The 121,896-nt window shown below is 38.3% G+C and overlaps 4 protein-coding genes across 15 annotated transcripts in view; all 4 read left to right on the forward strand.

Moving 5' to 3' along the window:
* The window catches only part of EPCIP (exosomal polycystin 1 interacting protein), a 9,798-nt gene extending 8,050 nt beyond the window's left edge, over positions 1–1,748 (forward strand). Inside the window, exon 2 of the mRNA XM_010199467.2 lies at positions 813–1,748. Coding sequence (XP_010197769.1) covers positions 884–1,558 — 675 coding nt within the window. The 5' untranslated portion in view covers positions 813–883 and the 3' untranslated portion in view covers positions 1,559–1,748. The remainder of the gene's footprint in view (positions 1–812) is intronic.
* Positions 1,749–7,408: 5,660 nt separating this feature from the next.
* Positions 7,409–35,857, forward strand: PAXBP1 (PAX3 and PAX7 binding protein 1). Of its 3 annotated transcripts, none has more exons than XM_062001857.1 (18): positions 7,409–7,961; positions 9,612–9,758; positions 11,401–11,577; positions 12,884–13,105; positions 13,708–13,811; positions 14,645–14,865; positions 15,815–16,004; positions 20,791–20,914; positions 23,198–23,297; positions 23,721–23,836; positions 25,337–25,536; positions 27,388–27,532; positions 27,692–27,813; positions 28,490–28,566; positions 28,833–28,899; positions 30,491–30,637; positions 31,007–31,161; positions 34,368–35,857. In XM_062001857.1, exons 1-18 carry the CDS (start codon positions 7,511–7,513, stop codon positions 34,483–34,485), a joined length of 2,883 nt encoding a protein of 960 aa, XP_061857841.1. In that variant the 5' UTR covers positions 7,409–7,510; the 3' UTR covers positions 34,486–35,857. The 3 variants fall into 3 exon arrangements, with proteins under 3 accessions (XP_061857841.1, XP_061857848.1, XP_061857854.1); XM_062001864.1 differs by having other exon boundaries at positions 9,612–9,740; XM_062001870.1 differs by lacking the exons at positions 27,692–27,813; positions 30,491–30,637; positions 31,007–31,161; positions 34,368–35,857.
* A 6,310-nt stretch (positions 35,858–42,167) lies between these two features.
* On the forward strand, positions 42,168–110,168 carry SYNJ1 (synaptojanin 1). Of its 10 annotated transcripts, none has more exons than XM_062001778.1 (31): positions 42,168–42,592; positions 44,060–44,205; positions 55,294–55,380; positions 55,786–56,053; positions 59,148–59,373; positions 60,630–60,713; positions 61,471–61,532; positions 62,115–62,211; positions 63,487–63,656; positions 66,046–66,127; positions 68,391–68,543; positions 71,599–71,764; positions 77,779–77,970; positions 78,135–78,219; positions 79,490–79,630; positions 80,013–80,205; positions 81,457–81,615; positions 83,616–83,772; positions 84,067–84,184; positions 84,301–84,516; positions 85,807–85,885; positions 86,926–87,088; positions 89,084–89,290; positions 90,245–90,373; positions 90,989–91,027; positions 96,143–96,190; positions 97,783–97,821; positions 97,916–97,986; positions 101,494–101,602; positions 102,311–102,531; positions 106,982–110,168. In XM_062001778.1, exons 2-31 carry the CDS (start codon positions 44,082–44,084, stop codon positions 107,834–107,836), a joined length of 4,740 nt encoding a protein of 1,579 aa, XP_061857762.1. In that variant the 5' UTR covers positions 42,168–42,592; positions 44,060–44,081; the 3' UTR covers positions 107,837–110,168. The 10 variants fall into 10 exon arrangements, with proteins under 10 accessions (XP_061857762.1, XP_061857755.1, XP_061857773.1 ...); XM_062001771.1 differs by lacking the exon at positions 42,168–42,592 and adding an exon at positions 42,734–42,818; XM_062001789.1 differs by lacking the exons at positions 42,168–42,592; positions 97,783–97,821 and adding an exon at positions 42,734–42,818.
* Positions 110,169–110,368: 200 nt separating this feature from the next.
* On the forward strand, positions 110,369–121,507 carry CFAP298 (cilia and flagella associated protein 298). The gene is made up of 7 exons (XM_062001880.1): positions 110,369–110,665; positions 112,399–112,566; positions 114,376–114,443; positions 116,597–116,755; positions 117,252–117,383; positions 119,518–119,613; positions 119,694–121,507. The coding sequence occupies exons 1-7, from the start codon at positions 110,527–110,529 to the stop codon at positions 119,802–119,804; spliced, it is 873 nt and encodes a 290-aa protein (XP_061857864.1). The 5' UTR covers positions 110,369–110,526; the 3' UTR covers positions 119,805–121,507.
* Positions 121,508–121,896: the final 389 nt, after the last annotated feature.

A 121,896-nucleotide genomic window follows, 5' to 3' on the forward strand; every position in this document is an offset into this window, starting at 1 on the left:
AACATTAGCTAACAGTTGGACTGGTATTTCTGGTATGTTCCACAACATGGATTAAATATTTAAGCATGAAAATACCTACATCCTTCACTTAAGAAAACAAAGTACTAAATTCCGGGTGTACATACAGAAATAAATCACATGTAAGCCAGTTTATGTATTACACTATATAGGTCTTGTATAAGAATGACCATAATCTGCCAGACCAGTGATCCATCTAATCAAGTAGTCATCTCCATGTGCAACTGTAGTTCAGGATAGGTGCTGCATCCAGCAGTGCTTCTGCCCTTAACCACTCTTTCTCTCTTTCTTTCTCTCTCTTTCTTTCTTTCTCTTTCTTTCTTTTTCCCTTTGGCCAGTATATCCTACACTCAGCTTAAAGGGAAGGTTATCATAACCCTTTCTTAGCAATTCAGGTGTAAAAAACCCCACTTCTTTTAGCCCTTCTCAAACTGCCTCGCTTGGTGGAGAACATGGTCATTTGCCACCCCTGTTTGTTGGGAAGTGGACAAAGAGAAAGCAGAAATGAGCAGAAGCCAGGCAGTCCTGCCCTTACCTTCACACTGAGCAAGCTGAGGAGCTGCCCTGTAAGCAGATGAAACCATTTAAAGCAAAAGAGGAGTGAAAGAAGAATCCCAAATGTCAGTCACAATTCATTTTTTCTGAGTCAGTGCAGCTGTGCTTTCCTTCTAATGCAGGGCAACCTGCAGAATTGTTATGTAGTTCTGCATAGATTAGACAAATGAGTGGGAAAAGCAATGCAATATTAAATGTGGAGTGGTCTTCAGTATAATAAAGAAACTGTTTTTCCTCAGTAGGTAAAGCCAAGTGATAAAATTCACTGAGTAAAAGAAGGGAGACGCTTGGCAGCTTGGCACCAATACTAATGAAGCCAATAGCCTTCTCTGCTTTCTCCTTTTGGCTGGCTCTCCTTTTGGCTGGCTTCCTTGGCATACACATCACTAGCAGTTTTGTGAGAAGTCAGAAGAACCATACGCTAATTTTCACCAAGGAAAACACAATTCGCAACTGCAGCTGCTCAGCGGATATCCGTGACTGCGATTACTGCCTGGCAAACCTGATGTGCAGTTGCAAAACGGTGTTGCCTTCTACCATGGAAAAAACGACCTACAATAGCCACTTGACCATTTGGTTCACAGATATCTCTATGCTGGAGATGCTCCTTAACTTCACAATGGTGTGGGACTTGAAGCTGTCCTTCTGTGGCACCACTCCTCTCCCAACAGAATACTTGGCCATTTGGGGACTTCGAAAGCTCCGGGTAAAAAAGGTAAAAGAACGATTTCCAGAGCAGAGTGTAACCATCTACAGCAGCAGCAACAAGGCAAAAGAAGACTTACTTCCACTGCACAATGAAGACAGGCAAATGCTTGTATATATTTCTTTTCTGGATACCTCGCTTTTCAATGGATATTCTTTGCTGAAGTCATACAGTGTGGAAAACGTCTCTAGTATCACAGAGCATTTTCCCAGCCTGCTGTACTCTGATGTCTTCTCAACCTCAGATAACAAGAGCTATTTTGTAACATTCATTTACTGAGTCATTTAACATATTCAGTAATCAGAGGCACAGCAAACTGCTACAAGAGAGATGGGACTTCTTTAAGTCTGTTTGGTTTGGCCAGGAGGTGCTGTTATGGCACGGACAGTTCTGACTGGGACCACACTCTAAAAGGAGGCATTTAAAGTAAAGACAGACTCATCAGACTAATTCAATAAATGCTTTCTTAAAGAACAAATCAAATGTGAAAAGACTGGTTTAGAAAGCATTAGCACAAATTCTTTTTATATATTGTAAAATGGGAATCTAAATCTGCAGATAAATTTTGGTTTAAGATCGGGCCTCAAACAGAAAAAGAGACAACTGTGTACCTCCAATTCTGTAAGAACCTGGGTTTGTGTGGCCAGGTTTTGGCAGCACGGGGGGCTACAGGGGTGGCTTCTGTGAAAAACTGCTAGAAGCCTCCTCTGTATCTGACAAGGCCAGTACCAGTCAGCTCTGAGATGGACCTGCCACTGACCAAGGCTGAGCCAATTAGCAATGGAGGTAACGCCTCTGTGATTAACTTATTTGAGAAGAAGAAGTTACAGTGCAGGTGCTAAACAGCTGCAGCATAAGGGAGTGAGAATGTGTGAACAACATCTCCACAGATACCAAAGTCAGCAGAGAAGGAGAGGGAGGAGATGTCCAGGCACTGGTGTAGACGTTCCTCTGCAACCTGTGGTGAAGGCCACGGTGAGGCAGGCCCTGCCTTTGCAGCCCATGGAAGCCCCCAGTGGAGCACTGTGCAGCCAGGGAAGGAGCCCACTCCAGAATGAATGGATACCCAAGGCAGGCTGTGACCCCATAGGAAGTCCACACTTACAGCCAGAGTTCCAGCCAGGAACTGCAAACGCATGGAGGAGCCCATGCCAGACTGGGTTTGCTGTCAGGACTTGTGACCCCAGGGAGGACCCACACTGGAGCAGTTCGTTCCTGAAGGACTGTTTCCCCCGTGGATGAGACCCATGCTGGAACAGTTCATGAAGAACTGTAGCCCATGGGAAGGACTCACATGACAGCAGTCTGTTAAAGACTGTCTCCTGTGGGAGGGACCCCACACTGTAGCACTGGAAAGTGTGAGATAGCCTCCCCCTGAGAGAAAGCAGTAGTGATGACCATCTGTGGTGAACTGACCATAACTCACATATCCCTTCCCTCCACGCTGCTGCGGGGAGGAAGTAGAAAATTAAGAAGAAGGGAGGGGTGGAGGGAAGTGTTTTAAGACTCAGATTTTCTTTCTCATTTTCCCTACTCTGTTTTGATTGTTAACAAATAAACCAATTCTCCCCAAGCTGAGTCTGTTTTGCCCGTGATGCTAATTGCTGAGCAATCTCCCTGTCCTTATGTCACAAAACTCTCATTAAATTTCTCTCTCCCCTGTTCATTTTAGGAAAGGGAGTAATAGAACAGCTTTGGTGGGCACCTGGCACTCAGCCAGGGTTAAACCACCACACTAGCCCTCCTGGATAATCACTCAGGTTAGATGGCACCTCAGGACATTCCCCCATGCCACAGGCAGGGCCACTTCTGGGATCAGACCAAGCAGATCAAAGTGTGGTACTCAGCCAGAGCTGGGAACCCTCTGCTCAGGCTGGGTAACACATCCTCTAACAAAGGTATGGGCTACACAGGCAGCCTCCAATCTCAGCACACAACTGACAGTGTGTTTGGGGAATGACCAAGAAGCTGTTCTCTGCCAAGCCATTGATGTGAAAGCACTGAGCAAAAGGCCGCCTGACAGGTGAGACACAAGGCTCACAAATGGGTTTTTTTCCCAGGGAAAGGCTTGTCTCTCATATGCTGGATGTGTCAACTCCTGCAATTTCCCCAAATGCAGGGAAATTGACTTCCATCTTTTGTGATAACAGAAAGCTTTTCTCACATTCTCCCCTACGAGAAAGGAGAAAGACCCCATCCAACAACTCTAGCACATGACGAGGCTTCTGCCAGACATAGCAAAAAATTATCAGATGCATTGTGGGAGAAAAATTTCCCCTGAAAAACATGTCAGGACTCCTTATACAGCCCAAAGCCTGCTCCTTGCCCATGTCTGCAAGATTTGCATTCTATGAGATATGATTAAGGATGGGATCCATCCATATAGCACAATAAAGGCTTTGGAATAGCAAGTGCTAATAGTTTTGCATTGCCGTGCAAAGGATTGCATGAAACTGGGATCAAATACATGTACTGACGGGAAGAGCCATCAAGACTCTGAGGAACCAACAAATTTGTTTCAATAACTTTAAAGAAAGACTTTTTCTGTAACTGTTATCAATGACACAGCAGTTTCACTAAGAAGCAAAACTTAACTTTTTGGAATCCTTAAATACATGCACAACTTCCATGGCCATAAGCTTTGCCACTGAAATCACAATGCAGTAGCTAGTGAATTAATGGAGTCTATCTGCATTTGCAAATTAACAAATTTAAGCACATGGGTGTTTGAAGGCTGGGGACTGAACTTGATTTAACTCAACTAGAGAACTATCAAATCAGCTGTTGTAAAGACGTTTCCTTTGTCAGCTCCTTGGCAACAAACCATAAGCCATCTCCCCAAATCACAACTGCTTCTAGTGATATCTCTCACAATCGTGTCACAGGTTACAAAATGGTTAGGAGCTGGAGTTAGGCTGACAGAGATTGGCAGCGGAAGGGTGTTCTGAGAGCATTACATGCCTGGAATGTATTACAGACACAGGCAAATCATTCAAATTGTCTGCCCAGGAATCTCATGCTCCACTATCTATGCAAGAGTACTAACCTGGTCCTCACAAACTGCCTGGTCACTAATCCTGCACGGCATAGTGTTGTGAAAGAAAAAAAAAATAGAGTTAGTTACAAATTAACATATGAGTTACAAATATAACAATTTCTAAATGTTATTAATGCTGCCTTTAAAATCCAGGAAAATCAAACCAAACGATGCCCAGCAAACTCACCGAGGCTCTGCTGCCCTCTAGTAAAAAATATGCTGAATAACACAGCACTTCCACATTACCCTGACAGCAGTGCTTGTCTGCTGTTACCGTTCAGAATTCACACTTGTAGCAGTAACCGAGAATGTATGTATCCTAGCCTTGTCAGGAAGAAATCATAAGATTAATACATCTATAGGCTTTCTAACATTGCAAATTACAGTTTCAGTTACTTTTGCCACAGTAAAGACTCCAGAGATTTTCCTAGAATGAAGAAAAAATCCTCCACTCAATTACATGTGCAGCAGATGTCCACAGCATCATTATTGCAACTATCTTTTCAACTCCCTTGTTCTTCTCCAGCATATACCAAGAACCTAATTCTCCCAATTTCAATTTCATATGGCTTTGCCATATGCAAGTTCTGCATTAGAAGCTTGCAGAATTTCTTCAGAGCAATGCACACAAAACCTATACCACATACACTGTTTTATTCTGTTGGTGGAGGATTCTTTTGTCTACATGTAAACTACACACAGCAATATATTAAGTATTACTCAGCAGAATAATTAGTGATTTTGGGACTCTGTTTTAAATCCCAGTGTAAGATATTGACATTTAACCACAATGAACACCCTATGGCATTTAATCATGTATTTAGAGCAATTAATATTTCTATACACAATAGTTTCATTCTCTATGTATCAGGTTCAATCTGTACGTATTTGCCAGTCTTTAGCCTTAATGCATGATTATTGGATATGCCAACCAATGGAAACTACAGAGATTTTGTTTCAGGAAAAAAAATAAAAGAATAAATGGGAGCTGTACGTTTAGTCTTTCTTCCTAATAACAATTCTGGTGTGACTTAGGGAAGTCAATACTGATTGAGAAGCGCACGAAGGTAATGCAGTGCTTTCTAGAGGAGATCTTGCTGTGCAGCTGCAGTGGGGCTGTAGAATGCCAGCCAAGCTCCCTGCATCTCCACTTGGTCAGACTCCCAAGGTGGGTGGCCAAGACAGGCTGCAGAGGAGTCTGTCCCTCCTGATATGGCAGAAAGGCTGAAAAGACGTCCCTCCAGTTCCCAACACTTGTACTTGGAGAGGTAATCTTTAAAAAGGCCAGAGATCTTATGGCCTTTTGATCACATTACAGTTTTTCAGTCAACACAGTGGCCCCTGAGGCCAGCTCAACAGACTTCTGAGGATGTCTCCAGCCTGGATGAAAACACTGAAAAGGCCCCACACATGAAATACACTACTATTTAGCACTAGTGAAGAGGATTGCCACATTACTTCCCCCTTCAAGCCCGTAGCCAAGCATCCCTCAGGGGGGGATGGCACTTTCTGGCAGAGGCTGTGCAAAGCCAGGTAGTGATACCTGGCTGATGCCTTGAACAAAGGCTGAAAGATAGAAAAATCTGCTTGGTCTACTGTAGTGGTCTTGTTGTGCTTGCTTCAACCGTTCTGAGGCTGTTTGTATGCACAGGTGGATAAGACACAAGACATGTAGATGGACTCACAGCTATCACAACGGGTCTCAGACAAAACTGTAACTGGGACATCTCAAGAGGTTGCAGGTAAATCAGCAAGACCAAGATAAGAATCATAGAACCATAAAACCATTTTGGCTGGAAAAGACCTTTAAGATCATCAAATCCATACACTTACCTAATACCACCAAGTCCACCACTACACCATGTCCCACAACACACAGCTTTTAAATATGTCCAGGGATGCTGACTCCACCACCTCCCTGGGCAGCCTGTGCCAGTGTCTAACAACCCTCTTGGTGACAAAGTTCTTCCTGATATCTGATCTAAACCTCCTCTGGCACAACTTGAGCTCAATTCTTCTTGTCCCATACTTCATTACTGGGGAGAAGACACCGACCCCCACCTCACTTCAACCTTCCTTCAGGTAGTTGAAGAGAGCGATCAGGTCTCCCCTCAGCCTCATCTTCTCCAGACTAAATCCCAGCACTCTCAGCTGCTCTTTTTAAGACTTGTTCTCCAGACCCTTCACCAGCTTTGTTGCCTGTCTCTGGGCATGCTAAGAAATCTGAGAACTCTATAGTGATGAACTGAGACATATATGGAAGTAGGAAATGAGAGTTCAGGGAAAGGTCCACTTTCTGGTCCACTGGTACAGACCTCTTCAACAAACTACTGGGGAACCACTAAAAACCCCATGGAGGACCTGTGTGGAGACCTAGGCCACATGTGCAATGCCTATGCAAATATGATAATCAGTTCCAGGAGAAGGAACGAGTACCTACAGTTAATCTGGGAATTATAATGCATGTATCTGTAATGGGATGGTAAAAGCTGTGACCGGTGCATCACAGGGCAGGCACGCTAGGAAGAACTATTCTCCATGCATCCAGCAGCACAATAAAGAATGTCTCCCTTCTAAAACTTACAACAAAAGTATGAGAGGCTTCATTAAAGTACCGACTTGTATGGTAACAGGCTGAGGCCAGCACGCTGCAGATGAGGAAATGGTGGGCGCTGCGTGGCTATCTGCACCCTCTCCGCACGCCGGCTGCTGTTGTTGGAAAAGAAGCTCGTAATGCAAAACGAGCCGGCGGGGGCGGGGACGAGAGGCCCGGCGTCCCGCCTCGGCGCGGGGGGCACACGGTGTCACGCTATGCGGCCGTTGCCGCGGCCGCCCTCCGGCTCGCGGCCACGTGAGGCGCGGCACCGTCTCCCGCGTCCTCTTCTCTCGACACAAGATGGCCGCAACGGCGGCCGTTGGGGAAGGAGAGGGGAGCCGGGGAGGAGCGGCAGGCGGCGAGGCGGGGCCTCTGTAGTCTCGGCTCTCTGGGCTCCCCGCCGCCTCTCTATGGTCGGGCGGCCGCTCGCCGTTGGCGGTGCGGGCGGGCGCGGGCGGCGAGCGGCAGGGGGCGCTGTGGCCGCCGGCGCGGCGGCGATCATGCTCGGGGAGCCAGGCCCGGGCCGCGGCGCGGGGTGGTGGGAGCGGGCGGAGCCGAGGCCGGGGCTGCGAGGCGCGGGGAGTTGGTGCCCGGCGGGATGTTCCGCAAGGCGCGGAGAGTGAACGTGCGGAAGCGGAACGACTCGGAAGAGGAGGACGAGGAGCGCGACGAGGAGCCCGCTCAGGAGCCGACGGCGGCGGCCGGAGCGGGAGGGGAAGGGCCCGGCGAGGCCTCCATGGCGCTGACGGCGGGCCCTGGGCTCCTGCCGCTGCCTGCCGGCTGCGTGCCCCTCGCCCTGCCCGGCAGCCCCGCGGCCTTCGCCTGTGCCGCCAGTTACGGCGCGGCCCTCGGTTTGGGGCTGGGCTTGGTGGGAAGCGACAGGGCAGGCCTGGGGACTCTGCCGCCGCCTGCCCTCCTGCCCCCGCCGCCACCGCCGCAACAGGGCAACGGGTTGCCGGGGGCCGGGCGCCCCAAGGAGAAGAAGCGGCAGCGGGAGAACAAAGAGGTGCCACGGGCCAGCCTGCTCAGCTTCCAGGATGAAGAGGAGGGTGAGGCGGGGGGCTGCCTTTGGCTCGCTGCCTGGAAGGGTGGAAGGGACTCGGAACTGGGCAGCCTTCGGCGGGCCTCCGCTCGTATTCTGCACACCCCGCGTCCCGAGAGAGCTGGCACCCTCGTTTGGTTGTTGGGGTTTTTATTCAAGGCAGTCGGGCCTCCCCGTGTGACATGGGGGTTATGTAGGAGGGGGAGAGCCCTGAGGGCGCGGTACGGGGGGCCAGGGATGCGTGGTTAGGGAGTAAGAAGTCCATTGGCAGCCGCCTTCAGCCCCGCTCCCTTCCCGGGCGCGACCCGCCACCGGGTTGGTGTGCTCACAGCACCGGCGTAATGTCCCGCGGGTTTAATAGTTCCAGTTTAGCGGGGTGGATTGCCTCCGCTTCTGCATTGCCGATGCCTGACTCTTGGACTCATGTTGTGCTCACAGCACCTGGGTGGCTTGCTGGTCACGATATAGGGCTGACCGGGGTGTGTGCAGTAGGTTCTGTGCCGTTACAGCCCTCACAGCCTCCCCTAGAACCGACAGTGTTGGTTGAGGTAACTGCCGCTGGTGTTCACAGGTCAGGCTGCCTGTTTTCCTAGCAAATTCAATGTAAAGCCACTGGTGTTTTGTCACAGTGTTGGTTTATCTAGTCCTCCACAAATTTTATTAGATTAACTTTCACAAATAGTAGGAAAAGTAGTTTATCAGTTTCTGGACCTTAGCTTTTGGAAAAGTAGTATAGTTGTGTTTGGACAGTGCTTCAGCTAATAATTCTGCAGGTACTGCATACATGAATTGTTCCATTCACACTCAGATAATCTGATGGTAGGTAATAGTTATTATGTATTAAAATCATCAAGAAATACTCCTCAAACTCCAGTTCATTGCATCCCATTTCAAGGTGGAAAAAATGAGGAACTTGCTTTTGTTAAACATTTTGTCATCAAGAAAGTCAGTATGCATTTTGATTTTTCTTAGAAGGAGTTATGTTGCAGTCACTGGAACTTGGATTTTAAGACTAGTGTTTTGAAATCTTGACAGAAATACTGGAAACATGGAATTACTCTATAGACTTAACCTCCAAATACTTGTGGATTTCCTACATCAAGCTTTTAGTACTCTTTTTTTTTTCTGTACTATTTAGTTCTTTAACTTATCATATGTCTTTTCATATATTGTAGTGCTACAGGCATTTGAACTAAATAGTACAACCAAAACCAGCCATTCCCTTATTTCTTAGTTGTGTGTGTGTGTAGCTATGTGGAGATGCACAAAATGTTAGGGCTTCATGTTGCTTTCTTCCAAATTTGTGGTCATAGTGAAGAATTGGGTGAGTTTTGGCTGGTTAGTTGCTTCCTTTTTTACAAAATGTTTACTACAGTAAGAAGCAGGCCATGTGTGTACATTTTTGTGTAACTTCTGCCTTGCTTTTCTGTAGCTGTGCTCTAAGTGGGATGAATACACTCGAAAATGACCAAGGTAGACATGAGTCCACATGAAAGCATATGGGACTGGTTTTATGGCAAGAGTGCAAACATAAAGTTACATTAAGTTAGGTTGTTAGTGGCATTTCTTAAGTTCTAGGTACAAAATTAAGAGATTTAACAGGGAAATGTATTTCTTGGCAGGTCTAACATAATGTTTTCCAACTTCTCTTTTAAAGAAACTGAAGAAGTTTTTAAAGTGAAGAAGTCAAGTTACAGCAAAAAGATTGTAAAACAGTTGAAGAAAGAATACAAAGAAGATCTTGAAAAATCAAAAGTTAGAACAGAGGTCAATTCTCCGACAGATGGTAACTGCAAAGCTAAAAGTAATTTTTGTAATGGAAAAGATTTAATTATTGTAAATACATATTACCTGCTTTCAAGATGAATTGTTGGTCTTTTTAGAGGATTTAGCACAACTAGGGTAAAGTATGCATTAAATGTATCTGTTTTAACCTTACAAATGGTGGACCTTCATTTAAAAGCTGGACGTATTCATTTAACCTTACAGATAACACTACCAGATCCAGAAGGTAATCTGATTCTCACACGGAAATGAATGTAGAGGAATGAAACACTTGTCAGTAAACCTCTGTAGTTTCTATATGTGAGCACTGTTTGTGTCAGATTAATTTCTTCCTATTGAATTGGGAAGGAATTAAATTAGTTTAGGGTCATGTCTGGTGCTTGTCTGACAGGACGTGTCCCTGTAATGTGTGTTCTTGAAAAGGGAGATTGTTGGGGTTAGCAGGCTGGCGTTCTTTGTAATTAAGTAAATTATTCAACAGCTGCCTGTTTCAGAGCTTGGACCTTAGAGTAGACTTAAGATGACAGGATGAAAGTGTTGGAGCAGAAGGATCTTTGAACATCGTGCAGTCTTTCAGAGCTTGCAGCAGAGCCTGGGCATTCAGCCGTTAGGTTTTGAGTAAAGATTTTTTTGATAAAGGTTCCTTTTTGCATTAGTTTTTTATGTAGAGTAATAACATACAACACTATGAGCTCAAGTGAAGGCTTATGAGTGAAAGATTGCAGTGCTATAGCTGAAGTGTATGAGAGAACATGGTCCCATGCAGAAAATTGCCCTCTTTTAAGTTATTTAATTAGTCTTAAAAAAAATTCTTAAAATAGTTTTAAAAGACTTTGTCTGCATTATTAAAAAACCCCAAATTCTTTCTAATTATAGTCTTTTAAGTTGCCTGTGCAGTGGTATAGGGCAGGAGCAATACCAGAAATTACAGTTCCTTTGGCTAATGTTTGGGTGATCTGTGGAAACAGTGATCTTAATTCTTTTTTCTATCACAAAGATCTTTTAAAATAGTGCATTTTGCACATAGCTAGTGTGTGCTTGTTTTTTGTGTGTCTGTTTTGCCGTCTATGTAGTTGGTTTGATTATACTGCAAAGACCTAATTGCTGCTACTGAGTTGATAATCTGGATTCTCTAAGCAAATGCTGAAGTCTTAAAAACTCAGATATATGTAGCTTGGGTTGGATACCTGGATTTAGCATGCTTTTTTTTTTTTAACACAAAAATTGTACCTGCTGCCTATATCTGTATGGTACCCATCTAATGTAGGGTAATGTTGCACCCCACCCAAGAGGAAAATTAAATGGCTCTTTTGAAATGAGTATTCTTGTGGAAAGCTTTGGTGTAACACACGCAGTGCTTTCTAATTACATACAGAAGAGGCTGTGTGAAGGTTGCACATATGATCTTAATTATTGAGGTCCCTCACTTTTTAAATACTTGCCAGAGTGTGGAATGTTCAGTAGTTGTTCAGGTATTCACTTTCTCAGATTTTATTGTGAGAGGATGTTAGTGAAGAAGGCATGTTTTAATAGATTTCAGACAGTACAGTTATTGTTTAAGAATTTTGTTCAGTTTTTACTTTTGATTGTTAGATCTTAATAAAAATACTTCAAAATGATCTTCACGAAAGAGTAAAACATGGGCTTTGTTGTCTTAACAGTTGAACCACCGCTAGAAAAGACAGGACACATTAAGGATATAGGTCAAGAAGATGGGACTGCAAACAGTGAGCATGGTGAAGAAGAAATGGAAGTTGAAAGTGAGAAGGAAGAAGAAAAACCAAAAGCTGGTGGGGCTTTTTCAAGTGCACTATCATCACTGAATGTTCTCCGCCCAGGTTGGTAATTGTAATGTCTGATATGTTAACAAATGCTTTAGCCAAAGTTTACAACAGGCTAATTTATTTGAGAGATTACCAATCACTTTCCAGTACTGTATCTAGCATCTGAAAATTCAGGAAACTGCTGTTGTCCAAAGCTGTTCAGTTTTACAAGCCTTGTGACAGCAAATGTTTTACTTCACCTTAATGTCAAAACCAGAAAGTTTTTGTCTCAAAGTGATGAAAAGCTGTAAGAAAATCTAGATTTGGACTAGGTGACAGCATGAATTTTAACTGCTTTCAATTAAAATCCTGTCTTGAGCTTGAATGCCTCACCCTGCAGACCTTTAACTATCTCAAATGTTTTCCTGTCTCATTCTATGTAATGAGTCAGACCCTTAGGCCAAAGAAATCAGTCTGAGAAAGTATTTTTGAAACAACTAGCTTTCTCATTGATAGCTAACTTGTAGTAGCCTGCTCCCCAAATAGAAGATGAATGTCCTGAGTCCACAGACTTGGCCACGTTTTTAAGAGAAAAAGAATTTCCTAGTTGACTCCCAAATAATTTTTCCATCTAGGGATAATTGCAAAGTGATGCAATGTGTATGTTGTTGCATCTCTAAAGATACCACTGGCCTGAGTGTAGTATGTTGTGCCAAGTAAAAAGAGAACCTGAAATTTAACCTTTTGTGCATGCCTAATCAAAGTAGTGGTAAAAGCTATTCATGTTTTGAAAAATTCATTTGGGGGACCATTCTTTTTATTACTTCTGTAAGTTGCATTAATTTTGTGCGAGAGACTTCAGGTTTTTTAATGAGGTCTGCTTTTCATGTTCCCCCTCAGTTGTACAGTCTTCTCCGTATTAGCTTTGGCTTGATGTCTTCTTAATCTCTGAGCTCTTGTCTTCTGTTTAAATGTCTGATGGTTTTTGTTCTCCTAAAATAAAAGAGTTGGGTGCAATATCAGGGCAAGAAGTGACACGGTCAAGAACCTTGTGTCCTTTCTCTCTTTGCAATGGTCAGCTCCTGTAAAAGACTACTTCTTTAGAAAGGTTTCCCTTAGGAGCATCAGAGTCCTGCTCTTACAACACATGAGCTGCTGAAAGCAGACGGACTTTTTGGGAAAGATCCTAGCTTTGAGGGGTTTTTGTCAGAAAGTTTGCCTGTGCAGCTTAGAAACTGCTTGCAAATGTTACTGTGAGTTTGGAATTTTTTTTCTCTCACTTTTTTTTTCTGTTTGCAAAGATGATTTGGTAGGGTAGTAAGAAGTTGCAATGCTTGTTTTGTTGCAGTGGTTGTTTAACAGTGCAAACGTTTATCTGTAGGAGAAATTCCAGATGCTGCTTTTATTCATGCCGCTAGAAAAAAGCGTCAAATGGCTCGTGAACTCGGAGACTTTACCCCTGTTGACAGTGAACCAGGTAAAAGCCGCCTTGTTCGAGAAGATGAAAATGATGCCAGTGATGACGAAGATGATGACGAGAAGAGGAGGATAGTTTTTACAGTGAAGGAAAAATCCCAAAGGCAAAAGATTGCTGAGGAAATAGGTAAAAACTTTTTAGAACAACAGCTGATAAATGTTCATGTTGGTTTCACTGCAGGTTCTCTCATGCAATATTTTTAAACATGTTTTTGAAACAGGTACGATTCTGGAGCTGTATTCCATTTCTGAGGAGAATTACTGCATAGTGGAATATGTGTATAACATTTTGTGTGCTTAGAAGCACACAACTCTACTGAATCTGCTAGAAACTTACACTAAGGCTTAATTATTACTGTTCTTGAACTTTGTTTTTTAGGAAGTATATAGTTGTGAAAAGAAAAATGTTAGTTCTTTGGCATAGCATTCTTGCTGACAAGCAGGTAAAATCACCTTTTGGAAAAGGAGAATTAGTGAGACAAGATTTTACCATTAAAAGGTTTTACCATTAGTCAGTTGCAAATTTACCCATTAGTCAATTGCAATTGGATTTTTTAAGTGGAGCCTCTGTGGTTATAATTCACAGGCTAATGGTCTTAATTCCTGGTGAAGAAGCAATGAGAACGCACTGAAATGTTCCCACTGAAGCGTGGACTCAGGTTTTTGAGCTCATGGCCCTTACTTGGAATACATTATCTTCTTTTTGTTACCTGTTTTACTCGTATTAAGGTATTGAGGGGAGTGATGATGAAGCACTGGTGGCAGGGGAGCAAGATGAAGAACTCAGTAGATGGGAGCAAGAACAGATACGGAAAGGAATCAACATACCTCAGGCATGTATTTACTTGTTACCTCCTTTTGATTTGTTTCTGTGTATATTGACTAAATCTGTTACAAACTTGAGTATGACTGTTTCATCTGAGAAATTTGATGTGTAGTTTAACGATATTCTTTTAAAATGCACCTCTTGTATATCTCTGGTATTCAGTGGTATCTGTTCCATTGGCCTCTCTGGGTTGGGTAGATACTGATTGATTGTGACTGTTAACCAGCATTTATTTGCAGCCTTAAACCAGAGCTAGAATAGTGCCACTTTGAAGAGACCTTGTTCATCATTGGGTTTATAGAGTCTATGTAAACAGTGTGTTGTTTCTGTGTCTTGTGTTGCAGTGTAGAGTTGGAAATTATAGCAGTTTGTACTATGTGTTGCCTGTGCATTCATAGTGATAACTTCACTTGCTTGAAGATGACAGTGGTGTGTTTTTAAGAAAAAAAAAAAAGCAAACCCAGCATTTCAGCACAATCACAACAAAACACACTTACTTTAAAAACCTACGTCATTCAATAGTCTTAGCAAAATTTAGCCTAGTCTGAAATGCTTGGTTGTTATAAAAGTTAGACTGGTTAAATTTGACATTTAGTAACTTGTTAGCATAAATATTAAAATGATAATGATGCCATGAGTTTGTCCATTTAATAAAGTGCTTCTGAGGTAACTTGATTCTTCATCCTCGAGTGTTCAAGATTCTACACTTAAATCCACTTGATAATTACATCTTGTAAATGTACTTGCCTACATTTTTCATGTTCTAACATTTGAGATGTGAAAGAAAAATGAAAAAGTTTCTCCATTCTAATGTAGTACAATTGTTTCCCCTTCTATTAGGTTCAGCCAAATCAGCCTGCTGAAGTGAACAATCTGTACTACCAGAACACTTACCAGACACTATCTTATGGTTCATCATATGGCATTCCATACACTTACGCTGCGTATGGATCATCAGAAACCAAGTCTCAAAAAACAGATAATACAGTTCCTTTCAAAACTCCCAGTAATGAGATGACTCCTGTTACTATTGATTTGGTAAAGAAACAGCTTAAAGACAGGTAGGACAGACCATCTTTTTAGACTTAAAGACCTGTCCCCTAGCTTTCTGTTCCTCAGGCATCTTTTAGTCTCGGTGAGCAAACAGAGTTTCATCGCTGGAAAAGTACTGACTGGCACATCCATTAAAAGATAAAATTAAAAGGCAAACAAAAAAAAGCGCAAAGTGAAGATGACACTGACACTTTGTTCGAAAATCTCCTTGGATTGCTTCTCTGGAAGTGAAACTTTAAATATGAGGCCATTGATCTTGTTGAAGACAGGTCTGAGTTGCGTCTTCTGGACACTGCACAGTCTTATAGCCAAGAATTGAAAGGCCAGTGAGGTGTTTGGTTTATAAAGTTGCATTCTTTTAAACCATGAATCAGATTTTTCCCTTTAAGTAGACACAGAATTTAAATTCCAGTGTGTACAGGGTTTTGTTGGTTTAAACGCTGTAATCTACTTGTCAGGTACGCAAAAGGTCCTACTGAGTCAACAACCGAATTGCAGTGAGAAATCATTTGTAATGAACAGCTTACACTTTATATGCCTTCAAAATTGGTTTGTATGCCCCTTGTAGTGTTAGAGCCTTTGACAGTAGATCAAGTTAGAGGAACAAGACTGCTTTGTGTAAGCTGTAGTTCTTCATGCCATCTCCCTCAGCCCCCCATAAAACCTTTCCTCTCAGTTTTAGTTTAGGCCCAGCCTTGCACTATTCTTTGCTATCAACCTTCTGTAAAACATTTGTGGGAGGGTGCTGTGCAATGCGCTCAGTGTAGCATAGCAAATTAATTTGAACCATTAGTTTTGCTGTTTATTTAGAGAGGTGAGAAAGAGACAAATCAGAGTATGTCTTTTCAGTATTTCCCATGTATAGACGTGGTACTTGCACTATCTGTTTAATATCTCAACAGTCTGAAATATACAGACTTTTGGATGTAAATTTGTTATTTATCCATTGCCCTTCAGGTTGGACTCTATGAAAGAATTGCACAAAGCTAATCGGCAGCAATACGAGAAGCATCAGCAAAGCCAAGAGGACTCTACCAAGGCAATTGAAAGATTAGAAGGGTCTTCTGGGGGTATTGGTGAACAGTATAAGTTTTTGCAAGAAATGCGAGGGTATGTCCAAGACTTGCTTGAGTGTTTCAGTGAAAAGGTAAGGATGCAAAAACATTCATCTTTTTAAAAAAAAAAAATGATAGGGACTGTTTAGTACATGCCAAACACCACATCTCCCTCTGTTTTCAAAAAGAGAAGTCCCCTGAGAACATATTCTTCTAAAGGTTTGCTTATTCAAGACTTGAAAAGATAATTTTTCATCATGCTGAGTTATCAGGAACACCTCTTTCACAGTCAGTGTAAGAGCTTACTGACTTTAGATTGCCTAAAAATGTTTTTAGATTATAGATCTTCAGGTTTTTGGTAGATTTGGCATTTCAACTTCACTCAGATGCTGCTTTTCATTTGTGTTGAGTATCAGGTTAACAAAAGCGAGGGCTGAATTACAACATTGTTAGTTTTTTTTCTTTACAAACACAGTAACAAAGACTTGCATTTTGTGTGTTGTTATGAACTTCCTGATAGGCAGTTTCACATGCTTGTTCTTGCTGTAGTGTGTGAAGGAGAAAAATTCTAAAAGCAGTGTAGCTGTCTGAAGACACCCAGACTTAAAAATACACTTCTTTCATGTGATGTGATACTGTTGTATATGGCAAACTTGAAAACTTAATCTTTCTTTCTTTCTCATGTTGTTCATTATTCTTTGATTGTAAATATGGCAGGAGCTCCTCTGTGTGTGTATGTGTGTGTGTATGTATACGTATATATATAAGAAAACCTTTATATATATATTACACACACAGAGGAGCTATAAATTCAATTTGCAATACATATACTATTTCTTCATTGTCTTCTGACTTGAATACTACAGCGTAATATCTTCTCAATACATCAACTGTGAGAAATCCGTGCTTCCCTCCCTAGCGTGTTAGGTCTGGGAGGGGAATATAAAAGTATTCTGGTTACTAGTTGGATAGACATTAATTGTGCAGCATTAGTGGTATTGGGATAGTCCTATCTTCAGTCCTGTAAGCTGAAGAATAGCTATGTTATGAACAAACACAGAAAGTGTGGACCAGTTAATTTACCCAGCTAATCGATTAGTTACTGTAGATGTTATTCACTGAAGAAGCATTATTCCTGAGTCTGTATTGATATGAGAGATAGTAAAGGTACTTTCCTGTGAAGATCTATCAGTGCTGGTTTCCCAGATACCTAAATTCCTGCTTAAAGATAACTTTTTATATTCTTTCTCTGAGATAATTAATATTTCAGAAGACAGTTAAATACTTGTGTATCTATTTAGCATTTGCTTTCTAAAGACTTCTTTTCAAATTTCTTTTGTGTTGGCTGTAAGACATATCTGGAGGTCCTCTATGATAGTCCATGTTCTCTTGTTCAGATATTTTCTTTGAGCAAATGTTTTAGAATGCACCATTTTGAATATAACCCAAGCTATTTAGTTTCTTAGATTTTGTATAAACCAGGAAATCTTACTGTTAAGTACCAGTGTAACAGTTCCAGTTCAGATTGCAGGAAGGCTATTGACCTGTCCAGCTTTGATAGTAAATAAGACAATTCCAGCTATTATACAGCAAACTAGCTGCTGATAATTTAATAGGCTTGTTAAAGTTGCTTTCTTACAATATGCCTTTTCTTTCCTGGTACTTGGTCTTTTATCGATTCTATACATTGACACCTTCCTCCCCCTCCCCATACCCCACCTTCTGCAAGTCTGTTGAACTTCTAAGATGTGATTTTTATCATCTCATGCTTCTTAGGGACATTCACAAAATTTTACTGGTTTTGCTTGGAGGCTGCTGCAGTACCTGTATGTGGAATTAATTTCAAAATTAATAAATGACATGGACAGTTTAGTGGGAGCATTTTCTTTGTTATGATGTCCTATATATTCCTGAGTTCTTTGGGCAGATAGCCTGTTTTAGAATTCAGTATTTTCAGCAAGACAAAAGTACTATCAAATTCAAAAAGAATACCCCACGAGACACTACAACATTTTCTAAAGAAGAGGGGGGAGAGGACAAAATAAAGTAATAAAATCAGTATCAGTTTTCATTTAAATGAAACAACCAAGTGTAGCAGAATAGGAAATTCTTTTTCTCTTTTGAGCATAGAGGTAAATTATCTTCAGGGGTTTTTTTTGTAGAACCTGTGGCCCTGACTACTTACTATTTAAAGTGTGTGTGTTTATAATATATAATGTATGTAGCTATTATTATAAGATACTTAAACATGTAAATTGTGCATCCATATGTGTAACAGTATTATGTATGTTTATGTTTGTGTATTTACACATATACATACATGATACATCCTAAATATGTACAAAGCTAGATCCTTCCCTGTCCTTTCAAATACGATGTTTTGATCCTTTCTCTTTATTTCATTAGGACTAGTCATGGTTATTAGTCAAATTCACATTTGATACTGATCTGAATGAGAAAGTAATTTGCTGAGGAAGCACTAATATGCACACAGTATACTTGTGCAGTCCAAAACAGTCCATTCCTCTAGAGTTTTCTTATGTGTCTCTTGACTGTTTCAGAGAAGAAAATACATCATCATAAATTAGACTTTCTTCCCTCTGCTATCTGATTTCTGCACCTGTTCAACCCTTTGTGACTGCCAACTAAGCAAAACCATTTTGTCTGTATCTTGTTTTGAAGATATTCTGAATGTTAGAAACCCTCTGCTATTGGGAAGGTGCGGTGGAGAGTATAATAAGGCAGTTATTACGCATATTTCAGAAACAAGCAGTAGAAATGTCAAATCCTTGATAGAGTGGGGTTTTTTTTCGCCCCAATAAATAAGACCAATGGAGTGGAAGGTGCTTGCATGACTTCCTTCACAAGCAATTACCATCAAAATTACGCGTTTTGGGAAGGATAGAAAGTGACAACAGTGCCTTTACATTTTGAGTGTAGGATTGTGCAAGGGATACAGAAAGATTACATTGTTATAAGTGTCTCTGACAACACAGTGAAATGAACTGTTATTTTACCTGCAAAAGCACATTATCAAAACCGTGTGTCAGAGAAGAAGACTGTAGGTTAAAATTATCCTTGGCATGTAAAAGTTCAGAGCGCTTTCTACTTTTCCTCTTACGCTGTTCACAGTGAAAGTGAAGGGAAAAAAACTCCCAAACCACTGAATTGAAGATTGACTAAACCACAAAGAATGAGGGCTGTAACTTTATAGCAGTCACTTATCAAGCACAGTATTGATTATAGAGGGATAAAGGTTTCTTAAGTCTCTTGTGTTTTAAGTGGGAAATATTTGGAGTGTATTCATACTCTAAATACACAGCTGTTTTGGATTTTTTTTTTTAATCCTGAGGCAATTACAGAAAGAACCTGTAGAGATACTGAAAATTTTTTATTTAACTTTTCAATTTTAGAATTCCCTTTACACACTTAAGCTAAATTTTGTATGGTAAACTTCAGAAAAAACAGTGATTTTTTTTTTTAATTATTATTTCTATTTTTTAAATTGTCTTAAATTCTGAATATACAGCTCGAATGCTGGGATATTCCCTCCTGCTGCTTCTCTCTACTCTGTTTTCCCCAAAAGAAAATCATATATATTTTGAGTTGATGCAAAATTGCTTTCATTTTGCTCCCTGTAGCCCAGTTTATGCTACAAAGAGCAAATACTTCTTTTCCTTTAGTATCTCCTCTGACGTGTGTGTCATTCCTGGGAAGCTGAAATGGCCATGTAGTTATAATCTCAGTATCTTATATTTTACTGCAAAAGGTTCTTCAGTAGCTGCTGAGTCACATTACAAATTATGTTGGGAAACATTTTCTGATTTTATCTTTTGGTTTGAAAAAAAACCACAACAAACCCAATCTAAATCCTGGATGATAGGCAGCAGTGAAAGGATTGAACTAAAAGGTTGGAAGACCGTACTAAGTTTATGTCTTTGAGGTAAGGAGGATATGACTTAAGTTTTCATATAAAAAGGACTTCCCTTTCCAAATTAAGAGATTGTGAAAAGTTCTGGTTTGTGTTTGAATATTTATAATAATCACATTTTATCACGTCCTAGGAAATTATTTTTTGCAAAAGTGAGCAGTGAATTTGCTATTTAATGCCAGGAAATTCCTAGTTGTTATAACGTCATCTGTTTTTGTTATATAGTTGCTGCTGAAACTTAGACCACTTAAAAATGTGGCAGGTCTGATCCATCTTAAGTCTGCATCTTTCAAAGGTTTAAAAGCTTTAAGCTTAACTCAGAAGAACTGTGCAATTTTCATTTGATGATAGGCTAGAGTTTTTATTTTAGTGATGTGAGCTACATAACATGCTTATACAGTGCTTTATTTTAATAGTAATATTTCAGCATATGGTAGGAAGAGTTATAGCAGAACAGTACCTCCTGGCTTCAGGAAGTTAGGTGCATGCTTTGATGGTTTTTTTCATTGTATTACAGTCAGGTTTTTTTTCTCATTAAATTATAGAATGCTATCACATTCTTGTTTAAAGGCAGAGAGGAAACAGTGAAGTCTAAGGATTGTAAGCACTGTACTACATTACATAACACATTTGATAGAGAAAACAAGGGTACATGAAATAACTTTTCACACTCTCTCAAATGACTTTCTTAACTGTGTAGTCTCATTCAGTCGACAGATGATACTTTCAGGATGTTCTGACTGTGGTTGAAAGCTGTCAGTGTTATTAAATGCATGCATTTTCTTCACATTGAGATACATACCGGTCCAAATCATACAAATGGGTAAAAGGAAACACTTCGTGCTGTTAGAAGTACAGTGACAGCATGATGCTTCGGAATAGTATGGTATCCCAGAAGCCAAGCACTTGAAGGATTTGGTATTACGGAGTGTGTTGTATTTTTACAGGTGCCTCTGATTAACGAACTTGAGTCCGCAATGCACCAGCTGTACAAACAGCGAGCTTCCCGCCTTGTCCAAAGACGACAAGATGATATTAAAGATGAATCTTCGGAGTTTTCAAGCCATTCAAGTCAGTCCATCTTGAAGGTTTTTATTATTCATTAAACACCCTTGTTTACTTAGTATGGCTTAATTTAAATGTGAATGTTTAAAGTATGACTGTCTTAAAGTTTGTCTTTACTCTTGAGATAGGTGGCAGCAAAGCAACTTTAGATGAAAGTTCTCTAATCTGTTTTGTTTTCAACTCAGAGCCACTCTAACTTCATCTTTCCTTTTTGTTGCTCTTAACTATATTTTCTCTTTCCTAGCACTGAAAATATATGCATGGTGGCAGTGGTAATAGTGGTAGCATGTGACTCCCAGTTTTCTTCTTTGTCGGGATCTTTTTCTTTTTTTTCTTTTTAACTTTCTTCAATGTATGATGTCCTGTAACATCTGTAGTTAACTCTGCACAAAGCCATGAAGCACTGGGCTAGAACTGATTTCTGTCCAATGCTCTGTTTTGTAGGCAGCATTTTAGTTCAGACAGTTAACCAGTAAAACTAAAGAAGTGGAAGAGACTGATGCCATTGTTAAAAATCAGACAAATATAAAGTGACTATGTATAAAAGGCAAATTAAAATTAGCCAGTTAAAACACATGCTTACTGTGGGTGTGTGTATGAGTGATTCTCATTGAGTTTTCTGGTGCTAATTCTCTTCAGGATGTAAAACTCTACAAAAGCATAAATGTTAACTTGGATGGAAATATATGTTGCTTGGAAGAGATTTTATTCAACAGATTAAACAATAGGCAATATGCTAATAGTAGTTGTCTTTCTGCATTGGAGAGCTTCCCATTTTTTTAAAATGGCTTTCTTATCTGTCCTGAAATCCTATACTAAAAGCCGTTTCCTATTCTGTCACAATGTGTCCAGAGATGGATTATTTTTTTAATACCACTAGATAGAACTTACTTTGGGTGATAACACAGGAGGGCATCAGGGTTGGTCATGCCTTTACCAAGTGGTTAGCATACATATTCCCTTTAGGACTTTATTTGAAGCCCCAGGCATCACATGTAGGCCTCACAGTTTTACCAGGAAGGTGCTGTAGTAAGAACTAGAAACCTAATATACTAGAAACAGATTTGCTAAAAGAAGCTTATTTTAGACTGGAATGATGAGGTGGGAATCGTTGGCATTGTCAAGGCTGGCTTTTAAAGAGAGATCTTATTTATTATCTGGGAGTCTTGAGAACGAATTTCACCGTGTCTAGAAATAGTTGAGTTCTGTCCTTCAAATTGTCACAGAAACTAGGAATTTATGCCCGCCTTTGATTTGATGTGTTGTGGACATAGACAATCTGCTTTTCTTTCATACAATGTCAGAACACTAAAAGACTAATAGTGAATTTAAGTTTTTCTGCCAGCTTTTGCTTTACTTCTACATAAAGGCAAATAGCTCAAATTCAAGTAACATATTTTTTAAATTGAACAAATGGTAGCTTCATCTATGTGTTAAGGTTCTTAGTATTTCTGGTATAGAGCTGGGATACTAACACAGATCATCATTAATATTTTCATTGATGGATTTGTTAGTAGGTTTAGCTAGAACGTGTAAATTTACTGTTGAAATTTGGGTAAACTTTTTTAAAAATTTTGATACTGATATTTTAGTGGGTAGACTTGAGCACTGACTAACATTTAGTCCACTTTTAAAAATTTACCTGAAAAGGATGAACTGGAAACACTTGTGGGTCTGCCTGCTGGTTTCTGATGGACTTCACTGGTTAGTTGTGTTGTTTTCTACCGTCAGGAGCGTCTATAATGAATCTGAGCTTAAAAACAGGAGGGAAGATTATTTATTTTCCTGTAGATTTTAATGTTTTCTGAACCTTAGACAATTTAAAGGATATAAACTTAGGAAACACTGTGACTACAACTCTGCAATACCATTTGTTTCTACGCTGATCGCTCTGCCTTTCTCTTTGTTCGTCTCCTTTTCAAAAGATACATGGGGAATGTGTTTTATGTAAGGAGCACTTTTTGTCTTGGCACTTTAAGCAACTTCTGTTAAAACTGTTGACTTCTGTATAGTCGAGCCCTGTTGTGAGAGGGCTCACAACAGAAGAGTGAATTGTGGTGAAAACCATTTTGACATTTAAGTGGAGATTTTTCCAAATTCCACTGCTTCCTCTTTTAACCTCCACACTGGCAAATTCAGGCTTCTGGGTGCATCTTTTTGAAAACTTCAACTTTCTACTTCAAATGACGCTTAGTTTAAAGTAGGTAAAAGGCTCTTAATGAAACTGCCTACAACACATTTATATAATCTCAGATAAGCATTTTAATTTTCATCCATGTAATTTTACAGATAAAGCACTGATGGCACCAAATCTTGAGTCTTTTGGACGAGACAGAGTGATCTATCAAGAACAAGTAAAGCGTCGGACTGCAGAGAGAGAGGCTAGAAGGTAGAGTACTGAGATTTCTTGTCCGTTAGAGGTCTTTGGCTGCTTGCTCAATATAATCGTCCTGTGTGACATATTAATGCAATGCTTGTCTCTTGCAAAGGAAAGAAAAAGCTTAAGCTGAGTGAGCAGGGATATTCTTCTGCATTACAGCTTATGCACAGATGGACAAAACAAGGCACCATTACATGCTACTGATTTAAAACCACTAAAAGAAAGCGTAATACTCTCATTCCCTATCTATATGGTGTCTGCTGGCTTCTCTTCCTTCTGAGACAGCAATGTAGTGGAATGTTTAAGGCGGTGAGATGATAAAAGTCAACGTCCATTTCCTTGCAGTAAAGTTTATGGCAAGCTTAGGTGGGCCTATTCATTGCATAGGGGAGAAAAAAGTAATAACTGGGTTATACTACTAATCCTTTGCAGAGCTCGTCGTAGACAAGCAAGAGAGCAAACTGGGAAGATGGCAGATCACCTTGAAGGCCTTTCCAGTGATGATGAGGAAACTTCAACAGATATTACAAACTTCAACATGGAGCGAGGTTAGAAAACCTACTGTTACCTTCTCATTTGGAGCTGAAGTACAATTATAATCCTCTCTAAACAGAATTTAATCAAATTAGAAGTAATGTGGAGAAGAGAAGCAGCAAGGATCACAAATATAATATTGCTTGTGTTGTATGTGGGGAGGAATTAATCAATTTTGGACTTTTCAGCTAGGAGGTCGATGTTAACCCTTCATAGTATGGGAGCTAGAGTCTATGAAATGAAGTGATAAGTTAGCTTTAAAGTAGCCAAGTCACAAGTCAGTGCTGCAGGTGGTTATGGAGACCCAAAGTATGAACAGATTAAAAAAGCAATTAGATGAACCATCTAGGAGTTGAATCCTTCAGAAGTGCAAACTTCTGAAGTTTCTACACCTTTAGTTGCTGCTTTATCAAAATATTGTATACAGGGAGAGCTTTGATAAACAAAGCAACTGTTTACAGTTGTTAGTTGCTCTAATTAACTTTGCTAAGTTAAATTATATAGATGAAAAAAATCAGTTTAATTGCTTTTTGTAATTCGGCACTTATATGTGTACAAAAGCCTCTTGTAGGAGTTGCATCAGATTCTGAGTAAGCATAGTATTTCTAACCCATTTTTGTCATTCATAGCTCTCATGTCAGGCCAAAATGAGCAGTGAGCTGTGGAACAGAGGGATGTACTTTGGAACTGCTAACTTTATTTGTAGCATCTGTTCTTGACCCCAATGTGAAAAGTATGTTTATATGCCATATTCTCAGGTTCCCATGGCCCAGGCTCTACCTGCTCTGTATACTAGCTACGTTAGTTGTATATAAGTTACTACTGTAACTAAACATTTATGGCTGCAGCAAAAATGATTAAAATGTAAGTAACTCTGAGAAGTAGAAAAGATGAAGGGAAAACAATAAATAGAGAAAAAGACTTGGATTGCGTAGAATACCAGTGCTATAATACCAAAAAAAAATGCAAGGAAGGTACAAAGGGATTGTAATGGCTGCCCGGTGCTAACAACAGTGTTACCTTCAGCAGTTTAGTCTGGTGTCTGCCAGCACCTGCTCTATCTGAAGGACTGATTTAAGTTAGCTTGTCTGAGATGCTCTCCTGTATTTGTATTTGTGTTTGTGTTTGGATGAGGAAAGTTGTAAAGTAATTTGGTTTGGAAGGGATCTGGAGGTGGACTGTTCCAAACTCCCAGAGTGAGGCCAACTTTGAAGTTAGATCCATACTGAATGTAGCTTGATGTATCATCAGTCCAATGTTTGGTAACTGAAGGCATGAAATGTTTAAAGCAAGACCTGTAATAAAATGACCTGTGATAAAACAGTGTCAGACAGTGCTCATGTGCTTATGTTTTTCTTACTTTGTATATTTGAGGCGGAATTAACTATTAAAGATGATGGCTTTTTGGGTTTATTTATGGGAATTAACCTATACCAGTTAGAATCAAAGTCCATCTTGAAAGAGGTACTATAGGAAATGGATGATCAATTTATTTTCTTTTTCTTCTTCACCAGATCGTATATTGAAAGAATCCAGCAAAGTTTTTGAAGATGTTTTGGAAAGCTTTTACTCAATTGATTGCATTAAGTCACAGTTTGAAGCTTGGCGCTCAAAGTACTTTGCTTCTTATAAAGATGCTTATATCGGCCTCTGTTTACCGAAGCTGTTTAACCCTTTAATCAGACTTCAGCTGCTTATCTGGACTCCTTTGGAGGTAAGGTCCTCTGCAAGCAATTTCTACATGAGCCTCCATATAGTGGTTCTTTCACACTTCCGCAAAGCAAAAGTAAATTGCACCTTTGTCATATGCTTCTCATAAATGCACGTTCTAAGCTTGAAGTTTAAAATGGGCACCTCTCTTGGGGTGAAGCTTCTCAGGGGATTGTTGTCCTCTATTCACTGCAGGCCAGAGTTCAGTTCAGCACATGCTGTTAGCTTCTCAGTGAGTGGTGCAGACCAAGAAGACAAACAGCTTCTTAAGTAATACATTTATGTTTTAAAATACTGAAGAGAAAATTGTGATTCTAGAGGTGTTGTTTCTCCAGAAGTGGAACTAAGAAGGCTCTTTCTATGTTGATTTGCAACCTAAGTCTCTACATTATACATCATTCTTTCTATCACCTACATGTTCATACCCTCCAGAACTCCGGCTGGCAATTTGCCAGTCTTCCTCATACTACTCATTGCCCAGATAATAGATAGGGAACATGGGAAAAGCAGGATAACATTTTTGCAGCCCAGTGTCCTGGCACATATTCATCATCCAGCCTGCATATGTGTTCTGACATGAGTAGCCATCAGGACAAACAACTCAGGTAGCTTTTGACTCCCATTCTGTTCTTCCTGACAGTGAAAACTCTTAAGATATTTCTGCTGCAATCGGGTGCTTATATTCATAGTGCTGGTAGGAAGTTAATTTTTTCTGCCATGTTGGCTTTTACTGGGGAATTGGAGTGGGTCAGGGCACAGAGCGAATGCAATTGCATAAGCTTCGATTTGAGTTTTAAGTGAAACTAGGCTAATAAAGCAGATTGTCTTTTTCCCTTTCAAAAATCAGCTCATTTACAGCAGATGTCCACAGATGTGTCAGCCTGTCTCAAAAATGACTGAATCTCATCCTGTCTTTACAGAAGTGTTTGGTTTTTCTTAACTGCTGAGAGAATATTTGGTAGCAGAGGATCTTCTGTCACCTCTGGTCTGATTGCAGAGGAAGGGAATGCTTTTTGTTTAGAGAACATTCAAAGTATTTCATTTGAATAAACAAGGGAAAAATCTATCAAAAGTGTCTTCGTTAAATCTGAAACTTTTTCTACATTCTCTCTTCCCCTCTACTTCTGTGTGAGTTCTTAGGCTGGCAAAATAAAGTTCAAGTTAGAGACATAATTCAGAATTCTCAGAAAATGCTCATTTTCACTACTCTATGTTACTGGTCTTGTTAAGAATTTTGTTCTTAGAAAAATTACTAGGCATTCATAAAAACAGATTTGTAATCCAGAAGCATAATTTTATAAAGCAGCACAAATGAACTGATTGTGTGGTTGTGCAGTCAATAGGTTCATTTGCCTGAATTAAGGAAAATTGACCTTGCTGCCCATCTTCTCTCAGGTTTCTATTGGGTTGAGTTATTCAGAGACAACTGCCCTGTGATGGCATCCCTGGCAGTGTGCAGGGCAAAGAGGCAGAGCATTTGCTTCGTTTCTTGGGAATTGTGCTTGCTTGTGCTTCTGAAGGAAGAGAGGCAGGGCAGCAGAAACATGTGAAGTAATTTGCCAGATGAAGAAACTGTTTGATTTGCCACTATAAATATATATGTTTATATATTTGTGCCTCTCTTATTATTTCTGGTGCAGATGAGTACCTGACATGTAGACAAAAAGTTCTACGTTTCTGAGTTGTTACTGTGCTCAATTGCTGCTTATCCTACTTAACACACTTGGTTTTAAAGTAGATTTGCTCTGATTTGTGAATGTTACATAGTTGCATATATAATACTTATTTCTACTGTTTTAAATGTGTTGATTTCAAATCTCTGTTTAGTCATCTAACCTCAATTTTATTTTTTTAGGGCAAGTGTCGAGATTTTGAGACTATGCTGTGGTTTGAATCGTTGCTCTTTTATGGCTGTGAAGAACAGGAGCAAGTGAAAGATGATGCTGATATTTCACTATTGCCTACCATCGTAGAGAGAGTTGTTCTTCCTAAACTAACAGGTATAGTCTTGGAAAGAAAACAGAAGAAAAGGAGAGTGCATGGAAGCTGATGCTTGTTTGTGCTTTCAGATTTTAGTGTTTTGTAATGGATTGCCTGACTATCTTAGTACCTGTATTTGAGTGTTTGCAAAGCGGAGTATTTTTTTTAATCTCTTACAGTGATTTCTGAAAATATATGGGATCCTTTTTCTACAACACAAACATCTAGAATGGTAGCAATTGTACAGAAACTAGTAGATGGATATCCTTCAGTGGTGAATGCAGAAAATAAAAATACACAAGTGAGTTGTTTGTTATTAAATGTCTTGCGTAAGTTAAGAAATTTGAATATATTTTGAATACATTGTATTGGAGAACACAGCATATGCTTAGTGAGGAGCAAATAGGAGAATTTTGGAGGGTCAAATATAGTGATAAATTTGAAGAAGGAACTCAGTGGAGTCTCCCCAAGATAGATGCTAGAGATAAAAAGAGATAGCAAATCTACTAAGACATGTTGGCCTGTGTTTTTGCTGTAAGGGTCAGATACTTTTTCCTTTTTAGATCTTTATGGCCTTTTCAAGTGCCTTGTCTTGAAATGTGATTGTTTTACTTATCTTGTATGAATACAAGAACTGATGTCATGAGTGTAGTTGCTGTAGCTAATGCAGTATATGCATTGCCTTTGGAATAACGGGAGAAAGGTTTAAGTGACTTCACATATGCCAATTGTATAGCCAACCTTAGCCATAAAGTAATTCCATTGACTTCAGTCTTTATTAAGTGTGTCATATTTCAGATCTGTCAATTACTGTAGGCTTCTCTAAGACTATACTTGCATGTGCACTTAAGTATGTATGCCTTTTACTGCTAGGGTCACAAATGTTCTTTGTTACTTTGCACATTAAATTCTTGAGTGGTTAACTATTAAGCACTGCTCTGGACACTTTTTTAATGAAAAAAAATTATCTATTTCAGATGCTTTTAAAGGCATTGTTGCTAAGAATGAGGAGAACACTAGATGATGATGTATTCATGCCCTTATATCCAAAAAAGTAAGTTTACATTCGACTATGGTGTTAGAGCTTTTATTAGTAAGTCGATGTCTTCCGTCTGTAGTTAATAGGGCTTTTTTCCCCCAGTATGGTTCACTGGCAGGATGCAGGAGACCGTTCGTTGTCGTGCTGTGAGGATTTAGCAAAGACAAGCAGGATAGAAGGGAATATTTATAGAAATAAACTATGTGTGGGAAGGATGAAGCCAGCAAACTCCAGACAGAGGTGGTCTTGGTTGCTCATTAAAGAAATCTCTTACTTTCCAGCATCTTAGAAAACAAGAACTCTGGTCCATATTTGTTTTTCCAGCGTCAGTTTTGGTCCTCTGTTAAGGTAAGTCAGTAAATACATCCGGTAAACCTTTGGTGTAGACAGTGTAACAATAAAATCCTCTTCAAATTTACGGAGAACGGTAGATGGAAGTTGCTTTAACTTTCTTTGAAAGAAATCTAAGTTAGGATTCTTAGTCTTTGATAATGTACTGTGCTTTCTTCAAAAGACTTACAAGTGAAAGTACCATCATTTTAGCTTGTACGTTGTAGGTTTACTTAGCGTACACAACCCAGTTTTTTTTAATGTCCTTCTGCTTGTCAGGATAAAATACATTGCTGTTACTTCACTTAGGTGGGAATAAGAGAGCTTGGTTTGGTTTTGGTTTTTTTATGTATAGTGTCAGGATCTTCATGAAAGAACTTGGCCCCTTTTGGAAAGCCCACTGCTACTTGTAAAGTAGAAAAGCATTTGTAATCTTGGTTTATTTAAATGACAAAGAGTATGAAAGAAGAAGTCTCTGTGTGTAAAATGCTCAATATAGAGTTTGCAAAGGTCTATAGGTAGCTGTGACTGTTGTGGTTTATTTCCAATAAAAAGCTGTCTAGAAAAATAACTCCCGACTAAACAGGGAGTTAAAGTACGAGACCCATGTTGATTGAACTGCTATCCCCACAATCACACAAACGGAACTCTTATCTGGAATTTTCTATTTAAATTGTGGCAGTGAGAGAGGCTGTATCCTGAATAGGTTTGCAATCACTTTGTTTACTTAAAATATTTGGCACTGAATTTTTTCACCTTGAAATAAAAGTCAGCTTCTTAATTGTTGTCAAGAGGAAAAAATGCACGAAGCTAATGGATTCAAATGCCGCTGTTAAAATTGAAACAGATAGCTTATTTAGGGCTCCCGTCTCTTAAAATAATTAAATCGTCTGTGTCTGGCAATATCTTTCAAGGCTTGGGCAGTTTAGAAGTGTGCATGCTGTTACCACTGTTTTATTTTAGGGAAGCATTAAAAATACATCTCTCTTGCGCCAGCAAGTCAGTTATAGCATCACAGACAAGCAGAAATAGAAGCTGGGAGGCAGGCGCTCCTTTACCGTGTGCTGACGATCTGCATCGACAGTAACCTGCTGCCTGCACTCGTTTGTACAAGGCTGGCAGCAATTCTCCACAGGCCCTACGCCAACGGGCAATAACAGCCCTACAGCTGGCTCAGCCAGCACTGCCCCGTGACGCTCTCTTGTGTCACTCTGCCTTGGAGAGTACACTGACAGCATAGTTGAGGATTTCATTGACAAAGGGGGCTGTCAGTTTGCCCCTGTATAGCATGTGCTAGGCCCTGCTTGGTTTGACATTCGCATCAGGTTTTGGGAACAAGATGGCTTAAAATTAATTCTTTTTTTGTTTTTTTTTTCTGATTCCTTGGGCAAAACATGAGCAAAGTGGAGGCAGTGGTAGTGGTCGTATGAGAATTCGTAACACTCTAGGCTAGTACTTTATGGATTCTGAACAGTTTTAAAGCTAACAGCTTATTTCCACTACTTACCTTGGTCACACTGTTGCATTTGAAGAGGCTCTAGAGTATTTGATCAACTTTCTGGTTTCAGTACGTCTTAAAATACTTATTTTCCCTGTGTTGTATTTTCAGTTATTAGGAAACTTTCTCCAGTGGTATGGAATCCTTTCAAACAAAACTCTCCAGGAGCTGTCAATAGATGGTCTGCTAAATAGATACATTCTTATGGCTTTTCAAAACTCTGAGTATGGAGAAGACAGCATTAAGAAAGCTCAAAGTGTAAGTAAAATCAAACAATGCTTGTAATTCATAGATTTCAACTGAAGGGAAAATGTAGCTAACACTCGATTACCTATGAAATCTTGACCTTGATATCTCAAAGTTGTAATGGCAGTTAAAAATAGATGTATTTTTATTTTAACATACAAACTAAAGAAAGAACCTTCTCTGGCTCATACATGTAGATGATTTAGGTAAAGGGTAAGTTTCAATGGTTTACTGCTTGGATTTTGGATATTATGGTTTTTTTGGTAGACTTCTCACTGTGTCGCTCAGTTGGGCCTTGTCACTCCAGACTTCACAAATAATGTTAAATAGCTTTTAAAATGTTATGTTGTGTTTAACTTTGTTTTTTCCTGTTATGTCTAGGTAATTGCTTGCTTTCCTAAACAGTGGTTCGCTAATCTAAAAGGAGACAAGACCATTTCTCAGCTAGAAAACTTCTGTAGATACCTTGTTCATCTGGCTGATACAATTTATAGAAACAGCATTGGTTGCTCTGATGTAGAAAAGAGAAATGCAAGGTAACTTACTTTGAGTTAATGTAGTTGCAGTCTTTGTGTTTTGTGTTATTATGCTAGTGCACGTAAATATCACCATACTGCTGCATGTCCTTTGAAACTTTAATTTCAAAAGTCTTGACAAAACTGAAAAAGTGTGGGCTGGATGGTCAGACAGTGAGGTGGATTGTTAACTGGTTGAAGGGAAGAAGAGAGAAAGTTGTGATCAATGGGGAAAGGTCTAGTCGGAGGCCTGTGTCCAGTGGAGTCCCTCAGGGGTCAGTGCTGGGACCAGTACTGTTCAATATATTCATTAATGATCTTGATGAGGGAACAGAGGGCACTGTCAGCAAGTTTGCTGATGACACTGAACTGGGGGGAGTGGCTGACACACCAGAAGGCTGTGCTGCCATTCAATGAGACCTGGACAGGCTGGAGAGTTGGGCAGGGAGAAATGTAATGAAATTCAACAATGGCAACGTTCCCAGTCTTGCATCTGAGAAAGAATAACCCCATGTACCAGTACAGGTTGGGGAATGAACTGTTAGAGAGTAATGTAGGGGAAAGGGACCTGGGGGTCTTGGTGACAGCAGGATGAGCATGAGCCAGTAATGTGCCCTCATGGCAAAGAAGGCCAGTGGCATCGTGGGGGTGTATTAGAAGAGCTGTGGGCAGTAGGTCAAGAGAGGTTCTCCTCTCCCTGTACTCTGCCCTCTGACCACAGCTGGAATATTGTGTCTAGTTCAAGAAGGACAGGGAGCTGATGGAAAGGCTTCAGTGCAGGGCCACAAGGGTGATGGAGTGGAGAATCTCCCTTATGATGAAAGGCTGAGGGAGCTGGGGCTCTTCAGCTTGGAGAAGAGGAGACTGAGGGGTGACCTCATTAATGTTTACAAATATGTAAAGAGCGGGTGTCAGGAGGATGGAGCCAGGCTCTTCTCAGTGATGTCCAATCATAAGACAAGGGGCAATGGGTACAAGCTAGAACACAATACAAGGAAGAATTTATTCACTGTGGGGGTGAGGGAGCACTGGAATGCGCTGCCCAGATGGGTTGTTGAGTCTCCTTTTCTGGGGACATTCAAAACCCACCTGGATGAGTTCCCATGTGATATACTCTAGGTCACCCTGCCCTGGCAGGGGGGTTTGGACTAGATGATCTTTCAAAGTCTCTTCCAGCCTTTGAGATTTTGTGATATGTCATGGTAGATGTGGACATTTTTAAGATGCCTGAAAAGCAAATGCTGGGAAAGTTTAAACATTCATAATACTTTCACATAATATATTAATAAAACAATCATGCTACTGCTTAGTATTACTGATTCTGGCAAATTCTGTTGCTCCTGGGTTTGGACTGTTCCACTTGTGAGAGGGTTGCCAGTTCCTGCATAATGGCTTCTAAATTACAAACATGCTTTTGTATACAGTACAAAAGTTCTGATTGTATTTACTCAACCAACTAGATGAACCTGTTTTTCCCTAGATGGAAGGGTCATTTTACTTGTATCTGATAACCAGCAGAATTAAAAGTTACTACGCCAAGGTGCATGAATGTCGCTGCTGGACAAGTAACCTCAAATGCCATGGGTGTATTGTTTTAAGCAACAATAAACTTAAAAACCAAATTGCTGCATTAATAGGTGGGAATATAACAAGACTGGAAGGTCATTTATTCCTGTGCTGTTGCATGAGGAGGAGAGGTTTCAAGGTCAATAGTTCTGTTGTTCTGCAGACCTGAAACTTGGAAAGACAAACCTTCTTGCTTACCTGCATTAGTCATTCTTGATAGTTGAACCTGCTGGAGCCATTGTTGAGTTACTCTTCAATTATTGAGGCTCTCCAGGGGATGAAATCCTTCTCCTTTTTTGATCTTATGTGTAGCACTGAAACATAAGAGACAGAAATTTCCCTGAAACTGTAGTGGAAAAATCTTCTTTAAGAGGCCGGCTTTTTTTTCTGGTGTCAAATATTTTTTTTCTAATTACCACGTCAGTTATTAGACACTTTTCTGTCTTTACACCACAGACAAAATTGACTCTATGAATCATGCCGTTTTCCAAGAACACTGAGCTTTGTGCCACACTTGGTTGGGCTCAAACAACTTTCAGGTTATGCCTCAGAATTCTGTGTCTAAACTATTAATGTCATGTACCCATTTGATTTTCCCCCACGATTCAAATTCAAAGTAGACTTGTTACTTCCTCCTTTCTAAAACCAAAAGTGCCTTGCCCAGCAGCATACTGGAATTGAAGTGAAGGAGTTGAGAGAGAATCCGGTAGAGATTAAACATTCTGTCTTTTGATATCCTGTTTCTAAATTTGAAGTAAACCAACTGAAATGGTAACACGGTAAAGCTTTGGAAGAGCAACATCCAATTAATCCTTTTTTTCATAGTGAGTTGTAATTTAATTTCTATCTTCTGTCCAGTTTAATTTCCCTGATATATAACAAAGCTGTTGCTGTTGCCCCCATTAAGTAGATAAGTCTGCTGCAGAAATCCAATCTTCTTCAGTTATAAAAAGAACTGTCTTTTCATAGAAAACTTAGTACAGTTGTTTGAAAGAAAAATGCATTTGTTTTTGCTGAGAGGAGAGCATATCTTTACCTATGTCTGTTGGTGCTAGTTTTTCAAATGTTGGGTACTTTTTCACAAATCAGCTACGTTCACTTTTAAGATTAATTTTGAACTTCTGGTATTTTTTGTGGTCTAAATTCCACATCCGTCCTCCTGGCAAGTTACCAAAATTGTTCTTGGCAGCTGAAGAAATAAAAATCCTCTTAGCACTTTGTTCACTCTTAGCTTCCTTCATGGCCCTGAACTGTGGTATAGTTCATGGGTGGCAAGCCCCTTACCTTTCTAAGGCTTTAAAGCATTAAAGCCTACTTGCTGCCTTGATTTGTTTTGTTTTTTGGCTTCAACGTTGGTTACCAAGAGAGTTGTGACTCATTCCACTGTACCATAAGTAACCCAAGACTTTTTCTTGAGATTAGACTGCATCTACCGTTAAACCATATTGTGTGATTAATTCCTACTTCCAAAATAATTTTTTTCCATTTCAGCACAAGCTGATAACCACGTTACTTTATCAGATGAAGCAAGTTGAGAAGATGATGTGACACTATCTGAAAGTGATTTGCTGTATGGATTCACAGCGTAGCCTTCTGTTGAAATATTAATACTTGTGCTTGGATGTTCCATGCTTGTATTGACTTCCCCTCTCTTTTTGTAGGGAGCAGATAAAGCAGATCATAAAGCTCCTAGCAAGTATCCGAGCACTGGATCACGCCGCCACCGTTGCAAATGATCACAATGTCAAAGAATTAAAGATTTTAATAGAAGGAAAATAGAATTTTCCGACAACTCGCTTTGAGCTTTAAAAACCATTCCCGATGTGTAATTTATGTACATATGTAAAGTTTCTTAAACTGTAAAGTATTGATCTTTGTTTTAATACAAAGTGCATTCTTATATACTGCGTCCTTAAGAAAGAAAAATAAAAACTGACTTCTTTGAAAACAAAAACAGAATCCCAGGATTGTCATCTTTCCAGAAATCAGATTTTACTTAAAGTTTCTGAAAAACTTGTTTACAAAAGTACTTTGTACTCATGATTAGCAGTCATCTGCTCCTGTCAATTGTTCCATAGTTAACTGGAATGTGTACAATATATTATGTGTAATACAATGTATGCTTATATTTATACCACTGTGTTGCTTTCACACTGGATATAGAAGTCTTGTACTTTGGAATAAGTTTTTCATTTGCTTAAAAAAAAATGCTTATTTTGACAATAAAATGATCATATTATTGGTCAAAAGGGCTGCCAGACCATTCAAATACGTGAAAATCATTTGAGCTAAAGAGTAGAGACATTTTCAAATGGAACCTGGTCTTTAAAAAGCAGCTGTGCTGCAGTCAGATTGGAATAACTAGAAAACTATTTGCATTCAGACTATGGAACTCTTTAAGACTGTTCTTAGAAACAAAACAAAAAGGAAAACCCAAATCAGTGCTTAATTTTTAATTTCTTTTTATACAGGCATACAATGAGAACTTGTGACTCTTGTGCAAGTACACATGACTACTCCAAACTACCTTTCATTTTTGTAGGCGTAATAGTTTACCTGTGAACTCTGGACCCTCATTTGTGTAAATTGGTAAAATTTATATCTCTTTGCTAACTTCATACATGGAACTTTTCTTCTGATTGGTATAACTAAAGACGTTACGCAAAATGAAGGTGAAGAAAGTTATATATCCTGTGATTTGAAGTATTTCTATTGCAGTAAATATTCAAATGTTGCATTTCCCACTGAATACCATCTAAGAATAGTCTTGCAATAAAAAGTATTTAATTGGCGTGTGTATTAAAAAGAAAACACTGTAAAAATCTAGTGATTTACATCAGAACACTAATGAGTCGATCTTGGGGTCCAAGGTATAGGAACTGCTGTACTAGCCTTGGATTAAGAGGTATTTCCAGGTGTGCCCTACTTTTTGGGGGAACCGTAGCAATAAATTGGCATACAGAGTAACATAAGAAATCATTGTATTTTATGCTCGTGTCATGTGGTATAAATGAGTATATTAAAAATGTAAAATTTGTAACATTACAGACTTCATTTGGACACTGAAGAATTGTTTTTCTGAACTGTTGAGATTGATGAAGTACATTCAGAAATACCTGCTTTTAAAAATTGTTTCAATAAACTCGTCTTATCAAGGAGCTGTTGCTGTGCAACTTGGTAAGCTTTATTCCTTTAGGAAGGTGGTAAAGAAAGTGATAGGCATATCATATACTCCCAATGTGTCAAAGAAAAAATGATCCTTAGAAGGTGGGTTTTTGGAGCGAACAAAAGTGTCATTGCCTTGAAAAAGTGATAGGATAAACATAAGAATTCATCTACTTACATAGAGGGTAGTTAAGATTAATCTTGAAATATTATCATGCTGGTAGTTACGTGATTTAACAGTGACAGATTTGACCTTTTCTGTGCTTAAAATTTTACTGGTTTTTTAGTATTTCATTAGACTGAAGAGGAGACAAGAAATCCATGTTTTAGAACTTATACATAAGTGATTTAGTCATCTGCAAGATTAAATGTTGTAGAATGCATGGTGGGCAGGAGTAATTGAAAATACATAAAATGAGGCACTGAGGGGTTTTTTTTTTTTACACGGAGGAAGAATACTGCATAGAGACTTTTCTGCATCCTAATGCATGCCTGCCCTCTAGTCCCAGGAGCTTCATGGGTGAGGATGCATCCTTCAGACACTTTTTGCACAGTGTAGTTCTGCTGCTGCTCTATTTGCTACAGTACAAAGCTCAGTGAAGGTTAACTTCCTGGATTTTGGATAAAGGCTCTACCACAGGCTTTTATGGTACAACACCATGATACTGAGAACAACTGCCACTCTTACACCTGGGATTATATGAGGGGTGTATATTCTGTGGACAGAATAAAATATGTTCTGGCAGTTAAAAGACTGGATAACTAGTTTGAGCTCTTAACACTCATTTGCAAGCAGTAACGTTAGTGCAAGGTACTTTTATTTCTATTTGGAGATTATAGTCAATAGAATTCTTTCACTTGACAGTTGCTGAAACAGTTGCAAAAATTTAGGAGCCTCTCTTCTTTCAGCATATTAGCATATTGCCTACTATCAAATTAGTTCAAAATCACTGAGTAATGACCTCAAATGTCAAAGCTTTTCTCTGACTTTTCTACATCCAGAATTTGGACTCCCTTCTAGTACTGAAGCCACAAGGTGGCAGATTCAGAGATTTCAACACTGGAAAAGAATGGAAGTGCTTGACCAGGAGATGTTACAGTTTTCATTTTCAATTACTAAATTTTTCAGACATTGGGAGTGATAAAGCTAGAGTGCAGGAACAGGGCTGGAGTCAACTACTTTCTCTGTGGTGCCAGGTGCTTCTCAAAGAAGGCAGCCCATGCAGAAAAGGTGGCCACGTGCTCTGAAAGCCACCTTCAGCCTTACTCTGCTGTCCACCCGATGTCCCTGGCGTGGTGGTGTGGTAGGCTGGACTAATAAAACAACAGGAACTGGGTTTGTTTGGGAAATACATTTATTCATGCTCTATTGCCTCTCTGAGAACACTTGTAATGAGATGTTCCCTCACTCTCAGCCTGGTTATCGTTCAGGGAAAAGCTATAGGTTCAAGCCACTGACTGTTACCTCAAACTGCTTTTCTAATTATGTATGTATACATAACCACACAATTTCAACTGCAGGTTCAGTAGGTATGCATACTACTAATGGGGTTCCAGACTAGTGGAGCAGCAAAGCTCAAGCCATTTATTGTTAAAAATACAGGCATTTTGTTTCAGTTTGGATTGTGACTAGGACTGTAAGGGAGGACGTGTCTTCCTTGTAACCTCATTATAAATTACAGCTACAGCAGATCTTTGCTGAAGTCATTTTCCTAATTAACTGCTGCAGAGGACCAGCTATTCATATTACCCTTAGCTAGCCCACCTTCCCTCTACTACAATGACACCACGTGGGCACGGTGTCTAAGCCCTTGTGCACTTGTGGAGTTTCTCTTTCCTGTCCCCAGACAATGTCTTATTTGAAGAACAACAACATAAAGTATATTTCAGGTTTATAAGGAAACTAACTTTTCATTTTGGGCATTGTGCTGCCTTTCCTGTATATAAACGGCTGTCCACCCAGTACAGGCACTTAAAGACTTTACATAAAGAATGTCACCTGGGTTCATTTAAAGACAAAACAACCACTTCCACCTCTACCACTTCACCTCCATCTCATTTATTGATGCATATTACATGCTAGTAGCAAAGTGGTCATACTTGATGCAATCTGTAATGATACACAGGGGCTGCTTGGACAAGATATAATCTGAGGACAGCTGCTTTGACATTATTCTCCCACAGTTTACCATCTGTATCTCCCCGTTTGCTACCAAAATTGACAAATAATTGTGTTAAAAGACCGCTGTTCTAGATGATGATGAAATCCCGTATGAGAAGGTACTAACCCATTAAATGACACAGCAGTCTTACTTCTGCTCAGAACTCTACAGGGACTCTTGAGAAAGTCTAATAACCTCTTTAGTAGTTAGCATTGTTTAGGAAAAGGAAAGATGTTGGACATGTAAGAAAAAAGTGCATGTGACGTTGTCAGTTGTTGATATTGTTTATAAATAGGATAATATATTACAGAATTCTTACAGTGATTTCATTGGAATTATTTTATTACACAGTTACGTGTGATTACAGGTTACAGAATTACCTTTACCCTAAATGTCATTGTTAGCAAAGGGAAAACCTTGTCCCTTGCTATAAAGGAAAACAAACGGAAATATGAAACATGAAATGGAGAAGTTTGAGGAAAAAAATGTGCAGCTGCAGGGAGCCACATAATTCCTCTTTCTCTTCCTTTCAGATACATCTCATTTTCTGCAAAAGTTTGCTAATCATGGTTCTACTTTTGGTTCTCCCTAAGTTACTCTTTAAAAAGGCATTTTATTAGATAGAATCCTAAACGCATGCAAGGGGGAAGGGGATACGCACCTGCAATTTTGATGTAGTGTACAGCTTTGGTAAGTAGGATCACAGAATGGTTTCAGTCAGGTGGGAGGAGTCTTAAAGATCACCTAGTTCCAATCCATAGTGGGTACATCTTAAATTACACAATGCCATTTAACTCACAAGCTCCAGTCAGGATAAAACAGTCATTGAACTAAAGATACTAAAGTTACAATGTACACATATGGTTACTACCTCAAAGAGGCAGCAGTTCAGAAAACCTGCATCTGCAAACATGTGGTGGATAGAGCAAACTCAGCTTTAAGGATTTAATGAGCTGTAGGGGATGGCAGGAGCCTATGGCAAGTGCTAGGATGGATATGCAAACTAAATACAACTAAATCAACATTTTAATGTATTTGCTGCTGATATACCAATTTAGCAATGTACAGCACCACAAATGTACCTGAGGAAATGGTGGCTTCAACACTTAGTGGAATGGGTTAAACAGTAGGGGGGCTCAGAGCCAGTGGTGCCTGTGCCAGACCCTGGCAGCCCCAGGCTGCCGCTGCTGCTGCCACAGGGAAAGGTGGGTGTCTGAAGCTGCTGACACTGCTCAGCCTGAGGCTCGTTTTTTGCCATTGCTGTGTTTTGCACTCCTCCCAATTTTGCAGCGGATCTGCAGGCCCAGAAACCTTCCTCTTCCTCTTTCAGGCACCCTAATCCTGCCTTTATATCTGTCCTCCCCATGACAGATATAGCATGGCCCTGGGCCTCTTTTGATACCAAAGCTAAATGTTGCCCAGGTTGCCAAGAAGCCTTGAGTCAACTCTGTTTTGAGACAATAATGAAGTTTTAAAGAGGTTCTGCTCTGAGGCCCAGTGAAGTGGTGGTGGGTTGACCTTGGACTGCAGCCAGATGCCCACACTGATGGTCTCTCACTCGCCTCCTTAGCAGGACAGGGTGAGAAAACAGGATGCAAAAGCTCATGGGTCAAGATAGAAATGAGGACATCACTCAACAATTACCATCAGGGGAAACACACTTGACTTGGGGAATTTAACCTTGCCAATTAAAATACAGACTGAGAAACAAAGACAATTAACACAATACCTTTCCCCTCTGCCCTTTGATCCCAGGCTCAACTTCACCACTCATTCCTGATTCCTCTACCTCCTCCCTGTGCCCTGAGCTTCAGCTGCAGCGGTATGTCTCAACATTTCCACGTACTTAAGGTTGGTGAAATTTTGAAATTGAGTTGGCAGGTGGGGAAAAATTATTAAATCCTTTTATTACACAAAACTGAAGAACAAATTAAACTCTGTAATATACTTCGCTATCTTATGCAGTATATTATGTTGGCAATTGCTAGAATCAATTATTCATTCTCGTTTTCTACGTCTGAATAATAGCTTTTGTCAAAGCTCCCACAATGAGAGAGCAAGGTACTTATATTCTCAGCTGATGTAAACTGATACTAGCGGATGAAAAACTGGACGTGAGCCAGCAATGTGCGCTTGCAGCCCAGAAACGCAGTTGTACTCAGGGTTACATAACAGGCAGCGTGGCCAGCAGGTCAAGGGAGGTGATTCTCCCCATCTGCTCCACTCCACAAGATCCCACCTGCAGTACTGCATCCAGCTCTGGGGATCCTCAGAACAAGACAGGCATGGACCTGTTAAGAGTGGGTCCAGAGGAGGGACACAAAGATGGGGACCTCCCATTTGGGAAGGCTGAAACACCTCTCCTGTGAAGACAGGCTGAGAGAGTTGGGGTTGCTCAGCCTGGAGAAGAGAAGGCTCTGGGGAGACCTTAGAGCAGCCTTCCAGTACCTAACTGGGCCAGGGCCAACAAGAAGGCTGGAGAGGGACTTTTAAAAAGGGCATGACAAGACAAGGGGCAACCATTTAAAACTGAAAGAGGGTAGGTTAGATTAGACATAAGGAAGAAATTTTTTTATGATGACACTGGAGCAGGCTGCTCAGAGAGGCTGTGGTGCCCCATCATTGAAAGTGTTCCAGGCTAGGCTGGTCAGGGCTTTGAGCAGCCCAGTCTAATGGAAGGTGCCTCTGCCCATGGCTCTTTAAAATCCTTTCCAACCCAAACCATTCTGTGATTCAATGATTCAATGATTATATTTTTCAACTGATGCACTTCTCTGATGTTTTGAAAAGCAAACAATGGAGTAGTCAATTTTCAACTGCATAATAATTCTTAGCTATCAGGGAAAAATTATATTACTCTGAGGCAAAATATGTGCTCATAACAAAACAACCACACATGCTGTCTATTTTATCTACTGAAAAAAAAGTGAATAAATTTGATATATCAGTTGTTTTGCACTACAAGTAGATATCCTTTTACCTTCAAGTTACCTTGTAAAGCAACCTTTAAATTGCTGTTTCAGTGATCTTTACATGTAGGTAAAAGAAGGACACGCTTGCTTTGCTTCCACAGCATCCAAATTGCCATTACTTTTACACTCTGAATAGTAAAAGTTTCCTGTGTTTATTTTTGACACTACGCTAGAGATGGTCCAATTGCATGTGAGCATCTACCACAAGCGAGTGAGAAACAGCATAAGCTAAGTTGTTAGCAATTAGGCATTCTAGTAATTTCAAAACCCATGAAACTTATATTTAAACAAGTCTTTTAAAATACCATAGTTTTATTTACCCATAGAACATTTTCACTGTGGTCGTGACAATGTGTGTTGGCCAGCTAAAAATACATGAAGATTACTTACACTGTGTTTTACATCACAAATATTTTCTCTGTGTTCTTTCCCACCAGTGTACTCCACTCAACTGGTACTTTGCCTATGGGAGGTGTGTGGGATGATATTTAAATATCAAAAGATTACATGTACAATGTACAATCTCCATAGACTAGACCAGAGGTATTTGGGGAATATATATCTGAGATGTAACTGTTTGTGTTTCAATACAAAGTTTTATAAGAAACAAAAAAGGTATTTCCATTTTTACCCTTTGCAACAGGAACATGCCACAAGACAGTGGCATGAAGAAATGCGACAATCTAAAATTAAAGACAGCCTAGCTCTTATCTCAAGTTGAGGCAAGGACACTTCTCACACTTGCCCTTATGCATAATTGTATATTTCAACTTATAGTATCAGCAAAGCCAGTTTCTCCACAGTTTTTCAGATTTTGCTTTTCCTACTTCAGCTCTACACTCAAACTGCCATCCCAGCCCTGGCGTTATCTAAAGCACAGCAAAGCTCACTTCTCTCTTGATTTTACCATGTGGCTCTCAAACCTGCCTTCTGTAGTCTCCTCAGCAGCTTGTAACGTCTCACCACTACAAAACAGTAGAAGCTCCTGTGAAGTGGTTCTCCTCCTACACTCCCAGCCTGCACACACTGAATGGAAATTTCCAGAGATGCTTACGGTCTCTGTCCTTAAAACTTCTGAAGCCTGTCAGGAAGAGGCAGGCTTTAGCCGTGATTCAGTGCTCTCGCCTGACCCAAAGCGCTCTGCGAGGATCTGCGCTGAGTTTTCACGCCAGTCGCACATGTCGGGCAGGGAAGTATTTCAGCTTACTCTGCTATTCCTAAGTCGGTCCGTGAGGTTTTCCTTCCTGCTGCACCCGTAATAAACACACGACCGGGACTGAGCCTGGCTACGCTTTCACGCAGCCCCACCAAACATCGATAGCGCGTTCCTCTACTCTGAAGCTTGCAATCCGGCATTGCCATAAGACAATGCGAAAGGAGAATTTAGCTCTCAGGGATCTCTCCTTACTCTTCCCTACAGGGCTGGGTTTCCTCAGGCTTCACTGCACCCTGACAGCGGGCCTCGCCCCACGCTCAGCGCTCCGGTTCGACGTGCCCCTGTCAGGGCCTTACACAGGGACGCCGCTCAAGGGAAACCGTCTGTGGCACAGCCCCCGTGCAGCCGGGTACCCCTGCCCCCGCCGGCCGGTACGTCCCCGCCGCCCTCCCTCAGCCCCGCGAGCTTGCCGCCGCCCGTTCGCGCCGCCGCCCGCCCCCGCCGACGGCGCCGCCGCCCCCCCGCACCCTCTGCCGACTTCCGGTGGCGGGAGGCGCAATGCGGAAGGGACGGCGGGGCCGGAGCGGAAGTGAGGTGCCGCCGGCTCCCGCGGCGCGGAGCGGAGCGGGCGGCGGTTGGCGGCAGGTGGCGCGGCCGGTGAGGGAGGCGCCGGTCCCGCCGCGGCTGGGGGGTCGGGGAGGGTGGCGGCAGCAGCGCCGGGGGATGCTCAGTGCCTGTCAGTGCGCGGCGGAGCCGGCCCGGCTGCCGCCGTGGTGGGGTTCGGGCCGCGGGGGCGCCGCTGGCGCCAGACAAGATGGAGGCTCTGTCAGCCTCTTGTTGAGGGTTACCGGCGGCACCAGGCTGCGGCGGCCGGCGGTGCGCGCCTAGCCTGGGCGGCAGGTGGTAGCGGGGCGGGGAGCTGCTGGCGCGGTGCCGGCGGCAGGGCTGCCCTTCGCCCGGGCGGTGGGAGACTCGCCGCTGTTTGGCGGCCCCTTTCCTCCTGCTCGAGAAGAGAAGGGGGCTTGTGGCGAAGGGCCGGGGCGGTGCTGGGTGGGCCCGTAGGGGCTGCGCCGGAGGGTGGGGGCCGGCACGTTCCCCACCGGCGGCGTGAGGTTCCTGTGCGCCAGGGGCACCGAGCTGAAGGGAGGGGAGAGGGCGGCAAACCCCGTTCCTGGCTTTCAAGGAGAATCTTCTCTCTCTCTGTGTCTCTAGAGCTTAAGCCCTTATGGTTTTGCTACGCCCGTGTTTGTTTATGGTTTATTGTTTGGGATTTTTTAAAATTGTTTTAAAGGAAGATCTTACCTCCGTGTCTGGCAGGCAGTGTCACTAGTACAATACGGCAATGTTTCAGTCGTCAGCCACTGCAGGGGAGGGTTTAAATCCGAACCTGCTTTCATTTAAAAAAGAAAAACGAATTAGGTTACCTTTTTTCTATTATTTTTAAAACATCTTAACAGCTTTAGTATTTAAACTATACCGCCCTCTTGTACAAGGGAAGAATCAGTAAAATAGATCTAAAAATTGAAGCCTGGCCAGTGTTGTGGTCCTCAACATTTGGCATTAGTTTATGATTAACATAGTTGCCCCTCTTACGTACTTGTGATGGCTAGAGATTTTTTTTTTCAAGAAGAAATGCTGTTTGTTAAGTATTGTGAAAGAAACTCATGTTGCCTCTGAGAAGCTTTTCAATAAATCCTGTATTATATTAGTTATATTTGTTTTGGAACATGAGATAAAATAAGTCTCATGAGATAGAAAGAGCAAGCAGGTCTTTTTTGTCGTTGTTTGTGTTTCTTATACGTGTCAAATCCCTAGGAAAGGATGCAAATCAGACCTGCTTTAAAGCAAGTATCTTGAAGCACGAGAAGGTTTCACTAACATCATCTTGTGTTGGACAGGACCGCCTCTCATCAAGGCAAAATGGCTTTCAGCAAAGGATACCGTGTATATCAAAAGGTGGATCCGCTTCCATGCAGTGTGATAGTGGAAACCAGAAACAGAGAAGAATGTCTCATGTTTGAATCGGGAGCTGTGGCTGTTCTCTGTAAGTTGATATGCTTTGATAACTACGATGTAAAAAGTTGGCAGACATGACATTGTGTAAGCTGTTTATTTATGGAATCAACTACTCTGTTCTCTGTTTGCTAATATAGAGATTTCTTATTTAAAAGAGGAAAAAAAGACCTTTTAATGTGTTTGTTGAGAGTTTTACACATTTAATTACATTTCATTGTGCATGTGTGTGTTTTCATGTATACTGAATTTTGTTGTACTGGCATCCAACGCCACCAGCTTATTTCTTTGGTTCTGCACAACCTTCTTTTAAATACATGATAACTCATTGAAAAGCTAATTCCTTGTGTTGTACTTCATAATAAAAAAAATCTATTTTCTTAAATGATATATCATCTTAATTTGGTTTTTATCTCATTTTGTATCATGATTTTTTTATGGCTTTTTGATTTTTAGCTTTATTTTGTCCCTGTATTTTTAACCTATCTTTAGACTCTGTATTGATTTGTCTTGTAATAAACTGAGTAATATTTGGAGCAAGGTGTCTTGCATTGCGAAGTTATTTTTACATGTTCTCTGTGATAAAGGCATTCAATTTTTCCCATAAATTCTTTTTCCCCCACCTCCCCATTTTTTTTTTTTAAGTCAGAAAGAGGACATTGAAGTGAGACGTGTAGAAGAGATCCTTGAAGCCTATACATAGGGTTTTAAAATATAGTTTGGTTTGTATTCTTCAGAAAGTCTGAACACCTGGTTGCACATGGTTTTTAAGCTGTTTTTCAACTCTTCTGTAGAAAGCTTTCATACTGTGAAGGTTGGGGTTTTTTAGTCAGTAACTTTGATTAATTCATTCTGATGCCTGTTTGTGGTTTTCTAGCCTAGCTATTCTGTGTACCTGATCAGAAAAAGGGAGGTTCGATTCACTGCCTGAAATCTAGGTGGGCTTAAAAACCTGCCTTTCAGGAAGATGCTTTGTCTTTGAGGCTGTGGAGCAGGCTGAATGGGGAGTGTGCTGTCTCACAAGACTGTCCAAAGACTCAGAGTTACAAGTATGACTTCCAAACAAGAGTGGGACTTGAGATAGGTTTCCTTTCTTTTCAGTGTGTGCTATATACTACTGTACCTGAATGTGTTCACTGGCAATGGTGTGGTCTCTTTCTGAGGCACCTGACTGTCTCTGTGTCCTGTGTATGATGTTTAGAAGTTGGGCCATACAGAGTCATCTGTGCTGGACAGGCTATGTGAGCAAGTACTGTGTAACATACGGCTTAATCTGCCTCTCTAATGTGCGATTAGAACAAGCTGGTATTAACTGTTAGAGGCCTGACAGTGTGATGGGCATTATAGCTGCAGGTGTATTATGATCCAGGTGAAAAACAGTGAAGTTTTTTCTTCTGTTTTTGAGAACTGTTGGGCTTTTTTTTTTTTTTTCTGATACAGTTCCTTCTATGTGTTTAAGTAGTCGCAGTGACTTTGCCAACGGTGTTTGAAAGGCTTCGTGTAGTGTGGATTGGGTTGGAAATAAGTGTCCAGTTGTAACACCACTGAAATCTGTAAAATGGGGAAAAAAATACCATGAAGACTTGTGGAAAACTTTTGCTTGTATTCAGTAATTACAGAGTATGCTTAAGCTACTTAATGAACAGTGTATTTAAAATGTTTTGTTCCTGGAAGTTATGCTTAAAAGGACAGTTAGTTGCTTTTTTTTAAGCTGTGATACACTGTAGGCAACTGGATCAACTTTATTCTCTAAAAATTGAAAGTCGTATCAAAGTTTCTGCCCTCTCATATGCGTCATGTTGTTACCAGCAGAGGAAGTGGAACCCAAAGGAAGTTGAAAAGCCTCTCTCCTCTTGAGTTCTGTACTTAATAAGAGCATGTTATTAATCTGCAATATCCTTGGTATTTGAACTGGTAGGTTGTAACGTAATGAACATTCATACTTAGCTAGAAGTAGTTACTGTGAACATGGTTTTCAGTAACCTTGACCACTAAAGTGCTTACTCTTTTTTGTTTATCTGGTAAATGGGCATGTTTTTCCAGTGCTTATTTACCTGTGGCATTTTACTTTTTTTTCCTTTTTTGCACCTAAACTCTCAAGGTACTGAAACATGATTCTTTTGTTAATGGTTGAAAGATCACCATCATACCCTTTAACTGACAGCAGGAAAAGCACTAGAGTTCCCTATCTCAGAATTATTTTTTTCTCTTTTTTTCTGCTTGCTCTTCCCTTCTGGTATCCATTTATTTTGATACATATTTAAAGGAGTACAGTTACTAGTGCTTGGAGTAAATTTTTGAAGTTCCACTTTGTCATCTTTCATGCCCCAGAAACCAGTCAGAAGATTCTACTGTAGCGTTACAAACTTTGGTACAAATCTAAAAGCCAAAGTTAATGAATGACTGGCCCTTGGGGAAGATTCCCCAAATCTTTGTAAAATCTGTGTGAATACAAAGGAAAATTATCAGATGAAGTATATATCAGAAGGTAAAGGAGATGGAGGTTAATACTTAGATCAATTTAAATACAGAACAGCATCACTTTAAAACTGTTGAAAACTCGTATTTTTTTGCTTTTTAGGCTATAAAAAGTGTCAATACTGACCTCAATCTTAGACATTTTTCAAAAGATTTTAGTAAATACCAAAGATTAAAAAAAAAAAGTTCAGCCTTATACCCCATCATAGTTCTTACCTGTATGTAAATGTATAATATACACATAACCTAGTAAAATATACTTTACCATTAAAAGTGATTGATGTGGTTCAGTTCTGAGAGCCTTAGTAAACTGCATTTTCTGGGGTATCCATGTATAGGAATTTGGATTTGAAATGGTCTTAGAGAAAGGAATGGAAGCTTTAAATGTCATCTTAGAGGAAGTATATCTCATTTTCCTGAGGGAAGGATAACAATATTAACCTTCCTCCGCTTTACATTTAGTGAAGCATTGCAAGATGATTCAGAGAGTTTAGTTAGACCTCTGTAGGAAATGCCATACAGCTCATACATTGTGTGATCCTCAGCGCGTGTTGGATGTGCACTGAATCTGTTACCCAAGTCAACAACATAAGATGGGAGAAAGGAAGAGGATGGGAAGAATGGTTCACAGGGGTAGTTGTTGTGTAACTGTTTGGTCTTAACGTGGAAGCAGCCCAAGCCACGCTTCTCCTGGAAGTGTTTTGTGTACTACTTGTAATGTGGATTAGCTAACATTACTGTGACCAAAAGGCCTGAGATGTACTTTGGTTGCCTAGTACCTCTTTCATCAACTCCCTCCTAGTATTGAGTTAGCTCAAGATACTTTAATTCTGAAGGGATCCTTCCAGCTTGCTTGTGGAGGCCTTGTATGAGCACTTGGGTTTAAATGTCAGCAGCTTCACTGCTGATTTGTTTAGAATTTAGTGGGAGGATGTCATAGATGTACTTTTTCTTATTTGACATATAAAATAGACAGTATATTTATTCTTTGAAATAGGACTCTGGTGAGATATCTTACCTGTAAAGATTTCATTGACTGAGCAGGAGGATGTTCTCTCTCCCTGTTTCTCTCTGGTGACTCATAACAAAATGAGTGGGAAGCTGTCTTTACTCATTGCAGGCAACAGGAGTAAAGGAGAATGTTCTGTCATCTGGGAAAATACTGAGCCCTGAGTGGAGGGAGCAGGAGCTTTGTGCACATCCTTTTGACTTCAGTCTTATAGTAGAGCTGAGAAGAGAGCAGGTGTGAACAGAAAGAGGCACTATGCCCACCCTGAGCTTTTTGTATAGCTAAAGTAAGAGTTGTAATAAACTTTATGCAGCTGGTATTCATAGTCATGTTTAGCAGTGCTACTCTATCACTCATTCACATTCCACTTCTTTTTAAAAAGAAAATTCTTCCATGCTGCATTTTTGGGGAGATGGAGGCATGGAAAAATTAGGTATGCTGTTATCTTTCCACAGTAGCAAATAGGATGTAATAATTTTTCCAAGAAATTTTAAGTTGATTTGGTGCTTGAGGAAACTTAGGAACCAGAAGAGAAACACATCAACAGATGCATCTGACAAGTACCTGTTGTGCATACATAATTATTAAAGTGCTCACAACCAGAGTAGTTTGGTTTTTTTTCTGGTTGTTGCCGCCGGTAATGAACAGCCACCGTGATTCTCCCCACCTCCTTGCCTGCAATAATGTTTATACAGAGTTTTAAGTAGAGCCACGTCCTCTTAACTAGGGAAGGAGAATATAAAAAAAATACACGAATACACTTTTTCATTATGAAAGCATATAAAATAACCTTAATATAGATATTTTCCTATTTTATATACATAGTTAAAGTACAATAGTAAGAAATAAAATTCTTCAAGCAGTAATTTATTCTCTGGCAAGCCTGTCTTTATGTTAGAGAAGAAAGGTCAAATATGGGCTGTGGTAGAAACAAGTTTTGAATGTATTTTGATGTAATATTATATTCACCAGAAACCAGTTTGAATGGACCAATGTGAAGGGACTAGGATGCAAAAGCAAACAACAATTTTCCTATCTCTATTACTGTTTTGACTCAGTGTCCTCTTCCAGGCTACGCCTTCTCATTAAACAGTATCTTGAAAGACTTAAGAAGCTGCAGGGAAGCAACAGCTGCAGTGGATGCCAAGGGCAGCTGTGCTGGGGGAGGAGGCTGTAATCTGTCCTCCTGAGATCAGGTGCCTTTCCTAGGATTCTGCCAGAATTCACTGTCCTTTCAAGTCTACTGTTCTGCTCATTGCTTTGCAGGCATTTCCAACAAAATCTCAAGGTTTGACAAAGAGCATATATGTTAGGCTAGCACACTTTGGAAAGTGCAAGAAGTACTACAAGAATATTCCCAGGAGCTCACTGGAAGCAGTAATTCTTGCTTGGGAGAACTATGACCTCGTTCAATGGCATAATTGGGAGAACTATGACCTCTTTCAGTGGCATAATGGATCTGCAAGAATTTGGTCTACAGTTTTGGAAATAGTAAAAAGAAGTTCTGATGGCTTTTTGTTTCTTAAGGTAGACTAGCTCTACAGCAATATTAAAAAGTATTCTGTATGTATATCACAGCCCTTTGCATGATTCTAACAAAGAATTTCACTGGGAACAGATCATTCTCTTTATGAATGTTCGCTTTTTACTTCAGTAAATTTTCATTTCTATGGTAGCACATGTAATAGTCTCAGTCTTGGTTTTGTCCTACTGGACATCCAGTGAATGATAGCTCTTGCTATCAAATGTCTGTTAAGAAGCCTAGTTTGCATACTTCTGGAGTTACTCAGACATAATTTAGAAAAACTAATTAGCATTTCTACATTTCAGATAATTTGGTAGCTCTTTTGCATGCTAGCACATATTTAAATTGAAAATGTTGTAATTTTGTGAATTGACTTGTACAGGCAAAAATTGCAACAGTTGGCTTTCATGTAAAATAAGTATATTTTAATCAAAACATTCAGTATTAGAAAAAAATATTTCTAGACTATTTGTGATATAATGTTTTGTTTTCAATGGAGGACACACAACTGGGTCAAAAAGCCCAAATCTGCTGGAAGGGAAATGTTTATAGGCTGTTAGATAGGTCAACTTTATTTTCTTGCTTTTGTTTCTCAGTTTGGGTTTTTTTCCCCCTCATCAGTGGTGATAGTTGAAGTGATACATTTTGTGAAGTAAATTTGCATAGTATTGAAAAATAGTATTAAAGCAGCCAAGCCTTTTATTTGCTTGTTAAATTTTTTTTTGTTCTAAACAGTGATTTGGTTTCTTTTTTTTTCTAGTGTGTAGTATTTAAATATAATTGCTAACATCTAATGATGTTGTGTTTTTTTTTTCACTGCTGGGTAGAGGCAATTTGATTTTTGGGAGTTTTTCCCCCATAGTCTTTTTAAGATATGTGTTGATTACTGTAACATAAATGTCTTTGTGAAGTGAGTAATAGTACTTCATAATCTGAACTAGCAAATGGAGTTTGGAAAAAATCGTCCTATTAACTCAAAGGAAATACATGATTTCTGGCAAATTTCAATATCAGCTGTCATGCAGTTTTCTGTGCATCTATTCATGTCAGCAAAGTATAAGAAGTAATAAAATGGTTCTTCAGTTCGTTGATTTATAAATGAAAGGGGTGATTCCACTCTGATTTTGATATCACATATGTGGTAATAATAAAGCATTAGCTTTAATTTAAATACTGAAAGTTTAGTTGTCCTAATTTGACAAAAAGCTTGAAACCCTCAGTCTTGAAAGCTCATAAATTTTTCAGGTTTTAAACTTGATAAAGGGACAGTAGCTTGAGATTTTGTCATCTAACTTGAATGAGAAGTCTTGTTTCTAAAGGAACTGTACATAATTTCAGGAGTTTGTCTTTATTCTCAGCTCAGTGTCCCATGTTCTATCTGGGAATTGGAGCCACTGACTTAAAACGTGTCATCATGACACCTTGTGAACCCAACCAGGAAGAGAACATAACTGTAGAACAGCTAAATTATAACTTCTAATGTGGTATTAACTTTATGGTTGTTAACACTGCAAACCACATTTCTAATCTGGAGTTAAGCAGAATACGTGACGAACCAATATTTTTTGAAGAAAGGATTTTCGTGTGGTTCCATTTGCTTAACTGTAGGATGACTGGCATAATCCCTTTAAAATAATTTAATTAGTCATGTTTCTTATATGAGTCAGTGATTGATAAGATGTGATTATTACAGATACACACTTGTGATTTAACTTGGAACAAATGAGATGTTAACATTTAAAAATACTATGATATATTAATTTTTAGTAAAGATTGTCCTAAAATTATTTCATTCTTTTAACACTGAAAGTAAGGCTTCTGGAATTTCTACAACAAAGTGTTACAACTTGACCTGAAAACCACATTAAAAGTGTTGTGGGTTGTGGTTCTTATGTTTTGGTTTTTTTCATACTGCTCAATAGAAAGTCATTATCTCTGTTTCTGAAATTATCTTGAATCTAAATAATGAATGCAGTAGGTTAAGCTGAAGCTGGCTTTAATTTCCTTTCTGCTTAACACCTAAACTGACAGAAAGTAATAGAAATACTGCCTCATAATGTTTTGTGTCCATCTTTATAGACAGACATATATATGCTTGCACAGTCTACCGTTTAGTGTTCCTGTAAAGTATGATTTAAAATCTGTATAATCCAGTGTAATGGATGAAAGATATCATTCCAGCCAATAGTTTCTCTCTTCAAAAGTTGCATGTCTTAATTTGTTATTCTTAGCAGGTGACAGTGTTGTTTTTGTTGTTTGGTTTTTTTTTAATCAGACAACCTTAATTGTGTTTGCTTACTTCTAACTATTTAAAGATAACTATATAGAAAAGTCACTTTCTCAAGGCGAAGAAGGTTCATTAATTTGCAAGACTTTATATTTCTTGGAGTGCATATTTATATTAGCTGCATTGTTTTCAAGGTGTGGAGCTCATAAATAAAAGTCAAAAGCGTTCTCCTGGCTGCAGGCCAAGCCTACCATTCTGGGAAGAGATGTTCTCATTCATTAAGAATGTTACAGAGGAAATGAGGAAAGGCTCTTGGAAATACTCTCTTCTTCTGCCAGGATTACCTTAGCCTTCTGCATTTTAACTTCTAAGCTGCATTTCCCCTGGTTGGTAATTTCTGCTGTTCATAGAGGAAACTGAAAGCTGGCTTTGCATATTCTGAGTGTAAGACACTATAGTGATAGGGTCTTAGCCATATATTTATATAACTTCAGTCTGTTTGCATATCCAGCTGTATATTATGACTTTGCATGCTGAATAAAGTAAGAGAATATAGATACTCATGAAGCTTACTTCTTTGGTGAAGAAGAATGAGTTTAATATGATGCTTACAGGGAGAATCTGGATGATTTCAGAGTACTTATCATTCAGACTGTTTGATGTAGAGTGATATGAAAGCCTGCAAATTTGATTTGGTATCTTCAGAAATGGGAAATGCTGTGTGCAGTGGCAGTCAGTGATAGATTGTGCTCTTGCCTGGGTGTTTGGGGTTTGTTTATGTTTTTGGGGTTTTTTTCCCTTTAGCATCCTTAAATGAAAGGCATTCTTGTGTCTAGCTGGTTGAGGTTCTGGGTCAGGAAATTTTTGTAGATGTTTGGAGTCTAAATGGACTTTTGGTCTAAACCAGCTGTACAACCTTTTGCAAGTTTTTATAGCATTACTACTTATTCATATCGGGACTCTGAGGACACCACCGGCTGTGACCATTACTGCCCAGTCCCCCTGGGCTTCTCCTACTCCACAGCTCAGGATCCCATTTCAGTCTCTGCAGGGCAGTCAGTCCCTGCTCCAACAATGCTGCAGCAAGGTGCTGGTCTCCAGCTCTCCACAGCTCTGCCCAGCCTAGACACGGGCCCTCCTGAGCCAGGCTGATGTCTCAGCCCAGCCATGGTCTGGTGCTGTCCTCATGGACTGTCTGGCCATCCTGGCACTGTAACTGGCTCAGATTACCCTCATCAGGCCTTACTATTGCCTGCAGACTGACCCATGGAGATGCCTGATGTTCTGGACTGAGGCTGGCCCCAGCCTGTTCTGCCTCCCTGGGAGTTTCTGGTCCCCATGGTGTCCCAACAGTTCTAATAGAAGAGTGTGGTGTAGCTGTTCCTGATTTCGTCTTGGCTTTCAGAAAACTCAAGTTCCTTTTCTTAATATTGTAGCACTCCTGATCATGGGAAGTCTCTTATTGTGCATTACTCCAAATGCAGGCTGAGCATAGTTGCAGTCAACCATGCAGCCCATCTCTGTGCGGCATGAGTTGGTTCTACTTAGGTAGGGAAGAGGCAGCAGTGAGGTCCTGTGAAGTTGCTCCCTTTTCTATTCGAGTGCTGCTTCTATGGCTGCTTTCTTTTTAGCTTAGTTTCATGAAAAAAAAAGGGGAAATATGTGGTAATTTCAGTCCTTCTGTACTGTCCAGTTAATGAGTCATCACCAAATCTCATCTATCTCTTAAGTTTTTTGAATGCTGGTGTTAAATTTACCTTGCGCCTAGACTTGGGTTCTGCAGAGGCAGTGCCTGAAACCTGGGAGTACATTAGGATGGGCCAGGGCAGGATGGATGGAGTGAACCTTCTGTAATGTGTGATGTTTGCCCTTTTCCCCTGTGAATTTTTGCCTTAAAAAAGAAAAAAGAAATGCAGACAGTGCTAGATAAAAGTGTTTACACATTTGCTGTGGAAAAGCTTTGCTGTGAGTTCACACTATTAAATCTCATGTAACTGAAAAATATGGCATGAAATGCTTTGGTTGGTGCTTGCGTGCATGCTTTGTTAAAGAAATAGTAACTGACTAACCACAAAAAGGTTTTCTATTTCCTTTTGTTTGTTTGTTTTGACAACCCTTTGCTGCTTTATTAGAGCTAGCCTTTTTTGTTTATCTGAATTTGCAAAAGCCCATGTTACTTACTTTGAGCATTTAGTTGTTAAGATTTTGCAAGGATGACAGGCATTCTATGCAATTGAAAAACGAAATCCTAAGACAGAAAAGCTGTTGTTCTGAAGTGTCATTAAATGCTGACAAACACCTTTAGGAAAAATCCTGCAAAAAATTTTAAACTAAAACTCATCTTTCATTAATAATTTTAGATATGAAAAAAGAACGTGTCTGTTCCCTGGTTACTGAAAGTTGTATTTAGAAGGTTAGGTTGACATCATTAAATGCTTGCTGGAAAAATGGATCGAAAGAACTAGGTTTTGAAGTTTCTTTCCAGCCTGATGGAAAAACATGATGATGCTAACAAAATTATTATCTGTAAACAAAATATTTAGATTGGCCGTTTAGTACTTATGAGTGAGGGCTTTGGAAATAATCATGCTGCTATAAATCTATATTTAGCATCTGTATTACAGGAATACAGCATATCAGTGCATATATTCAAAGCTTTTTAAAAAATGCACTTAATGAAACATTGAATGAGTTAAATTTTAGGCTGAGGTTAAATAATTGTTTCATCAATATTGGAGTTTCTGATCTACTTTAGTAGTAGAAAACTGGCAGACATTTGAACAGAAGGGATAGGCTCTTGCACACATAGGGCTGTGCTAAGCTTAGGGAAGCTAAACTTAGGGAATACTCATTAGGAAGATTCACAACAGCAATACTAAAGAAAATACACCTAAGTGTGAGACAGTGTAGGACAATGCCAGGGCAATAGGTGTTTTGATTTACACTGTATGTCAAATTCTGATTTTTTTAGTGCCAAAGAGAAAATTAATTAGCAGATAATTTCTGAGGAGAAGAGGCCAGTCCTTTATGACCCAGAAATCTTGCTCCCTGTGGATCTAGTGGCCCAGCTGGAATTTTTGGTCTTTACAGGTGCAGTCTCAGTCACGAGCAAAAGCTCAGGACAGGTGGGATCTAGTTTCTGCTCTGCAGCTACTCTGTTACCTGACCCTGCAGTCAAGCTTGTGGGCCTGGTTTTTCAAGTACTAATTTGAGTTCTAAAGTGCACACTAACATTAACTCCCAGGTGTATAATGGTAGATATACTTTAATTTCCTCTAAAATGTCACCTCTTTTTTTTTTTTAATGTCTGTGAAAATCATGTTTTACTAATGAAATACATAGCTTTTAAATGTCATTATCTTGCTGTCTTAGAAGAGTTTTGATTTTCTTGGAATATATCTAAAATGAGTTAAAATGCACTCTTTGATCATCTTGTTTACTTATGTGAAATAATACTACCACATGACAGTTTTATTCTTGGGGAGAAAGGATTGTTTTTCTTCATTGGAAAAAAATGGTATTTAGGACTAATCTAGTTTTAACTAATTACAGGAGAGCACTCTCATGGAACTCATTTGCCTGTATTGTAGGTGCTTTTAATATTAGAAGATGTTAAAGATGCCAGCTTTCACCTTTCATGTCACTTTTTTGATAGACCTTTTTCTATTGCCTAAAAACATTGTATCATCTTACTTTTTCATAAAAACAAATACTCACTTTTCCATTATAAAATGCCCACACCCTCACACATTTTAATTTCTTTCCAGAAGTTTTTTTAACTACTTTTGTAATCACTTGGATTTTCAGTTTAGAGTGGGCTTACTCTCCCTGCCATAGCATATGATCTTTTACATCATAAAATCTTGTTTTCTCTCCGTAGCTTCAGCAGAAAAAGACACAATCAAGAATACCTACTCCAAAGTAATGGATGCATATGGGCTCTTGGGTGTATTAAGATTAAACCTCGGTGAGTAAAATATGTAAACAGTCCATTTTTTGTTTTGGGAAGAAAATTGTGCTGCTCTTGTAAAACTCAGCAGCACAGGATCTTCGCAGCAGGCACTGGGCTGTTCTGTTGGGGTGGTTTTTGTCTTTGCAGAGTAACTTACAAGCTTGGAGCACTCCCAGAAGTGAGGGAGTGGACAAAAATAACTTCCGTTTTCACAATCTCTGTTATTTGCAGCATAGTTTCTCCTGATTGTGTTTCCTTTTCTTGTGTAGAATTTGAGAATGGATTCTTGACGTTGATTCTTTCTGTACTTTTTCCAGCAAACTCAAATCAAATTATGTGCCTCTAAGCATATGAATACATGATCAACATCACACTCCCCTAAGATTCATGCTGTTAGCTGTGCCTTTTCCTGTTTTACAGGAGACACGTTGTTACATTATCTGGTTCTAGTAACAGGATGCATGTCAGTGGGAAAGATTCAAGACTCTGAAGTTTTTCGAGTTACTTCCACCGAGTTTGTATCGTTACGACTTGACTCAGCAGATGAGGATCGTATTTCAGAAGTGCGGAAGGTTTTGAACTCGGGAAACTTTTATTTTGCATGGTCTGCAACTGGCGTCAGTTTAGATCTGAGTCTCAATGCTCATCGCAGCATGCAGGAGCACACCACTGACAACAGGTTTTTCTGGTGAGTTCATAATGTGTTTTATCAGGCTATATATAGGATGACACATGCTCGTACAAACTGATCTATGGCAAGGTCTTATCCTTGTCTTTATCATGTCTCAAAATGTATACCTTTATTCCATATGTATGGATGAGATAGAATAGCATTGTTTGGTGGACAGCAAACTAAACATGAGCCAGCAATGTGCCCTCGTGGCCAAGAAAGCCAATGGCATCGTGGGATGCATTAACATTAGTGTGTCCAGCAGGTCGAGGGAGGTTCTTCTCCCTTCTACTGTGCCCTGATGAGACCTCATCTGGAGTCCTGTGTCCAGTTCTGGGCCCTCCAGCCCAGAAGGGACAGAGAAATTCTGGAGAGAGTCCACTGTAGGGCCACCAAGATGATTAGGAGACTGGAGCATCTTTCTTATGAGGAAAGGCTATAGGGTCTGGGACTGTTCAGCCTAGAGAAGATTGATGAGGGATCTTGTTAATACTTAGAAGTATTTAAAAGGTGTATGTCAATAGGATGAGGTGGCACTCTTTTCTGTTATTTCGCATGATAGGACAAGGGGTAATGGAGAGAAGTTGGAACACAAAGTTCCACTTAAACATAAGGTAAAACTATTTTACTGTGAGAGTGAGGGAGCCCTGGCACAGGCTGCCCAGGGTGGATGTAGAGCGTCCTTCTCTGGAAGTTTCAAAACCCACCTTGGACATGTTCGTGTGTGACTTGATTGAAGTAAACCTGTTTTAGCAGGGAGTTGGACTAGATGATCTCTAGAGGTTACTTCTAACCTCTGCCATTCTGTGACTATGTGGTTATTTTAACTGTTAAAGACAGAAGTATGTTATTAATGATATGTTTCCTGAGGTGCTGGGAGTTTCTTAATTGGAAGACACAAATTTTCATTGCTTATGATATCGTACTTCAATGTGAACAGTTGCGTTTCAGCTTTAGTGTCTCTTAATTTTTTATTAAGTATGTTAATTTTTTAAAATGAGTATGGTAATGGAGCTTTAAAGAAGACTTTAATCTTTTGAATATTCTGGATTCTTAAAATGGTGTGTTTATATGTAGCTTCCAAGTGGGTTTCCAACATATAAAAGGGCTTTAAAAGATTTCTTAAACAGGTAATTGTCATGGTGCTGATTTTGTTGAAACATATTGGGCTATGCTACAGTGCACATTGCTTGGCTGCTTAACTTAACAATTTTTCACAGATTTAAATTTAATTAACTTAATTTTTAACTTCATTTTTTAAATTAAGTATAGCTTTTAACACAGAAAATTCTTGGTAAAGGGAATACTACTGTTTACGCCAATAAACGTAAATAATGCCAGTGATGCATACTTTGATGTAAGAAATTCTGCTCCCATATTTTCAGCCTTCATTAAAAATAATATGTGTCCATAAACATTGGAAGTGTCCTGAAGACTTGGCAGTATGCTGTTTGAACAGGTGAAAAGCTACATATTCCCTTCTGTCCAATATACAAGACACAAAACCAGCTCTGACATACGTGGCAGTGCTACTCTACTCTTTGACGCTACTTTGATCAGATAGAGGCAAGTGGTCAGATTGCTATATAAGACAGAATATGTGTATTAAGAGAGAAAAATATCTCTAGTCTTCAGAAACACATTTACCTCGATGTAGGTTTACAGCATTTATAGGAACCTAGCTGTCTCTCTCTGCATCTGCAGAAAGACTGGGCTCTGTTGATGAGTCAGTACTTCAAGGCTTGAGAAATGATGATACATTTGACCCTCTGCAAATAAACTTGACTGATTTTTGACTCCTGTCATAAAACTTCGGAACTTACCTGCCTATTTTTTCTTTTTTTAAGTAAGAATCTTGCATGAGGTAGGTAGAATGTCAAAGATTCCAAAATCTAGAAATGTAAACATTAAAAGTCAGTAACAGCAAGTATTCTGCTTATGCACATCAGTAAGCTTTTTTGGGCTTTTTGTATTCAAAAGTTCCAGTCTCAAATTGCCCATGAGAGAATATTTCTCAGTCTCCTATATTTTTCTGTAAAGTGAATGCATACTTTATTTATTTGTTGGATTTGAATCTTGAATTGAGGTGTTTGAGTTGCAGATTTTTTTTTTTTTTTTTTTTTTTTTTTGTAATTTGGAAGTTTAGAATCAAAAGGCTAAAATTAAAGTGGATAGTTTCAGTCTTTACACCAAATATGTTGTTTGCAGTTATGGTAAATTATAGTGGAATTTTCTGGATAATGACAAAGCCATCTTACTAGAGTTTACTTTTTTTACTATGCAGAAAAACTTACTTCCTTTTTATACAAGTGAATGTTTCCAAAGAAGATCATAAGACAATCCCTACTAAAGTGAGGTAAAACAAAGAAAAAAAAACAATAAACCCAAACTTTAGTCTTATTTACTTACTACAATGTTGATTGGTACCACTTAATGCGCAGGTGTATCTGAAGTGTGGATCATTCTTTCATTTGAGCAGTATCTGGTATTGGAGAATGGTAGGTGTAATATATAAGGTACCAACACTTAACCCTGAAATTGGTATTTAAAGACATTAGAAAATCAGTTGGCTGTGAATGTATTCGTGGAAGCTTGTCTGGGCAAGTAATGTATTATGATGAGGTATAATAGAAATAACTCATGTATGTTGACAAGTTGTTTTGCTTTTTCCTAGCTTTATTTTGTGGTGGTGTGAAATTGAGTGGTAGTTTACCCATCAAAAAAAGTAACCCTGTAACTGGAATTCTGGTTTGCTTTTCCCAGACTCTGTAATCTTTGGCTTCTCAAAACAAGTCTGAGTGGAGAAATATAAACAAGCTTGGAGTGTTGTTTTTCGCTGTGTGAAGAGCAGAGTTTATAAGGTTTATTTCTTTAAGATATTAAAATTCGTGGCTTCACCCCACATTATCTTGCAAACATTTAAACTGTTCTCGTGTAAACTTTGCTAGTTCAAGTATGTTTAAATAGGAGTTATAAAACTATAACATGCTTATTATTCTTTTCTTACTTGTAGTAGTGGCCAAAAAAAATTAAGAAGTCAGTAACTGGTTTAACAATTTGAACTGTATTTTTTTCCCTTCCAGTTATTTTGTTGTTTCTTTTTTCCTGATAGGAACCAGTCACTGCATTTACATCTGAAGCACTATGGGGTGAACTGTGATGACTGGTTGTTACGTCTCATGTGTGGAGGAGTGGAGATAAGGACAATTTATGCGGCTCACAAGCAAGCAAAAGCTTGTCTCATTTCACGACTAAGCTGTGAACGGGCTGGCACCAGATTTAATGTTCGGGGAACAAATGATGATGGTCACGTTGCTAATTTTGTTGAAACAGAGCAGGTATATTACACTACAGTGCACGTTACTTGGCTCATGAGTTCAAGATAAGCACATATGTGGATAGGTTTTTTTGCCCTAAATCAACAGATCACAAGTCAAGCCTGTAACCAACAGATATTGGAATAGTTCCTTTGTTGCTAAATAAAGAATCTAAGTAGGTTACATAATTTGATGATCTTGGTTTTTAGTGTAGCTTAGGGTAAGGGCATGCATGGGTCTGAGTTTCAGTAGCTTAAGAAGCTGTTATCCATCAGCTGAACTGTTGTAGGTGGCAGGACTTCCTTTTAGCTTCCTGAGCTGTATGTGAGTGTGTACTACTTTTGGTCTGAGCTAGTAGTAAAGTAAAAGGCCTTACAAACAAGCAAAAGAAATATTTGGCAAGTACATGTTACCTTATGATTCAGGAAAGATAAAGGCATTCTTACTGTTACTTAACACAGCTCCTCTGAAAGACAGTTCTTAAAGCTACTGTAATTCTGCTGCATTTGATTACATGTCTTTGGCCTTACTATACAGAAATGCAAGAGGCTATTAAATTGTTCTTTGTTGCCCTTTCTTTGCTCACTTCTTATGATAACCTAGTAACCAAGATGATATTCCTCCTATTGTATTCATGTGAGTCTTCAGTTCACTCAATGACTCTGCAAAGCCTAGGTGACTTTCAGTAGGATTTTATCCAGGAAGGGCTCTGCTTGTACACATTCAGTTACAGGACTTCAGTCAGAAACTGTTGTTATAGTTTCTTTGTCCAAGTTTCCTGGCAGACTAATGTCACCGGGTGACTGTGGTATATCATTCTACTTGATGTTTCCTTTCCTCAGTACTTAGGAGATGATTATATTTTGGATTCTGATGCGCAAATCTGTGCAAGTGTTCCAAGCAGGCCGCGTTGTTATTTTCTGTGCATTGGTGTGCATTTTAACTGTTCCTACAGGAAGGTCTTACCAAGTTTTTTAAAACAAGAATCTCTTAGCACAGAAGTAATTAAGGCCCAAATAATAAAAGCTTGCTGTATTTTCTTAGGCATTGTGACTCATGATTCTACAATGAAGCAGGGGAGAGACAGAACTTCTTTCATTAAATGTTCAGAGGGGATAGAGAGAAAAGTATAGGGAACACCTAATATTTTAGCTTGTAGTGTGGAATATATAATATGTAAATGTATTTCGTATACTCTATGTTGAGGTAAGGCTAAGAAACTTAAACCCTACATTCTGTAATAACTATTAATACTAGGCTTTTTTTTTTCTTGACAGGTGATATTTTTAGATGACTCAGTGTCATCTTTCATACAGATTCGGGGATCTGTTCCATTATTTTGGGAACAGCCAGGCCTGCAGGTAAGCAGGAGATAGCTTTCATTATACAGATAATTCTTAATCATGTCTTTTTAAACACCTTACAGTAACATTGAGGCACAGTTACCTGTCAGGATGAGGTTATCCTTTGGGAGCAAGCTGATGCTACTGTTTAATTCACCAAGCCTGCTACTCTCAAGTCTCTGAATGCTGTTTTGCACGAGATTTTAGTGTCTGTTTGCTTTTTAGATGTTTTCTCTTTGAAGTTCTGAGTGTTTCTGATTTGATTTAAATTGGTATTTAACTAAGGGCACCAAAAGAGTGTTTTCTTCTGAATTCTTCTAAAGTTTTTCCAAAAAGTCAATGTGGATCAAGAGTTACTGTAATGTCATTTCATCACAGTTTTCTTGAAAGAGGGATTGTATCAGCAACCACTAACGTGATACAGTTTTTACAGGGGAGATTAAAAGAATGTTATGCCTCACAGTGATTCTGGATTCTCTAATCTAGACATAGAAGCATTTTGCAGTAGAACTGCTGAAACATTTACATGCCTTTTACCTAAAATAAGAAGTAATTAGGTGATATGACTAAGTATATAAAATTTTAAAATGTCATTTAGAAAAAAAGAAGAATTTAAGAGAAGCCTATAAAAAGAATGCACACCGTAGCAAGTAGAAGAAATTTGGGAGATTTCATTTAGAAAGTGAAATGAATTTTTAGGATTGAAAGAGATCTTTGGAGAACAATTACTCAAGATTGTAAAGACAAATAATTTAATGTAATCTTCATGTCATAGGTGGGATCCCATCGTGTCAGAATGTCGAGGGGTTTTGAAGCGAATGCACCAGCTTTTGACAGGTGAAAGAGTCTTAAATTTTCATTCATGCACTACAAACTTCTGTTAAGTGATGCATCAGAGGGATAGAATATGTTATTCCAAATAGGAGGCTTTGTCTGTAGAAATAGGTGATTTGGCAAAGTAGCGAACTGCCTGGGCAGCTTTTTCAAGCTTTTACAGGATTGCTTGTGCCTTTGAGTGCTTTGTTGAAAAGTTTCAAGAAAGTTTAAAGTAGTGCAGTACTTTGTTAAATTGAAAATAAAAAAAATATAGCATGTTTATATTGAATAACCTATATTTGTCAACTGCTGTATAAAGTAAAATTTATGGTTTTATTCCTGCCTTGACACTTCAGCTTCATAGCCTTATGGTTTTAAGTAACAGTATGTTGTGAAATTGGTGCTATTATCCTAGTTAAATGGGAGTCAATGGTTGTATGCTGTTATTGAGTTATATTGATCTGTTTAGTCGTGGCCTAAAAGGCTTCTGGCAGTATTAGAGTACCCAGTACATTTCTGCAGCATCTCAGTCAGTGTTGCAGGTGTTCATGTTAATTTTCTGCATGCCGAAAAATAAGTGTGGAATTTTTCTTCTGTTAACAGGCATTTCCAAACTCTTAAAAACTTATATGGCAAGCAAATTATTGTAAATTTACTTGGGGCCAAAGAAGGGGAGCACATGCTCAGCAAAGCTTTTCAGGTGAGTATGACCATTCTCACACTGCACATCCTTGGAATTTGCCTGTTTGTGATGAAGCTTTTACACAGCCTTTTAAAAAATGAAACAGTTACGTTCTGTAGCAACTACCACTTGTTAAAATTGTATTTATCATAAAAGCATAAAAGCACTGCTTAAGGTAAGTAACATAACATTAGCTTTTAGAAGCTCCATATACATTTAGTGCATATAAATGTTTAAATTGGTTACTTTACTGAAAAAATGTAACAGGAACATGGACAATGTTGAGAGATTTTCAGACATTTTCATATTTCATGCTTATTAGTGGCTTATTTAAAAAATATTTTTACAGTATAAAATTGTTGAAGAAATAAATTATACTTTGTCATATTTAATACCGTGATGTTTCTTTTATAAATATTTCCCTTGGAATTTCTGGATATATTCCTTAATATTAAAAAAAAACCACCCACAAATCAATTAACCAGTTTAACTGTAAAAGCTGCTTCGTGATTAGAAATGTTTATTCAGATGATATTAAGTATAAGTGGCCATTTTCATAAATTCCCACTAGTTAGGCTAAAAATAGCTGTCACACTGTAGTCCATAAATACTGACAATTTCAGAAGTTCTGTCTGAAGCCAGAGAACATGTCAATAGCCATCTGTTATTTCTCTTTCCCTTCTTCCTTGATATTTGTAATGATTGAATATCTTAGGCTATTCACTAGTATCTTTATCCAGCTATCCTGATAGGAGAGATCAGTGCTTCCAGATGCATGTCAATGCCCAATGCAGATCATAGCTTTGCCAATAAAGTTTTACAGAATATTAGGGAAAGTTTTACTCAAGCCATCCTTCACAGCAACCTAAATAATTTACCTGTTTTTTTTCAGTAATAGTTTATGGAGTGTCTAAGTGCTGGTTACTGGCAGGTATGTCTAAAATGGTAACTGTTGGTGAAAGCGATTGCCACTGAAACAGCTCCTTGCAAATCAAAGCATTTTAACAGTGGAAGCAGCTGTGGGCTGTCTTGGTGACCCTTAACATTGTAAGGAATAAGAATTACTTTGATTGTGACAAGAAAACTAAAAACACAGGGAAAATATTAATAAGTTCTCAGAGATTTGTTGAACAATAGTGTTAAAAATGGTTTCATTTTACCTAAGAGAAAGTGTATAATAAACAAGGTAACTAATAGAAAAGCTTTAAAAAATACTCTTGTTTAGCTTATACTACTATGTGTTCAGATATTGGTATATTTATACTATTTTTTCTTCTTTTTCTGCAATGTCAGAGCCATTTGAAAGCATCTGAACATTCATCTGATATCAAAATGGTGAACTTTGACTATCATCAAATGGTTAAAGGTGGAAAGGCAGAAAAACTACACAGTGTGCTTAAACCTCAAGTCCAGAAATTCTTAGAGTGTGGATTTTTTTATTTTGATGGAAAGGAAGTTAAAAGGTTTGTGTGTTTAACTTCTTTACATTTCTTTACATTAATTTATACTTTTGGAATGCTTTTCACCTATTATCAAGAAGAGGAAAAAAATGTTACTTCTGTTATTGTGTTTTAAGTATATCCAAGATGATGCTCAGCACCTGAAATGTGAGACACTTATTTTACTCTATTAAAATTTTGTCTCATCCTGAACATGCTCTAAAAATCTTAACGGAAAATAACTGAGACACACTGATGGCGCATGACTAAATTTCAGGCCTCTAACCTCGTAATTTTGGTGAAAATGTGCATTTGTCCTTTTACTTGATTGAACCCACAGGGGATAAAAGAATGAATATTTTTCCATCTTCCTGTGTAATGGAACTCGTATTTTCCTCAGTGATGGAGCATACCACTTTGTTTGTTGTAAATGCTGATATTCAGTGCATTCTTCTTCTGTTTGTGTTTGCACTTGGATTCCCCATTTGGGAGACTCATTTCTCCACTGACTATAAATGGGATCCATGTTTTCCTCCCTGCACTATAATTCCCAGTCCTGCTGTGCTCGTACTTCTGTCCCTGTTTTCCAGCCCCTCTTCCTTGAGCAAGGCCTGTGCTTATCTCAACAGGAAAAGGGGCACAGGACTAGACATAGACAACATTCCTGCTCTTCTCCTCTCCATACCCTTCCTCCATTTGATTAATACCAGAGCAAACTGCTGAGTGAGGTTCTCCATAAGAAAGAGAATTGTTGATCTGGGGTTGTTTAGTCTAGAGAAGAGAAGACTGAGGAGGGAATCTCATTAATATTTACAAATATCTAAATGGTGAATGTCAGGAGGTTGGGGCATCCCTTTTTTCTATTGTATCTAGCAACAGGTCAAGGGGTAATGGGATGAAGCCGGAACACAAAAAGTTCCATTTAGACATAAGAAAAAACTATTTCACTGTGAGGGTGAGGGAGCCCTGGCACAGGCTGCCCAGGGAGGGTGTGGAGTCTCCTTTTTTGGAGGCCTTCAAGACCTTCTATGCAACCTGATTTAGGTGGACCTGCTTTTGCAGGGGGGTTGGACTAGATGATCTCTAAAAATCCCTTCCAACCACTATCATTCTATGATTCTATGACTGTGGTATGTGCAGTGGAGTTTGATTTGTCTAGTGCAGTGGGAGGGGAGAAGACGGTTCCTGTACCACTCTGTGCCCAATCTGGCTGTGAGATTAAGTCGTCTAGGAGCAGCTTTTAGTAGGCTTGAATGAGATGAGATTTAGTGGGAGGGTACTTATGTGCCATCTCCACCTTAAAATGTCACTGACCGTTCTCCAAAAATTTATAAAAGTATACACTTTTCTGTTGGGAGAGCACCATTTGGTCTTGGAGATTAAAAGAATATTGTCACCTTTCAAAAAGACTGACTGTGGCTTGTGATAGTTTGAAGAAATGTGTTAGTATGAGGTACAATAACGTTCTAAACAAGTTCATGGACCATCTCCTTTGGAGGATGTCAGATTTTTTTTTTTTAACACACAAATAGCTACTATGTATTTAAAATCAAATACAGACATAGTAATGAAAGAAATGATCTTGAAAAAAGTTCTTCAGAACTTTCTACACCTTATGGTTAGCTCTCTAAGTATATGTGATGAAACCTTACTGACTTAATTGGACAAAGTACATAGTGGGAATGACAAAAGTAAGGAATAAGTGTGTGTCATTGGGAGAGCCATCAGAATTTTGTGTTTGTAGCCAGTCAAGAAGGATATGGGTGTTGCCTAGTGTTATCCTTCTGGCAACTTTATAGCACAAGTTAATAGGCTTCTTTCAAAGAAGGGGAGCAGTACAGAGTGCCTGAGGGCCTCAAGCATCTGTCAAGCTAAAGAGGAAAGGCTTATTTTTCATTTTTATTTGGGAAAGAAAGAGAAAGTAATGAGAGGTTGAAATTGGCTTTAGTTTTATTACAAATTCTCATTACTTCTCATTTAGTTAAACAAGTACAAGAACTATCCTTTTAAAAAATTATTTGTGTTTTAACTAAGAATTGTTATTTCTCTCTGAGATTCTTGGGAAGTGTGGTAGTTGGATTGTTAGAAAAGAAAACTTAATCCTGCATAACACTTTAACCGAGCAAGTGAGGAGAATTAAGAAAAACTGAAGAAGAAAGACTTATTTTATTTGCAGAAAACTTAATTCTGTATAGTGAACACTGACGCAAAATTCACTGCTGTTATTGGAACTAACCCTCTATTGCTGATGCATTTATAAACATACTTGTGATGACAGTGACACTGCACTAACAGTACCCTGATTTACTATTCTGGTTCAGATCTTGATGTCCCCATCTTTGTTGATGATATTTGTGTTAAATGAGTTATTTCAGTTGTTTTCTCTCTCTGTCTCTCGTTGTCCTTGGCACAGATCTCAAAGTGGTACTGTCAGAACAAACTGCTTGGACTGTCTGGATAGAACAAACAGCGTGCAGGCTTTCTTTGGCTTAGAGGTAGGAAAAACAGTATCCAGATACACAACTGTTCCTGATGCTTCTGTAGCAATTAGGCTGTAAAAGTAGCATTCATTTCTTTATTAAAATTGAATTCCAATATTTTATAGATGGCAGTTTGATTTATAGCCTGATACTTTTCTTGTTCTGGGGCAACTGGATCTTAGCTGATACAGAAGCAGTAGTTGTGTAGCAGTTGGAATTAAGCAGTAGTCATACAGCATTATCGAAAATGTTCGTTCTTTTCTAGATATCAGTTTCTTATGTCTGTTGAGATTCAGACTTGCAATTCTAGAAGAGACAGTAGTATTGTGGTCCTTAACAAAAACCCTTGCATTCAGTTATTCTATTAGATGGAGTTCTTCAGCATATAGGATTCCACCACTGCTGTGTGTTCATATTTTCACAGCACTGCACTGTGAATTCTTCATGGGACAATACCATGATTGAGGCTTTATGCACACTCAAATTGAGTAGTTGGAAATTAAGTAGGACTCAGTCCTTCTGCAGGGTTGTGCTTCAGCATATTGTCTTGCTATTGAAACAAAGGCTCTAGCCTCGCAGGCTTATACAGAGGGGCATGGACATGTGAATCTGATAGGAACTGATGAAGTAAAATAGTACTGATTGGCCTAAAAGAGTAGCTCAGTGAAACTTTTGACAGCTCCACTCGTCTTAATAAACTAAGTTTGACTCCTAAGTCGTTAGTGTGTTTAAAAATGAAAAATTTTGGGTTCTGTAACATCAAACTAAGTACAGGATTATTCTTTTGTTTTCTTTTGAATTTTATATAATGAAAGCACTCTTGTTTTAGCATCTGTAGGTGGAATTTCTGAGAGAACTGTAAAATCCACTGGCTGCAGAGCAAACGTTTCTGATGTTAGAATATATAATACTTTGCTGCTACAATTTACCAAGTGAACACTACAGCCAGTTGAGTGACATATGAACAAATCTTTCTACATTCTTAATGTGTATAGTGCTTGTATGGCAAGCTTAGCTTTGCAGCTGTATTTTTCTCTTAACCTTTTAAAAACTAAATTAAATACTATCTTCTTTTAAGACAAGTGTGCCAAATTTATCCTTGGTGAGAGATAAATTTTGGTTTCAGCTAAAATGTGGAGCTAAAAGTCTGAAAACTAATTAATAAGAAGGAAAATGGTAAATCCTCATGAGCTGCTTAATTTAAAAATTCTATTTAAATGAGAATTTAAATTCTTACTTTTCTGAACATAGTAGATACACTGTGTAACAAAAACTGAGCTCTGGATGACCACCTAAAATTACAAGATGAAGCACTTGATTTCTAAAACTTTTTTTCTTGTTTATTTCTGATTAATTTGGTCTGCAAGTTTCTTTTGTGACTTTTGTTAATTCCTGCCCAACCTTCAGAATTTTGCCTTTATATCAATATATGTTCATCACTGTAGACTCCTTCTTGACATTGGACACATGAAAGTTTTAAAAATTTTTTCTTCTACATACTCTTGAAAAAGTGTTTTTTATTTAATTTTAATATTTGGCATTTATTTTCAGTACTATGTTGGTAGACACATATACTAGAAACTTACTTGACTTTTTTAACATAATCATGATTCCGTAAACCAGGATTTCAGACAAGGCAGTGTCCCATTCTGCATCCATGAGCGTAATGCTACGTTTAAATAATGTATTTAAATGTAAAATGATACATTTATATGTATTATATGTATACAGTTTAAATGCATTTAATGTAGAATGTGCATCATGGAAAATTATTGTAAGTATATTGATTGTGAGAGTAAAGGTTGCAGCATGTTATGCATGAAAATGGAGTGAATGACAGAAGCTGTTGCTGTTTCACTGATCATGGAGCTCTGTTGCTGCTGCATTTGATAATAGAAGTCCCTGTATTTGGTATTAGACTTTCTGGGGGAAGAACATTAATTACACTAATTCTAAATTACCTAAGTAGAAAGACTTGAGAACCAAAAATAGCTTACCTTGTAACTAGTGAAGTCTTAAATGGAATATTTACAAACTGCATGATTCTTTTCTGATATTATTACCTATGTTTAAAAGGAAATGAAATGCTGGTGCTGAATTACGTGTACAATGCAATCTTGCAAACTTGACATGGTGTCAGTTTGTCCAGAATGCCACATATAAACCAAAGAGATTTTTTTTTTTTTTTTGTACATACATGCTGAAAAAATATTATGTCCCTTTTAATAAATACATTTACAGATTTTTCTTTTGCAAATGCTGTTTTCAACTGTTGCAGATGCTAACAAAACAACTGGAGGTATTAGGATTAGCTGAGAAGCCTCAGTTGGTTACTCGCTTTCAGGAAGTATTCCGATCCATGTGGTCTGTGAATGGTGATTCTGTCAGTAAAATTTATGCTGGAACTGGAGCCCTTGAAGGAAAAGCTAAGGTAAAGTACATTTTAATAAAAACTTTAGCAGTATTCAGTATGGGTTTTTAAAAATTCTGTCATTAATATAACAGCTATGAGATTTTCTTTGTTTAAAATATGCTTTTGGTGTAACATTAAGAAAAAACAACCAACCAAAAAACGCTAACATAAAAAGGTTGGTTGATAACCAGATCTTGTTTCAGTATACCCTTTCTCAGCCATGGCCGTGACTCTCAGATTACACCACTCTGTAAGAAAGGATAAGGCTTAAAACTTGCATTTCCTTAGATGATAGTTCAGAAAAACGTATATTCAAATCAGCTTTAGGTTCTTTGAATATTTTATTTTTTCTTTCTGTACCTCTCTCTGCCTCCTATTGTTTCAATTTCATTCACTCTCTTTTCTTCAAAAATATGCTTCATGTGACATTGTCTTTCATGCTTTTAGTGTTAATATTAAGTGTTAAAATTAAAGAAGCTGCACTTGTGTGTTTTGTTTTCATGTTCCTCTAGCTATTCCTTTTAAGTTTCTCCATTACTGAAAAAAACCCCAAATTCTGTTTCTACCTTGCTTTCTAACATCAACATAACAATTCCACGCTACATGACAATGTAATGTTGTTTCCCTTCAGCTTGTTTTGTCCTTGTTGCTCAGGTTGTCTTTTATTTTTCTTCTAACAATGTTGCATTTTTTGTTTCCATAATTCTCTCTCATCAGTTGATACCTGTTAAGAGACAAATGTTGAACCATAGCAATTTTTACCCTTAGTTCGTTCAAGAATCTTTTTGTATACCATTCTTTTTATTCATAAATGTGTTGCTTCTCATTCCATATTATATACTACGTACTCATAGTTGACTGTTTCGTTTTTCCATCACTTGTTCATTCATACTGTACCAGGTTCCTTCTTTGCACATATACAAGACATTGCAATAAGCTACATTCAAAGAAAATAAGTAAAATAGTCTTATGATTTATTCTATCCTGAATTGGTACATATAAGACTTTTCATTTGGGAATTTGTTAGTATTTTAGTATAGACTGGAATTTGATTAAAGATGTTTAGTTTTATTTTCTCACAAAAATGTAACCCAGACCGTCAGGAAAACTACAGTAAGTATTTTTGGGGTGTCTCCCCTTCTCCTGACTTTCTCATTCAACCTTACTTGTTTCTTTTCTGAAATTATTAGTTTTCTACCATTCATTTGGCTACTTTTTTACTTTGTAAAATATGTTTACTGTATTTACCCTTCCATTTTTAACGTTTAAAACACAGAATACATTTACTCTGCCATCTTTGGAATAGCACAGGATCCCTGCCCTGATACAACTCTGAGTACCACATACACATACACAGCGTCCCTGACAGAAGTCCATCTGTTCAAAGAGGATCTTTAATACTTTCAAAGCCATATGATACTTGTCATTGTTTCAGTGAAACCAGACCAGGTCACTACTCAATGTCTTCTTGAGTACCCTGATAATATATTTTAAAATGCATTTTTTACCTTGTACATTGTGTTCTCATTTCTCAAATGAAAAGTTTGATGGTTGAAATTCTCCCATTTCTTGTTCAGGAGTTAGATACTTCAAAGTCCAAGAGTACTTAGAAGTAAAAATATGTACATTTAGGATAGGATCAAAAATATTTTAACCTTAAATGTTAATATACATTTCTGTACTGAAAAACAGTCCTTTTTGAAGTATTATAATACTCATTACATCTAACTCCTTACCTACTCTTTCTTTTGCTTTCTCTGCGTTCCTTTCAATTAATTGCCTGATATGTGAATGGTGAGTGGTTTTTTTGGATCATGTCGTAAGTTATACATTGTCTGACAGAAAGGGAGCGATCCTATTGCAATAGTATGCTCCCTAATTCCTCGTTTACATTGTCTTCCAAAACTCATGGTGCCAATTTACTTCTTGTTGTCCTTGACAAGAGTAATTCCTTTCTTGTTGTCTAATAGAATTCATAGAACTAAATGATGAGTTGGTTTTGTAGATGTCTTAAGCTATTATCTTCTTTGCTTATCCATTTAAGAGACTTTAATGAAAAATACAAGCTGTGAACTTGGAGTATTCTTAGTAACAGTGTAATATGATGCAGCATCCCTGATGGATTACAATCTATATTTCATATACATGCAATGACATGTGTTTACATACACCTCCCAGGCAAAATACACTTACGTACATAAGACATAATAAAAACCATGTATCCAGAAAATGTCTTTGTGCTATGTACACAGATTAACACTGTTGTTTTTTGAATCAATTAGGAGACTGCATGACATGTTGATTACATTATCCTCTAGGTGTCTGACCCACAGGGAATATCTGTAGTAGCAGGACATCTCTTGGAGATTCTTGTTTAGTTCAGGTAGTTCGACACTGTTCTTTTGGAGCACTGTTCAATCATGCCACTTACGTGCAGTGTGTGCAGTGACAGTGTCTTTGTATGTACATAGCTATAGATTGGTGTATGTGTTCCTTCTGGGATACTGCATGGGACTTGCATGCTATTTTAGAAACTTAGCGGACCTTAGTAAGTTGAAGTTCTCTCTTTTGTTTTTTTTTAACATGGATATTTCAGAATGTGAATTCTTAACTAATATGCTCATATATGCAAATACATATATATTCATGTATCATGATGTTTGGACTCAAGCACTTGCTCATCTCTCACTATTTGGGGAAATGCCCAAAATTTGGTGTCATGGTCTAAACATGGCACTACATCAGTTTAATTTTTGAAGACCAAGGGTTTAGGGGGAAAAAAAATCCCATACCTGCAGTATTTTGTTTAATATAAGTAACTTAAACTGGAATAATCAGGTTGTTATATATGCTTTGAAGCATATTACTGTATTACTGTGTTGTTTATTGGTGGGGGGAAGAAAACCATGAATAGTACAGTAGGCTCAGAAGAATTTATTTAACCCTTAAAGAAGGAAATTATGTTAGTTTTGAAAACTATTAATACAGTTTACAAATATGTTAGTGAATATTGCCAATGTTATTGTAAGCAGTGTCCAACATAAAATATCTTATACGTGTTCCTCCCTAACAGGCTGGAAAGCTGAAGGATGGTGCTCGTTCTGTGACTAGAACGATTCAAAATAACTTTTTTGATAGCTCCAAGCAGGAGGCCATTGATGTTTTATTATTGGGAAATACCCTAAATAGTGATTTAGCAGATAAAGCACGGGCTCTCTTAACCACCAGCAGTTTACGCGGTATGTGTCTTTCAGGATTTTAATCTGTCTGATAACTATTTGGTGTAAGAAAGCTGTATGGAGTCTGTTTTCAAAGCAATATTGGAAAGTGTAAATACTATTTTATGCTCTGTTGGCTTATTAAAAGATTAAAGTTACTTCTGCTGTACTAATACGATCAACTAACATGCTGCAGTAATGTCTTTTGTGTTTCTATTTTGTTCATGTCTGGTGGTGTAATAGGTAAATAGTCGTGGAATGTATTTATCAGAACTTCACTATAGAAGCATGTTAGAGATGTTCAGTTCTTAAAATCCCTTTAGAGCAAACTTTAATCATGACAATTACACATTGAATTTGAAAAAAAGAATCCTGATTTATTAAAATATTTGGGGTTTTAATGTTTGCCAAATGTCTTCCTTAATTTGATCTGTCGTGTCAGTGAAGAAATTCTCACCTTGGTGTTAAGCTAGACAGAAAGCATTTATTCTCTTCTCAAGCTTAAAAGTGCTGGTATTTATCTTCATTAGGGTCTCTAAAGTACTGAGGAACAGAAGAAGTTTTGGTAGTGGAAGAAAATTTCAGATAACAGGAGCTGTCAGAAAATTCCTGATGAATTATTTCCCATCACAAAACCTTTATGAGAAGAAGTCTTTCCAGGAATACGTGAACCACAAATACTTGTCAGGCTGTGAATGAAATTCTACATCAAAATCACAGGAATTTTAATAGAAACTCTGCTTAGGCAGAATAGCCCTGTGGAACTTGATCTGACTTATGGACCTGTTTACAGGAATGTGGTTCACCTAATTAGAACAGGGAGCTGAACCACAGCATTCTGCATCCCCAAACAGTCATGTCCCATCCTTCTTGCAGGGCTTATAGGCAGGGAAATAGTAAGTAGGTGAGGTGTAGGGTTGTGTTTAGAGTAGTCTCCTGGGATATAAAAAAGAGATGAGCTAGTTCTTGGCCAAAAAAGGAACTTAAGTTTGAATCTTCTTTCCTAGATCCCAAGTCAGAATGTCCTAAGTGGTTGGGTAGTGCCTTTTTTAGGGATTAATAACATTCTTGTTTTTTCTTTCTCTTTTTTTTTGTTATCTTGTTTTGTTTGATTTTTTTTTTCTTTTTTTCCCCCCTTTCTTCTGGACAATTCTCAACCTAGAATGGAAAAGTGTCAAAGCTTCAGTGCAAATTTATGGCAAAAGAAAAAGATTTTTTTTTTTCACAATTGTGATCTTCATCTTATGTGTTTCTTATGTGGAACACGACAGACAGTTTTGTTCTCATTTCTTTACCACAAGGCTTCATGTTGTTAAAACTTTCCCTGTGTCTGAAACGTGCTAAATCAGCCTCACTTAAAAAAAATTGAAAGTCATTTTTGTTTCTTTTTGCTTTCTCTGTGAATGCAAGCTATCCTTTCAATAATTAATACTGGAAGCATTTATCCCTCTTCACTGAACATGTCTGCACTGTCTGCTAGGTGGTGAATTAACTAGAGGGATACTTCATCATACATAAATCTATTATTAATAGAGCAAGAAAACAGAATTTGTTAATACTGTTGTGGAACTTGTTAGATGTTGCAGCATGAAAGGTGTGCTTTAGCTAATGCATATGGTTATCTATAATATTACAGCATGTACTCTCACATATTGATGGAAAATTTAAAAAAATAATTACATATTTGACTAATTTTTTTCTTGTTTCCTTCTTACTGCATCCATAGTTTCAGAGCAATCATTACAATCAGGTATAGTAAATTAAGCTGTAAATAATCTGGGTAGCTGTTGTTCTTTTCTGGCTTTTTTCTCATGCCTATTTGCATAATATTTGGTTGTGGGCTCATATTATAGTAGTGTTTGGATCTAGCATTCCGATGCCCCAAAATCCTATAATCTAAGAAAAGTGAAAATACAAGGGGTGACAAATGTTGCAGTTGTACTTGGGTGTGAGTTATGAAAAGGCACACACAATTCTCTGGGGTTTATTTTTGCAAATGCCTTATTCTAGCTGTAGAGGAATTTGCTTTTTCTGATTTGGGAGCTTCCATATTTTTGTATTGTCTAAGTGTTTTGTATGGGATAAGAGGTCAAATTCTTAAGTACAATTTGTAACTTCAAAAATTTGGTGTTAGAAGGCTCTACCTGCATATGTTCTAGCATGGGACAGGTTGATTCTGTAGTATCTCCCAGCAAAGGTTAACATTGTACTGGAATGTTCTGAAATAATAGACTGACACTTGTGTTTCCTGGAGCAATGGAAGTATTAGAGCATCTGTTTAGGTAAAACTCTTGGTGAAGAGAAAGCCTGAAGAGGGAACTTTAGAGTTAACTCCTAATATTGTACATTGATACACTGCAGTAATATCCTGACTAATGTCTGTGAGGTTGAGCTTAAAATATGAGTTGCTGGCTTCAGAGGATTAAGCAATATCATGAACCTTTGAAAAAGTAGTATGTAACGATAAGAACATGTATGGCTGAACCAGGTAAAGGAAAATTACATGAAAGATCTCTTCAGTTTAAGAAGCTTCTGAAAATTCTTTGTTATTGTAAGTTAGCAACATAATGCCTTTGAAATTTGTGTTCAAAATTTTCTCATTCTTAGTGGAAATTCTTTTTGTGGTAACTTAAGCTGTTTACATGAAGCTGTTCTATTTGGGAAAAAGCGATATATTTATGAATTCTATATTTTTAAAGGAGAGCTGTGAGTACTTGTCAGCTGTGTAGCACTTCATAATATCTTTGTTCCCAGAAACTATTAGTTAAAATAAAATATTCCTAATGCTTCTATGTTCAGATTTTACTACATGTTGAGAAAATTTAAATGGTCATTTTTGAGCTATCATCTTAATAGGGTTCATTCTGATACATTTGGAGTTAGGTTCACTGAAACCAGATCAGATGCTTAGTTTCTAGACAAGAGAAAAATAATATGTTCTTAATACCTGGGAAGATGAAGGGAGAAGAGGAGGGAAAGAAACAAGACAGCTCCTTAGTAATTGTTCAGAGAACTCTCCCGTTTTAAGAGAATAGCAAAGTTGTACAGTATCCCCTGAAAATGTGCTTGGGTAGCAGCCACTAGCCCTATTACTGAAGTTTAACAAGGGAGGATCTGTGAAAGAAAGCATAGGGATTTGTTGTTAGCTAGATGTTTCAGCCACATCTGAAGTGATTAAGGTTTTTGTGTTTGGGTTTTTTTTCCTCTTGGAGAAAACACTTCAACCATAATCTGAATCTTTAAATGTTTTCTTCCTTTTACATTTGTCAGCTTTGGTTTTCTATTAGTGTTTTACTGTATCTATTTAACTCTTTATGAGTCATTAAATATTGAAATCTGAGTCACAGGTGATAAACACCTGAAATAACTGATTCACTGGCATTGAGTGACCTGATCTAGGCAGACCTGCTTGAGTGGGGGAGGGGGTCGGACTAGTTCATGTTTAGCAGTCCCTACCAACCCCTACCATTCTATGATTCAGTGGTTTATCAGCGTTAAAGTATTATCAGAATAAACAGTCACGCTGTCATTTATGGTGTTACCATTTAGGCTGTACCAGCCTAGCCTATAACTTATGAAGAGTCATACATATCAGTTATTTTTTTAACTTCACAATGTAACATTTCACTGTGGGTTGCATCTGGATACAAATTGCATATACTGAAACATATCTACAGTAATTGGGGCGTTGTGGTAAAATAGTTCCATGAAGGTCAGTTGCACAGAACGTACCACCAAAAATTTTAAATTAACATTCTGTTTGTAGAATCGATGTTCAGATTTCTGCCTGCATAGTATGAGCAGTATTCTTTCTGCAGAATAACAGCAAACGTAACCAATCAGATTTTTAATGTTGTAGAGTAAGACATGGTTTTGTTGAAAAGATAAATAGCTAGAAATGAATAGGAAAATAGTGTTTGCAGGTGGCTCAGGAACTCTGAAAAAGAATTGACTCTCTCAGTACTTTGGAAAACAGATGAAAATTTCACCTTTTTTTAATTTATTCTAATTTAGGGGTAAAAAAAGAGTTGGTCAACAAATTAGAAATCTTGCTAGTTCAAAGGTACGAATTTTATGTTTGAAATAAGCATGTTGTCAGCTTACCTCTAAAGTTCAATTCTGTCCTGGTAGGATTTTTCACATTAGGGCTTCATGACTGTGTCAGGAGATAAATAGGCAATAATTAAATTTTGGAACTTTTCTTAATAGCTACTAGGTCACAAATATTAATTATTTTGACTAAGTATTCAAATTAAGCTGAGAATTGCTAAATTTGCAAAAGAGAAAAGAAGGAACTGAAGTGGAGAGAATAAAAGTCCAAACTCTGCTTTTAAACGTGCTTGGACTACTACAAAGGCTATTCTCTGCAGATCGTCAAAGCTGTCTGCGATGCTATTTTGGGTTCCTTTGGGTTCAGCTAATCCTTTGGATCATTTGAGTACTTGTATGTATCGTGGCTACAAGTTTCCTTGGATTGGTTTCCCTTCAGTGGTCAGATGCTTGGGTAACTTCTGTCCTTGGTCCTCAAAGGCTTTTCTGGCATTTGGTAGACTTCCTGTCTTGACTGTTACCCAGTGTGTAGATATATTCAGAAGTAAACTCAGTATTGACTCTCATCTGAGAGCATAAAGTATTCTGCTGGGTCCTTGCTGGTTTCTTGACTTCATTTATCTGCTCCAAGTGTGATCTGCATGTACTGTACCCCAAGGAGACTCTGGTCAGCTAATTGTCTTTTACATGTGATTAGCTCATTTATAGCCTATAGGTATGATTTGTTTAGTAGCAAAAGAGTTCACAAACAACAAATACCATACATTATTTTCTTTTATTGTTTCTAGATTGTTTCAAAGCCATGATTGCTTAGAGGATCCCTGATTATTTTTTTAATTGAGTAGACAAGATTCTGTAGTAAATATAAAGGCATTATACTTAAAGAATAACTAAAAAGACAACAACAGCTCACTAATCATCCTGTTTTGGGAGCTTGAATGAAAATATGGTGCCCAGTAGCTGACCATTTGCAAGACAGCACACAGTGAGGCCAAGAATTACATCTAACATTGTTTATATGATACAGTCTCATAACCATGAGAGTATTCATAATGGGTAAATTAATAGTATTTAGGTATAGTATCATGCAAACAATACTGTTCACACCTGATGCAATTTTTATTCACTGAGATTAAAGGAAAAGGGAGCATAACTTTTTAAAAAAATGTTTGGACCTGTTTGTTTGTGTTAGGAAATATATCTCCCTGACTTTATTATGCAGCTGATTTCTGAAGGGACTTGTAAAATCCCTGTAACTCTAGTGTCTGGCCATTGAATAATCTTGTTTGTTTGTTTCTCACAATGCCCTTTACAGATGGGACATACTCTCTCTCCCATCTGGCAGATAGAAACAAGGCACAGAAAAAGGCTGGTGTGACAGAGAAATTGCTTTTTTTTTTTTTTTTTTTAATCTTACCCTACCTTTCTCACTGAAGCAGAATTGTAGGAATTCAACAGACTTTAAAGAAATGTGGTTCAAATAGACATATTGTAATATCATAAAATAACGTATCTTGCATATTTTAGTAAATATAGTATACCAGTCATTTTTACACTTGTACAAGTGAACATATCTGTAAGTTGGTTTTGTAATGGAGATTGAGTTTCAAAACTGTAATCTCTGAAAATGAGGTAGATATCTGTGTTGGCATGTGTGAAAAAAATGATTTCTGTACATAATTGTAGACTGAAAGAAGAACAGATATTTATAAAACAGAAATTATGTTTCTTCTATGCATTATTTGTATATACATTACTTTGAACAAATTGCTACTGTCTTTCATTCAATCACTGTTCTACTCAGACAAGTAATATGTCTGCAAATGTACTTTGTGAAAAGCTGCATTCATCTTGCTTTCACAGTTGAACTTGCTGTATGTCTGTGCATGGATTTGTTGCCATTTTTTTAAGTGAAAGATCTCATTGCCACATTTTCTGAAGAAACATTCTTTATAAAAATAATGTCTTTTCAAATGTTTTTGCAGCATCTGTAAAAGTGCTAAAGAGTATGTGTGAAAACTTTTATAAGTATGCAAAACCGAAAAAAATTAGAGTCTGTGTTGGGACCTGGAACGTCAACGGGGGGAAACAGTTTCGAAGTATTGCCTTTAGAAATCAGACCCTCACTGACTGGCTTCTAGATGCACCAAAGTTAGCTGGTGTTCATGAATTCCAAGGTAGGTTTTGTATTCTGGCTTTTTTTTTTTTCTCAGATACTCTGCTTTGCATTATTAGATCATAAACATTAGAATAGATATCATGAGGTCTATATATGTTTTATGTTACTTACATCTTCTTTTCATTATAAATGACAAACGGCTTTCTTAATATTTAAATGCAGATCGCAAAAGCAAACCTGTAGACATATTTGCCATTGGATTTGAAGAAATGGTGGAGTTAAATGCAGGAAATATTGTGAATGCCAGGTAAGTGATAGAATTGCACAATACTACTTTAGTTGCTAGTCACATTTTTTGAGTAAAATGCTATTTATTTTTTTTTTCTTCTGTTTTGTAGTGGTTGAGGTTAGACTGGATTCATTTCTTACTGTATTTCTTACAGTTTTTTCTACCCATTTCTGTGGCAGGATTTTAGACCTCATTTTAGCTTTCCCTAGTAAAGCTGTGATCCCTTAGATCATGCGTAATGTCATCTCAAGGACCCAAACAGTCAAATACATCACCATATTTCCTTCATTTAACACTTCGAAGGAATTTATCTCCAACGCTTGTAATGTCCTGAGGTCTCTGAGGCTTCCTGAGTGAGCCCTGTTAAAGTCCTTCCAAAGGCTTGTGTTGTTGGTATGCCTTTATATAGTGTCTTGAATCAGATTTTTACATGTATAAAGCAAGATGTCATTCCATCCTGTCAGTTTTTGCTGTCATTCCATGTATTTTTTTATGTATGTCTCTCTCTCTCTCTCTCTCTATATATATATATATATATATATATATAAAAATAATGGAGTTTGTATTTTTTCACCCCTAGCAGAGTAGGTTATGAAAAAATACTTTCACCAGTAGCAAGTGATACCAGTGATGAAGTCTTTATGTATTGTTCTAGGATCACATTCCCTTTTTCCATTGTTTTGTCTGCTTGGTTTGCATGTTTTCTGGTGTTTAGTAAGCTTTAACTCATTGGAAAAAGCATCTAAAGCCTTTAATACTGTTAGCCTTTGCATAGGCTTTTGTCTTGAGGACAGAGTGGCAGTTTGTCATCCCCTGATTTCACACTACATCTTGTGAACTCTTATTCAAGGCCTGGTATTTTTCATTTACAGGCAATGACATACCATAGTCTATTAGGAAATTTCTGCTTGATCTAAGACCATGGACATCCTTCTTTCTTGATATCAGCTGAGCTCTAAGATGGGAAGGAACTCCCTAGAAAAATTCTTGCTTCTCTAGTCTAGCCTCAGAAATAGAAGAAAGGTAGTCCTGGCTCCTAATGTTGTCAGTGAGGTTGAGAAAAGTGGGGCAGCATTTTATGGGGCTGAATTTGAAATGATAATGTCACAATAGTCTATAGCCTGTGTCTGCTAGGAAGCATTTGAGCGTCATTCACAACTTGTCTTTGGCTTATTAACCCAAGATTTAGTTAAGATTGTTACATGAAATTTGTTCTATTAGATGAACAGTTTAGATAACTGCTTAATATAATTTAATTTTAAACTGGCATTTTTAATCTCACTGCTAGTACGACCAATCAGAAGCTCTGGGCAGCTGAACTGCAGAAGACGATATCAAGAGATTACAAGTATGTGCTGCTGGCTTCTGAGCAGTTGGTGGGCGTCTGCCTTTTTGTGTTCATCAGGCCTCAGCATGCTCCCTTTATCAGGTCAGTGAACAGGCACAGCTGTGCCCAAGTTGGGTCACCTTTGGTTTGCTTGGTGTTGTAAGCTAACATGCAAGTGTACTGAGAAACATATGGGACTCTAAAAGAGCTGTTCAATCTTCTGGGGAAGTTGTTGCTTAAATTCTTTTATCTAAGCTTTTAAGTACCTCATCAGTTGCCAAGAAAACTTGAAAAGCTGAAGTGTTATAATGTTATCTGCTCAATAGCTGTTGTCATTTTTTAAAAATAGCCCAGTGGCCTTACTGCTGAAAGGATAATGTAAAAATGTTCTCTTGCCAACATAATGTCATACTCAGACACACTTAAAGCTGTTAACTTCTGTGTCATTGCATTTGAAGATTTAATGGTGGTTTAATTTTTTTAGGGATGTTGCTGTCGACACTGTAAAGACTGGCATGGGAGGAGCCACTGGTAATAAAGGTGCAGTAGCAATTCGGATGTTGTTTCATACATCCAGTCTTTGCTTTGTCTGCAGTCATTTTGCAGCAGGGCAGTCACAAGTTAAAGAGAGAAATGAAGACTATGTAGAAATAGCTCGCAAGCTCAGTTTTCCGATGGTAAGTAGCAGTGTTCAAACTCTTAACAAATGAAAAGTTAAACCCTTTGAACTCCATCAGTGTCATCCAAAACTTAGTGGTTTTGTTTTTGCCTCACCAGATTCCCATGGAAATCAGATTTCCTTGGGTTAGAGGTCTCAGAGATAATGGAATTCTCAGAATTTTTATTAAAACAAACGAGTGCAGAAAGAATAGACCTTCCCAGTGCAACAACTAACAGACATGATGAAGCATGAATTTACTTATATTAGGCATCGAGGGTTTAGCACAGGAAAGAGACCTTACAGATTTCTGATGGCAGTAGAACTTTTGTAAGCAGCAGAGTTAATCAACTATGAGAAAAAAAAAATCTTTGGACACCACACTATTTTCAGTACACAAGAATGATTTTTCCTAACTTATTTGAACTTCTTGTTTAATCGTTTTTGTCAAGTTGAACTGTACAGTTCTGTTCCATATTCTCATAAAGAATTATCAAAGGCCAAGTAAATGCTTGGTGATTTTATCAGGGCAACAAAATGCTTCCTTGAGACTTAAAGCTGTCTTAAATTTTGTAGTCAAACTGTATTTTGTTAGTTTCTATGGCACTGTGCCAAAGCCTGACATCTTATTTTGCAGGGTTTTTTAATTTCTAAATTTGTCCCTGTGGTCATGTGTCAGGTTTTTTACTGTATTCTTGTGGTTCCCAAAACAGTTTCCTAAATGCTTCTGACTTTATCTGCAAGTGTATCTGCTTTGATTTACATAAAGGCAATGGAAAAATCAAAACAAAGAGGGAAGTAAAGTTCTCACTTCAAACTCTAGGCTTTGTTTAAATTAACAGAGCCCTTCTGTCTCTCACTAGCCATGAAAATTCCTCAATCTGAATAACAAAGCCCTCGATTTTCAGTTTGCTAGGATATTGTTCCACGAGATCCCAGGATTGTTCTCCTTTGTGGCACAGATAGCAATCATCATCTTAGAGCAGACTTCTGAAGAATTTTAGAATCCAATTCCAATGATTCATGTTGCTTTAGAAATGCAAGCCACAGAAGAAATGTTAACTTCTTTCATATTCTGTATGTGTGAATACCATACAGTTGGCTATGTTTTCCTCACAATATGAACACTGAATACTAACATGTATTTCTGTTGGCCTCATCAGCTAGAAATGATGCAAATTTTACAGCTAAAAACTGAACTTCTGCACTTGAAAGTAGTAAATTTGTCACTTGATTGGTTTTAACTTCATTTTGTGCTTCTGTTTTACAGGGAAGGATGCTGTTTTCCCATGACTATATCTTTTGGTGTGGTGATTTTAATTATCGAATAGACATTCCAAATGAGGAGGTTAAGGACCTAATACGACAACAGAACTGGGATCCTCTTATAGCAGGAGACCAACTTATCAATCAGAAAAATTTGGGACAGGTATATTAAAAATGTTACTTAAGAATACTTATTTTTCTGTCTGGCTTTAGCAATTTTCTGTGGTGCTTCTGTTAATCTATATCCTCAGTATGTTTTACTTATCACTTTTGTCCAAGTAGTGGTGTGGGTGGGTGGGACATAACAATATTTAGTAACTTATTTGTAGTAACTGACCTGACAAGGCAGTGATACAATGATACAGTGACAAGCTGTTAAAGTGAGGTTTTTCTTTCTCTCTGAAGAGAAAAAAAGTTCATGTAAAAATTTTGGACTTTATTAATTATAATGTATCTCTTTTGATCAGATACAACTATTTATTTATAGAAGTTATTTTTGTAATATTGCTGTTTACTTTAAATTGCTGCAGTAATAGATCAAATGCTATTACTGTCATTCTGTTGGAAACAGGAATGGTAGTCTTAAAGAGAAAGAGCAGGGTAAAATAAAGTCTGAAGAAAGCTTCAGATTTTATATTTTTAGCTTTCTTGAGAAGCAGCATATAGCAATTAAAGGAATGTTTGTAACAAAATTTTCTGTGGAAGTAGATATTCTTTCTCTCCAGCTTTATGTGGGAATACTATAGATGCTAAGATGAGAGAAAATCCTCTGCTGTTACTTTTTTTTTCTGCTTGTCAGCACTTTGATCATAAGCAATGTTTTTTTCTGAATTAGAGTTCTCTTCCATTTGTGCTGGTGTCCTGTGCACCAGAACAGGAGGAAAAGCACCTGATAATTTTGATTTCTTAATAGCCCAGTTCCCAGAGAGAAAGACATACATTAAAATGGGCAGAGAGCATGATTGTCTGTTAATTCGACCAAAACAAGAGAGATGTAGAGATCCTAGGGACACTTACAGCAGCTACCAAGCTGGAAAGATCTATAAAAACTACTGCAATAAGAAGACTCAAAATAGTCTCCTGTCTGGAGAGAAGAAGGGGTAGTGTTGCAGTGGTGAGGGTAGTACTATGATTGTTACATGTGGCTGTTAACCAGTGTATTTGCTGTTCAGGAAAGGCATTTACATAGCAACTTTCTTCGTTTAGAAATCATTACGGAAGGCAAATAAGTAAATAAATACATAGTCTCAGAAGTTGCAGGTCGTCTGACGTTGATTTTCAAATTGACTGGATTTCTGTGTTTCCAAGCAGAAGAGCAGACTAATCTGTCATTTGATGCAGGTTTGACTGTAAGATCTAAGTTAGATTTATATTTTAGAGGTCTCTGATGTGAAGTAAAACTTCCTATACAAGAATAAACTCTAGACTTGGCCTGATTAACTTAAATTAAGGATTTTAGCTGCTTTTTATTTTAGACACTTAAGTGAGCAAATGTCCAAGCCTTCTAGGGCTTTGTGTCAACTGGCTGTATCTTTTTATGTTGCAAAGTACCTAATGGATTCTTTATTTCCTCTTAGTATACTCTGTATCTGTAAATACCATAGGTACTCTGGACAAGTACTCTTGCGAAGAAATTATGATGATATCTCTCTAACCTTTCAGTTAATATTAAATGTATAATGACTTCTTCCTCCTACCCCACCCTTTAACACCTCTGGAGCACCTTGTCTTAATTTAAGGTAGTGTCTTGCATGTTCAGATAGGTACATAAAATATAAACCTTAATTCCCAACTTTTACTGACAAATGAGCAAGTAAGTGACTAATTAATAACAGTTGGGGACAGCATCAGTGTTCTGGATGACCTCAAGTTCTGAATGACATTAGAGGAACAGTATGTTGCTCGTGAGTCTGGGTTTAGAGATATAAATGTTGACATACTTCTTTTTAATGATGGTCTCTCCGGGTCACTTTTTAGTCTTAGTGGCAAATGTAGAATGTTTTCAGCAGATAAAATTTGGAGAATTCATATCATCAGATGACTTTTTTTTTTAATGTGGATACAGGTTTTCACTGTTAAAAAAGAGAATTCTAATTAGTTTCAAGCTGTTTCCCATCTGTTTCTTTCTTCTGGCATGACACATAACTGGTTTGTTTCGTACAGATTTTTAGGGGGTTTTTGGAAGGCAAAATAAATTTTGCTCCTACGTACAAATATGATCTGTTTTCTGATGACTATGACACCAGTGAAAAATGTCGCACACCAGCGTGGACAGATCGTATTCTCTGGAGAAGAAGAAAATGGCCTTTTGACCGATCAGGTTTGAGTGCTTCCTTAAGCTGTTTAAAATATTCTTTTAACTGGCTTATAGAATCCAGTTAGTGATAGTCACAGTGCCAGTGATTCTGAGCTTCTGTGCCTGACTTTGCTGAACAGGAGGATCGGTTATAAGATACTGATAGTTCAGTAGTTCAAAAAGAACTTATGTGGGGTTTTTGTTGAAGCGCTTGGTTTTGGTTTACTTTACTTTTCCTCTTTTTACAAATAACTTATTTTTTAAAGTATATTCTTGCAATCACTGTGTTTTTTCCCTTTTGTTTTCTTTAACGTGTAGCTGAAGACCTGGATCTTCTGAATGCTAGCTTTCACGATGACAGTAATGTCTCTTACACATGGAATCCTGGTACTCTGTTGCACTACGGAAGAGCAGAGCTGAAAACATCCGATCATAGGTTTCAGCTTTACTTTATACATTACTTCCTAGTCATTGAAGATGTAATATTTGTGTTATGATTATATTTGCTCAGATACTGTGCTTACAGATTTTTCTTGTGTGTTTTTTGCCAAGGCCTGTGGTTGCATTGATTGACATTGACATATTTGAAATTGAAGCAGAAGAGCGACAGAAAGTTTATAAGGAGGTGATTGCAGTGCAAGGGCCACCTGATGGTACTGTAATGGTCTCCATCAGAAGTTCTTCATCAGAAGAAAACTACTTTGATGATAACCTTATTGATGATCTTCTTCAAAAATTTGCAAGCTATGGTGAAGTTATACTTATAAGGTTAAAAAGGCTTCTTACTTTTAATTTCTATTCCTCTTCCTTGTTCCCACCTGTTTGGTGAATAAAGATACTTTCTTAGTGGGCATTTTAGTTATCTCCTTTGGTTTTAACATTTAGATTTCAAATTTAGTATCTGTATACCTATATGTATCTCAGTTTTCAGACTTAAATTTCCCAGATACTCTTTTCTTTTTTTTGAGGTAGTGTCATATTCTCGATATTAGAAATCTGAGTTAAAATTTGTTACTAATGTGACTTTTTTACAAATTTTGTATTCTAAAACTAGGTTAGTAATTTTTATTGAACTGAAGATGAGAGGATGCCTCTGAATGCATTTTCATTAAACTGCTTATTGAACTATAAGTGTTGTATTATTTTGTTTGTGTCTTCCAGGGAGTTGTTTTTTTTGTTGTGGGTTTTTTTTCACAAGACTAGGAGCATAGTTCCAGGTCCATAGTGTGATGTAACAGGGAACACCTAATAGAAAGATCTAACTTGTAGCCACAGAAGTGTCCAGTTCTGGGCTCCCCAGCTCAAGAGGGACAGAGGACTTCTGGAGAGAGTCCAGCGCAGGGCCACCAGGATGATCAGGGGACTGGAGCATCTTCCTTATAAGGAAAGGCTGTGGGAACTGGGGCCGTTTAGTCTGGAGAAGAGGAGACTGAAGGGGGACTTTATTAATACTTACAAATATCTAAGTGGTGGATGTCAGGAGGTTGGGAACATCCCTTTTTTTGATGGTATCTAGCAACAGGACAAGGGGTAATGGGATGAAGCTGGAACACAAAATGTTCCACTTAAATATAAGAAAAAACTATTCTTCTGTTCAGGTGAGGGAGCCCTGGCACAGGCTGCCCAGGGGGGTTGTGGAGTCTCCTTCCTTGGAGATCTTCAAGACCCGCCTGGATACATTCCTGTGTGACCTGATCTAGGTGAACCTGCTTCAGCAGGGAAGTTGAACTTAGTTGATCTCTAAAGGTCCCTTCCAACCTTACCATTCTACGATTCTGTTATTCTAAGTACTATTGAATGTGTAGCTGAAATCCCATAATTTTTAAGAGGACAGTGCTTTTGTCATGTGATATTTACTGGTTCTCTTTTGCTGTATTTTTTTGGCGGGTGAGGAGGGGGAAGGATACATTCATTTAAAGTTTATTAGCCAAATACATATATTTTACTGAACTTAATTCTTCATTGAATGAAATATTGGAAGACCTTTAAGATAAGAGGCTTCAAAAGTTAATAGATATGATAATATATTTTCATTATTGTTTCTGATGGGCTTTGCAGGTTCGTGGAAGACAAAATGTGGGTAACATTTTTGGAAGGAAGTTCTGCTTTGAATGTTATGAATCTGAATGGGACTGAGGTAATGTAAGAATTAATGAGCTTCTGTATACAAAGAGAAAATTCAACCTATTAAAGAATATTTGAGTGGGTTGGGTTTTTGGTTTAATTCTTAAAAATTTTAGATATTCCATAGTAGTCTGCTGCAGCTACTTTTTTTTTTTCCACTTTTGATAGCCACATAGCATTATGTTGCGTTTCAAAAGCCAGCTGAAACAAGTACCAAACTTGATTTATTTTTAGAAGAAGGACTATTGGAGAAATGAAGATCCCAAATTTGAGGGACATTTTCATCAAATGAGGGATTTTTAATATATTTTAAAAATTCTTTTAAAAGCACAGTTTTTACCTTGGCTTTGTAGCGTGAACCAGTTTATCATATTTATAGCTTGCAACTATTAAAAAATTAGCACTCCTGAATTTTAAATCACTCCTGCAATCACTTAAAACTGGCAGAAATTCATCTCTCATTGACTAGTATTTAATATTTTAAAAATTATAATTTTCATGTTCAAATTGTTACTGATCTGCCTTTCTGTTAAGACTTAGATTCCCTAATGTAATGTTTGCAGATGGATCTTTGTGTCTGCTGGGAGTTTCACTGACAGTCCATGTAGCATAGAGGCTTAGTGTCATCTGTCATCTTGCAGAATGAAGTCCTTTTTTATCAGTCTCTAAAAATGACTTTTTAAATGTAGTTTAGAAGCAACTCCGGTTGTCTTTACAAAAAGTAGTGTTTCTATTGGAATAAAGAAACCAGAAGGTTTCCTGTTAACTGAAAGGGAAAATCTTATGAGTCAAGTTGTAGTTTTAATTTAGAAAAATATTAGGTAGTTGTAGTTAACAGTTCAAACTACATAAGTGTAATTACTTACCAAAATGAAGTAAAAAACATAATTATTTTGTGGTATGTTATTGTCATTGTTTAGTCCCAGAAATCCTGATAACCTTATTTGTGGTATTTTCAGGATTCTTTTTTTTCTTTTTAAATCTAGAATGCTGAGTTTTAATGTTCCTACCCTTAACAGTTTCTGTTTTGTGCATATCTTTTTGGCAATTCAGCTGCTAGGAAGGATTATAAACATAAGCCTGAAAAATCCAGATTGGATCAGAAGTTTGGAAGATGAAATGAATCTAGAGAAGATTAATATTGGTCTGCCTTCATCGACAAGTTCCACTTTGCTTTGTGAAGATGCTGAGGTTACTGCAGACTATGATATGGAAGGTTTGTTGAAATAAAGTATTCCTTGCTTTGAAATGTTTACATGTGGTTAATTTAATGCATATATCAGTACATTAATTTAACAAGTTTATGCCCATGTAAAACAGATAAATTAGAAATCCTGTTCTTTCCAAAAGCCTCTTGACAACTCCTTGAGCAACGTCAATTTGCACTATGTCTAGATTTTATTAATTTGCTGATATTTGCTTTGTTCTTCTCACTTTATCCTGTCACCTGCCTTCTTAATTCAGGCAACTTTTGCTGTTATTGGAGACACCTATAAGCAGGACGTTCACATCAGCTGAGTGCAAAGCAATTATTATTTTGCCAATATATGTAATAGATTAATAGGATTAATGAGCTCCCATGCTAAGCACTGATGTGCTGACCACCCCTAAGACAGCTGGTGAGCCTTTGACAGGCTGGCAAATACGAGTTGGGCAAGGAAGCCTTCAGCCACTCCTGCTTCTTGGAACAGATTGGTCTCCATCATTGAGAAGTTGCTGCTTTAGAATTCCTAGGGTTTTTTCAGGTTTGGTTTTTCCCTGAAGGGTTTTTATATCTTTTCTCATTATACTTTTCTGGCAGAATCCTCAAGTTGCTGAATATCACTGTTGGAGCATTTGTGCTTCTGCATGTTTGCTTTTCTTTACTCGCAGGTTTCTAATCTATGTACTTTGCAACAGATTAGTTTTTAATCTATCAATTTTTAGGAAAGGTGTTTCTTATTTACATTGAAGTATATTCTTATGTCCTTGGCAAGTAAAACAGCTGTTTTTTGAACTGCAGCAAAAAACCCACACACACCTACCTGCTGACACTTCCTGTGTGTATTTAGATATTTATTTTACAGGATCTTTTTTGGTCATTTTTTGAATAGATGTACTTTCTAAATATACCCATTGTGTCCATATTGATTTATTTTGAGTATCTCATTTGCTTTGAATTTTTATTTAAGCTCCTTAGTGGCAAACATGATGTTGCAAAAGTTTCAAGAAAAGAGATGGCAGCTGTTTATACTGGAAAGAGTAGACTAAAGGGTTGTTTTGTACAGATATTTCATAAAGAAAGATATGTTTTGGTAAGGGCACAGGTATGGGAAACCTGTGGGAAAAGCTGGAATTTATGTTAGTCTCAGTGTCCTAGATACTTCTGTTTTCCAGCGCAGGTAGGAAACAAGACTTAACAGTTTAGATTCCTGTATGATTGGTTGATTTTATTGGTAGTCCTACATGAAGTGGTATGATTCCCTTAAAATGTTACATCTGGAATCCCACAGACTCTTAAATCAAGAGCTAATGTCTTGTTAGCAGTCTGGTTAGTCCATTAGCACTGAGCAGTGTGGATTTGGAGATGGAACTTCTGGAGAACATTGTGTGTCTTTCAAGTAGCCAATGAGAGAGAAGCCTAGAAATTATGAAAGGAAGAATTAGTGTAATTTTATTGGAACGTGATGGAATAATTGGCTATTTTAGGCATTTTGAATACCAACATAAAAATACTGAAAATTGACAGATTCCTTTTAAAAGGCACATCCATGATGAACCTATTTTTTTAAAACATCATTCCACCTTTTCAAACAGAAGATATTACAAATTACCTTGAAATCCCTTGCCCAGCCTTCTGAAGAATAAGTGAAGCTTGCCATCTATTGCAAACGAGGGAAATATTTTTTGCAAGGGTCTTCTTTGTAAAGCTAATAGTTTCTTAGATTAAGCAAGATTACAGTTTACACACTACTATCATTATCTATAATATATATTGTGCATTTGGAGTATTTTGAAATGGTTTGAATACATGTGCATTCTTCACGTGTAATGTTACGATGCAAGAATCATGCTGTAGTTGTTGAGCTAATTCCTTGGATCTTGAGGGGTTTTTGCAGAAAATCCCATGCCCAGAATCAGTTTATAATGTCCCCAGTCGCTCAAATAAGCAACTGTTGTTTGTTTTATTTTACATACTTTTTCTTTTTTTGCCATGGGGTTTGTCATTTAGGAGACATTGATGACTACAGTGCTGAAGTAGAAGAAATCCTTCCTCAGCATCTACAGCCAACTTCCAGCTCTGGTCTTGGAACTTCGCCAAGCTCTTCGCCACGTTCCAGTCCCTGTCAATCCCCTACGCTGTCAGATGGACCAACGCTCCCAGTGAGACCGAGTAGAGCACCAACAAAAACTCCTGGACCACCTGTTTCCACACCAAGTGTGTATTGTATTGCTTGACTGCCTTGATTACTACTGTATACAATCTAGCAGCTGTATGGCCCAGTGGTAGAATACTAGCTTATACATTATTTTTAATAGAGCTTTGAGATGAATATAAAATGCTATTATTGCCATCATCTAGCATTTTATGCATAAGTGGGTATGGGCAAATCACCTAAATCTTTGTCTCAGTTTTCCTGATGTGCAGAAGAGCTGTTTCCTGAGTCTTTAGTACAGTCCACTGACCTATGCTGCTGCAAACTACCTACCTTGCTCTAGTTCTTTAGCATTTCATCATGAAAGAGACATCTCAAAAGGCTGTGTGATTATTAGGCTTTATCATTTGCTTAGTTTGAAACATCTCTTCAAAAATTTTGTTGCAAGGTATCAGTATAATGCTAGCTCATTTAAGTTATATTCTTCAAATACAGCCCATTTCAATTAACACTGCTTTCAGCTGTAATTGTAATCAGTAGATTTGTAAATTAGGTGTAGAATATGAAAGCTTTATTGTGATGACCAAATGGACATTTAGCATTACAGCGTTTGGAATGGCTTCTCGAACAGTTTATTTCAACGTAAGTTTTCAAAGAGTGCTAACATGCCTTCAGAATTGCCCTTGTGACATTTTTTTTCCAGAGCACTTAGTTCACAGATAAGATTAAAAATCAAAACTTGTAACTCTGCAATTTGTAAGCATATTCTGCATTTCATTAAAAGCATATACCAATTAAAGCATATGAGACAAAAATCTTAGCTTAGGAAATCTGCTCCTTTTCACCATTGGTCTGTGCCTCATATTTTCCCTCTTTCAAAGACTTCTGTATCATTGTCTTCTGGGCTGGGGACTGACTGTCCTCTCTGTGAAAAGAACTGTCTATTAGAAAAGCTTTACTGTGATCAGAATGTACAAGCAATTAATTTTGTCATTGCTTTCTATCATATTGTTCAGCTGAATTTCAACTTAGTGCCCAGCAGAAAGAGTCTTCTCAGAGCTTGGAGCCTAAGCGTCCTCCACCACCTCGCCCTGTTGCTCCTCCTGCACGCCCTGCTCCGCCACAGAGGCCGCCTCCGCCATCAGGTAATGTGGTGACATAGATCAAGTAGTCAGAAATATCTTGTTTCAAGTGAGATGAACTTTGAAGTCCACACCCAAACTAACATATTATATTATTGGTTTGGGGTTCAATGGAACTTACCATTTTTGCTCTGAAATATTTAGTTAGTGCATTTAATAGGAGTAACAGCATGGGAAATAACAGCATTTTCCAGTATCATTTAAATGTTACTGTCTTTACTTAGTGAATAAGTTTTAAAGTTTTTATAAACTTATTTTCACAGTTTAAAAATGTGGGCTTTCTACATCAGTGTTTACTAAACATGATCATTTTTGTAGCATCTCCATTTTTAAAATAAAAGAAAAACAATCTTGTGCTTTCATTGATTATATTGCTTTAATTTTGGCATCAGAACCTATGCTTTTTATCATGTGTGAGTTCTTAATGTCGAGTTCATCTGGATCATCTGAAAATATAGACAATTGAGCACTAAGAGAAACTGGATGTTCAGAAGCATATGGGCAACATAGTTAATAACAAACTGACCCTTGTCACTTTTAACTTTCTTATTCTTTTTCTTCCCTCTTACTGTACTGGTATTTTTCATTCTTGCTGCATTCATTTTTAAATACTGTAAGGCGGTAGGAGTCCTGCACCTGCTAGAAAAGAATTTGGAGGTAATGATTTTAATTGTTTTCGAATATAACTATGTAGTAAAACTACTGTGGTGATCTGTTATGACAGTACTTAATATGATGATGTCCAATTTAATTTCTTTCTCAGGGTTTGTATACCCTTCTGAAATACATATGACTTTTTAGTGAAAAAAAATCTTTCTCCAGAAGCTGGTACATTATAGTCAGAGAGATTGAAGTTGTTCTAGTTTTTTTCCTTACTTTGTCAAGGTCAAAATACACCCAGATAGGTTTACTATGAAAGACAAAACTTGTCTTTACTTGTGGAAAGGCTAGCTTTTTCCCTCACAGGCCACGACAAAGAGCATTGAAAAGAGATTGTAATTGTAGCTGGAACACAAAAAGTTCCATTTAAATATTAGAGAAAACTATTTTACTGTTAGGTGAAGGGAGCTCTGGCACAGGCTGCCCAGGGAGGGTGTGGAGTCTCCTTCCTTGGAGGTCTTCAAGACCCGCCTGGACATGTTCCTATGTGACCTGATCTAGATTGACCTGCTTCTGCAGGGGGGTTGGACTAGATGATCTCTAAAGGTCCCTTCCAACCCCTACCATTGTATGGTTTTATGATTGTAGCTACTTGCAATGATTATCCATTAATTAACTGTTCAAGTTGAAACTAGTACTGGTCTGTCCCTGTTCCCCTGGATGATCACCAGTTAACAGAGAGCTCCAAATCACCAGGTTATATATGTCTGTAAGCCAACTGACATGTGGGTAGTTTATTTTCTGTTTCCAAGTCTGTTTCCTAAGCCCTTCTTAGAGACATTAAACATCATCTACAGTTCTTGGAAGTGGCATGTTTCAGAAACACAAACTTAGCAAGTTATTCATTTACTTCGAAGGCACTTAAGAGCTATGGGTTTTCACAACTAACAAAATCCCGAAGTAATTCTCTCCTTATTCCTTCCCTTTTGATAATGCTAAGGGCCTTCTCAACCCTTCAGGCTAGTTTTGTTTTTTTCGAGCTTGTTCTGGTTTTGTATGTAATAACTTCTTCTTGACACTAATCTTTGTTTTTCTTTGTCACACACTTAATAGTTGAGCTGTTCTGCTTGGACTTAAATCAGCTCATTACATGGGACAGAGTGAGAACAGTTAATGGCTCTGAAATACTTTAATAATGGCATTTCAGACACAGCCACTCTGTAGGAGAGAGGATTTTTTTTTTTAGAAAGTAATTCAGAAGTTTTGAGCAATCTCAGAAAACAAGTAAACTATTTTACATAGTATATAAATTTCAGCAAACTTATTCTTGACGTCAGGGGGAGATGTGCACGGCTCTTAGGTACAGTTGGGGGGAAGAGATTATTGTGCCAGAGGCATAATATTTCAAATTAACTAGAATGATTTAGAAAATAGCCAGTTAATCCATAATGTACAATACAGGTGAGATTTAATTCATTGGACTACTTCAGTCATATATCGTTTCACATGCACTGACACAGTCCTGTTTGTCTAGTTTGTCTCAATTGTGCAAAGACTAGATGCCTTTAATTACCGTTTCCCATCATAGCTTTTCATGAAGAATTTTAACTTGCATAAAACTTCTTTTTGCTTTTTATGCAGTGTTTAAAAAAAAAATGTAGTATTTTTTTTTCATATGTTATTCTGACCCAAAGCTCATCCTGCTTTTTCTGTTCTCTTCATTTTCCACTCATAGAATACATTTATTAAGGCATGATGCTTTGCTCTTCAGTGGTACCTGAGCTCAGCTCTGAGCAAGCTAGCACAGGACTGAAAACAGTGTAAATGTCATAGTGTGTTACTCTGCTTGGGCAAATGGCATCTGTTTCTCTTACTATGAATGAAGGCTCCTAAAGCACTGTGAAAATATCCCTGTGTACTGTAAAAGTGTATCAAACTTCATTTTTAGACTTCTGTAGCACATGAAAAATGACACTGGTCATGTCCTTAAAATGTGCATTTTAAATTGTTACTTTTTCTTTTGCTCTTTTATTTTAACCGTTTTTTTCCTAATGCTTCACACCAATACCAATAACATTTCTTCTAATGGCTCAGTATGCTTTGAAGATGAGAGCAGGATTTGGGCATCTAAGGGTTTTTTTTTTTTTTAGAGCTTAGTTATATTATTTTTTCAGAGGTAACTCAGAACTGAAGGAAACAAGGTTATGTACTCATTGCAGGAGTTTGCAAAGTGTGGACTTTTTGCCTGCTGATACAAAAGCTTGCCACCAAGGATTTTATAAGCTCTCGGTTGTTTATAGTTTACTCAAGACTTTTTTTAATACACTACAGAGTAAATTCTTACAGAACATTAAAAATTATAAAGACTGCTAATTGTCTATGACTTGAAGTTAAAAAATACCATTTGTTTGTGGTTTATTTTCATTTAATAATAATAGTCTTTTCCTTAATAATTCATAGTCTTGTAGTTGTCTTTTATCATTGGTTTGAACTGTTAAAATGGGGTTAAGATTGAGAGAATGCACAGTATTTTCAGTATATGCAATAATTTGGGTAAAATGCATTACATTTTCACTGTATAACAAAATAACAAAAATAAAACAAAAATAACAAAATAACAAAAATAAACATAGAAAATACAGCAATAAAGCTGACATTAAAAGAAATGCAAATATGTTAAGCTACGAATATACATGCACTCAAGCAGCAAGTATGTCTTACACTGATAGTCACATGTTAAAGTTAGCAGAGTTCAGGTTGTTTGAGGGTTTTTTGTGTGTATTTAAAAAATAGGGAAGAGCACTCTTCTTGCTGAGGAAGGAATGTTCAGTAATGACGGAAAAAAGCAGTCTTAAGGCTAAAAGAGTAAATGCATTGTTCAAATGTAGGCAGATGGCCTAGATTTCATATAAATGTACATACACACACACATACACGTGTACATTATGCACATTTTACTTCATGAGTAGCTGAGGTTACTTCATTTTCCATTAAGCTAACGTGTAAACGTAATCTTTGCAAAGTATGCAATTCTACCTAAAAGTTGTTAGTGTAATTTACGTTATTTCTTTGTAAGCCCAACTCCTTTACTTAAAATACTATTTAAATATGTGATATCTTTAATTGCAAATTACTGTTCCAAACTGAGATTTCAAGCTATATATATACACACTACAGTAGCAAAAAAGAATACCCATAAATGTTTCATGTTCAGATGTACATTTTTCACTGTCCTTCAGCTTAAAACCTTTGTAGAATGCTCATTGTAACAGCATTATCACAGCACCGTAATTGTGCTTTTATCACTGTTTAAGTGGGTTATTTGTAAGTGAAATTTGGGGTATTTGACCTTTATGCCCTTTCTCTCCTATGTAACAAATATTTCTAAATTTACAAAACCTCTTAAAATCTTCATGCACAGATGTCTTTGTGTGGTTCACCAACATAGAAACACATCTACATGCTATGGTTAAAAAGGTTCTCTGCCTTCCATCTCCTGAAAGGAGTTGACTTGATTAATAGTCTTGCATAAAACAAGATTTGCTTAACCAGGGCATCCTGAAAATACCTATTCAAAGTATGGGCTGAATTGAGCTTTGGGAGGGGAGAGTGCAGAAGATCTGTGAAATGAACAGACCAATTCCCTGCTCTGGGGGAGGTTCTATTGTGTCCATTTCCAATAATATTCTGAAACAAGCAGTTGGCTTTATGTCTCTATAACAACAGAGGCTTCAGAGGAGTGTCCCATACTCCTTTGGGTTGCTCTTTACCTCCCTTTATTTTCCTCCAGTTAGCAAGGAGGCTTCTCATACATAGCCTGTGGGTAGCACTTCTTTTCTTCCCCAGGATTCTTCTGGGTTGTGCATGGGAGAGTGCATAAGCCTAGTACCTGGAAGTAATGAAACATTCTCAGGCAGTGCTCCTGTGCCTCTTCCTTACAAACGCTCTCTGTTCATCCCTTCTGTCAGTGCTACTTCTCTCGATGAGGAGTTCACTGCCAGAAACTTTTGCGATGGAAATCTAATGTTAATTGGCAGAGCCTGGCACTCACCCAGAGTATATAACATATGCTAGTGTTTAACATCTTTGAACCAGGTGTTCAGCAAAACCAGAGATCTGACATCTCTGGAGATAATCACATACCAGCCTCATCTGCAACCTTCACTCTTCCTACTCTGAGTGACACCTCCACCCATATCTGACAAAATTCACAGCACTCTTTCCAGATCATAGAGAACTCCTGAGCAGATACCACACATTGGCACATGATGAGAAAGCATGAGGCTGTGTCATCGCTAAGGCAAAAGTTGCTTTTAAGGTAGGCTTCTCAAGCACTGGCTCCCTTTCCTTTCTCTATACTTGAGCCACTCCAGAGCTGCCAGATATTACTGTTACTTTTTCCTATGCGCATGCCTTGAGGATTTCTCCTTGTATACCCTGTAGTGTTACCTATGTCCTGCCATGTTTTTACCGTACAATTTTATAGACCCAGCAAATGCTTGATCATACTGCAAAAATTAAATAATTCAGCATGGTAATGCATGATTGAAAATCTTCTTTCTCTCAATCTGAACTGTAACATCTACTGTGCACCAGTTGATACAGCTTTCCCAAGTACAGAGTGCTGCTTGGAGACAACCTAATGATGCAATTTTGTAGGATACAGTCGATTATGTAAAAGTGGAAAACTTATTTCTTCCATAAAGTTTATTCAAATGTGGTCTCGGCAGAAAATACTACATAATACTCTCCTAAATTACAGGAAGCAGACTTACTGTTGCGGGGTATAACTGATGTGCCTGTTTTATTTTCAAGTGTTTGAGTATAGATACGTGCTCTTCTTCAGAAGAGATTCAAGACTGACATTTAATATCCTGAATTTACAAAACTCTGTGGAGAGTGCTGAAGAAATGAAATTCTCTTTCAACTGTAATGTAAAATTGAGATAATGGCATGTTTCTAAACATGATCATACTTACTGATCTCTAATTCGTATCAGTCTGCTTTCCCCATGCTGCTACAAAACAATTATGTCCTACAAATAACTATAATCTAACTAAGCCATTTTAAAATTATGTAAAGCTGTCTTGTGGCAGTGTTCTTTCTGGTTTTACTTTCTCAATCTACTGCTTTTCTTATGCAATATACAGCTTCTCTTCTTTCTCTGAAAAGGTCTTGGAGCTCCTCCCAGTCCTGGGGTAGCTAGGAGAGAAGTAGAAGGTAACATAATAATTTTTGTATTCTAGAAACAGATTTCTAATTTAATACCTGAGTAACATTATTGCCCTTGTGATACTAAAGGTGGTTTCGTGAAGGTATTAATTGTGTAGGATCTTTATTTAACTTAGTTTTCAGACAGCCAGGTTGCTTCCTGTTTTTCAGTGATGGTGTGAATTGTTATAGAAGGCAGTCTTCATTTGTGAAAAATGAAGTGAAAACTGACACTGCATTAATCAAGAAGAATGCTTTCAGGGCTGACTCAGAGGAAGCTGTAGCTGACTGATTGCTAAATACTATACCTGTAACTAAATCAGGAATCTAGGAAAAAGGACTACATGTATTAATGTATTATGGGGAGAGAAACTTACATTTAAATAATTTAGCCTATAATTCAATATTTTGTCTCTTTCTAAAGAGCACAATGTAGGTATTTTGATTCTGATACCAAAATGTATGTGACATACATTTATGAGAATTGGAGTGTCCATGAATAGTGCTGAATGGGTCCCGTTTTAGCCATGCCAGCAGTCATGTTTTTGGGTTTCTTCCTATCCTCTCAGGAACATGTCCCTTCACAGCAAATACAGGTATGGCAGTAAAACTCCTAATATAGTCAGTCAAGATGTCCTCCTGTAGACTGCAATTAATTTGGTTATATCACTGGTTTATTTTTCTAACTTGGCAAGATCTCTGTATGCATAGAATAGTTCAGATTGGAAGGGTCCCCTGGTGGTTTCTAGTCCAGCCTCCTGCTCAAGGTAGGGTAAACTAGCTCAGGGTACAAATTACATTACTGAGAAGCATATTCAGAAACCCATTCTAACTAGCTCTAAGAAAGCAGGGTTGTCTGCCAACTGGCTAAGTGTCTTATGTACCACAGAGTATTCCTTCCAGTTACTGTAACTGATGTGGCGATTTTACCTTCTTGGGAAATAGGCAACAGAAACACAAGCCAGAATCCTAAACCTCTTTGCCTATTAGAAATTGTGCACTTGTCTGAGCTAAAGGTAATTTTTCCTGTCTTGCACTTCACAACTTGAATGTTGCATACAAGGTTGTCATTAGCATCAGCATGTAATTGTTGAGGTTGGTGCTGTAATATAATTGTGTCATAAGCAAAGAGAGTAGATTCAAGAATTTTGAGGTAGACCCTGTAGAGTGCTGAACCATGTATTATTAGATATACTCTTGTGATGGCATGATTTTTTGAATCAGCATGTTCCATAAGCTCTTTTTGTTTTAAAGACTGCTGTTAGAATATTTGCAGAATATACTACAAAAGAAAACAACAACTTCTAGCACGATTTGAGAACACGAGTACAAGTGGCATCATTAGCTTGCAACGAATAGGAGGTGATTTGACTTAATTTCTAATTAGAAGGGTCAAATTACTTCATGTGTCCCATGGGGTAAGAGTGTGCTAGAGTAACAGCTTAGCTGGTGGATAGACTTTAATATGTAACAACTTCTTAAAAAATCACTAATGTCATTTTGCTCCCATTTCCATTAGTGATAATGTACCATTGCCATATCATACCTGTTTGTAGCTTACCTAACACAGATAATATCATTTTTTTTTCCACGCTTCAAAGCACAAAAAAGTCCCGGAACACAAAGAAAAGATAACCTAGGTAATACAGATATATGCTTTGTACTAATTATAATATGGAAAGAAGTTGATTTTGAAACATGTTCTAAGTCAGCAATTTCTAATATTTGTTCCAGTTCGTAGTCAGCCTCCACCTTCACCTGGAACTTCAAGTGCAGGAACTGCTGGCTATGGTACAACCAGACCGGTAGGTATTCTATGTTAAAATTATTTTCCTCCTAAGTTTCTACAGTTTGTTACCCTGGCAGTGGGGCTTTCTAAGTCATAATAGAGGTAAGAAGACTGCAAAACTGACTAGTCATTTTACAGCTTAAATGGGTTATCTCTCTCAGTGGACAACAGTCTGTTGACTAAAAGCACTCTGGAACATATATGCCAGACATGACCTTATTGTTTTGCACTCTATGCAGTCACCTTATAGGCCCCCAAATAATACCACATTTTACATCCACTTTCAAATAACCACAACGTGCAAATTAATTCTCTAAATTATATGTTCCTTGTGACTACATTGCTGATTTGATAGGATAAAATGTATTCTCTTCTGTGCTGAAATGTATGTCCTGATGACATTTAATTGCTTGTGGGCAGTTAATGTGTTATATAAGTAGTTGATTTATTATGTTGCTGATTAATGGGTGTGTAATGGAATTTTATACCTCGTTTAAAGAATTCATTTTGATAAAGGTCTTCATGTAAAACTGAAATGTTCAACTATTACAACAAAACATTCAACAAATGTTTAGTTTTGCATTTTGGTTTTTTTATTTGTCGAACTGAACTGAGGGAAGTTAATGAAGGATTTATGAGTGCTTGAATGCTTCACTACAAGCAAGAAATTGAGAGTTGAAAGACATCTGCATTATTTCTCCTAACAGCATAAGTAAGAGCCTTCCACTAAGGAAGGAGAAAGTTTTTTAATGACTATAGGTGATCTTAAAGAATTACTAAGAAATGGTATTGCTTGTTGAGAATTCTTTAGACTTTACAACATATTTCAGAGATAGCAGCAGCAGCATGAAGGACAAAATATTTTGGTTTACTTTGTTCCCTCTGTGGCAGTTCCAGGCTCTTTGACTTAGATCATAACTCTCTATAGTTGGATGATTTATAGACTAAAAAGCAGAAAAAAATGGCTCGCTCTTATCAGTTTCTTTGTCATTGGAGAACTTTGTTTTCCTCTTTTAAGGCATTTTTCTCTTCTACTTGGGATAATGTTGACAACAACACTGACAGGATGAAGAGCACACATATGGGTCTTCAGTAAGGCTAAAAAGCATTCTGCTTATATAAATGTCAGTGGGACAGATACTGATGAGGTTTATTGATCTACAAAAATGGCACCTCTTCTTTAATTCCATATCTTTCTTTCAGGTAAAGTGATATACCAGTTGTTGCAAATGAGAAGGAGAGAGTCAGTGTGAAGGAGCCATTAAAATAAGGCAGCAGCTAACTGCAAGAGTTAAAGTTGAATCCATATAAATTTGTTTAATAAAAGGTTGTGGTTTCCTTTTCCACTTTTTAAATGAGCCAGAAACAAAAGAAGGCTGCCAACTGTGCTGCAAATTCAGAGTTCTTGTAGAGCTTAAAGGAGTTGTACCTTACTGGCATTGCCATTTGTACTCTTGTACATCACCGAAACCACTGAAAACTAGTATTGAAAGCCACCATTGGAATCACTTTTTGCTGATTCATTTTTCTCAGAGAGATTGATTCTCACAGTGAATAATTCTTGATGTTTACACTTTTTTGTTTTATTTTCCCAGAAATGTTTAACACTGTCTTCTAAGATTTGGATAAAGAAAACCTGTTATGCACAGGAAATAATGTATTCCTTTATCATCTTGTGCCTCACTTTTTTTTTTCTTTTGTAATCGGGAGCCAGCAGAAGATTTGCCATTTCTAAATCAAATTAATAGAAAAAATCTGGCGTAAAAAAGAAACTCCACCGGTATCTTGGAACTGGCACAAGTGCATGAAGTTGGCAAGATGACTTGCTCATATTATCAAGACAGGGGAAAAAAAAAGAACACTTCTGTTGCATTGTGCTTCTCAACACTCAGGCTGGACGACAGTTAGAGCTGCTCGACAGTTTCCAGAAAGAGCCACGGTGCTCCAATTGTCAACATATTTTTATAAGACAAAGCTGACTGCATCTCTTCCTTTGCAGATGTTGAGATTTTCTTTCCAAAAAAAACCCAATCCAACCAACCAAAAAGCCTCAAATCACAACAGAACAAACAAATAAACAGATGTAATGGTCTGAAAAAACATCACCTGAGGTTTCTTGGCTTTTCAAGCCTTAGCTCAGCTCTTGTTTGAACTCCCTGCCTGATGTTGCACTTTTCCTTTCTCTCGGGTCTTTTTTTGGATATCATTTTATTTCAGGGGCTTCAGGACCAGGGACAGCGGCCACGGCGGGCACAACTTCCCACAGAGCGAGCCTGCAGATGGGTTCAGGCTCCCTTGCTCTTTCTTTCCTGTTCCTCCTTAAAATACATTTTGGCATTTAATCCAATCATCCTTATGCCTACTTTCAGAAAACTAAAAGAAATGTCAAAATGCATCTTGGTAATTAAAGGGAAGATGGATATTTCAAAGGTTAGGTGGCTTAAAGCATTTAGAAAATGGCTCAGACAAGCATAATGAATCAGATTGTTATAGAAAGCCTTTAAAGTACATACAACTAGTAAAAATAAGATCAAGGATGATAGTTGGGTTTTTTTAGTATTTTTTTTTCTTTCTTTTCTTGTTTTCATCATGCTTTTGTAGAGAGTTGCATTATAGGATTAGTTCTGAAAACCATTTCTAGAACATCCACTGTTACTAAGATTTTGTCAGAATATACCAAGTACAGAAAAGGGTAGCAGAAACAAAGTTTATGAACTATATTGCCTCATGATCTTTTTTTTCCCTGAAATCTAGCATTTTTATTCTAAAACATTCCATTCCACTTTCCAGTGTGATATTTGTAATACTTAGCTTCAGTTGTATTCTGGAATAGTTTCCTATCTCTCTTTAAATACTGATATGGACTTTTGTTTTGTGAGAGCAGTTCCATTCCCAGAATATTAACTTCTGTTCCTACAAGTTTAGGAAGACCTCAGCGTTCAGATGAGGCAGAATGTATGTTTCAGTAATACTGCTGAGGAACATGAGTAACTGCCTTACAGTTAGCAATCATAAGTTTCAGAGAAAACAACTAACCATGGTCTTTTATGTATATCTTGGACTTTCACTAAATAAAATTGACTGTAGCTGCTGTTTGCAAATGGCAGGCTATAATTATAGCCTAAAAGGTAGGTGGCATCTACAGTCTGCATTGACAGTGGGTTATCAATTTGTCTCTAAAAGATCTCCAAGTAAAGTAGTTGCTGTTGTTATCTCAGTTGCTTACAGCAATTCCTTAGGTAAAATTAACTTATGAATACTAACAAAATAATCTGTGTTTCTAATATTGTTGCACAGATAAATATTAATATAAAGTTGAAGACTTGTAAAAATCCTTTACTTTGAATCCTTGTAATGTTTTGAGAATATATTATTTTCTTTTATATGTGCAAAAAAATTAGTTCAGCAACTATTATCAATTTATTTTTCACAAGGTCCTAATTATCCTGTGTAATTTAGCAGTAGATGACTACAGATCCAAAGTAGAACTAAAATACTTCCTTTTTACTTCCTTTACTTCCAGACTGTTCCACCTCGAGCTGGAGTTATCAGTGCACCACAAAGCCATGTCCGTCCCTCTGGGGGAAGACCAGTATCTGAAACTCAGACCAAACCAGCTGAACCACCAAGGGGTAAGTTCACTTTAGAGGTTAAACATAAATGTCACTGTTTGGTCAAGAGGTACTGTTTCTAGTTTGAATGCTTTCTTTTCAACAGATGTCTTTGTCTTTCACTAGAAATTAAGATTCTCAAGTGCATTAACATTTAGCAGTTTCTGTTAATCATCTGCAAATCTTGTAAACCCTTTTCAGATAATAGGCAGCAGGCAGATGAGATCTAAACCCATAGATTTCACGCTGCCAAGAGAAACTTTGATCAGATTGCTGTGTTTTGTTCTGAGCACACTGATGTGTTCTATCCTGTGTGTTCATTACCGGACTGTTCTATGCCCTGATTGCTCTGCAGTCTAATACTTGGAATACTGTTTGTTTGACTCTCAAAACCACTTCCTAAACTTAAAGTGATTTTTAAAAATTGAATCAGTATCAAAATATGCACTTTATAACAGCAACTTCCAAGATACTTTTAAGTACAAGTGAAGTACATTTAAGGATGACATGGTTTCAAGTTCTCTGTTTTGTATCCATAGTAATAATTTGTAACAGACATACACTCAGTTTTTGATGACTTCTAATGTCGTTGCCATGAACATCTGCTGTTTGTACAGCCTCTTCTGGAGTTCTGTCTGGTGTTTCCACAGCCACATGTTCTCATTCATGCTATTCTTAGATTTCTATTTCAGTTCTTTACAGTGAAAAACACTGGAAATATACTTGCAGGGTCACCGTTGCTTCCTGAACCACTAAAGCCTCAAGCTGCTGGACCTGCTCAGCCCGCTACTCAGCCACCACCTGCACTGAGGATGCAGGAGCCTCTGATACCTGTGGCATCACATCCATCTCAGACAAGTGCCCCACAAAGTCTGGAACCTCCACAACCACCTCCTCGGAGCCGATCATCTCACACTTTGCCTTCTGAATCTGCTCCTTCACAGCAGCAAGTAAGTAAAAAAACCTTGTATGTACATTTTTCATTATGTAAATCAAAAGAGCTTGTACTGAATGCTGTATATCTGTGACAAACTCCTAAAGCAAAAGCAAGCAAACAAAAATGAAAGTAAAAAGATTGAACTCGAGGATTACCAGGGTCTAGTAAGATAATACTTAACTTGCTTATGTATTGTCCATGAATAACTAACATCTTAAATGCTAAACATCTTATGGCAGACTTACAACTTAGGGGCGGCTCGTTCTTAAAATTATATTGTCATTTGACAACTTTCTAAGGAAAAATAATGTGAAATTAAATTTCTTATAATGACACATGCATGACTTAAACTGTATGGTAACTGGCTAACACAGGTTTTGATTATAAAGCAAGATTTATAGATTGCATGGTGTGGTGCTTTATCTTGCCGCAAATTCATTGCAGGAAGACAATACTGGTAGATACTTAGTAGAAATACATTTCTCCTCATTCTCCAGTGTCAAAATATAGAAACATGTCAAAATAATCTGAAAATTTAACACAGTAACATTAATACTCTGTTCTGTGGGACCACATAAGCATGTTATTTTTTTTAAAAGACCTTTTTGTTTCTAGAAAAAGACAGTTTTTTGCTACTGTTTATAAAATGTAGGTCTTCACTGTTGTTTATACTTACATAAGGCTAAACTTCTTCAATCAAGGCCAGTGCTATTAGTCTTTGCAGTGTCAGGTACTAGGCCAAATAAATACAATGTTTGAATAAAAGCACAAATTTACCAAAGCTGATGGACTTGTGCCTACTTCTTACCAAGAGTAAATTTGTGGATTTGTTTCCTGATGTTCAGGGTTATTTTTAAACATAAACTCAGATGTAGATATTTATGACTAGCTAAGTTTTCAGTATTTCAAGTTTTGCCTTATCTCTACATCTGAAGCCCATTTCAACTAAAGCAGTTAGTTGATATCATTTTTGTACCACAGTGAAGCAGCCAAATTCAGTCTTCAGTGAGTTGATTTTGGCTTCTAATTGAAAATTTTTTAAATGTTCTTCCTTTCTTTCTGCCAAACCTCTGTCTGCTAGTTAACTTTTTTTTTTCCATTTTGGAAACAGCCCAAAAAATGGAGGCTCTTTTTTGAATATACAGGTAGAATATCAGGACTTTTTGTAGTTTGATAGAAAGTATGAAGTGTTGCCAGCAGAGAATATACATGGAGGCATAAGGTACCTGAGAGAGTACCAATTTTGTGAATAGAAGTAGATTGGGTTGTGTCACTTTTGAAAGGCTCACACCTTCTAAATGTAGTTTAGACTGATCATTTTGTGAAAGAGGTGAAAGCACTCCTCTCAAAACTTATTTTGAAAGTTACATTTACCAGTGTGTATACACAGCAGTCAAAAATGTGCTTAAGAACACTGTAAACAGCTGTGTAATGTAGTGACTATATTGTTAACAATATCCAAACAAGATAGTTTAAGATTAGTTTAGGGAGCTACATTTTTCTCTGCAATCAGATTTCTTTCATTAACACAGACAGTGCCAATCACAAGGAAGGCCCACTTTGAGCTTCATGTGTTGTCTGCAATGTAGAGGGTTTTCTTTCCTTTTCTTCTTTTTAGCTTAGTTAAAGGATGTTTATTTCACTTCTCGATTATCATTTATAAGTATGAAGTTTTATGATAAAAGAACTTTAATTAAAGTTTTTTTGAGAGGTAGTGGCTTTCAAACTCATCCTTTGATTCAGAGCTTGGCTGTGATATTGAAGAACCTAATTCTCTCCAGGTAAAAATAAGTCTGTATGTGGTGTGAAGATTCAGGTCTCTGTAGATTACCAAGCAACATATAAGAGTAGTTACTTACTGTAAATTAAGGAGATTTTGGGTTTTGTATGAATGAGAAGTCTTATGTGGTTTTTCAGCTTGAAAAACTATTGCTATAGCGGAGTGATTATAGCAACACAGGTAACAGAATGAGGGCTATAGTGCTTTTCATGCTTTTTATGTATGGAAGTAACATTAGAATTGGTTTGAACTGGTTTGTTTTAATGGTGGAGCTTTTAAGTCTTACAAAAGAATACAACAGAAATTTGAGATTTAGTATAGTATGTAATAAATATTTTTGTTTGTATTCATATCTAAAAAAATGGCTTTGTGAAAACTTAAAGTATTTTTAAAATGAGGTTGCTTTGTTACTTGGATATTCTTCCTAATTTTCTTTCCTTTGATGTCTGTTTCTCTTTCACAAGCAGGAGCAACCATCAGGGTAACAGGTATCTGACTATTTACCAATCTTGTATGTGGTCTCCATCTATTCAAGCAGAAAAGATATATGAATCTTGTTTTCATACATCTGCAGCTTCATCCACATTAAAAAAAATCACTTGTCCACATTAATGAATTGACTGTCATACCATAGTTTGCTTTTTCTTTTCATGATGCAATCATAATGGATACTGTTAACTGTTTGTTAGTACCATAGCAAATATTTTATTTCATCATCCTTTATGAAACAGTTGGAACCTCACATATGTTGCTTAGTCACTGCTGAATCCCCTGGTCTCAGTCCATTTGAAAAAAATAAGAGTAGGTGTTGGAGTTAGCATTTCTCTTTAATATAAATGCATCCTGATGCAACTGCTCTGCCAATTTTTTTCAAAATAAACCCCACATTTCTCAAAGAACAGAGAACCTGTTGTTACCTGAAGCAAACTACACTGGTTTTTAAAATTTTAAAACATTTGGTTCCAGAATTATTCGGAGCACATTTTTACTTACAATAAAGAGCAACTGAGATTCACAGTTTCTTTGGGATCTTGTACCTTTTGATTACATGGTTAATGATCACAGGACTTAAGCAGCTGGGGCCAAGCTACATTTTATTTATATTCTTTCTGCAGTTCAGTTTTTCACATTTTGGCCCTTCATTACTTGATGCTTTTGTTTTCATATTCTTTTCCAAAACACTTACTATAGACATATAAAAATACCAATATTGAACTGCTCATCTGTGATTTAGTTAACATTAGGCCTCATCTATTTTGGGAACACTGTGACATAGCAGTACCAGAAATGCATGTAACAGATATTGTTGTATCAAAAAACCCAACAGAGCCAATGCATTGTTGCCAGCACGCTTCATTTCTTCTGCCAAGCAATTCAAGCTACAACTGCAATTTTTAAAAAGACACTATTACTATAGAATCATAGAATGGTAGGGGTTGGAAGGGACCTTTAGAGATCATCTAGTCCAACCCCCCTGCAGAAGCAGGTTCACCTAGATCAGGTCGCATAGGAACATGTCCAGGTGGGTCTTGAAGACCTCCAAGGAAGGAGACTCCACAACCCCTCTGAAACATTGCAAAAAAAACTTAGAATATTCTTCTTACTCCTGAGAGCGTCTAAAGCCTGTAGACTAATTTCACATAGCTGCTTAGGCAGTGGATATATGGAGACATGCTTCGAAGTGTTAGACTGTAATAGTATTGTATTTTAGTTGATAGTTTTAGCGAGGATCCTAGTTCAACAAAATATTAGTTAACACAATTTTCATGCAAAATATCCAGATTATTTGGGTATACTAAGGTGATGTGTTAAACTGGCAAATTTCCTTGTGAAATTTGACTTCTGAGAAGCTTTTTAACTTAAGCTTAATTCTTTGCATTTTTTTAATAAAGGCAAGTTCCAAAGTCTGTTCTGTCAGTGTCATGAGTTGAACAAAGGTAGATATTCTAACTTTTTGGACAGTTGTTACAAGGTATAAAAGTTGCACTGTTGTTTGAAGAACTTTATAAAAACAGGAATATTTTTGTTTTTAAAAGATGAGAAGTTCTGTGGAGTGGACTCTGTCTTCTCCATTTGGTGGTATTCTAAACAGTGATAAGTTGCCATTTTAAAATAGTACAAACTGATGATCATGTCCTTCACATGTCAGGAAACACTGGAGATGCCTACAGATGCATATTTCTATGTAGAATTGTCTGAAGTGCCTATACTAATAACACTAATTTTTGCCTTTCATTGTGATACTTAAATATTGCTTGTAACATCAGCGTTGTTACTCTCAAACAATGAAACTTAGAGCCTGTTCTTTGTGCTAGGTTATCACTTGTTTAGAATACGCCATCATTTCCCAGGTTTCTTAAAGATTTTCTCATGCAACTCCCACTAGTGCTTTTGGCTAGGATTCTGACCTGCATGAAGTAGATTCAGGCTGCACCGACCAACAGGGGGAAAAATTGTATTTAAGGACTAGCAAGCTTTTCTTCAGAGAAGGGGTTAAGGGTTATTGTTTTTCAGAAGAGTTGTACTACAAGCACATTGTGCAAGTTACAGCCAAATTGTATCGAAGTTTCAATTTGAGCCCAAGAGCTTCTTTTCCTTTCATAGAAGAGTGAGAAATGGGAAGTTAGTAGTAATCTTAAAGCATCCAGCCACCTGATCACTAAGCATCTTGATTTCTTTGCAGATTAAAACAAATGGAACGCATGGCACTAAACTTGAAACACAGTTAAACAGTGACCCTTTCGAAGATTTGTCATTTAAGCTGCTTGTGTCAAAGATGCAGACATCTATTCGAACATCACCTGTTCCAACTTTAAACCAAAAGGAGCTGATACAGTTGCCTTCAGCAACACCGAGAAACGCTGATATTTTGAATACTGTCAGTTGCATGCCAGCAATGCCTCCTATTCCAACCCTTAACACATCCCAGGAACATAAGCGCAGCTCTCCAAATCCATTTATTACTGGACTGAACTGCACAAATCCATTCACTGAAAGAACTCCTAACGCTGGAAACCCATTTAGAACGGAAACGCAAGAGTCCGAAATAACTTCACTTTTCCTAGAAGGACGTGCCGCTTGTAATCCTTTCCCTTCTCTAAATCCACCCAGTTGTAATACAAGCAAGCCTGTATTTTCTGTTGATGCATTTGGAGACACTTTCTCCTCGCGAAGTAAATCTCTCATGGTAAAAAACATACAGCCAAAGGGATGGGTAACATTTGATGATGATGATGAGAATTTCAATGTAAAGCTAAAGCCATCCAAAAGTGTTCCAGATTTTAAGCGAATCGGTTCCAGGAAGTCAGCTGGATCCCCAGATTTGCTGGGCACTGAACAAAAGACTTTTCTTGGTTCAGACTTTAACTTTGATAATGACTGGAATAAAAGTTCTACTGATTGCTTCTATACAATGCCAGCAAGAAGACCACCTGCACCTCCTATACCATCAAGAATAACCAGCAACGCATCCCCCGCAGACCCTTTCACTTCTTTGACACCTAAGGTGTCACCAACGCAAGATTTTACAGAAAGATAGATGTTCAAAAATATAAGAGGTTATATTTGTTGCTACATGTATCCAGTAGAATAATTGGGCATTTGAGATTATTCTGTGTGCAATAATTAAATTGTCAAATGCACTGAAACTGAATTCTACTCGTAAACAGCCACTATTGTTTGTGTATAAACTTTGAATATGTATATATGGTAGAGCACAAAACGTCTGAAATTTGTTAAAACCCCGGCGTAATAGTATTTGAATAGGCAGAGAAAAGAAGGACAAGCTACTACTCTCACGAAAACATACCAATCTGGGAAACAGTTTTTGCTTAGAGAGCTCTCTCATTTCTGTTCCCCTTTGTGGAATTTCAAGAAAAAGAGGCTCTCTGCTGGTAGCCTCCCCACTCCCTTTTTGCTATGTTGTTAATCGATATTTATCAGTATTTACCAAAGAGCTGCCAAAGTTTATTGAGATTTGAATGTCGACAAGTATTGTTTAGAAGTTGTTTAATTTATAACAGGGGCTATGGATATTTGTAAGGCTTGTATTTTAATTTGAGGCACAACAAAACCAGTTTAATTTCAAAATACAAACAAAAATTTGCGTTTTAATATATTCAGTATTTGACTTTAGTTTTCTGTGTCCGTACATTTCAGCTATTAAACCTTATTGTGACTTACGCTCACTAGCATTACTTCTGAATAATTGTTCCATATCATCCATTTATTCGTTACTATTTTAAAGATACTTCTTTTTTTCCCCACAGATTGCAAACAACAGATACAAGTTTTCCCTCAACCTCTGGAAAATAAAATTCCCCTTGGGTTTGGTGATAACAAAGCAGTCTTTACCTGCTGCAGAAAACGTATTGGAGTTGGCTTGTCCCAGTATCTTCTTTTACATGTTAAAAGGGCTTTCTTGTCCTGTAGGAAGATGGGAGTGAGGGAATCAGCAGCCATGTTACAACATCAGGGAAGGAGAAAGTCATCTTATGTGATTGGGTTGTTTGCTTGATACCCTCCCCTTCTACCAGTCTTACTGATCTATTTTTTTAAATCCTACTTTCAGAGAACGGTAATTCTCTGAGCTGAATGACAACATTCTGTCACTTTTGCAGTTAAAACTACATGAGTGACTTTTCCTCACCCAGAGATGGGGGCTGTCCTCTGCATGGTGCTGCTTTGAGGCTAGTGAGGGCTAAGTCAGCGTTCTACACATCATGCTATAAAAAACACAACTCTCTGTGCTGTTACTTTTTAAAGCTCACATGACATATGTTGTTATCATGAGGCAGTTTTAAAGAACTGATTTCTTTAGCTCCATGGATGGATGCTATAAACCCCTGCAGTTCTCCTTACAATTGGCAGCATCTGAGGATATAACTCCTTTCATCCCAAGTATGTGAACGTGTCACAGTGGTGTCATCTCTCGAAGGCCTGCAAAATACACGCATACACACATTGGCTTGCCTGCGAACAAGCTGCTCTGGTTCTGCAAAACCAGGGCCCGAACCATGACATACCAGCATTATACTCATCATAGCAGCCCAAATACACCCTGACACCACTTTTTAAAAATCCTCATCTGCTGTCAAAGCATCATTTATAAAATAGTCCACTCTTCCTTTAAACACTATAGGGTTAGCCACGAGCTGCAGCTGGACAGAGGAGTGACGACAGCGAGTTTTATTATTATGCTTTTATTTTGTCCCCATTCAGATCATAAACAGTACTTGTACATTTTAAACAGCAGTGATGACTATACTCCTTGTGCTTCGGTATGTGAATTACCTTGTTTTAAACTGTTGCTATAAACATCTGTGCTTGGTGTTTTGGTATATTCTTACATTAGCAAAGCAATTTTGGGGGGAAAACTCTTTTGCTAGTGGGAGTTACGTGATAAATACGTTCTTTGTTGAGTATTTAATTGCGGTGATTAAGAACTACTGTCTAAACTGAACCTGGTATACAGCACCCCTACGTTTTACAGGATTACATAGATTGACAGCAAGATACTGCAAAGGTCACAAGAAAGGCTCCAAAAATATATATATATATATATAGTGTGTGTGTATATTTAGCTAACTGCTGTAACGCGTATTACCGAAAACAGTTACTAGCACAAGTTCAGAAAATAGTAAGAGTTGAAAACTTAGAAACGCTCGGCACACTTCCATGAGTTCTGTGTACCCTGTGGTAAACTGCCGTGTTCCATGTAACGATCTCCTTGCTTGTGGCACACACCTTCGGTCATGGCTGTACCCTCTCCAGAGCTGCCGTGTTGAAACTCAGTGGCGTACAACATTCCGTATCTGCCCTGTGGAAGGCGCTGGTGTATTCATGAAATAAACAGACCTGCCCTTAAGAAATGGTAGCTTTTATTTCTTTATACACACACACAAACACCCCTCCGACCCTCTCTTTTTTGTAGGGAGGGGCCGCCGCCGGCGGGGCTGGATGCCGCGGCAGCCCCCGGAGCCGGGGCGCGGGCCCTTTAAGCGTCTCCGTGGCGGACAGCGGCAGCACCGGAAGCGGAAAGGCCCGCGGGCCGCAAGGCCTGCGCCGGGGCGGGGAGGGGAGAGCATCGCCCGCCTTGTCCCGTATCAAGGGACGCGGGGCGGTTGCCGGGGAGGGGAGAGGGGCGGCAGCGGTAGCTGCGGCGGCGCTTAACAGCCTCCTCCTGCTGTCTCCGTGCAGGCGCCGAGCGCCGGCGGCCCCGGCCCCGCCATGGTGCGGCTTCACGTGAAGCGCGGCGACGAGAGCCAGTTCCTGCTGGAGGCGGCCGCCAGCGCCCGCCTCGCCGACCTGGCCCCCCTCATCGCTCGCATCTACAACGGCAGGCTGAAGGTGCAGCGGCTCTGCTCAGGTACCGGCCCGCCGGCCTCTTCCTGTCGCCGCCTGCCCTCGCTCCTCCGAGGCGAGGGAGCGGGCCGCCTCCGCAGCGACAGGAGCCCCGCTGCCCGGGCCCGAGCGCTGCTGCGTCTCCCGGGTGTCGGTGCCCCGCCGGCTCGCAGAGCGGGGGTTGCGGAGCAACTCGGCTGCGGCCCCGCAGGAGTTCCGTACTGGCGGGAGTTAAGAAAGACCTCTCAAATCCCGAGTCGGCAGCAGACAGGCTGCCCGCCTCGAAATTTAAGAGATCAGTGAATACTCATCAAAACTGTCAAACCGTGTGTAAATTCCCACCTTCTGGTACTTCAGCAGTGTGTATTTTTTGGAGACTATACAGCTCTGAGGCACGGTGCACGGCTGGAAAAGTCATCCGACGGATGACTGAATGGCAGCACGTCCTGTCCTGTGGCTGTGACCAGCAGCCTGCCCAGCGTGTGAATGACATCTTCCTGTTTCCTAGCGCACACGGGGTGCAAGGCACCCGCTGGCCATGTGCAGGAGGAACACTGAATACGTATAAATTAGTGTTTTGGTTCAACTCGGGAGGTGAAAAACGTTTGTTCTCATCCCTGCCGACCCCTTTTGGTTTGCATTGTGGGTCAGCCTGGGAATTATTGAGCTGAGATTTTCTACACATGAGATTGACCTGAAGAGTGTAGTCCGCCTACAACTTGATGTGTTCCACCTGGAAATACGCTTGTAGTGTATGAGGCCATACAGAGTCTAATCTGGGGGGAAAAAAAAAGTTCCAAAACTCAGACACCATGGTTACCTTATTTTAAGCGCTCTCTGTTTCTGCAAATTTGTTGTTTCACTTGTTAATTTAGCCTTGCCTTTATGTTTTCATGAGGTTGTCTATATTCTCAGCCACCACAAATTAATTGCTATTTCTTGGGACTTGGGGTACTTCTGGTGTGAGAACAATATGTTTTAAGTAATACGATGATGGTGTAAAGCTAGAGAAAAGGATGCTGCAGAGTGGGCAGGCAGCTGAATAAGTTAATCTGAGGGAAGGTAGTGAGTGCAACTTGCAGGCCATGGATCAGATGCTGTAGGATAGAGACAGGGTGTAGGAAAACACATCCATGCACCGTCTGTCCTTATTGTGCGAGACTGTGCAGTGGTAAGCAGTATTTGCACCTCTCTCTTGACCCAGCTAGAATTATCCAGAGCTGTTGTTTCTTGATCAGCCGTAAATTACAGTAGAAGATTTTGTTGTTTTTTATTTCATCCTGGTTGTGAATCTGACCCTTTTAATTGGATGTAGTATAGACAAAGCTATAGGTAGATGAGTTGCATATTTTCTGAACTGCAAAGACATGATTTACCGTATAGCTATAAAATGTTTTCCTATTTTGAAACCAGTTGCTTTCTGAAAAGTACTTAGAAAAAGAAATATGCAGTCAATTAAAGCTGACTAAGGAAATACCAAAATGAAAAAGTTTATGGCCAGCAAGTATCATCTAGGTTTGCATACCAGCACTGTGTTACTTATTATATCATTACAATGTAAGAATTTTGTTAGAATGTTACAGCATATTTACCTATATGTGTGTATTTATATACCTTATTATTTATTCCATATACTTGACTCTGTAAAAACAAAGGCTAGGAGTAAGGTTTACCCGAATGTACATAACGTGAAAGGCTTTCTTAAGTGGTATATTCTCAATAACAGATCTTTAATCTTTTTTCCTAAATGCTTTAAAGAGATGGAGGAGCTGGCAGAGCATGGCATTTCCTTGCCTTATAAGATGCAAGGACTGACCGATGAACAAATTGAAGAACTGAAGCTAAAGGATGAATGGGCAGAAAAGTGTGTCCCCAGTGGTGGGAGCATCTTCAAGAAGGATGAAATTGGGCGAAGAAATGGACACGGTAAATCCAGTGTAAATGTTTGCTTATTTCCCTGCAGACATGGATAATCTGTCCTATAATCAGAAACGTAAAACCCATAATTCCAGATGTTTCACTTTTACCTCAGTGTCCTGGATGAAGAAAAAATTAGTAGATGCTAAGTATATGTTTGATATCAGGCCGGCATGTTAGCTGGTTCATTTTTACTTACTAATCATAAAAATAATCCTATAAATAAACTGTATTAAAGGCAGATGAAGATTTGTTAAGTGGTAGCTCTTTCAGGAGCCTGTTTTCACTATAGATCAGCTAAACTGTCAGTTGCATACATAAGTCTTGTCTTGGATTAGGACCTGGTGTAACATTGATTTAAAAACTTAAATGGTAGTGTATCTGTTCAGCACGTAGGCAGTTTAACTTTGCAGCTGTAGTACTTGGAAGTGTACTCGAAATATAAGTAAACAGTTACCAGAAGCAAGTTTGCCCGTTTCACTTTATTCTCTCCATTTGTAAATGTATCCTTGAGTACTCTTTTTCTCCAGAGGCTTCAAGACACACTAGCAGGTTGTTTTTCCTAATATTTCTCCTTTTTCTTCTCATTCACCGTGACTCAGACTAGTTGAACTTACTCCATCACTTTCTGCTACTCCAGCTGAGTGGTTTTGCCTTAGCACTCTGTGTACATCGAGCACCACTTCACAGTCAGGACCATGAGGATTATTGTACTGAAGAGACTACCATCGACTTCTTTCTGTACCCCTGACACCACAGCAGCCCTTGTCGGGTCAGCAGCCGTTTTCCTGGTTTCAGGGCAGCTCAGCCAAGGAGGAATGTTTAAATAACTCCGTCTTGTCAGATGCAAACAGCTTACTCCAAGTGTTTAGTTTTGGGGGAGATAATTCTTCTAACGCAACACGTTGCCCAGGCAATTTTAAGCCTTTGCTGAACTTGATTGAGAGCCTATATTATAGCTAAATGTTTTCCCTCCTAGCTGTGTTCTCAGAAATAGCTGAGTACCTCGTACGTAGGCAAGGGGACAAAGCCTGTCTTGTTTGGTATGGTTGTTAGCAGTGTCAGGCCTTACAGTAAAAGCTTGGAAACAACTCTAACATATGACAGTACCACATTTGCCTGTAGCTGTACTCTGGTAGTTATTTGTTAGTGGGAAGACAACTTTGTAATATGAACAAAATCATAATGTTGAGCAGTGTGTAAGTGAGGGCCGAACTAAAGAACATCAAAAGATGCATTTAAGTGTTCGGTTGTGAATGAGGACGATTTTACTGGAATTTTGTCTTTGAGGAGAGGCTTTTTGTAACAGTCGAAGTAGATGACTGTAATATGAAATGCACATTGTAGTCACAAAGCTGCATTTGATGTTGGATTGAGATTTTAATTAGAGAAGAGACAGAAACCTCCAAGCTGTTGTCCCCAGTTAAGCACTTCTGCCAGCACAGCACACAAGACTCTTAAGAATGACACGGAGAAGAGTCTTGTTTTTGACTGTGGGGAGTATGAGACTATGGCTGTTGCTTTCTACTCAGTACTTTTGTCCCAGATGAAGTTCCAAGTGCCAGTCAGATGTCTTTGTGGAAAAGTAAGTTTGACTCTCTCATAAGAGCCATGAGAAATACAGTTTCGATTCTCAAGTTTGTTAGAAATAAGGTGAGGAGCTATCAAACAGTTAAACAGACTGCAGCTTAGTAGTTTTTCTCCTGCTCTGTGATTTAACGTTTCATTTGCTTACAGTAGAGAATAACCTGGACAGGTCATTTCCTTGGTTTCTTTATAGTGAGTGTAGACTATTAAACATATATCTGGTTTTTTTAGCTCCAAATGAAAAAATGAGGCAAGTTATAAAGAGGACGATAGAGGAAGCCAAGGCATTAATCTCTAAGGTAAGTTTCTAGGCATTAATCTCTAAGGTCAGTTTCCTGAAATGGCTTGTGATATGTAGGACTTTCTTAATAGGTGCTGTGTGGTTGGGCAGCTTTAGAAACAACAGACTTTTTTTTCAGTGCAAAGCTGACAATTTTGTAATGTAATACCATGCAGTGATGTGAATAGTCTATTAAAAACGGACATTTCTGTTAATGATTTTCTTAATGGCTTTTGGCAAACTGGTTCAATAAGTTAAGGAATCAGATATTAAGCTCCCAAGTGAGTGCTGGCAGCTGAGACCACACTGAGTGATTAAATGGTGTATGATTTTGTCCACACGCTCTTCATTTGCTATCGATGTGTTCTTCAGGGGAATGCTTGTCGTGCTTTCTGGTGAAAAATTAACTGCATTCTGTGATGTGCCTGGAATAAAATACCTTTTGCTTCTTAACTCCATTGGAGTTTTGTGTATAATTAATTGAAAAATGTGTTCTAATCTCTTAGATTAGGCCTTGGTTTTATGAGTGCCTGGGCTTGTGCTCAGCCCTAGCGAGTTTGTGTGTTTAAAGATAAGCATGAGGGTATGCCCCGATGGGACTCTGGTCTCAATTATTCAGCTTCACTTTACCAAATCTTTAGATGCCCTGTGTTGTGTCTCAGCTTTCACAGGACTTTGAAAAACAAATTAAATAATATTTGTGATCAGATTTCTTTTTTGGAAACATCTGCAAATAATTTTCTTCATTCTTACGGTTCTAGGAATTGGTATGTGTGCAACTTCAAAACAGCTTTAAACCAGTTATGCAAATAAATAATGTTACTAAATTTTTACCGTTGTCTGTGCACTTAAATTGGCTTTCTTGGCTGTTATGTTACTGATAACAGTGCCACATCAGTAATTTAGAATGAGCAACTCAGCGTTTCCAAAGGCCTCCTGGAGGCAAGCAGAGGAGCTGCCCTGTCACCTGGCTATACTTCCAGTGCACTAAGTCACAGCAGAGCTTTCCCGAATTGAGGCAGGGCTTCAGCCAAACTGTTCTGAGTCATAGTAAAACCTACCCACAGTGGAAGATGTTTCACATTAAATCTGAACTGTAAAGATTTTCTCCAGATGGACTTTTCTTTCTGTTGGATTGCATCTTGGCAACTCGCTTTTCAACAGTGGAAAAGTTAATAATGCATAGTTTTACTTCATGAGTCAAGTGTATCTGCAGATCTGCTTTCCACTTGGCAGGTCTTCCTGGGTGAAACTTCCAATCGTGTACCATGCTGTCATTTACTGTAAAAAGCTGTAAAACTGCTGCCCAGCACACTGACTTACTCCTAGAATTATTGCCATTCCTTGGTGAATGAAGTTAAGTGTAGTCTGGGAAGTGATTCATTATGTTTATAATGATGAAAGGGAAGAAATATATCTCTGTATTTAAAAAAAAAAAAAGGCCAAACAAAAAATATTGATCATCTGAGACTGAGAAACCAATTGTACTTGCCCAGTTAACTAGTTTAAGAATGTCCACAAGGAGGCAACATTCTCTTACTCTCTTTTCTATAGTCCTTAAAATATTGGATCTGTTAAATCTCTAAGCAAAGACTTTATTCCTTCTGTTCCAGATGTGTCATGTTTTCCCTCTGTCTGTTGCAGTAGGATTTGGAATGACCTCAAGTATTTGATCTTACAGATCTCAGCAAAAGCTGTGCAATATGCCAAGCTTCACTTTTCTGCTCACATGTGCTATATTTTTCCCTCAAGTTTTTAGCCCTTTCTCTAGCTCCTCACTTGAATTCTACTGTCTTGAATCATGTTCATAAATTACAAGTACTTGGAACAAAAGACTCTCCATCCAGTTTGTGTGGTCATATGCCCGTATCCCACAGACATTTGTTACTAAGTGCTTTCTACACAACTTAGTGAAGATCTCTGGTTTGGTTTTTGTTCCCCTACCCCTGTTTTTTTTATCCTCCCAGTGTAGGCAAGCTAAATAGAGGGGGAAAAAGTGGAGTGATGTATTTAGCAGTCAATATTCAAATGAGAGAACTCATGTTTCTAATATCTTTTTGCAGCCAGTTGGCTTTGCTCAAATATCCATCCCACTGTTGAACCTTTGAACTGACTACAAAGCAAAATCTTTCTCAATGCTTTTATTACTAATGATCCTTGCCTGTATTTCAGAAACAAGTTCAGGCGAACGTATGTGTTACAATGGAGATGGTGAAAGATGCACTGGACCAGCTCCGAGGGGCTGTGATGATTGTGTATCCAATGGGCTTGCCTCCGCATGACCCCATTAGGATGGAGTTTGAAGATAAAGAAGACCTGTCTGGAACTCAGGTATGCAGTAATGTATTTGGGTTATAGGTAGGGTTAAATATGTACAATGCCCTTCTCCATTGCTCTTCTCCCAGGCAAGCAGTGAAGATCGTTTCTATTCATGTGACAAATTCCGTGCGGCATTTTCCTTGCATAGTTTCTGGACAATTACAGCAGTAGCTTAACTAGAAATAAGATGAAGTTTCATTCAAATGTTGCATACAAAGTTCAGGTAAGTCTAGGACTTATTTTAAATAGCATGTCATTTCTTTCTAATGCCAGTATTGAGAATTTACTGCCCAACGTGTTTACATTAGATCACGATTGAATGGAATATGAATGAAAACGCAGTAGATTAGTATGAAGAGAAAGATGAGGCAGAAGTACAGTGTAAAATTACACTGGTCTTTCTGTTAGGAATCTCAGAAAGATTTTTCCCAATTTTTTTCTCTACTTTTGAAAAGAAGCAAAAAACAACACCTACCAACACTTCACCTGGTTTGTTTATTTGTCACAGGCTGGACTTGAAGTTATAGCGGAATCAGAAGTACAGTTATGGTGGGCAGGAAAAGAGTTGAGAGAAACAAAGTTGCTCTCTGACTATGTAGGCAAAAATGAGAAAACAACCATCATTGTCAAGATACAGAAAGTAAGTATCGCTGGGGGATTTCATTACAAGTTGTTCACCTTGGGCTGTCTCTGTGGAAGAGAATTGTCTGTAGGTGTATAAAATGGATTAGATTGGCTCTGGCATGAGTGTCTCAGAATTGTACATCTATTTTAAGCTTTAAAGTTTTTATAGTTTAAGTTTTTCTTTAGTGACTCCTTTGGCTGTCAGTTAAGTACTGTAGTTGCTATTGCTCCACAGCACTTTTCTGAAGCACAGCAAAGAGATATCTAAAAATAGCTGAAATACAAAAGGAAAAGTTTAAAAAACCTCAGCTGGCTCTCAGTTCCGTCTCAGTGCAGAGCACTGTGCAGATCCAGTCATTCAGTCTGCTCAGTTTTTCTAATTGTACTTGGGAATGTTTTTCTCCACATATCCTGGCCTTTAAAAAAAGGTTTTAATGTTTTGTGCATCTGTGGTGCATTACCTTTCGTCCTCCTGTCAGTCCATTCTGTGTCTGAAAGACAGTGTCTTAACTCACTAATCTCCTGCCTGTGATATCCTGAGTTTCTTGATGGCAGATCCACAGACTGTTTCAGTTGTCTCAGAAATGTGGCCGTACGTCTTTGAGGGGACACAGCTTGTGGAAGAGTCTGAAAAGTGCTGCTCTTCCAAGGTGTTCAGTGAGAACTCACTGAGCAGGAGAAGGAAAAACAAGCTGCTGAGCCTGTACCACCCAGCAGTGCTGTTGACCCAGACCTAGCAGCTCTTCTAGAGCTTCCAGCTGAACTTTTGTCAAAGAAATGAGACTTTCCAGTTGTCACGTGGTGAAACAGATGAGGCTTTCTGTATTAATTATGAACAGAGGTCTGAGTCATCTTCTGGATCAAGGAGCTAAAATGAGGCTGCTCCTCCTTGGTTTATGGAGCTGATGTTTCAGCACCAGCCAGTTGCTGAGTGTATACTGGAGTCTGGTGCAATGGTCATGTTCTTGCAATATCAGAATTGGTACCAAGCGACTGGGACCGCTCATTACTTTTATTACTAAATGATTTTGTACTAATTGCACAGTTGTGTTCATCTCTGGTGAGAATGGTGAGTCGAGGGAAGAATGTTTGGTGTTTCAGTTCCATTTTCAGTGCTTTGTCAGAAGATGCTCACGCTGTTCCTGTGTGTGTCTATGTATCTCTCTCTCTCTAAAATCTCATTCAAAGGATGTTTTTGTGAATGTCAAATGCCTCAGAGTCCTTGTAGCTCAGAATTTTTCTAGAGCTACATTTCACTTCCATGTCAGTGAGAGCTTCTCTGCCACAGAAAGCAGTGTTTATGGCAGATCTTATTCTCTGCAGGTGTCTGTAATAGGATTCCTCAAAGATAGGTCAAGTGATTTATTAGAGACCAGAATTGATTTCTCTTTCCTGTCAGGGTAACTGAAAAGTTGTGTGACAACTCAACAGCCATTGAAGTGTAGGCTCTCAGGAAAAGTTTTCTATTTAGTTAGTTGATGGACCTCTTCAGGGAATGCAAAGTAGTACAGTGGGTTTCTATCTGTCAAGAGAAGCCTGCATTCTTGAGTTGGTGAGCTAAATTAAACCACCTCAGACCCTTTTTGTTCCAGAGAGAATTCACCACCTCCATTCAAACCGTTCTGTTTGCTGTCGTTGACAATAGCTGTCATCAACTGTTTTCTGCTGTGGGCACCAGTTCTTCCGTGAGGACAGTTGTCTGGAAAAGAAGTAACAAATAATATTTCTTTTACTTGTAGTGTTTTGTAGCTGCTTTCCTTCCCTGCTTTACTAAGTCATACAGCATCTTGAGCTGTATGTATTAGCAGGGGAGATAAAGATGTATGGGTCCATCCTGAGGCATCGAGAATGACCTTAGAGAGATTTATTATGTCTTTTAGAGCAGAAGCTTAAGTAAAATAGACTCAGTTCTGTAGGCAGCTTCCACTGATGTCCACGAAATTGACAGTATGATTCAGATGCTGAGATGAAAAAACGTTTCTGACTTGAATGCAGCAGAAGTTTATCAACATTTCTTTTCCTGACCTGAGGGACCTGATTAAATTTGAGAAAGGCTATTGTCTGCAGAGAGGTTTTGCTATCTTTATGGGGCAGCTTCTCTTTGGGATCCCAAATGCCACCGTAAACAAAATTTACAATTTCCCTTTCAGAGAGGACAAGGAGCTCCAGGGCGTGAACCTCTGATTAGTCACGAAGAGCAAAAAGAGATGATGCTGTTCTACCACCGAAAGCAGGAGGAGCTGAAGGTAACAGTGGCTTTTACTGTAGATGCCGAGCACAGGTGCCACTCGTTGTCGCCACCGTAACCTGTCGGTTCTGTTTACAGAAACTCGAAGAGGATGACGATGACTCATTTCTAAATGCTGAGTGGGCAGACAGCCGTGCTTTGAAAAGGCAGTTTCATGGTGTAAAAGACATCAAGTGGAGGCCAAGATGAAGCTCTGCAAACACCTTTTTTGCCTCTTTAAAGCTGTTTGGTTGATGCACCTGTTTGCAACCAGGAGTTGTGCATGGTAGATTCTGACAAAAACTGTCCATAGCAGACGTCTGTTTCAGCCTTAGGTTTTCAGGAAATGTTTACTTTGCTGTGTAACTGTAGCAGCACTTACCTGGGTGAAGAATGGGGTTGATGCTGTGGAAGTTTTTTACTTTATTAGAAATGGTTAATTTGAATATTGAAATGTTAAACTATTTAATAGATAATATATCTAGTAAACACGCGCCAGATTGTTTGGTATTGTTTGGAGTGGGCTTTATACTTTCTCCCTGATTCTTGGATATCTTTTAGGTGATATGGTCTGTAGAAGGTGATTTATTTTATAAGAAATCGATTTTCCCAGGCTAATGCAGTGAAAATGAGTAATTTTTACATGCTTGTTTGCATCTGGACATAGCTAACTCCAAACTCATATTTTTAAATGGGTGTTTAAATTAATGTTTAAGGGAAGTATTTTTGTATAAGCACAAATAAGATGAAAATCCATGTGGAACGCTTCATTTTCATGTGGTTTAGTTTTCACCGATGTTGGAAGCCAACCCTATGGATCTCAGTTTAACAAGCTGTTAGCCACTTTTGTCTAAAGATCAACAGAAGTCTGTTTACTAAAGGAAGCATTGTTTGCAAGTAGATTGGATACAATAAACCCAGGTTTAGGAGGGCAGGATCTCTAAGATTAGGATTGGATTAGAAGAATTTAGTTTCTAACAAGTGAGCATTTTGAAATTAGAAGTTTTGAAATAAGAGTTTCCACTATTCCACTACAATAGTTTCCACTACTGCTTGCTGTTCAGGAAGCTGTTACCATTGTTAAAATGTATCATCAGTCAATTCTGGGTTCAAGACTAGCAGAGGAAACGCTAGTAGACTTGAGGCAAATGTTGTGTCTGTTTTTGAAGGGAGGATTCTGGTTTGGGGTACTGTGTGAGTAATGGATAATAAAATCTCTAGAATTATCTATGTAGATAATTAACATTCAGGAACAAGTTGTTCAAGTTTCTACACATTGGACTTCTGTGTCCTTAAAGGAGGTGCTTCTCTGTGGAAGCAGATGTGCATCCTCATCAAGTTGCTGAGCAGTAGAAAGTCTGAGTGCCCTGAAAATTGTACATGGGGATCAACTGAGGGTTTTAAGAGAGATGAACCAATGTAAGTGCTCGCAGCCAGCAGCTAGAATGATGTCTTCCTTCACACCCCAAAGCAGTACGCTCCCAGAGCAGCAGGGAGTCACAAATGCCCCCCTTTCCAGCTCTCCACCATGCAAAGGCAAAGCCAGCTCAGGACCTCGGTTTTGTAGTTTGCAGCAGACTTCAGGATAGCAAATTGCATCTGCACACATCTGCTTCCTTCCCACCTGAGTCAAACTAGGTGGTGTTCACCGTAGTTTAAGCCCAATGTGAAATATTTTTTGCAGGTGCCACGTTGAGGTGCTGGAGCTGCTCAGAGCCTCTGGAAGTCAGATGGATTATGTTTGCTGGCTGAACTTACACCTGCATTTGACCTTTCTCGTTGACAGGGCTTCTTGTGTTACTCATGCCCTAATCTTCATATCAGAAGGGCTTTGTGGCAGAGGCATTTGAAAACACAGACATCTGAGCTATTATCAGCCAGAAGCTTCCTGCCTTGCCAGACCTGCCAGTGCAACAGGATGGAAGTAAATTATGTGGTCATTGATTGTTCCCTGAAAGTACCTCACTGTGGCTCTCCAGATTCACAAATCTCAGTAGTTCTGGCTTAAATCTCTCTGTTTGTTTGAGTTGTCATGAAATAACGAAGAGGAAGGGGTTTGCTAGTTGTTTCTTGATGACAAAAAAAGTAATTTTCTGTACTAGCACAGTTGAAGGGACACTGATCAAGTCAAACCAGTGTTTGCTGAACTCAGAGCTGGAAGACTGAATACAGGAAAGAGAATTAATTCCGGTCAATGAACGATGAAGGTTGTTTTTACTTTGGTCACTGATACTTTCGGGGAACTTTGGTGTCTAGTAGTTTTTCTTTAAAATCGAGTTTACAGTAATGTGGGTTTTGACCA

Source organism: Colius striatus, chromosome 1 (assembly GCF_028858725.1).
Source record: "Colius striatus isolate bColStr4 chromosome 1, bColStr4.1.hap1, whole genome shotgun sequence".
NCBI lineage: Eukaryota > Metazoa > Chordata > Aves > Coliiformes > Coliidae > Colius > Colius striatus.

What these genes read in the sequence shown, in the direction of transcription:
- PAXBP1 (XM_062001857.1), top strand. Translation starts at nt 7,511, where the DNA reads ATGTTCCGCAAGGCGCGGAGAGTGAACGTGCGGAAGCGGAACGACTCG. An exon ending in CTTCCAGGATGAAGAGGAGG is followed by an intron (nt 7,962 to 9,611) that starts GTGAGGCGGGGG and finishes TCTCTTTTAAAG; the next exon opens with AAACTGAAGAAGTTTTTAAA. An exon ending in ACTGAATGTTCTCCGCCCAG is followed by an intron (nt 11,578 to 12,883) that starts GTTGGTAATTGT and finishes GTTTATCTGTAG; the next exon opens with GAGAAATTCCAGATGCTGCT.
- SYNJ1 (XM_062001778.1), top strand. Translation starts at nt 44,082, where the DNA reads ATGGCTTTCAGCAAAGGATACCGTGTATATCAAAAGGTGGATCCGCTT. An exon ending in TGGTGTTCATGAATTCCAAG is followed by an intron (nt 77,971 to 78,134) that starts GTAGGTTTTGTA and finishes ATTTAAATGCAG; the next exon opens with ATCGCAAAAGCAAACCTGTA. An exon ending in GGTGAAGTTATACTTATAAG is followed by an intron (nt 84,517 to 85,806) that starts GTTAAAAAGGCT and finishes TGGGCTTTGCAG; the next exon opens with GTTCGTGGAAGACAAAATGT.
- CFAP298 (XM_062001880.1), top strand. Translation starts at nt 110,527, where the DNA reads ATGGTGCGGCTTCACGTGAAGCGCGGCGACGAGAGCCAGTTCCTGCTG. An exon ending in GGTGCAGCGGCTCTGCTCAG is followed by an intron (nt 110,666 to 112,398) that starts GTACCGGCCCGC and finishes AATGCTTTAAAG; the next exon opens with AGATGGAGGAGCTGGCAGAG. An exon ending in TCATTGTCAAGATACAGAAA is followed by an intron (nt 117,384 to 119,517) that starts GTAAGTATCGCT and finishes TTTCCCTTTCAG; the next exon opens with AGAGGACAAGGAGCTCCAGG.